This window comes from Schistocerca nitens, chromosome 1 (assembly GCF_023898315.1).
Source record: "Schistocerca nitens isolate TAMUIC-IGC-003100 chromosome 1, iqSchNite1.1, whole genome shotgun sequence".
Classification (NCBI taxonomy): Eukaryota; Metazoa; Arthropoda; class Insecta; order Orthoptera; family Acrididae; genus Schistocerca; species Schistocerca nitens.
The window spans coordinates 713,788,882-713,924,759 of record NC_064614.1 but is presented as its reverse complement, the minus strand read 5'-3'; the positions used below and the strand labels follow the sequence as shown (position 1 = coordinate 713,924,759).

Below are 135,878 nucleotides of genomic sequence, written 5' to 3'. Positions count from 1 at the left end.
GTGCATATAAACATTTTGAAAGTTATTTTCCACTTTGTTTTTAAATGCTTGCTTTCTTCATAAAAGCTTGAAAGGAAAGATATATTGTTCTCCACATGGAAAGATATATTTAGCTTGCTGGGTTTCTCAGATATATCTCTCAGGTAGTACAATTTGAAGAGCAAACTTGCACTGTAAAATAAATTGACATATTTGTAAGTATTTGAGACGAAAATAGTGTTACTTCATTTTTTTAAATAATGAAAGCTGTGTAAGTGTGTCCCCTTGACAGCCATCACATTTCCGTTTGCAGTTAAAGTGTAGTGAAATTCGATTCCATTTTACCACATAAGTAAGCAAAGAGACAATTACTAATTGCATGACTTTTAATCATGATAAAATTAGACGCTTTTTGTAATGCAGTGCTAGGGTCTGCAGAAATTTTCTTAGCCAATAAAGCTTCCAGATGAATCCTACAACAATAAAAGTAATTGGATCTTTGCTTGCAGATAAATAAAACACAAAATCCTACTCTTTTTCTTGTTATCACTGCTGGGGCATATTCTTATCACATTTATTCCATTCCAAGCCCATTTAATTGCAAAATCATCCATATTTTGAAAAATATTTTACCCATAATGTGCTCCACCAACAACTAGCAAAATAATCTTTGTGCACACACTCAGCGATATGATTGCTGACTTACGCCAACAATTGTCAGGTTTTTAGCGTCACTTGGTTCATCCACCTGAACTGCATATTTCAATCTTTTACAATTCTTGCATTAAGTTGCTGACACTAGATGGTGCTCATTTCCAAAATGCATCTGTGTGCTGTATCATAATAGATTTTTTGTTAATTTGAGTTCAGATTTTTGGCACCTGTATAATTTCAATCAATCAATCTTTGTTTACAGTAGAAGGCACTTTAAGCATTGCAATCAAATAAGAGGCTTTATAGTATGCTTTTAATTGCTTCTTCCTGATCAGTGTGTGAGATGTCTTTTGGACTTTTCCGGTTTCACATAACCGTTTGAAAGACTTCTCAGGCTTATCGGAAGACAAATGTCTCTTAAATTCTGTAATTTTCAGGCTAATAGTTCGTTACAAATCAAGCTTACAGGTCTATCTTCAGTATTTGTAAAAATAAAAACAGATCCATATTGCAGAAATACTCCATAGTATTTCTGCATTTTTACTTGCAAAGATACTCCACATACCTGTTACAACTGGATAGTCCCAGTTCTGCAGGATCTATAGCTTCAGCATCCTACCTTGTCTTGATGTTTGACAGATTTAACCACTTACCTATTGCTAAGATACTTTAGATTATTTCTGATTCTGACAATAATAGAACCCAAATCACTCACTTGTTTCTGGATTTGTATGCCTAAACCTGATAGAAACACAGTTGCTAACCATTTGCACGCAACTGCCATAAACTTCAGCACAAGTAGTCTTCAAGGGGGGCAAGTTTTTGAACCTGATGAGTTTCCCATACACAGACAACTAAATATTAGCTGAAATAAAGATAACAAGCTGGCCAAACACCACAACAAATTTGAATGTTTATCACTAATGGCAATTGTAACTGTCTGCAATAAAATAAGATTGCAAGCAGTGATCGGATGTTTCTTCATCTTTTACTCCCTTGACAAACAATTTAACATTATCAAGAGTTAAGGGTAAGATAAGTTTTTCCTGATAATTACACGACCCCCCCAAAAGTGTTCATGACCTGCAGTTTGAAAAGCCTTTAGTGTACCACCAACAGCCATTAATTTAAAGAAAATACAACACCAAAGCAAATATCAAAAATCATTTTTGCTAAAAGCCAGTCATACATTCTCATGGCAGTGATCTTAGCAGAGTACTAAAGCCTTGTTTAGAGTTGTTAGGACCATCCTTGAACTGTGATTGTAACCAGATAACAACTCAGGCATATTGCCTGACAGACAAAAGCAAGCCGAAATGACACCCATCTATAAACTATGGAAATAAGAAAACCATGTCCAATCACAGACCCAATTCTCTTATTCCATTGTTTTCAGAATTTTTTGAGAAAGTAAGTTTGAGAGCATAACTTGATAACTCTTTCAGTTAGTCTCTCGAATACAGAGAATGAGCTCAACTACCCTGTTGGAGTACTCATGGCCTTACCAAGATCTCTCCTTTTTATTGGCTATAAAATTCTTCTTATTGAGGTAACATGTTCAGATATTAATGGCATCCATGTATGGAGTTTTACCTTTGTAACAGGTCTTAACGTCGTAATGGAAAAGGAGAGGATAACAGTGACAAACTATGCCAGATGAATAAAATTAAACTCTGAAGAGAAGAACGCCGGCCGGAGTGGCCGAGCGGTTCTAGTAACTACAGTCCGGAACCGCGCAACCACTACGGTCGCAGGTTCGAATCCTGCCTTGGGCATGGATGCGTGTGATGTCCTTAGGTTAGTTAGGTTTAAGTAGTTCTAAGTTCTAGGTGACTGATGACCTCAGAAGTTAAGTCCCATAGTGCTCAGAGCCATTTTTGAAGAGAAGAACATGAAGTCTAGAGTCGTGGAACATTCCATACTTCTTTTCAACTTGGGTAAGCATACTTCCAATGATTTTTAAAGAGTGTTAAAACAAACTGTAATGTTTGGTAATGATAAATGCATACTAGTAAGTAGTCCTCACTCAAACATGACTGGCAGAGGCCCTACACCTGATTCCTGACAATCTCTCTTAATCTCATAGTTTCTTGTATTTTGCTATTCAAAATGAGTAAAAATGGCTTGCAGGTACCAGAAAGGGACATTAATGGTCGTACACTAAATGAGACACTGCTTAAAACTGCTTGGAACCCACTTGAGTAACAGGGTAAAATGTAGCTCACACAGAGATAAACTAAAAATTAGATCACTTCGTATGGTTAGCAGTTTGCAGTATTTACACTTGTGTTGCCTTAAATATAGTGTGCCTGAGCATGGTGGCACAGTGTCTATCTCACTGGACTTGCATTTGGGAGGACAGTAGTTCAGATCTCATTCCAGCCATCCAGTTTCAGGTTTTCTGTGGTCTTCATAAGTCACTTAAAGCAAATTTCAGAATGGTTCCTTTGAAAAGGACATGGCCAGTTCCCTTCCTTCCCTTTCCTGCCTTAATCAGAGGTTGTACTCCATCTCTAATATCCTCATCATAAACAGGATGCTAAACTGTACTCTTCATTTGTCCTCTGAGCACAATGTGTTAGCTGATTCTGCTTATTTTCACTCCTTGCTGTTTCTTGAAACTATGTTTTGGGAGTGCCACAAAAATGTTGAAAGCTTTTAGTCAACAAAAGTAGTTAGTAACATTATTGTGTATAGTATGAGGGGCGTTCAATAAGTAATGCAACACATTTTTTTCTGAAAGCAGGTTGATTTTATTCAGGATTCCAATGTTGTTGTTGTTGTGGTCTTCAGTCCTGAGACTGGTTTGATGCAGCTCTCCATGCTACTCTATCCTGTGCAAGCTTCTTCATCTCCCAGTACCTACTGCAACCTACATCCTTCTGAATCTGCTTAGTGTATTGATCTCGTGGTCTCCCTCTACGATTTTTACCCTCCACGCTGCCCTCCAAAGCTAAATTTGTGATCCCTTGATGCCTCAAAACATGTCCTACCAACCGATCCCTTCTTCTGGTCAAGTTGTGCCACAAACTTCTCTTCTCCCCAATCCTATTCAATACCTCCTCATTAGTTACGCGATCTACCCACCTTATCTTCAGCATTCTTCTGTAGCACCACATTTCGAAAGCTTCTATTCTCTTCTTGTCCAAACTGGTTATCGTCCATGTTTCACTTCCGTACATGGCTACACTCCATACAAATACTTTCAGAAACGACTTCCTGACACTTAAATCTATACTCGATGTTAACAAATTTCTCTTCTTCAGAAACAATTTCCTTGCCATTGCCAGTCTACATTTTATATCTTCTCTACTTCGACCATCATCAGTTATTTTACTCCCTAAGTAGCAAAACTCCTTTACTACTTTAAGTGTCTCATTTCCTAATCTAATCCCCTCAGCATCACCCGACTTAATTTGACTACATTCCATTATCCTCGTTTTGCTTTTGTTGATGTTCATCTTATATCCTCCTTTCAAGACACTGTCCATTCCGTTCAACTGCTCTTCCAAGTCCTTTGCTGTCTCTGACAGAATTACAATGTCATCGGCGAACCTCAAAGTTTTTACTTCTTCTCCTTGAATTTTAATACCTACTCCGAATTTTTCTTTTGTTTCCTTTACTGCTTGCTCAATATACAGATTGAATAACATCGGGGAGAGGCTACAACCCTGTCTCACTCCTTTCCCAACCACTGCTTCCCTTTCATGCCCCTCGACTCTTATAACTGCCATCTGGTTTCTGTACAAATTGTAAATAGCCCTTCGCTCCCTGTATTTTACCCCTGCCACCTTCAGAATTTGAAAGAGAGTATTCCAGTTAACGTTGTCAAAAGCTTTCTCCAAGTCTACAAATGCTAGAAACGTAGGTTTGCCTTTTCTTAATCTTTCTTCTAAGATAAGTCGTAAGGTCAGTACTGCCTCACGTGTTCCAACATTTCTACGGAATCCAAACTGATCTTCCCCGAGGTCCGCTTCTACCAGTTTTTCCATTCGTCTGTAAAGAATTCGCGTTAGTATTTTGCAGCTGTGACTTATTAAACTGATAGTTCGGTAATTTTCACATCTGTCAACACCTGCTTTCTTTGGGATTGGAATTATTATATTCTTCTTGAAGTCTGTGGGTATTTCGCCTGTCTCATACATCTTGCTTACCAGATGGTAGAGTTTTGCCATGACTGGCTCTCCCAAGGCCATCAGTAGTTCTAATGGAATGTTGTCTACTCCCGGGGCCTTGTTTCGACTCAGGTCTTTCAGTGCTCTGTCAAACTCTTCACGCAGTATCTCATCTCCCATTTCATCTTCATCTACATCCTCTTCCATTTCCATAATATTGTCCTCAAGTACATCGCCCTTGTATAAACCCTCTATATACTCCTTCCACCTTTCTGCCTTCCCTTCTTTGCTAAGAACTGGGTTGCCATCTGAGCTCTTGATATTCATACAAGTGGTTCTCTTCTCTCCAAAGGTCTCTTTAATTTTCCTGTAGGCAGTATCTATCTTACCCCTAGTGAGACAAGCCTCTACATCCTTACATTTGTCCTCTAGCCATCCCTGCTTAGCCATTTTGCACTTCCTGTCGATCTCATTTTTGAGACGTTTGTATTCCTTTTTGCCTGCTTCATTTACTGCATTTTTATATTTTCTCCTTTCATCAATTAAATTCAATATTTCTTCTGTTACCCAAGGATTTCTACTAGCCCTCGTCTTTTTACCTACTTGCTCTCTCAGTAACAAAACCCTAGTTTTCAACATAATCTCTGTTCAATGCAAAGTGTTACACCAACTTATTGGGAGGGCATGTATGCCTGCATGGCACCACCCTGTGGGTCGGCATTGGAGCTGCGACAATAATCTCCCCATCATCCACATACTGAGTGCATCCTTCATTAGGCCAAACAGATGGAAGTTGAAAGGTGTGAGATCCAGGCTGTAGGGTGGATGAGGAAGAACAGTTCAATGAAGTTTTCTGAGTTGCTTTCAGATGTGCAAACTTGTGTGAGGCCTTGCATTATCATGGAGGAGGAGAAGTTGTTTGCATTTTAGTGGTGATGCACATGCTGAAGTCATTTCTTCAATTTTGTGAGGGTAGCACAATACACTTCACAGTTTATTGTTGCATCATGAGGGAGGACATCAAACAGAATAATCACTTCAGTGTCGTAGAAGACCATCACTATGACTTTATCTGCTGAGGGTGTGGCTTTGGTCCTTTTTTTTTTTTTGGAGGAGAGGTGGTATGGCATGACGCAATGGATTGCTGCTGTGTTTCTAGTTTGAAGTGATGAATCCATGTTTCATCACCTGTGATGATGTTTGATAAAAATTAACATGATCATCCTTCTAAAATGCAAGCAGTTCTGCACAGGTAGTCTTTCGTTGCTCTTTGTGGTCTTCTGATAGGTGGCGAGGAACCTGCCAGGCATGCACATTTGAGTACCCCAACTGATGGTGTTGTGTGTCGGCACTACCAACAGAGATGTCCAGTTGAGCAGCAAGGTGTTTGATTGTGATCCATCAGTCACCTCAAATGAGAGTGTTGTCACGTTCTAACATTGCAGGAGTTACAGCTGTGTGCACCCAGCCAGCACACTTGAGATTAGGCAGGTTCGTGTGACTTCATTGCAGTAATGACAGACACCTTACACGATGACTCACCATGCTTTTGTTCAGTGCCAGGTTTCCATAGATATTCTGCAAGCATTTCTGAAGATCTGTGATTCTCTGGTATTCTGCTAAAAGAAACTTGATGATAACACTCTATTTGAAACGAACCATTACAGACATCACCTATTGGAACTATATGAAACTATAGAGGCTGAAGCAGAGATGTTCCATGGTGTTTCACAACAAATTCTGTATTTTTTTCAGCTGGAATTGGCCAAGAAAAAAATATGTGTTGCTTTACTTATTGAATGACCCTTGTAGATAATTGCATATCTGGCAGATTCCTCTTCAAATATCTGTAAAATTGTATTTCTTTTTTTGGCAATATTGAAAATCCAAGGATGAGAAGAACCCAATACTTCTTCAACTTTATTCAGATACTATTCCATCATAGATAATGATGTCATCTGCAAAAAGTCTGAGAGATTACTCTTAATATCATCTATCAGATCATTAATGTGCAAAATGAAAATTAAGGGACCCAACACACTTCGTGGGGGCATACCTGAACTTAATTCCACGTCTACAAATGACACTCCAGCCCAGATAAAGTTCTGGCAGCTCCCTACCAAAAAATCCTCAATGCAGTCGTATATTTCATTTGATACTCCATATAAAATGTACATACGTTAACAGGTGTTGGTGTGGTACAAAGTCAATAGCTTTTCAGAATTCAAGAAAAACGGCACCCCACCTGTTTGCCTTGATCAGTGACTTCAAGGATGTTAAGTGAACAGAGAGCATGCTGGATTATATATGCCTAACATTTCTGGAATCTGTACTAGTTGGCAGCAAGGAAATCATTTTGTTTGAGCTCTGAATATGTTCTAAGTCTGTGCAACTTAGGGATTGTAGTAATATTAGCTGGTAGCTGTGTGGGTCATATATGCTATCCCTCTCAAATACGGTTGTGACCTATGCTTTCTTTCAGCCACTGAGCAGTTTTCTGTTATAGGGACTATGATATACAGGTTGGTTGTAAATTGGTGTCCATAAATGAAGAGTTATGTTCCTTTTATCAAAAAATTACAAAAAGTCAATATGAACAAGGGTCCAAAAATCATTTTTTAGAGAGCTACAAAAGGAAATCACAAGTAACATTACCAATAAACCCATATAACTCCCTAACGAATGATTTTGGACCCATATTCATATGGATCTTTTCTAATGTTTTGGTATTGTGAAACATCCCTACATTTATGGACTTCAATTTACAAATGCCCTGTGTTATGCTTAAGAGGAGGACTAACTCAGCTGCAAATTCTGTATAGAATCTAACAGAGACTTCCGTCAGGCCCAAAACCTTGTTCAGTTTTAACCATTTCAGCTGTTTCTAGACACCACTGGCACTAATATTTATATTATTCATCTTAGCAATCTTAAGACTTACCTTAGAAGATAGATTAAGGAAAGGAAACCTACATTTCTAGCATTTGTAGATTTAAAGAAAGTTTTAGAAAATGTTGACTGGAATACTCTCTTTCAAAATCTGAAGCTGGCAGGAGTAAAATACAGGAAGCGAAAGGCTATTTACAATTTGTACAGAAACCAGATGGCAGTTATAAGAGTCGAGGGGCATGAAAGGGAAGCAGTGATTGAAAATGGAATGAGACAGGGTTGTAGTCTATCCACAATGTTATTCAATCTATATATTGAGCAAGCAGTAAAGGAAACAAAAGAAAAAATTGGAGTAGGAATTGAAATCCATGGGGAAGAAATAAAAACTTTGAGGTTTGCTGGTGACATTGTAATACTGTCAGAGACAACAAAGGACCTGGAAGAGCAGTTAAACAGAATGGACAGTACCTTGAAAGGAGGATATAAGATGAACATCAACAAAAGCAAAATGAGGTTAATGGAATGTAGATGAAGTAAATCAGGTGATGCTGAGGGAATTATATTAGAAAACGAGACACAACCTGACTAAAAGAAGAGATCAGTTGGTAGGACACATTCTGAGGCATCAAGGAATCACCAATTTAGTATTGGAGGGAAGTGTGGAGGGCAAAAATTGTAGAGGGAGACCAACAGATGAATGCATTAAGTGGATCCAGAAGGATGTGGGTTGCAGTAGTTACTCAGAGATGAAGAAGCTTGTACAGGACAGAGTAGCATGGAGAGTTGCATCAAATCAGTCCATGCACTGAAGACCACAACAACACATCTTTGCAATGGGGCATGAATTAAAGTGGGGCCTTTGTTACCCTCAATTTCAATTCCAGTGTCATCTGTGAGTGACTGTACACTATGTTTTGTGCCACTGACAGCCCTTAAGCATGTCCAGGAACTCCATGGTTTTTGTGAGAACTCTTTGAGATGCTGATATGGCAGTAATTGAAGTCTTCACATGTGCCTTTTTGATAGTATATGTGTTTCATTTAGCATCTGTCTATGTGCCATTTATTTATAATTTTCTTCATAGAGAAACTGCACCTTGGAGAGACCCTCCCTTTATGAATTTTTTACTAGGTACACATTTACATCCAACCTTCTATAAGGTTCTGTAGAGGAACTTTCACTCTGCAGTGATTGGACTTTCGAGTATCATATTAAGTATTAACGCAGTTTGCAATGGCTCAGCCTCTTCATTAATGTGTATCTGGACTTGTTCCATATCCGCGGAGGTTCCCCCTTTAATGATGGAATGTGGGGAAGATATGCTGAAACTTGCTGTATTGACTTATGCCTATAGTTCAACTTGAACCACAAAACACTACTTGTGATTTATTCTTTTCTCATTCCTCACAATATTTTTCATTCATCCACCTTGTCTTCTATATACTTTAGTGATCATTCTTCTGCATTTACCTTTTTTCTTTGTTTTGAATGTCATCATCCAATATACTTATTGAATTACCTATCTTTACTCTTGAAATATTGAAAAAATTATTAATCTTTGTTCCTCTGTCATTTTCATATGTGTAAGAAGCATAACACAGCTCTTCTAAATCAAATCTGAGTGTCTCAAGACAGTCCTGTAAACTTCTTTCTCACTTTTCATAGTTTTTACCAGAGATTTTTTGGAAGGCCTTTTCTTTATGGGTGTTCATTCAGTGTTCATTATGTAAGGTGCTTTATTTGCATTCTAATGTCTAATTTTTGTATGGATTTACATTGCTGTTTTTAGTATAGATGTTCTTACAAAGTTACCATGTCATGTCAAGTTTAATGATTCTAGCACCATTCATATATTAGTGAATCATAGTATCTGAATTTCTCAGCTGAGGTTTACAAATTTTTGGGTTTTATTGGACTTTTTGCAATTTCAATCTTTGGCATTTTGAGTGCATCCTAAATGTTGACTTGAACTATTCCAAATATTGAGATTTGAAGGTCTGTTTCCTTTGCAATTTTTTCCAAAAGATGTATCTGAATAATGGCTGAATATGTATTTTGAACAAATACTCACCTGCAAAAGCCAGATGTATAATCCAAAACCTTTGTTTTTGGTTTCCAGTTTGATTTCATTATCTATTTATGTTTCTTATAACACCATTTTCCATTCTCAAAATAATTTTTTCCATGATATAGTTAAAGAGATGCCTCTCCTTGGAGCCTTGTTTTATTCCTGGATGCTTGCGATAATTTTCTTACAAATTACAATTTGGAGTCCATGCATTTGTGAGGGATTGTATGATTCAGTTTGTCAGTCAGTTATCTATTTTGAATTCATGGTGTGTGGACAGAAAAGTTGAACTGTCTACAGAAATGTATATTGCTTGGAAGACAATGGAAGTGACGGAAAACTCATGGTATTGTTTTGTCTGTAAGTAATGTCCGGTTAATGTGAGGTAGTTGAATATTTGTTTCTTCTTCCTTGTGGCACCCTCCCTGATGTAGCTGTCCATCAATCTGGCTTTCTAACCAGCTCCATATGGCACTTTATAGGAATTTAGTTTGTTGCTGGATGGATCACTCATTCCCAATATTTGATTGCATCCATTTTGTCTTTCCTTTTGTGAAGCTTATGAATTAGTTCATATTTCCAGTCTTGTGATATTTCTTACACTTCCAAATTTTTTATACAGGACTCATTTGTTAGCTTTGGACAAGTAAGTGCCCATGTAATTACTTGTATTCCATGTTCTCTTTTAGTTTTAGCTTGTTACCATTTTTCTTACTGTTATGGACTAGATGGTGAAGAGTTCACATTTTGTCTCACATGTGATTTAAACATTAATTTCTCTTTGGTTCCTTCCCATTTGGTAATTTTTTAAAGTTCTTAGCTAGTAGTGTACAGTTTTGTGTGTTGTTAAGTGCTAAACCATCCCCTTTTATTTTCTAAAGTGCAGTCTTGGAGGCAGGTGTACTTCCTTCGTGACTGTTTCAAAAACTTCTTCACTGGGGGCTGTTATTCCTTGTTAAGTGTTTTCTTGGAAGTTATTAGTCTTTTTAGTTGTTGCTTTTCTAATTTTCTGGAAGGGGTGGTAATTTTATTGGGTTTTATTCAATTTCCTTGCTCATATTCTGTTATCCAGGGCTTTGTGACATGTACCATCTGTGCTTCATAGTTCATCTTATAGCAGCAGTTTTGTCAGCTATTAATTTGAAAAATTGTCTCAACATTATTGTTAATTTATTTTAATTTTTGGCAGAATCATCATGTTGTTGTATACTTTTTTCTTGTATTATCTCATTTGGGAAGCATTTGGATTTTTATTTTAGCCAAAAAGGCTTTGTTCCCATGTTAATTTCTATTCTGATTTTTAAGTTCACAGTTTCTTTTTTTTATTTTGAACCTATACTGCCACATATTTAAATTCTGAATACTTTGTGTGTGTTCTCTGGGTCTCTTGCTTTCTGGGAAGGTATTTGGTAGAAGTAGATGTCATTTTTAGACTGAAGACTTTTGGTTTGTCCTATGTAGGATACTCTCATACTATCTTCTTATGCATTGAAGTCTCCAAGTAGTTTCTTGACAATGCCTTTGGGAATTTGTTTATTTTGCCTAATAGCCATTTGAAGAATTTTTGTGATATTCTATTTGAATTTATTTCTTCTTTCTTAGTTATTGGGATGTGAAAGAATAGAAGTGTATTTTTGTATACATATGACAGTGACATGTTTCCCCAGATGTAAACCAGAATTTGTTGATGGAATTCAGAATTTTTTACATTAAATGTTTCTGGTACTACTATATTTTTAAACAACCCTTCCTAATATGAAGAACCAGCAGTAACGAGACCACTGCTCAATAAATGACTCAATTTAAGTTCATTGTAAAGAATGCCTTTTTCGTCCTTTCAGTTGATGCAATTGTTAACCCTACAGATGGGGCCTTAAATGCTGCTTTACTGTGGAACCAGATGAAGCCTGGTTACTATAACAAGTTGTTGCCCTTCATTACTCAAATAATCTTGAGATGGGCAATGATGCCTCTACAGCATCATCATCACCATCATCCATCTTTTGACACACACTGCTGGATAAAAGACTCCTGTAGATTTTTTCATGCTTTATGATCTTCATATATTTCCTTACATTTCTCCTGCATTGTTTGTAATGTCATCTGCCCATCTTCCATAAGGTCTTTTTTTCTTTTATTGTCTCTAAGAATCAATCAAAGAACATCAGCAGATCAACTGCCATCTAGATATTCACCTGGCTGCATGTCTAACCAAATCTTTCATATTTCATTAGAGTCATGGCTTTCAGTCTAGTCTCTCGTGTGATCCGTTTTTTTGTCGTTGACTTCATTTGTCAAAGATTTGGTTTCCCGTCATTCCAACAATTTCTAACATGCACTTCTGAATCACTCTCTGAGTAGTCCTTGTTGTTTTTTTAATAGTTTTTGCATTGGAAATGTATGCCTAAGTGCTTTAAGTCAAAACAGTTAATAGGTGCTGGTTGTAAATTTTGCTTTTCAAATACACTGGAAAAATAGTTTTCGAGCTCCTGTTTCATTTCCAAAAGCATTCCAAACCATTGTACTCTGCCTACTTATTAAGTTTCTTCTTACTTTACTTTACTTTACAAGTGTCTAGGGCCTTATCAACCATACGCCTGCTCTATGAGCCTCTTCCACTTCTGTCTGTCCAATGCGCTGTTTGTCCAGTTGCTGTTCATCCTAGTTGTGTTCTCCCGAATGTTATCCCATCATCTGATTCTGGGTCTTCCTCTTTCTCTTGTTCCATCTAGTGTTCTGCTGAATGCCATTCTACGTAGTCTATTCTCTGTCATTGTTGCTATATGGCCTGCCCAATTCAACCTTCTCCTCTTGAGCACTTCGACGATGTTACGGTATTTATATGATCCTCTTAATTCTTCATTTTTTCTTATTCTCTGTTCCATGTTATTTTCGTCATATACAGGTCCAAAAATTTTCCTTAGTACTTTTCTTTCGAATATTAACAGTTTTTCTTCATCTTTCTTTCCAAATATTAATGTTTCACATCCATATAACATCACAGGTATAATGGTCGATTGATATAAGTGGATTCTGAAGTTACTGCCAAGTGATCTTTTTCTTAGAATTTTGATGAAACTAAAAAGTGTCTTGTTTGCTGTTGCTAAATGGGCATCTATTTCTTTATCTATTCTGTTGTTATTATTAAAAAGACTTCCCAGGTACTTGAAGTGGTCAACAGCCTTGAAATTGAATTCATCTACAGTCAAAGGTGCATCTTTTCTGGTTTTCTTACTTATGGGCAGGTATTCTGTCTTTTCTTCATTAACATGTAATCCTCTTTTCTCAGCAATTTTGTAGTAATTGTGCATCATTCTGATTAATTCTGTTTTGGAACTACTTATCAGTGCTACATCATCTGCATAGGCAAGTGTTATAATGTTCACATGCTGCAGCTGGATCCCTTGTGGACTGGTTTTAGAAAATTCTCTATCGATCATCTCTAGTACAAGGTTAGATAAAATAGGTAAAATGGCATCCCCTTGTCTCAGTCCAATGCACACCTTAAAATCTTCAGTTTCTCCTACCAGTGTCTTTATGTGACATAAAGTTTCGTCTATACACATTTTAACTAATCTGATTAATTTTTATGGTATTTTAAGTTCCTTCATTATATGTAGGAGTGTCTGTCAGTGTATGCTATCATAGGCCTTTTTAAAATCTACGAATAATATGTGGACATCTACATTGAATTCCCACGACTTCTCAGTTACTTGTCTTAGGGTGAATAAGTGATCTAGTGTGGATCTGTTTCTGCAGAAACCACATTGGTAGTCCCCAATCAGTTCTTCTGTTATTGGTATCAGTCTGTTTAATAGGCAGCTTGATAAGATTTTGTAGGTGACATCCAGTAAGGCAATTCCTCTGTAGTTATCACAAACAAGTGGATCATTCTTCTCAAACATGGGGCACACAATTGCAGTTTTCCAATCTTCAACAATGGTTTCTTTCTTCCAAATTGTTTCTATTAATGCCTGTATTTCTAATTCCAGTTGTGGGCCTCCATTCTTTAATTACTCAGTGTTTATCTGGTCTTCACCACAAGCCTTGTTATTCTTTAATTTAATTATTGCTTGCTGTATTTCATTTACTGATGGGGTAGTAACTGTATCAGCTGTATCAATTGTACCAGGCTCTTCCAATTTAAAGTAAGAATGTGGGTCATTGCAGTTGAGAAGTTGTGAAAAGTATGTCCATCTTTTTTGTATGTCACTTTTGTTGGCCAATATTTTCCCATACTGATCTTTTGTAAACTGTTCCCTTTTATTGAATTTACCAAATGATTTTTTTTTATATTTTGATACATCTGTCTTGTCCTGTGATGATGGAAATCATCATCTGCTTCTTGGATCATATTGTTATAGTATTCCCTTTTCTCTTGTCTTAGGATTCTTTACGTTTCTTAGCGGAGTTTATAGTATCTTTCCTTCAGTGTCATATTGTCTCTTTCTTTAATCCATGCATTCCTTGCATTTCTTCTTTCAAGCACTTTTTCATGACACTTTGTGTTAAACCAAATTTTATTTGGTCATTTTCTTTTACCTATGATTTTGAAAGCGGCTTCTTGAATACAGCCCTTCAGGTGTCTCCATCTGCTTTCAGCATCCTGTGGTTCTGTATTGGTCAGTCTCGGTTTTGTCAGATTGCTCTCAATTTCTTTTGTAAAATTTTATTGTATATTCACTTTCACCAGGTTTCCTATGTTATATATTGTAATTTCTTCTCTATTTCTATTTACTTTCCTTTTGAGTTTCACTTTCATTTTTGATATGATTAACATGTGGTCTATGTCACAATCCTCTTCCCTAAAGGTTCTGACATCTTTAATACTGTTTTGGGATCGTTTCTGGGTAGCTACATGATTATTTGATTGACTACCTTTCCATCTGGGGATACCCATATTCCTAAATGAATGGGTTTATGTTGAAATTTTGTGCTGCATTGCAAAGTTTATAAGCCGAACCCCATTATCTGAACTTTCCTCATGTAAGCTAAAATTGCCAATGGTTGGCTTGTAGATTTCCTCCTTTCCTACTTTGGCATTAAAATCTCCTAATACTATTTTCGCATTGTGCCTACTTAATGAGTTGTACGTTTGTTCCAGTTGGCTGTTGAATTCTTCCTTCATATTGTCATCCTTATCTTCTGTGGGTGTGTGTGCATTTAGAAATGTAATGTCTAACCACTGCGCCTGAATAGTTATGTATGATATACGGTTATTAACATGTTTGAACCCCCTTATTGAGTCATCTATTGATTTATGAATGTGCAAACCAGTTCCAAATATATGGCGCTGACCGGAGTCTCCATACATTATTGTCCCGTCTGCTATTTTCAGTGAACCTGTTCCCTGCCATCTTACTTCTTGGAGAGCTACCAGTTGCACTCTATATTTTCTTAATTTGTTTGCTAGTATTTGGACAGTTCCAGGGCGATACAGGATTCTAATATTCCATTATCCAAAAGAGAATTCCTTGTAGCTTTGCCAGTTTTTGTTCCAGTAAATCCTGTCCTGTTTCCAAGGCTGCCATTGAGTATCCTGACCATTTTGTATTTTTACACGAGTGGGTTGGTAGCCCTCTGCACAACCCCCAACGTGAAGGACCAGGCGTCTTGATTTTGGGGTACTCTACCCCTAGGAGGGTTGCCTTCACTGCGGCTGAGTGAACCTCTCCTGCCCGTGCTAGTTTTGGTCCAACCCGGGTATTTTATTTTCCCGGTACCCTCCATATCTAGAGAGCATTTCCCTATCCTCCTCTGGGGAGGCACCCGATGGAGGACTAGCAAACCCCACATAGGATTAATTTTCTTCAGTTGCCCTAAACACAAAACCTCTATAACCCCATTGTCAATGTGTGCAAAATTAATTTTTATATGTCGATTATAAATTATTTTAGACTTTCAGTCCTACTTTCAAGCTTTCTCTATGAAGTTCTTTCATTTTTTGTTGAAGTTCATCTGCACCAAGAGGAAACCATACAATATCCTCAGCAAAACAAAGGAAATATTAATGTGCTAATTCAGATGCATTCATCCTTCTTTCTCCCAGTATAGGGCTCTGAAACTAGGATGCTAAAATTAGTTTTGTTGATACTGAATCTCTGTGCTGACTGATCTACCAATTCTGAATTTCTTACTGTCTTGATGACGTCTGATGGGAGTTGTGATATTCACATAGATGTTCTTCAGCGCATCGGTATAGAATGAACCATTGGTAAGATTCTGAAGCATTGTTAGTATACACTTTATTGAAACTAAGTGAAAAGTCTTCTGAAAATCTGTTAACACCAGGCAAAGAGGTTAATTTGCACTCTTTTCTGCACTTCATAGTTCTGTCCTCAGCTTGAAAATCGTCTTTACTAATTTACATTGCTTGCAAAAAACAAAGGTTCTGGGTTCAAGTCCCTGTCTAGTGCACAATTTTAACCTGCACCACTGCAGCAGAGTGAAAATTCATTCTGGAAAGTGTATTCATATTGATTGTATGTAATGTAGCTGATGGCTAACGAAATCTTTACTTCACAAAGTAAAAGTCAAAGGAAATTTGTACTGTACAAGTCAAAGGAAATTTGTACCATACTAAATGAGAGAAGCAAATAAATCTCTATAAGAAAATTATGTTTTAATTGACTATGAATATACACTATCAATTCTTTCCTGGTCCTTAATATTGCAATTCAATCTTGTTATGTAAAAACATTCCCATTTAGATACTAACTTGGACTGGTGGACTCTTGGAGAAAGACACTCATGAAAATCTGTGTACCCAGTTCCAAGATAAAGTTTTCAATGCAGGAATGATCTCAGCTTCCTCTGTCTGCTTCAATAGAGATTTTGAAGGCAAAATTAGACTAACAAAAACTCACAAAGTGATGTATAAACAATCATTAAACTTACATTTTATCCACAGATAAGAACACACTTTAATGTAGGTCAAAATAGGAAATAACATCCAACAAGTATTTTGTGGTGATTTGCTAAGTATAGATTCAGATCAGAAGTAAGTCTCAAAAATATCAATGTCAATGACATCACTAACATTAAACTGGAATAAAAGAGCTGTTCATTAAACTGTAGGCTCTGAGATTTTACTCTGTTTTTGTTTTTTTTTTTTTTTTCCATAAGGAACTACTCCTTCTTTTCTTCACTAGTTCAAAATAACAAATTATTCCTGTTGATTAATTTTTGTGTCTTCCACATGATTCTCTGATAAGCACAACACACATTCTAATACCAATGTTCCTGTTTAGCATCTTGGATTTAAAAATATTTTGCCTATATATTCAACACACCTTCTGTGTTTTGTTGCAGTATGTAAACAAGTACTTATCACATACTTTTGATAATTTTAAACTATAGTATTTTGTTTTGCCTACAGCATCAACTGCAACTGTTCCTAACCGTAATATCTGTCTTGTAGAATAATTTTACTCTAAACAATATCTAGCAACTCATTAACTTCAGTGGGATGGGATGGATAGCCTAACCTATCCAGTGACAATCAATGTATCTGGCAGAAGTCATGCAAATAAATCCTGCCTTGAAGCATTTGGGTGCAATCCAACCATGTATGATGTCAATGAATGAGAGGGAATCCAACTGTCACATCCATGTGTGAACATCCTGGTCTTTTGACAGATTACTCAAACCCTACATTTACATGACTACCAGAATGTTTTTACCATGCTGTGTCACATGGCTTATGAAGCATACTTCATCATATTATTGTGATAAACATGCCCAGTGATGTTCTTCAGTTACACATATTTACATCACCATCTTTACGAATTTTCCTGTGATATTTGACTGCTTCCTTCCTTTTACTTTATAATTGTAGTAGTTGGATTAATGTCAACAGAAACGAAGATTCTGGTAATTGTTGTTACTGTTCTTTGTCATTAACAAGACAATCATATTTTCTGAACCGACCAGAATGTGTTTTGGTAGTCGCACAAAGTACCAAAATCGTGTTATTTATGAAGTGAAAGTCTGGGGCCAATTAATTAAATTGTAGGGAAATATATCTAGCGACAATTAATTTTTTGCAAACTTGTCGCATTTTATTTTTTAATGGCAGATCTAGATATACTTCACAGTTGCAGTAAACAGAGGATTTGATGAGATGTTAAAGCAGCTCGGCAGCTATATTCCCATCATCAAATGAACAGTCTAAACAGGAGAAAGGAATTAAACAAAACATAGAACTAGACGAGTTGGGGTAACCTGCCAATTCCGTCTCTGGTCAGCATATGTTCTTTTAAAGACAAATCTACTAACCTATTAAGTTCCTCGGTGTAACATAATTATAAAATACAGCATCTAGACATAGTGTAGATGCAAATGTTGTGCCTGACTTGTGTTCGAATTGAACTTCCTACTTTAACATTTATAAATATACTCTTTCCCGCCCTACTGAAGATAAATACCATAAAAGAAAACTGGATGTTGCGCTTGATACGTGAAATGGGGAAGACATATTGCTGGTGTGTAATAATATTAAAGAAGCGGCAGCTAAGACCGGAAATATTGGCGCTATGTTGAACAAAAATGCAGTTCTGTGTTTAGAAGTTTTATTCGATATATTACAGATTATACCCTGTGCCAGGGATATTACATAAACCTGGGAGCATGAATTTAAAATTCTATGGCGTAGTGCGAAACGTATTTCTTTCCCTCGTCAGGGCCTGAGGGAGCACTGAGCCTAGGTGATAGGTGCTGTCATTTATCCAAGAGGATTAGCATAGTGTATGCGTCAATTTGCTCAGTATAACCTCTCAATTATAGCAGCAATCACTGAAGCGCTAGTGAATGCACTCAATAAGTCAGCGCGTAAAAGTTCGTTAAAAACTTGGCAGCAGGGCAATCAAGTCATACAAACTAAGCCTCCTAGCAAGTCACGTTGATCTCTACATTATTACGATCAGTTTTATTTTATTGTCATAAGCAAAAAAGTTATTTCAATAACTAAGAAGTTGCTGTTCAGATAGTAACTTTGTTCCTGTGTAAAGTAAGCTGAAAATAGTGTTATCCGCATTACAGGTGCTGCATTTTATTAAGAAAAGTTCCTTTTTTAAAAATAAATTCTGAAGGCTCGAGAACGCTTGAGATAGTCACATAAACCGTCCACTTTGCGTCAATAGCGCCCAAGTACTATTAATTATCTTTGAAATCCTTGGATTCAACGTCTCTGGAGGTGTTTTCAAACAGTAGTGCGTTGCGAATAGCGTAGGCATTCATAAAACGTAATTATTGATCTTCAGATCAGTCGATTGTAATATTTTTGGTGACATATGCGCAGTTACATTCGTGGCAACTATTTTATGTTTCATATGGGGTGAAATGAAGAACTGTTCCATACGTAGTAGTTTGCAGTTCTACCCCGTCTACAACCTCTGTAGTGGCGCGGAAACTGCCCTATTCGTCATAGATGTTACCAGTCGAGGCACCGCCTTCTCTACTCAATGAGCGAAGTTCGCTGAACAGCATTACCACTACCAACCATGAAGCTACGTAATGAACGGTGTTTGTGATTAAAACAACAAAAGTTTTCATTGAAATAAATTTAAGAAAGACCCTCGGAGGAACAGTAAGGTATTTTGAGATACAGTATTAATGTTTCATTGTTTTTTTAAGGCGCTAAAATGAAATAACCGTTTTTGCGAAGTTTGTTTTGTTGTGCTATCTAAACGTTGGTAGAGCGGACTAGTTGAGCCAGCGTAGTGTAGATTGTTCGTATACTGTAGACCTTCGGTGTTTATAAGTAAACGTCGCTAAAATAAATAATCAACACAATTATTGAAAAATTATTGTTGCATTTGAAGAGCGACTTTTAAGTTTGGATCTGCTTGTTGGTTTGCAGCACTTTTTTCGTAGGATGAAAGCGCTTGTGACATGCGAATATCAGTGCTTGTCTTCGGAGTTGCGTGATGTTAATTTTATTTGCCCGTTTCTTGCGAGCAAGAGAATTGCAAAATGATAATGCGTGATTTTACGATGCGCACATATTGTTGATCACATACTCAAAAAGTAAAACCAACATACAGGTAAGTAACTAATGAAATTCGAGCGTGCCTTGTACTTCCTAAACGCAGTTGTGCCGTAGAGTGATTGCGCGAATGTTACGTTTCGAATTTAAAGAAAAATCTTCATGTTCCATGAATTTGTACGTACTGATATTGTCAGATACGTAACTTGCGCGTATTTTGAAATTATAATGGATTATAATTTTAAGTTGATTATCATTATTCTGCGTTACTTGTGTAATTAATGTGCGGTGGACTATTGCTCTTCCTTTAGTATACAGATTAGTCATCTTGGATATGAAACTGCAGAGATAGAGATGTGTAGCGAGTGTATTTATTTCTCTTGCACACAGTTTGCTAATATGTGCGCCGTTATCACCACCAATAATAAATCGCCGCAAAATGTCAACGAAACTTCAATATTTACGCTAAATGCATGTGAATTGTTTCGTAACCGGTATCTGCGTAAACGCGAAGACACTCTGAGTTGTAAGGGTTTAAGCGTTTAAAGTGTCAACGCACGTTTTATTTTTGCCACTTCCGCGTCGAGTAGGCAGAATCTTTCAAAGCTTTGTTTATAGTGTACTTGTAGTGTAAAATGCTTGTACTTCACCCATTGTATAATAGAGTCGTCTATATTAATGCGATTCATCGCACACCAAATAACCTGTAGCGTAAACAACGTGCAATTCCTCGTGCAGCAGGAACCAAGATTTTCCTTCGAAACACACGTTCCTTAGGAGTTATATGATTTTAAAGCTGGTGTGAATTTAGTAAAAAGTAATATTATGCCAAGCTCAGCATCGTTTACTTGTGTTTTGAAGTCTGCAATGCGTTAATAAAACCTGCACTCCTTTATTCTGATACACAAGAATCTAATATGTATTTCTTATTAAAAAAGGTAAAAAAATTTTTTTTTAAATATATGACAGTCCACTACTCCCTCTAACAACATTTTTGTCAACAGGTTTTCTTCACAATATGCCTGTTCTCTCAAGTGAAGAAGTGAGAAAAAGAAACTTTTTGTTTATTAAATTTTGTTGTTAGTAGTGCCAGCAACATTAACAATACTTTACAATGAATACGCCAATGATTACAACAGTTGCTGCCCAAACAACAACTGCAACAGAATCTCCAACTTCAGTTTTGGTCACCAGGCAAACGGTAGAAAAAAGTCCTGTTGAAATTCCTGTAGTGTCATGCCCAACAGCTCGATCAGTTGTCACATCAAGCAGTGCCAAAGTGATGCCTGTATTCTACATTCAGAGTTCATCATCAGGCACCGTTCGTGTAGCACCTGCTAATGGTACCACTGCTGCCAGCACAGCAGGCACTTCAACTATTCAGGTATGTGTTACTTAGTTAATTTCTGGTGTTGCACCTACTTTCTTTAGTGATAGCCGAAAGTGGTTGTAAGCTAATACTAATATGCAAAAAAGTGAAGGTACTGGCACAAATTCCAGTTTTTAAAGAAACTTATTATTGATATGTAAGTCCTCTCGTTTGTTGTCAAGATGTATCAATGTGTCATTAGTATTGGTGTTCCTAAAACTGACTGACTTTATGTCACTTACTTCTCACCAATAGCTCATATTAGCCTTAGGTGCAAATAATTTCCGTGTTCCTCATGTTAATTGACTGTACTCATGGATTTGTTAATATCTCTGTTTGACTCAGAGGATGGTTTCTGGTCCCTGTTTCTTCCAGTTTTAGTGGTTTATGTTGATAGGTGATAATTTGGCTGAGAGTTGTCGAAGTCAACAAATGTGAAAATCAAATCATAGTTGCCGTGAAATACTGACATGTAGCATAGCCCGAGGCCTGCATTAGATTGGAGGTGACAGTTTGGTTGTAAGTTGATGAGGTGGTATTAAAGGCTTCAGTTAATCCACAGTGAATGAACCCACTTTGTCTACTATATAGTGAGGGTATTAGTTTTTGTATAATTTGTTGGTAATAGTATAATAGGCCATGAGGTGTTTGAATGATTTCCTGATCATGCAAGATAAATTTGTCATGCATTATGAAATTATACAGCAGTAGGTAATATAGTAATATGACAGTTTGTTGCTCAACCTAACATACCTGTGAACTTGCTTGTGTGTCCGTGAGCACTTGCTATGCACCAATAACCGGACTTACGGAAGCGTCCGATCCCGCCCGTCTGCTTTGACCCATGACGTCACAAATATGGCGGAAACAAAAACAAACACACACACTTTCCACAGGAAGCCTAATGACACTAACGGGACAAGCGCGGGAAATGGGGTGTTTTGGGTGGGGGGCAAACTAAATATAAACAAATTTAGACGCATTGCGTAGCTACAACGTGCAAGTGAAGACAGCCATGCATGAATACCCACCCACCTCCCCATGGGTCGTAACCCCTGCAACCCATAGAAGATAAAGATGCTTCAGTAGCTGATTAGTGTTTTTGTCTTTTTAAAAAAAAAATCTCACGGGATAGAACGTACAGATCAGAAACATAAATATAATAAACTAAAACAGAAATTGGAGGAAACAGATAATTAAAATAAGTAATAAGTGTTTTTAAATTTAAAAAAAAAATCTCACGAGATAGAACGAACAGATCAGAAAAGTAAATAAAATAAGATAAAACAGAACTGGAGACAGCCACACTCAAACCAAACTCCGCGCCGTCATGACGTCACACACCACAGCACCCTTACGTCACGGGTCAAAGCCGACGCGTGGGATCGGACGCTTCTGTCGACCCCAATAACCCTACAGTATATGAACTTGACAAGTTATGAACTTATGTTGCCAGTAAGGTGATGTGATACATAATTCATGAACAGCATGTGTTTTCTAATCTAAGTAGGCCTATAGTGAATGGAGAAAAGTAATTCTGCTGTCCTTTAGAAACACATTACATGTATTTTGTTTTATTGTTTTTGTTCGTTAATGAAGCATGCAAAACAGTAAGTAGAACAGCAACAAGATTAGTCAAAATGACTTTGATATTTTACAGTGTGGCACATCCATATTTATTTTGATAGGTTAAATATACAAGACCTTAAGTAATGTCTCATTGAGGTTTATCTCGATTGCATTTGTTGTTTTAGGCCTACAGATTTTACATTCTGGAAGTATATTTTTGTGTCAGAGGAAAATTGAGGTTTTCTTAAAGCAAGAATTAAGTAAAACATGTACATATTAGCTTTTCATTTATCCTCATTGCTATTTTTTTAATTTGTTTTTGGTGTGGTTTATGATGACAAAGCTCATTGTGCACTGCTGTGCACTGTAAATTTATTGTTAGTGTTCTCATCAATAGATCACACAACTTCAAATTACATGAACACAATGGAAACTATGAGGCCTTAAAAGTGGTAATATCCTTGATTTAAAAACAACACAGCAGTTTGGATGATCGGACACACGACTATTTACATACTTCGCATCTGACCAGTCATTTTCAGTGAATATTTCTCATACATAAAATTACAGCACCAAGATTCTGTCAGAACTATGCAGAATTATTTGGCAAGATGCTGAAGATAATGATTAAACCACCATACTTTGAAAATAAAGTGAGACCACAGGAGTCACCTTCCTAGTTCTGCCTAAAATTAACAACTTGAGATAATCATCTTATGCATCACATTGTAATTATCCGAAGCGTCCGATCCCACCCGTCGACTTTGACCCGTGATGTAAGGCTGTTGTGGTGTGTGACATCACGACAGTGCGGAATTTAGTTTGTGAGAGTGGCGTGTTTGTAGGTGTCGTTTTGATGTGATTGGGGGCTCTCTCTGGTGGTGTGTCAGGTGATGTTTCTGGTTTAGTTCGCGTGTGTGGCTTGTTTATAGGTGGTTTATTGTTGTGGTCGCTGGTTATGCGGTTCATTTGTGTGATAGCATTGCACATGTGTGGTATCGGAACTGTGCTTTCAGCAGAATATTTTTCAGTGAGTTAACGATTTTAGTTTTGTCATTTCAACATTATTGTAATTTTTTTCTGTTCGTGTGTGAATTTTGGTAAATTGCTTTTTTTATGTCTTTGGTAGGTATGGATATGACTGACAAGGTCAACAGTTTTCGGTTGTTGGCGATGATGGGAGACAGTGTGTTGTCTCTAATAAAATTTCTTCAACTATTCGGAAATTTGGATGAAGTCATGAAGTGTTCAGTATGTTGTGAAGAAATGAGGCTTACTAAAGTTCCGGCATCTCGGACCAGGGACTGCTGTATGTGAAGATGTCGTAAGGATAATAGGTCAAGGAAAGTGTTAGATTCCAATTTTGTTGGTTTGCTGTGTTTTTTGAGGTAGTGATGATTGTGGACGTGGTTGTAGTTTTGGGTTTTATGGTTTGGTATCGGTAGTTTCTGTTGACCTATGTAGGTCAAGGGAAATGTTCGATTCCAATGTGTAGTTGTGGCTGTGGGTGTTCCGGTATCGGGATTTGCTGTTGAGCTGTATAGGTCAAGGGAAATGTGATTTGTGGGACCGGGAGTTGATGTTGAGCTATATAGGTCAAGGGAAGTGTCCGATTCCAGAGGATATTGTGTTTAGTGGAATTTGGGGAGTTTTGTGTTGTCAGTTTTTTTTATCATTTTGTGTGGTTTGGTATGGTGGTGTGTGACTAAATTTGTTTATATTTACTTTGTCTCCACCCAAAAACCCCTAATTTCCCACGCTTGTCCCATTAGTTTCGTTCTACATCTACATCCATACTCCGCAAGCCACCTGACGGTGTGTGGCGGAAGGTACTTTGAGTACCTCTATCGGTTCTCCCTTCTATTCCAGTCTCATATTGTTCATGGAAAGAAAGATTATCAGTATGCCTCTGTGTGGGCTCTTATCTCTCTGATTTTATCCTCATGGTCTCTTCGCGAGATATACGTAGGAGGGAGCAATATACTACTTGACTCCTCAGTGAAGGTATGTTCTGGAAACTTAAACAAAAGCCCGTACCGAGCTACTGAGTGTCTCTCCTGCAGAGTCTTCCACTGGAGTTTATCTATCATCTCCATAACGCTTTCGCGATTACTAAATGATCCTGTAACAAAGCGCGCTGCTCTCCGTTGGATCTTCTCTATCTCTTCTATCAACCCTATCTGGTACGGATCCCACACTGGTGAGCAATATTCAAGCAGTGGGCAAACAAGTGTACTGTAACCTACTTCCTTTGTTTTTGGATTGCATTTCCTTAGGATTCTTCCAATGAATCTCAGTCTGGCATCTGCTTTACCGACGATCAACTTTATATGATCATTCCATTTTAAATCACTCCCAATGCCTACTCCCAGATAATTTATGGAATTAACTGTTTCCAGTTGCTGACCTGCTGTATTGTAGCTAAATGATAAAGGATGTTTCTTTTTATGTATTCACAGCACATTACACTTGTCTACATTGAGATTCAGTTGCCATTCCCTGCACCATGCGTCAATTCGTTGCAGATCTTCCTGCATTTCAGTACAATTTTCCATTGTTACAACCTCTCCATATACTACAGCATCATCCGCAAAAAGCCTCAGTGAACTTCCGATGTTATCCACAAGGTCATTTATGTATCTCGTGAACAGCAACGGTCCTACGACACTCCCATGCGTCACACCTGAAATCACTCTTACTTTGGAAGACTTCTCTCCATTGAGAATGACATGCTGCGTTCTGTTATCTAGGAACTCTTCAATCCAATCACACAATGTTTGTGTGTGTGTGTGTTGGTTTTTCAGTGTGTGTGTGTGTGTGTGTTGGTTTTTCAATGTATTTTCATGTTTGTGGCCATGTTTATGTAATGATGCCATAGGCGCCATATTGAAGTCATGGTGTATGGTCGTTTCCGCCATATTTGTGGTGTCATGGGTCAAAGAAGACGGGTGGAATTGGCTGTTTCTGTATTTCCATGTATTTTATTATACATTTACAAACATATAAAGCTTTGCAATAAAAAAAGGAAGTCGCAACAGTAACCAGTTAAGTCTGAGATGTTTCAGAGTGTCGAGCTATCATTCATGTGGGGGGAGAAAACCCAGATATAACATAAAGCAAAATTTGTATTGTACTTCTAAATGTTAATTTTTTGTTTTAATATTACTATGTACAATAATTTGTAAAGTTATCGATAAATTTGAGGGAAAAAAAGATTGCTGTTTTAATAGTGCAGGATGTAGGAGAATCTTCTCTCTCATGTGGAACATTTCTTCATATCATCTAATTTCGTTTGATTAAACTGTTGTGCTTACATACAAAGTACGGGAGTTCTTAAATTCCAGCAGTGTACTGCGTCATATTATATCTTGAAGTTATTACACCAAAATTTGAAATATTGGAGAAGTTTGTTCAGACATCATCTTTTGAAATCTAAGCTGTTCTACTTTGGTAGCAGAGATAGTAGTGGTTTATTTATGCAAGTCATCTGCTTAATGCACCATAATCCCAATTTTAATTAAAATCAAGTGCAATTTCTCATTTATCAAAACATTAAAAGGTGTGAAAAACATAGGAGCAGTATAAGTACATTTCTTTAATGTAATGAGTGTATGAAATAGTGAAAAATATCATTTATTGGTATTTGTTTGAAACATATTACCCTTCTTGTATGATGTGACTTGCCTCTGCATAATCAGAATCATGATTTTCAAGCAGTTCTGGTTTTATGCTATTTACAGTAATGAAATTTATTGACTTGGATGGGTATCATTTGCTAATAACAAAAGAACATTTAAAACCTTTAATATACAACACAGAGTTCTTCTTAGAGGTTAAGCCTGCACCACAGTACATGAATATGTGTTGTTAGAGCTGTCACTTTCATTCCCACACTTTGCATTGACCAGCTCTTACCATTATTGACAATTTTACCTAGCACTTCACCCTTACTTTTATTATAGAAGGAATTAGTAATGTACTATATTTTAATATGATATATTTTGTGCTGTCAATGTGCACATGTCATGACAATATTACTTTTAGAATGTTAATGCATTAAAAGATTAATATCGTCATTTAATACTTTGTGCCCTTCTTTTAAAACAGAAGCTGCCTACAGCTCCAAGAATAGTTGCTGGTGCACATTCTGTGAAACAGCCTACACAACACTTGGTTATACAACAAGCTGGTGGAAAACAGTATGCCTATGTGGGTACCATCATCAAACCACATGGAAACAAGGAACTTCTGTTATCAGCGGGAGTTCTGCCCAAGCTTGCACCAGCTCCTGCTCCGCCACCTCCTACTGTTAATGTTGCTGCAAACCAGCCACCGGCTCAAGTACAGGTGACAGGATCTGGAAATACTGCTTCAAATAAAATGACATCTCTGCTTGTTACTTTGCCACCAGGAGCACAACATGTTCCATCAAAGCCAGGCATGATAAATCTGAAGATATCAAATGGCCAAATTCACACAGACAATAAAGGCTGCATCACAGGTATGAAAGCATTTTTGCTGTGTTGTTATTACAGTGTGCTACCTTATTAAGTTGCTGAATAGTGATTGTGCACTCTTTCTTCGTGCCCTTTGGTTTCATTGTATTGGTGTTCCTAAAAGATGTTAGGTGCATATTCATTTGATAATTTGTCATTGATGTTTTGGCTTCATGCTGTCTTATTAAGAGAAACATGTAAGCAGAATGTCTCACATAATGGAATAATCATCTGCTGTCTGTGCTAACCAAAGCCCTAAGTTACTTACAGGTTTGCATTTTGGTGGACAAATACTCTCTCAGAACACATTTCTTGAATATCACACTGCTATAGCCAAACCATAGATAAGTGATTATTAGATGTTGTCTAAATAATTTATTTTGAAGTCATTCAATAATAGAGAAACATTCACCATCATACTAATAAGTATGAAGTGTCTTCTTCCTGAAGTATATGTGTACAGAGCAAACTGGATAAATATAACACTGCACTCATAACTGAAAAGAATCCAGTTGAAATCTGCATGTTTTACAGGCTTTATATAATTTCATACCCTAGTCCAAGAGAACACACACCTGGATAGCCAGGCTTTTTAAAGCACTGTTTCTGTGGCAGGGAGATGTGTCAGATCTGTATCGAGTCCCCCCAACAGACTAATGATGAATGTCAGTGTGCCGGCCACCCTAGGTATGGCCTTTAGGCAGTTTCCCTCATTCCAGAATGTGAATACCCATGTCCTACCTCTGTTAACATGACTCACAATTATTTAGAAAAACTTTCATTCACTTTCATGTGAATAACACTACACACAGATTGTTGGGGTACACACATTCTCACATTCTTGGGGGGGGGGGGGGGGTAACAGGGTGGCAACAGGAAGGGTATCTGGCCACCCCGTAAATTAACCATGCCAAATTCATTAGTAACCATTGCCAAACCTGTGCCAGTGTGGGGAAAAAGGCACAAGAAAAAGAAGTCCTAGACCAAGTGAACATTGCTGTAATCCCTTTTTAAAGATTCTGAATGTGTGGAGAATGCCCATCTCTTATGGGTGGATTGTCACTGGGATGTGTTTGTCCACTTAAAAAGACATACGTTCTTGACTGCTAAGACACTCCCTGTTGATATTTTGGTCACAAAACTATTTTGCACATCTCATATCAACTATCTACATGACATAAATTAATTGTTTCCAAAGGGTGGCTTTTTACTGCATGTAAATTAAATATGAATCCTGTGTAGTGTATTATACACATTGTAGATGCAAATACTGTGAGTATTTTCATGAATGAATTTAAAGGTAACTGCGACACAGGAGGTGCATAACAATAACAGAAATTCCTGGATTGAGCAATATGTAAAATTAGGGAAAGGCAACCACTCACGTATAGTGGACTGATGTGCGGAGCACAGTACCACATAACAGAAAACACCATTCCCACTACCTTTTGAGCAGTAGCTGTTTTTCCAGCAATAGAACACACATTCATACACACTACTACAAGTTTTGCCGTGGTCATATGTATGTGTGTGTGTGTTTGTTTGGGTGCCTGTGCAGTACTGGTGGAAAAAGAGGTAATGTTTGAAAGATTGTATGAATGCTGCTTTTTGTTCATGTGCTCCACACGTCAATCAGCTTTAGGCAAGTGGTTGTCCTTCCCTAATTTTATGTATTACTACATATGGGAGATGGATAAGAACATCACTATAGCATTCACCTTTGATGCTGAGTGAACAAACCACAAAGTGATAGTTTGAGACAGTTCAGGAATTGTTCCCGTATCAACAAGCTTGTGTGTATGGCTCTAAAGTAAATGTTGTCTTTGTAGACATCCAAGTTGCTTTCATTTTGATCACCAACTACATATTATCATCACTGATTTTTATTAGTAAGGGGCATTATGTGCATCTGAATTTGATTCTGTCAGAGGATTTTAATGTAGGAGGAAAAAAAAACAATAAGCTTCCTGTTATTTTGTGGAGCAGCATTATTATCAGCAAACACATGGTAGTTCTTTTGGGAGTGGAAAAGATGAGCTTCACTTCCCCCCTGTACTGCTGCCAACAGTTAAAAAATCCTTGTTGCGTTGCATTGATTTAAATCTGTCATCAAGGCACAATTAATATTCTGCCTATTACCAAGTCAAAATAAACTTGGTAAGAGGCATGTGTGGATTGTGGCATTCATTCTGCAAACATTTATAAACTATTTGTTGCCACTTTGATGCTTATTATTAAGATCATACACTGTCAGTGCAGCCCCAGTAGGTCAGGCTTGAAAATGAACCTGTAACATTCATAACTGGTTGCATAATATAAATACTGCAACTATTGACAGAATCATTAATAAACATGTTAAAAATTAGGGACATTGTTGTTTCAGTACAATATTGTAAGACTGTGGTATCTTGTAGGAAGATCTGTTAGTCAAAATACCAGTAACATATGACCAGTTCTCAATTTTCTAATTAGTAAGCTCCTAACTATACAAGACATTCATGGACACAGCTGTATGTGAATAAATGTGTTCATTTCTTCCATGGCTTTTTGTTTCACTAAACTGCTGACACTTTTTCTGTGCCTTTGTTTTCAGAAATATTGTTTGTCTACTCAAGATTTAGTTCATAGCGTTTTTCCATAAATTTTTTAAATACAACATATACATAACAGAGATTTTAGTCATCAATAATATATTCTCCTTCACTATTTATAACAGTCTGCCAACACCAGGGAACTTTTCAATTCCATGACTATAGAAATTATGTGGTTTAGAGGCAAAGAACTCATCAAGACATATTCAGAGTACACTTTCATCTGGAAGCAAGTTCCTCGCGGATTGTTTGATAGAGAGTAGAAAAGGTGAAAATCTCAGGGCAGGAAATGAGCTGAATAAGGTGGGTGCAGAGTGTCTTCCCAGCCCTGCCTTCCCTGTCAATCTAGCAGAATGAGGGCAGGCCTTATCATGGAGCAGAATCACTTCAAGCAATCTTTTTGCTCATCGTTCTTGTTTTGCCTCTGCAAGATGTGTCAGTTGTTCACAATAAATGCCAGATGTGATTGTTACACCTCAGGGAGGCAATTCATAACATACCACACTGTCACTGTTCCACCAGATGCACAACATTATCTTTTGTGGATGCATGCAGATCTTTGTACAGGAAATTGGTTCTTTGTTTGGTCTCATTCATTCACTTCTTTTCCTTATTTTAGCATAAAGACACCATTCCTCGTCTCCATTAACAATACAGGGTAGGAGTGGTTGGTGTTGTTTGCGAACCATTTGATGATGGGCAAATAGAGATGCACTTATGGCCAATTGCTGACTTTTGTTGGCTTTTCTTGAGAACACTGACATGGATCATATTGGTTTAAAGCGTTTAAACAATCTTCATTGAACCCCGTTGGTCTTCCTGAACGTGGAGTGTCGATCCTCCTTGGAAGGAGATGACCATTTTCTTGTCATGTTCTGTCCAATGGCACTATCCCCATATAAAGTGCACTGTTTTCCACAGCGGCTGCAACAGTGCTCATCATTATGATAATCACTGCCGCACAGCCCCCAGATCTACGATCTTTCCAAACAGTGGCAGAAACATGATAGTGGTGTCCCTTACCAGTAGACATTTGAAATAAATTTTTTAAAAAGACTCACAAATATATACTGAGTGGGATTTTTTGTGAATGGGAGAATATGAACCCTTCAATAAATTAGCAGTCTTTGTTAGCTAATAACTCTTTTGTGTGACATGAAATTAGTTATAGGAAATATACGACCAGTAAAGACAACAGAGTAGTAAGACAGTACACAGTTTTTTGTGTTGTCTCATTGTCACTGAATGCTTGTACCATGGGAAGGAAGGAGAGGATGCTGCTTGGTGGCTGGTATCCTCTTCTATAAAACAAACTGCACACATGAATTAACAAGGCTCTTTATTAACTTAAACAGGAAGCTACTTAACTTAAGTTCATCCAGGTGTTGTGGTACAAACTCTTACATAATAGTTCATGTTAGCTTCACTGCAGGTGAAATAAAGGTTCTGCTATGTGCACTACTCTGGTTGCTAGGTACTGACTGACTCTGAGCTAGCTGCGACTGTGACTCGCACTGGGCTGCAACTGATGACTCGAGTTGTTGACTTACTAGGTGACTGACTGACTGAGCTCTCCAGTCTGCAGCAGTTATCTAAATACAAGTGGCTGAGATGGCTTTGTTGGCCTGTTTCTTGTGAGTCTGTCTTTGGCCTTCCTCCTGATAGGCTCACTTGCTCTGGTGCCTGCTATCGATCTTCTAGCAGCCTCTTTGCTAACCGGAGTGCTGGCAATAGCTTACACCAGCACATCCCCCGCCCCCTTCTCCCAAAATGCCACTGTCGTCGTGTACTGGGGCTGCAAACGACAATGGGGAGGGAGGCAGGGTTCTGGACATAGAGATGAGCCAGGAGCTGTGCCTATGGGCGGTGTACTCTGGACTACCCCACCATCTGGCTTGTGAGGCAACAGGAACATCCTCCAGAAAACAGCTGCCAGGGCACACGTCCAGGTCTGAGGGTGTGTCTTGGGGTGATGATGGCGATGACGGGGCCAGGTCCATTGGCTTGGCAACCGGGGCGGCAGGGCTGAAGGCCGCACAGTCCTGTGAGGCTGTAAATCTGGGAGAAGAAAAGCAGCAGTATCACAGGGAAAATGACATGCGTGAATTTGGTTGTGGTGGTGGCCCTGCAAATCATCGGGACTTACAGTCACATAGAAGAGGCAATGCATTCCTGGATTATGCCTCTTTCCCAGTGCCCACAGTTTTGATAAACCCTGAAAAGAATAAGAACTTGTGGTACAAAGCAATACTTGCAGACCATTGGTGGCGTCGGGTGCTGCAATGAGTGTAGCAAGTGTAGCAATGTCGATGACAGTGGCTGTGCAGAAGTTCTGCCGGTGATGGTGTGTCTTCTGGATGGGGGCAATAGGAGGTGAGAAAGAGTTGCAGTGCCTGTTCCCCAAGTGTGGGTGGTGTGACTCTTTGCCATCTGTTGCTTAAAAGTGGTACGAGACATTCCGCTTCTCTGTTGCACTGCAGGTTAAACGGAGCACTTATGAGATGACAAATGCCATTTTGTTCACAAAACTGTTCAAAGTCATGTGAAGTGAACTGGTGTCCTTTCTCTCACACAAGTACTTCTGGCAAACCTACTATGCAAAATATGGAGGACAACACTTGAATGGTGCTACATGATCTGGTAGAAGCCATAGGCACCACAGATGCTAAAAGAGTCTACCACTACGAGCCAACGAGTGTTCCAAAATGGTCCTGTAAAGTCTATGTGCACTCATTGCCATGGCGATTGAATCTTAGGCCAAGCCGAGAACGTCTGTGGTGAAGCAGATTGGTTTTCCATGCATACACAACACTGTGACATCATCTGTTCAATGCGAGCATCCACACCCTGTCAAGTACAGTGCTGTCGCATTAACTGTTTAGTGCGAACAATTTCCCAATGTCCTTGATGGAGAAGTCGGAACACATCCTTTTGCAACACTTTGGAAATAAGCACATGTGATTGTCCACTGACATTTTGAACTAGAACCACACCTTGTTGTACTGAAAGGTTATGCTGATGTGCAAAATATCGGCACACAACTGAGTTCTGGATACTGGTCAATGGGGGAGGTCAAGACTTGTGAATGTAATACAACAAAATCTTGAGATTGGGGTCTGCTTCCATGGCCTGTGCTATTTTTCTGTAGTGCAAGGGAAATGATTCTAGCAATTCAGAGTCCTGTGCATTGATTTGGCAACAAGGTACGGCAGATGCACCAAAATCAGTCTCTGGGCCAATTGGAAGGCAACATAGGGTGCCTGCATTGCCATGCTGTGCTGTAGGTCTGTTCACAATTTCATACTGACACTGCGAAAGCAACAAAGCCCATCATTGCAATTTTTGAACAGTGCGTATAGGAACTGGCTTTGACAGATGAAACAGGGACTGCAAAGGCTTGTGATCTGTCAGTAAACACAACTTGCGACCATACAAAAAGTGATGGAATTTTGTCACACCATATACAATAGCGAGAGCCTCATAATGACGTACCTGCTTCATGAAGCCATCTTCTCATCTTTGAAGCTGATTTATTTACTTCTTCAGTTTTATCTTTAGTTCTTTTCTGTTTTGAACCTCAGAAAGCTTTTTTCTTTGTGTGCTTATCATTTGCTCTTCACTATATAAAAACATAAATAAATGTATTTTAACACTGATGAATCGATCTTACATACAAAATCATGTTCATGTGTGTACATTTATAACATATGTCTTTCATATAAACATATTTTTATTTTATGTCACTTAGTAGTGTAGTATCCTGGTAAAAATTTCCTGCAAAAATTCGTTTTCTTGGCTAGATTTCATGTCGTTTTTGGGCTATTTGACTGGTCTATTAGACTTGCAAGAAAATACAATACATAATCTTTTGTACCAGTTATTCCTCTTAGCCGTTTAGTTCCATTACGGTAGTTTAAGTTTAAATCTGTGGAGTTTGCTAATAATAATAATGCTGATTATTCACACACTCAGTTAATCACAAAAACATATAGTGATCATCACTTGATGTTCAACTGTTACTGTTTATTCAGTTGAACTCATGTGACACAATTCCCTTTTATCTGTGGGAAAGATTTTTTTTTCCCCTAGAACACTTGACATGTGTTCAAAAATCAACTTAGGAAATGTTCAGAAATCAACTTAGGATGTATTCAAAAACCAATTGGGATGCATTTCACAATCAAATGAATAGTCAATAGAACAGTGTGCACTGGATGCTAGATGCTTTGCGAAACAAGTTATTGCAATTTTATGTCCCCTGAAATTGCCACCTGGGTCAGATACCCAGTTTTGTCCACACCTAAATCAGGGTCTGCTGTTGCAATATGTTCACTATATGCAATATGCCATGTCTGATGTAAATAATTTATTATTCACACTACTGTTTTTTGCAGTAAATGCACCCCTTTTCGCACATCTGTATTTGTTTTGTTGCCATGAAGTGCTCCCCCCTCCATTCTTTTACATCAAGCAATTTTCTTTTATCTTTGTAAAATGCAACAAACTTAAAATTAAATTATGTGACCGATGGAGGTATACCATACTAGGACTTGAATTATAAATTTTGCTTTCGTAGTTAATGCTCCATCAACTAATTTTAACTCTGTCCCACATCTTGTTAATGTATCAACACATTTAACCGCTTAATTTAATGATTTTTTTTTTCAAATTATGTTCCAAATAATAATATTTTTTGATTAAAGAAAACTATCCCATTATGAATGACATTACATATAGACATATAAAGAGGGCTTTTAAAGCTCAGAATAATGAGTTGCAAAATTTTGAAAACCACCGATTACAAAATCCTGCGTATACTTGTGCACTGGACTTTGTCTAAAATATCCTGTGTATTACGTGTAGCTGTCAAATCTAACCATGTATTTCACAGTGGTTTCCTATGAGCATAAATTTTGGATGAGCTGGCTGGAGCGCAGTGGATGTATTTATCTGATACCACAGGTGAGCACTTGTCACTCAGCTGCCCAAGTGTAGTGACTTTTGGTCTCTAGTGAAGTAACATCACATTCTTCTTCACTTTCGAGCTGCTAAATTCAACCTCGACCTCAGGATCACTATAGTAATCCTTTTTTTTTTTTTTGTTTTTTTTTTTTTTTTTTTTGTTGCCTAAACAACAATATAGAAGAGAGTCTGAAAGCACACATTTTGTTGTCACGTATCCATTACTGCACACAGTATAGATGATATCTAGTGGCAACTATTTCAACAAAAACATGATAGCCAAGCTGCAAATGTAGCACCAGACGTGCTCTTGCAGCCAAACACATAACTATCAATGCTGAAACAGATGTAAGCAGGATTTTATTTTTGCAAAGATCGATTCTTAAGTTGCTTGAGTATATTCAGGATTTTAAGTTTCTATCAAAATAATAAAAATGAGGTAACTCAGAGTTGTATGTTAAGTGGTTAATTACATGTTCAGTTTTCTGTAGATTGAAAGTTTCATTCTGGAAATGTTAGTTGTGAGGGGATTTCCTCAAAGATTCTTTACATAAGACTAATGCTAAAAGACTATCAGTGATCTTTATTGCTTGATTATAACTACATAATTATCTTCTGACTGATTGATGGTAACATGTGTGAATCTTTGCTTTTGGATGTTGTTTAATGATTTCATTGTTATTATCATTTTTTCCAGTTCTTCGTGATTCTTCAAAAGTACTACCAACCACGCCTACACTTCAACCAGCAACAGTGAAGCCCAATGGCTTGCTGATACCTGAAGTTACATCCAGTACACTAACTTTAACTCCAGTGTCTTCAGAAGCACACACCCAATCTGTGCCAATAGTGACCCAGCAGCCAGTGATACTTCCTGCACCTCCTGTGTTGCAACCACAGCAGCCAAGACCAGAGCCATTGGCACAGCAACGACAAAGAGTCCAGCAGCAGCAGCCTCAGCAGCAGCAGCAGCAGCAGCAACAACAACAACAACAACAACAACAACAAAAGCCACAGCAATTGCAGCTTCTACAACACCATCCTCAAAAACAGCAACAAGTGGTACAACTGCAACCAGAACAGCAGCAGCATCTACTTCAACAGCAGCAGAAAGTGAAACAGGAGCAGCAGCAACTACTTCAGCAGCAGCAGAAAGTGAAACAGGAGCAGCAGCAACAGAAATTAAAGCAGGAACAGCAGTTACAGAAACTTAAACAGGAGCAACAACAGCAACTGCAGAAGTTAAAGCAAGAACAGCAGCAGCAGAAACATCAGTTAGTTCCCAGCTCATGTGCTATTGCTGTCGTTCCAACTACTGGGACAGCCACAGTCATTTCTGTTCCTGCTGTTGTCACTTCATCTCATGGGACTTTATCTGTTGTCCCTAAGCTTAAGGAAGACAGCACACGTATTAATACTGTTGTCACAACTGTCACAACAACTAGTATCACCAGTGTTACAACTGTTAGCAGTTCAGCCTTGGGAACCGTACCTGCTGCCCTCAAAGCAAAGGATGATAGTGGCTGTACTGTAACTGCAGCAACAATAGCTGGAACGACTGCCGTCATCACTGTTCCTGTTTCTGTTAGCCCATCTCCTCGTTCTGCATCTGGTGCTCCAAAGATGGTGGAAGATAACACACGTACTTCTGTGCTTGCCACGAGCACTGCAACAGCTTCTCTCATCACTATTCCCAATGCTGGTACAACACCTCATGCAACTGTATCAGTTGCTCCTAAGATGAAAGAAGATAGTGTACGTACAACCTCTGTTCTCACAACTGCTGGGACCACCATCATCAGTATTCCTGCCGCAGTCAGTCCATCTCCTACCACAGTATGTGCAGCTGTAAAATCAAAAGAAGACGGCACACGTAATACACAGGTGATGAGGCATTTCTCAGAAGTAGCTAAACAATAACTATTAAACTTTTTCTGTAATTGCATTATTGATTTGTTTTATGTAATGCATGGATATCATATATAAGGTTATTTAAGTTCACTGTCATGAACTGAATAACACATTCCCAATTTAATGTCCATCCATTAAAAAAGAGAAGGTAGGAATAAACTAAAGCAAGAGCAACCTAATGTAGGCTTACATGATCTATAACAAGAAGTAAACGCTGTTATGAGCTGCTTCTAGGGCTGTATTCACGGGATGAACCAGACTGACACTGAAACACATATGAGATCTATTACTGAACTTATTTTTCTTAATAATTTCTACATGTAAAGCAAATGGCTACTTTTCACTTTGCATGACTTTTTAGTTCTGTAATGTTTCTCATTTGATCTTGAAGACTGTATGTAGTTAAAAATTCTCATGTTTTTACACGTAGCAGTGTAGCATCCAAGTTTCTTAATAAACTACTTAACATTCCATAATTCATTATAAGACATAATGAAAATGAAAGCTCCTAAACTAGCCACAGTGAGGTAATATTTTTAATATTAAAAATGTATAACCTCATTGCTGATAGTTTTGGAGCTTTCATTTTCTTTATGTATTATAATGACATATACAATGCTGCAGGCACAACAGAACACAAAATATTTCTGTAATTTGTTGTGGTTGTTGTCAGGTAATGGTATTTGTAGACAGACATGCACTTGATTTACAAATCTTTTATTGAAAACCGGCATTAGAGAATAACTTAATGTTTGCAACATTCTAGGCCGTATATTAGTGGGAATGGAATTAACTGGAGGTACAAAAGAATTTTGGGTTACTGAATTTCTTTAATGCTACAACCACAAGCAGACAAGATTCTGCATGGGCACAGTGTAGCACCAGGGGGGGGGGGGGGGGGGGACTGAATTACCAACGATGGATGTGGATGTAATGCTAGGCCCACATGTAACTTTAAAATCATCCATGAATAGGAAACTCCAAATATATGTGAATTTTCTCTAAACAGGTCATTTAAATGCTATGGTCTTACAGTCGCTCATATTTTACCTTATAAAAGGCAGGCAGTTAATTCTTGTCCATGCCCTACATTTAAGTGGAATGCACATTGTGTATTCTAAACTAGTAGCGGAGAATGTTCTATAAGTTAATGCAAGAATAGACTTTCCTTTGGATGGAGATGCCAAAAATACAAATATATTTATGTAACAACAGTGGAAATTCCTGGATGTGATAATATGTAAAATAAAGGAAAGGTAGCCACTTAACTATAGCTCACCAATATGTAGGGCATAGAAACACTAAACCAAATACAGTACTTATACTAGCTTTTGAGCTCTTGCTCTTTCTCTAGAAAAAGTACGCACAATCATGACACAACCACACAGACATCCAAATGCTTGTAACTGTGGCTGTGGTGAGACTGACACTATGTCTCAGAATGTGAATGTGTGTACCTTTTTCTAGAGAAAGAACAAGAGCTCAGAAGCTAGTGTAAATATTGTATTCTGTTGATCGCTTCTGTGTGCCACACATCTGTAAGCTATAGGTGAGTGGTTTCCTTGAATTTATTTTACAAATATATTTATAAATGTTTTATTGTTCAAACTGACTGATATGCTAAATCTTCCATAAGACAGTGTGCCTTGTTGTACCTAAATGTTCCTTTTTGAAATTTTCATGTTTTTACATGTAGCAGTGTAGCATCCAAGCTTCTTAATAAACTACTTAACATTCCACAATTCATTATAAGACATAAAGAAAAAACTGCATAGGTTGTACAGATGGAATGAATTCTGGCAGCATTTTCTAAAATAAAGGGTATTGTTATTCTACTGCAAACAATGCAGTTGGTGAGTCTGTCTATGAATTTGTAGTCATGATATTTTGAAAAGGATAGTTACTACTCACAATGTAGCAGATATGCGAAGTTGCAGGTAGATACAACAAAATAACTGTCAAACAAATCATTCGGCCAAACAGGCCTTCGTCAGAGTAGATTACACACACACACACACACACACACACACACACACACACACACACAAATGCAACTCTACACATACATGACCTCAATCTCTGGCAGCCAAGGCCAGATCTGCCCAGGCCTTAGCAGCCAGGGGCTGTGGTCTCGTGCATTTTGTGTGTGTGTTTTTTGGTTATCTACTCTGACGAAGGCATGTTTGGCCAAAAGCTTTGTTTGACAGTCTTTTTGTTGCGCCTATCTGTGACTCAGCATCTCTGCTATATGGCAAGTAGCAACTATCCTTTTCATAATATTGTCATTATTCCACACTGGATTTTCCACTGTTTGAATTTGTAGTCATAGATGTTTTCACCTACAGTAAACAATCTGATGGAGGCTAGTTCAGACAAAATGTGTTGTAAACTTATGGATGCAAAACTGTTACTGCTTTCAACTAAAAGATTTGAAGGAATGCAGAATAAAATACTAAAACTCATTTTAGGAGATGATGTGTACCTCTAGTTAAAGAACTTGAGGACACCTTTCCTTCAGAGATGTTTGGACTATGGAAAACATCTATACAATTATATGCACTTCAAAGCAAGCCGATTTGTTGAATTTCATTTGGGCTAATGAATAAATGAAATCCAGTGAGTGTGGAAATAGGAACATCAAAATATCCATCAGCATCCCCAATATTGTCATTGACAGGAAATGATGGATATTGAAACTGAACTGTTTTGCAAACAACAATGGTATGCAATCATCTCGTACAACATCCAGCAGGAATACGAATATTAACAGGGGATCAACACACAAACAGTACACATGGTGATTCATATTGACAGCAATAATATTCTGTAATCATTTCAAGATACTGAAAACATTGTTTGACAACTGTTAGATCACAAAGCAAGGGGGGGGGGGGGGGAAATTGCAAAGCAACTTCTCCTTTCTTTCAATGATATGTAAAAAGCAACAACTAAGTCATTTCCACATCATCTGAGAGCTTTTGACAAAAGGAATTCATTAAGTAGTATTAGCAGTGCAGGTTTTCATTAAATCTGATGGGAGAGGTGTGACTGTTACCACAGAACCCCATGTGTCACTCTGCTGGCTTGCTTCAGCCACTGATACGCACCAGAAATGTTAAATGTTCTGAATGTTGCTCGCCCAGCTCGCATACATACACAGCTCAGCTGGCTGCCAGTATAAACATGGTGTAAGGGAAGGAACCCTGTAGGCTAGTCAGAAACAGTTGCATTTAGGATAAAACTGTGTTGCACTAAGCAATCAAAATTATCTCAACCTACACCTGACATTACAAAATGAGTTCCAGACTCTACTGATATGATATCAGTTTTTAGCAGATGACCTTATGTTTTACACAGTAAAGTATGTGGTCAGCATATTATAAGTTCACTGGTTATCCACATACTTGTTGTTATTAAACATAATAGGAAAGTAAGGTAACCAATAGGTAGCATCTTTAAAAATATGCTATATACTTTAAGCAAAGCAGACAATCCAACATGTTTTCAGACATGTGGGCTGTTAGCCAATGATCTTGCATTATAACTGTTATTGCAATTACTATTCTGCTAACTTACATTTTCCATAGATCAGCATCATTTCTACCTCGTTTTCATTGATACACATTTTACTCACACATACCTTCAACTGAGATGGTTAACTGAAGGGCCAGTGTTCATTTTCCTTGTGTTTCTGTTTGTTTGCTGCCAACTCGAGCAAGTGGACGAGTTTTGTTATTGCCGGTACAAGCGCAGTGCACTACTACAGAAGGGTCAAAGTCAGTTTAGTGTGACAGTTTTGCTAATATCATATTTGTATGAAAGTACTCTGTGATACATTTTTCAGCAGGAATTTGGTTTCTGAGTAAAGACAGTTAGAGTGCTATTTAAAAAAGGCTTACTGTTGTTCATATCTTCACAAGAAACAAAGATAAAAGGAAGATAGTCATGCTGTTTAATGTTCCACTGGTTGCTAAATAACATTACTTTATAATTTTATATTCCTCCTGAACAAGGTAATGGAGACTCCAAAAAATGCAGTTCAAGAAATTCCAATTTATTTTAACATATAAATATTAGCTCATAAAAGATTGTACTATTATAGTAGTGTTGCTGAAACTCAAATGTAATAAAGTATCCCATGTAAGACATCATTTGTAGTGGTAACTGCTGTTGTCGCCTCTGCTTTGATCAATATGAAAGCTATAAAAATCTGGGAAACCAGTTATTCTAACTACATCATTGCACTTTTTTTATGCTTTCATGCCATTACTGAATAATTTCTCATTAACAATATTTGTGTAAGAGGAATGTCTACTAACTAGTTTTGAAATAAGTAGCATTTGGAACTGCATGAGGAACATACAGATCAGAAAACATGGTTAGCCCTTAAAACTTTTGTATTGTTCAGTGAGAGATCAGACAAACTAGCCGAGGAGGAGAGCAATTGAACTGGAGAAACTAAGGGTAAAGGGCCTAGTATAAATTAAGACTTTGTCTATGTTAACAGCTAAGTACATGTGGGGGACCCAAAGCCCATCTTCACACAGGGTGGTGTTGAATACAGTTATCATGCTGTACTGAACAAGACCTAAAGGTCAATTAGCAGATCTCTTGCAGGTCATGGCTACATTGGCTGTGTATGTTCTGTCAGTGTTGAGACTAGGATTTATGCTACTGTTAGAATTCGTGGAGCAGATTGTACATCATGGCTGTTCCTAATGGTAAGAGCCATGAGCCATGATTTGATATGTTGTAGTTTGTAACAGGTGGGAGGAGTGGAAAGGAGTTTTGGAACGGTGGACTCTTTGGTGAATTTTGTTTTATGGGCATTAAAGCCATGGCCTTGGACCACAGCCTAATGCCCACAAAACAAAATTCACCAAGAACTCAAACACCATCCACGAAAGCTTACAGTGTAAACTCTCTTGTCACGACCTGAACTAAAGAACTCACACTTGATATGTCAACTGATTATTGTGTTTTACAGTCAAGATTAGTGCAGCTTAATCAACTTCCTTATTTCATAATTCTTACTCATGATTATTGATATATACTGTTGTTAGAATTCTCTCTAAAACTTTTTATCACGTAATTTTTTATCTCTTGATCAGTATGACAAATGTAGGCACAGCCCAGTAAAAATTGTTAGTTTAAAAATAAATTTAAATTTTTATCCACAGGACCTAAACCGTTGCCTACAGGAGGCAGTTGATTCATTTTCACCACCCCATGTTCAGAATGATGAAGTAACACTGATAAAAGTGGTCAAACCAGATGGGCCTGATGCTTCCCCCCGGCCTGCACAGTTGCCACCAGAGGATGATGTCAAAATAGAACTCGTGAAGCAGGATGTCACAGTGAGACAAAGCCAGCCGCCAACTCAGGCCACCGATATTGACAGTGATGACTTTGATCCCATGAAAGTTCTTGAATGGAAGAATGGAGTTGGCACTCTACCAGGTAGTGACCTTAAGGTGAGTTTAACACAGTTTCTTTATTTGACTTGTTTCAAGTGTTAGTAACAGCTGTCACAGTTTTTCATGTATTAATATTGTTAGAAATCAGATACAAAACTTACATGTACACTGATACGCCAAAACCTTGAGAAGACTGGCCACTGTGATGCTGGATGCCGCCTGGTCGGATTGCAGCCATGTGACGTGATAACAAAAAGTATGTAAGTGGGGCAGACATGGAAGAGGGACCAACTTAGTGAAGATATGGGCTGCAAATGGGGAAATACATTGGAATAAGCAACTTTGACAAAGAGAAGGTTATTATTATGCAGAGCCTGTGAATGAGTATCTCGAAAACGGGGAAGCTGGTAAAATGTTCTCATGCTGTCTGAGCATCTATGGAAAGAGGTAGGACATTGAAACTGTCACTAGGTGCTAAATATTTGGACATCTATGACTCTTCACAGAACATGAGGTTTGGGTGCTTTAAAGTAGGATAGATGGTGATCTGTAATTTTTCTGCCAAAGAACACAATGCTGGTGTATGCACAAGTGTTTTGGAGCACACCAGTCATTGTACATTGTTGAACAGTGAGCTCCACAGCAGACCACTCCTGTGTGCTCATATGTTGACCCAACGCCACCATCAGTTATAATTGCAGTGGGCACGGGACCATTGGGATTCAACCATTGATCAATGGAAATGTGTTGACTGTTTGGGTGAATCATGTTTTGGTACATCAGGTCGATGGTCTTCTCCACAAACACCTCATTGAAGTGAATGGTGGCTCAAGACTTGCAGTGTTACTTGGATGCAGGCTGTTGGGAGTAGTATTATGCTACGGGAGACATTCTCCTGTCCTTGCATGGGAGCTTTGGTAGTAATCAAAGACATGCTGACATCTGTGAACCACCTGCATCTCTTCATGCTTGATGTCTTCTCATCTTTCACCAATACAATTAGTGTGTCTGTGTCAGAACCATGCTACAGTGGTCTGAGGAGCATAATAGTGAACTCATATTGATGTCTTGGTGACCAAATTCACATGATGTAAATCCTATGGAACCCATCTGGGTCCATATCGGGCACTATCACCATGTTCACAAATCAGCAGCCCGTTATTTACCCGAATTACATGACCTGTGCATAGACATCTAATGCCACACACCTCCATAAACCTACCAAGAAATTGTCTGATCCCTGATACACAGAATCAGTGATGTATTTTCTTCCAAAGGTGGATAAACAAGCTATTAAGCAGGTGGTCTTAATGTTATGGCTAAACAGTGTATTTTACCTCTCAATTATTAATGTGCAGCTTTGTATTTTGAATTCTGAGCATTTGTTGCTGGGTCTCTCTCTCTCTCTCTCTCTCTCTCTGTGTGTGTGTGTGTGTGTGTGTGTGTGTGTGTGTGTGTGTGTGTGTGTTCAAAGAACATAACACGAGAAAGTTGGCTTGAAATGCGAAACAAAGGTCATAAGATCCACAGGTTAAAAAGTATTTTTACATAATAATTGCACTGAATTATTAAGAACTCACACTGAGCAGTGGCACAGCAGTTAGCACACTGGACTTTCATTTGGCAGGCTGGCCATCCAGATTTAGGTACTCTGTGATTCTCTAAATCGCTTCAAGCAAATGCCAGAATGGTTCTTTTGAAAAGTCACAGCCAATATCTTTCCCTAATCAGACCTTTGCTCAATCTCTAATTACTTCATAGTCAATGGGACATTAAATTCTTGTCTTCAGGAGATCACAGTGGTGTCAGTTACAATTAGCAAAACTAGTGTAACTTTACCTGAATTACAAACAATGGAAAATCCAGGAGGCAAAGCAGCCAGAGACAGTGATCCTGTGTGTGTGAGTTTGTTTGTGTGAATATGTGTGTGTGTCTTTTGTCTATTTCAGAAGAATGCTTATTGGTGGAAAGCTTACTTGTTTAGCAGCCTTCTTGTTGTGCCTGTCTGTGATTCGACATTTCCACTGTATGGAAAGCAGCACTTTATCCTTTTCATAATTTTGCCTGAATTTCTTTTGATAAGAATAACATAAGAAACATAACATATAATTGCTCTATGTAGCAACTAAGAAGAGATATTGCTCCCTGCCGCCGTTGGATAAGCAGCTGCAGCAGCAAGTCGTATACCCCTAGCGTACTTATTTGTTACATAGTTTAATTCTTAATTTCTTTGCGTGTTTTTGGGTACTTGCATTGTTTAATTCATAAATTTCAGGCGTATTATAGTATTTGAGACTTGTAGCATCGCGCTTTAGTGTTTACTTCATAGATTCTTACTTAAATTGCGTGTGAGTTTCGTATAGGAGGTGTAATTTTGAGTTTTAGTTACTGTAATCGTAAATTCAGGCAGATTGTAGCGCAGTCGTTAGGCATTTGTACAGGTTAGTTCATACATTCTTTGTGAGTTTCCCTTGCCTTATCTAGGCACTCGTCTTTCAGTAACTGTTGTTCAACATCGATTAGAATGGACAAGGACTGTGATTGTTGTGTTCGGATGAGGGCTGAGTTGGCATCCCTTCGCTCACAGCTGCAAGCGGCGCTGACTTCGGTCGCGCAGCTTGAGGCTGTTGCCAGTGGGCACCACTGTGGGGAGCCGGACTTGGGTATCACGGGGATATCAACCTCGTCCCGTCTGTCCCCAGATCGGTCTGCCGCTGTGGTTGCCCCAGTTGCTGCCCGCAGTGGGGCTGAGCCCTCGCCTGTGGTTGATTGGGAGGTCGTCCCAAGGCGTGGCAGGCAGCAAAAGACGTCCCCGGAGGCTGATCAGAAAGCCTCCCCGGTGCGTCTGACAAACAGGTTTCAGGTACTGTCTCTGGCTGAGCCAGATGCAGCTGCCTGCCCTGTTTCAGAGGATGATTCTCAGTCTTCAAGGTCCGGGCAATCACAGAGGGTGGGCTTATTGGTAGTTGGGAGCTCCAATGTTAGGCGCGTAATGGGGCCCCTTAGGGATATGGCGGCTAAGGAGGGGAAGAAATCCAGTGTGCACTCCGTGTGCATTCCGGGTGGAGTCATTCCTGATGTGGAAAGGGTCCTTCCGGATGCCATGAAGAGCACAGGGTGCAACCAGCTGCAGGTGGTGGCATATGTCGGCACTAATGACGTGTGTCGCTTTGGATCTGAGGAAATTCTCTCTGGATTCCAGCGGCTATCTGATTTGGTGAAGGCTGCCGGTCTTGCTTACGAGATGAAGGCAGAGCTCACCATCTGCAGCATCGTTGACAGAACCGACTGCGGACCTGTGGTGCAGAGCCGGGTGGAGGGTCTGAATCAGAGGCTCGGACGGTTTTGCGACCATGTTGGCTGCAGATTCCTTGACTTGCACCATAGGGTGGTGGGGTTTCGGGTTCCGCGGAATAGGTCAGGAGTTCACTACACTCAGCTGGCGGCTACACGGGTAGCGGAGGCTGTGTGGCGTGGACTGGGCGCTTTTTAGGTTAGAAGGCCTCGGGAAAGTACGGGGTGGGCTGCAATCTCAAAGGGTGCATGGCAAATACAGGACGTGCTTGGATCAGGGAACAGTCGGAATTGTAGTTGTAAATTGTTGTAGTTGTGCTGAGAAAGTCCCTGAGCTTCAAGTGCTAATAGAAAGAACAGAAGCTGAAATCGTTATAGGTACAGAAAGCTGGCTAAAGCCTGAAATAAGTTCTGCAGAAATTTTTATGAAGTCTCAGACGGTGTTCAGGAAAGATAGATTAGGCAGAATTGGTGGTGGAGTGTTTTTGTCTGTCAGTAGTGGTTTATCTTTTAGTGAAGTCAAAGTAGATACTCCGTGCGAATTGGTATGGGTGGAGGTTATACTTAACAGCCGAACTAAGTTAATAATTAGCTCCTTCTACCGACCCCCAGACTCCGATGATATAGTTGCGGAACAGTTCAGAGAAAATTTGAGTCTCGTAACAAATAAATACCCCACTCATACAGTTATAGTTGGTGGGGACTTCAACCTTCCCTCGATATGTTGGCAAAAATACTTGTTCAAAACCGGTGGTAGGCAGAAAACATCTTTCGAGATTGTCCTAAATGCTTTCTCCGAAAATTATTTCGAGCAGTTAGTCCACGAACCCACGCGAATTGTAAATGGTTGCGAAAACACACTTGACCTCTTAGCCACAAACAATCCAGAGCTGATAGAGAGCATCATGTCTGATACAGGGATTAGTGATCACAAGGTCGTTGTAGCTAGGCTCAATACCGTTTCTTCCAAATCCACCAGAAACAAACGCAAAATAATTTTATTTAAAAAAGCGGATAAAGTGTCACTAGAAGCCTTCCTAAGAGACAATCTCCTTTCCTTCCGAACTGACTATGCAAATGTAGACGAGATGTGGCTCAAATTCAAAGATATAGTAGCAACAGCTATTGAGAGATTCATACCTCATAAATTGGTAAGAGATGGAACTGATCCCCCATGGTACACAAAACAGGTCTGAACGCTGTTGCAGAGGCAATGGAAAAAGCATGCGAAGTTCAGAAGAACGTGAAATCCCAAAGATTGGCTAAAATTTATAGACATGCGAAATTTGGCATGGACTTCAATGCCAGATGCCTTTAATAGGTTCCACAACGAAACATTGTCTCGAAATTTGTTAGAAAATCCTAAGAAATTCTGGTCGTATGTAAAGTACACAAGCGGCAAGACGCAGTCAATACCTTCGCTGCGCAGTGCCGATGGTACTGTTACCGACGACTGTGCCACTAAAGCGGAGTTATTGAACGCAGTTTTCTGAAATTCCTTCACCAGGGAAGATGAATGGAATATTCCAGAATTTGAAATACGAACAGCTGCTAGCATGAGTTTCTTAGAAGTAGATACCTTAGGGGTTGCGAAGCAACTCAAATCGCTTGATACGGGCAAGTCGTCAGGTCCAGATTGTGTACCGATTAGGTTCCTTTCAGATTACGCTGATACAATAGCTCCCTACTTAGCACTCATATACAACCGCTCGCTCACCGATAGATCTGTACCTACAGATTGGAAAATTGTGCAGGTCGCACCAGTGTTTAAGAAGGGTAGTAGGAGTAATCCATCTAACTACAGACCTATATCATTGACGTCGGTTTGCAGTAGGGTTTAGGAGCATATACTGTATTCAAACATTATGAATCACCTTGAAGGGAACGATCTATTGATACGTAATCAGCATTGCAACGCAGCTAGCTCTTTATTCGCACGAAGTAATGGCCGCTATCGACAGGGGATGTCAAGTTGATTCCGTATTTCTAGATTTCCGGAAAGCTTTTGACACTGTTCCTCACAAGCGACTTCTAATCAAGCTGCGGGCCTATGGGGTATCGTCTCAGTTGTGTGACTGGATTCGTGATTTCCTGTCAGGAAGGTCGCAGTTCGTAGTAATAGACGGCAAATCATCGAGTAAAACTGAAGTGATATCAGGTGTTCCCCAGGGAAGCGTCCTGGGACCTCTGCTGTTCCTGATCTATATAAATGACCTGGGTGACAATCTGAGCAGTTCTCTTAGGTTGTTCGCAGATGATGCTGTAATTTACCGTCTAGTAAGGTCATCCGAAGACCAGTATCAGTTGCAAAGCGATTTAGAAAAGATTGCTGTATGGTGGCAGGTGGCAGTTGACACTAAATAACGAAAAGTGTGAGGTGAGGTGATCCACATGAGTTCCAAAAGAAATCCGTTGGAATTCGATTACTCGATAAATAGTACAATTCTCAAGGCTGTCAATTCAACTAAGTACCTGGGTGTTAAAATTACGAACAACTTCAGTTGGAAAGACCACATAGATAGTATTGTGGAGAAGGCGAGCCAAAGATTGCGTTTCATTGGAAGGACACTTAGAAGATGCAAGAAGTCCACTAGAGAGACAGCTTACACTACACTTGTTCGTCCTCTGTTAGAATATTGCTGCGCGGTGTGGGATCCTTACCAGGTGGGATTGACGTAGGACATCGAAAGGGTGCAAAAAAGGGCAGCTCGTTTTGTATTATCACTTTGTAGGGGAGAGAGTGTGGCAGATATGATACGCGAATTGGGATGGAAGTCATTACAGCAAAGACGTTTTTCGTCGCGGCGAGATCTATTTATGAAATTTCAGTCACCAACTTTCTCTTCCGAATGTGAAAATATTTTGTTGAGCCCAACCTACATAGGTAGGAATGATCATCAAAATAAAATAAGAGAAATCAGAGCTTGAACAGAAAGGTTTAGGTGTTCGTTTTTCCCGCGCGCTGTTCGGGAGTGGAATGGTAGAGAGATAGTATGATTGTGGTTCGACGAACCCTCTGCCAAGCACTTAAATGTGAATTGCAGAGTATTCATGTAGATGTAGATATTTCAGCATAATGTTTCTTTTCTGTCACGTGTACCTGAAGTTACAAATATTAGCTAAATTAGTAATAAATTGAAAATACATAAGAGTATCTGTAAGCACTCACTTATATAACATAATCCCATAAAACAAGTATTTTTACCTCCATCAGAAGAAGAATTTCTGTTATTACATAATGAAAATTGTTTTTATACAGGATTTCATAAAATATGAAGATGTAGTAAATTGAGCAAAAATTATGACAGAATACAAGCAAAGTATAAAGTGATACGAGTAAGAGGATGTCAGCAATGAACAACACAGCACAATAAATATGTTTGAGTATTTCTATGTTACTTTTTTAAAAAAAACTGTGTTTTGTGAATGAGCACAATTTATAGGATGATGTACCATAAAGACACATAATGGTCACCAGTGTATGTACTAATGAAACAACTGGACTTCTGTGGACTATTGCAAGTACCAACTCAGAAATTCATCATCATTTGTGAAAATTTTAAAAGTGGGAGACTGGATGCAAGTTATGTATTGATGATTTAAGTTGTCATTCACTGGTCATGAGAGTTCTTCTCCAAGAAACACTCTCTATATTGAAACAAGGTTTTGATTTTCATGTGTTAAGCTCCCCCCCCCCCCCCCCTGCAGTTCCCATAACCTCCCCTCCCGGAGCCACTCCCCCTCCCCGGCCAGATATGTGCCCCCCTTCTTTGGCACCTGCCAGTGATGGGGCTCCGCCCCGGGGCCCCTCTTCCCAGCATCTCTTAGGCCACAAGCCTACTACCACAACATCACTGCAAGACTCACCATGTAGATGCCCCAAGGTCGCCTGCTCTCTTTTGGTTCTGGATCTTGTAGACGCCTTTACTCTCTCTGTGCTCTGTTCTCCTCCACCTCTGAAAGATAAGAATAAGAAACTTAAGTCCCAAGACAAGGCCCCTCCGGTGATCCCAAAGGTGCCATCTCCACCTTCGCAACCTGAGTCTGACATCTTATTTGAAGATGTCATCCCATCCTTGCCGGGGATGACCATTGACTGAGTGACATGACCCCCTCTCGACTTCTTTATTTCTAACCTGGACTCTCGCCACTTGATCATCCAATGGAATTGCAAACGGGACTATCGTCACCTTCCGGAAATACAACGTCTTGTTTCCTCATATTCTGTGTTCTGTCTTGTTCTTCAAGAAATGCACTTTCATGATGAGCACACTCCAACATTTCATGGTTATTGGGCATTCTGCTGGAACTGCGCTGGCCCTGGGGTAGCTTCTGGTGAGGCCTGCACTTTGTTTTGCTCTGTTGTCATTAGTGAGTGGATCCCTCTTCATACCAACCTGGAAGTAATAGTGGTTAGAGTGCAAATGACTCCAGCCATCATTGTTTGCAATGTCTACCTTACTTCAGATAGGCCACTTCCTTATGTTGAACTGTCTACCTTAATAGAGCAACTCCCACTCCTGTCCCTCCTCCTCAAGGACTTCAGTGCCCACCACCCACTGTGGGGGAGTGCCACTTCAACAGGTAGGGGTCTCATAATTGACTAACTTATTACAAACTTCAATTTGTGTGTCTTCAACTACAGTTTCCCTAGTCACTTCAGTACCAGCCAAAGCACCTTGACTGCTATCGCTCTCACGCTCTCCTATCTGGTCTTGTGGCTTCCCTACATTGATCATCCCTTGACGATCGTTGTGACAGTGTCCTCTTTCCGGTGATTCTATCATTCCCCTGCTGTCGCAAGGCAGAAAGCCCCCCCCACCCCACCCCCACCCCCCCACCCCCGCCCTCCACTGGCTGGTGTGGCCGAGTGGTGCTAGGCGCTACTGTCCAGAACCATGCGACCGCTACGGTCACAGGTTCGAATCCTGCCTAGGGCATGGATGTGTGTGATGTCCTTGGGTTAGTTAGGTTTAAGTAGTTCTAAGTTCTAGGGGACTGATGACCACAGCTATTAAGTCCCATAGTGCTCAGAGCTATTTGAACTATTTTTAGACAGCCCCCCATGTTGGGCATTCCACAGAGCTAGTTGGCCTTCGTATATGTCTGCTGTGCACGTTGACGCCTCCCTTTTGAATTGCATTGATGCGATCGTGCAAGGAGTCTCTGCCACTATTCTTCATGCTGCTGGCACGGCTGTCCCCCTATCCATAGGTCCCCCTCATCGTCAACTGGTACCAAGATGGACCAAGAATGTAGCAGTCGCCGTCCAGGACTGCTGATGGGTACTTTGGAATTTAAACGACACCCTTTACCGACCAACTTCCTCACTTTTAAGGGTCTCCATGCTAAGGCTCATTACCTTATTAAGCAGAGTAGAAAAGGTATGCTAGGAGCACTATGATTCCCAGCAGGGAATGTATGCCTCTTCATCGCAGGTCTGATCCAAGCTCTGTAGCCTTCTGGGCCACCAGCGACAAACTGTCCATGGCCTAAACCTCCAAGGTGCTCTGTGCACTGATCCATTGGTCCTTGCAGAATATCTTTAGACACATCTGGTGATGGCATCCCTACTACCTTCCACCTGCAGAAATACCAAGTTGAACAGACTCTCCTCTGTTTCAACACGCATCATGCTGAACTGTATAATTTACCCTTCATCGAATGGGAATTGGTGCAGGCTCTTAACTCTTCACAAAACACAGCTCCAGGCCCGGATTCTGTCCACAACCAGATGATCCAACACTTTGACATTATCCAGAGGTAACATCTCCTCAGATCTGCAACCACATTTGGCTCACGGGTACTTTCCCGTCACAATGGTGAGACAGTATTGTTATCCCCGCCCATAAACCCGGGAGGAACCCATGTTGGGTACTCAAATCTCGGGGCCTTTTGTCCCTGCATCAGTGTGACTTTTGGGAAGGATAATCCCCAACTGATCATTTACTCAGATTGGAAACAGCAATCCGACAAGCTTTTACTAACTGTCAGCACCTTGTCACTGTCTTCTTTGGCCTACATAAGGTGTATGACATGGCTTGGCACCATCACATTTTAGTTTCCCTCCATGACTGGGGCTTCCATGGCCATCTTTTGGTTTTTATCTCACTGGCTCTTCCTGGTTCGAGTTGGCGCTTCACTCAATGCCCTCCAGATTCAGGAGAACGCTATCCAACAGGGTTCTGTGTTAATTGTCACCCTCTTCCTCATAGCCAACAATGGACTTGTAACCTGTGTTGGGCCTGTGGTTACCTCAGCATTGTACGTCGAGGATTTTGGCATCTGGTGCAGCTCCCACTTGGTAGCATATGCTGAGTGCCGGCCCCAAAGTGCCATCCGATGGGCCTTTGCTTGGGCCATCTCCCATGGCTTCCAATTTGCTCCCTTCATAACATGGGTTATGAATTTTTGTCATCAACCCACAGTACACCCCAATCCAGAACTTTCTTTAAGTGACCAGCTCCACGATGTTGTAGCATAGTCCCATTTCTTGGGCCTTATTTTTGATAAAAAGCTGACGTGGCTGCCTCATATACACCACCTAAAGACTACATGCATGCAAAAGCTTAATGCTCTCCACCTCCTGACTGACACATCTTGGGGTGCAGACCTTGCCATTCTTCTCCATCTCTACCGTGCTCTGGTCCTGTCCAGACTAGTTTATGGTAGTCAGTTTGTGGCTCAGCGGCTCCTTCCACTCGGCAACTACTTGACCCTGTTCATCACTACTTGACCCTGTTCATCATTGTGAGGTGCATCTGGCTAGTGGTGCCTTTCACACGACTCCTGTTGACATTCTTCTCACAGAAGGGTGATTCTCCCTCTACAAATACGATAGAGCCAACTCTTGGTTTCTTACACAATCACCATTTGCCAAGTCCCTGATCATCCCGTGACCCTTTGCAAATGAGGCATGTCTGCCTCTTGATTACTGCCCATGGGTGGGATTGCTGGTTGGAATGCATCTCACTTCCCTCTATCTGGATCTCCATCTCCACTCACTGGAATGCGCCCTGTGTATTTCCTCTAACACCTACCCTTGGATGGTGCCTAGACCATGGATTAGGACCAACCTATTCCAGGGTCCTAAGGTCTCTGCCACTCCAGTGGTTTTCCAGCATCTTGTATATGCCATCCTTGCAGAGTTCCAGGGTGCCACCATCTTCTACACTGATGGTTCTAAGATGATAGATAAGGTGGGATACACCTTCATGTCTCCTACTGGCTTAGAACACCATTTATTGCCGGGATCATGTAGTGTGTTCTCAGCAGAGCTCTTAGCCATTCACAGAGCCCTCCATTCTGTTTCTCAGGCCTCCCTCCGCACTGTGTTAATTTGTACTGACTCAATGAGCAGCCTGCAAGGTATCGACCAATGCCAGTCTTCTCACCATTTTGCCTCTCTTACCCATTACCTTCTCTCTGCCCTTTGCCATGTCACCTGCTCAGTTGTCTTTCTCTGGGTCCCAAGTCAAATGTGCATCCCAGGGAATGAACTGGCTGATGATTTCGCTAGAGAAGCAGACACCCCCCCCCCCCCCCCAATTCCATTTCATGATTCCAGCTGTAGATATACGGATCTATATCATATCTCTCTTTTCCCAAAAGTGGAATGACATCTGGTGCGCTACTGCTCACAGTAATAAACTCCACATGATCAATGAGTCTACTGCAGTTTGGCACTCTTCCTTCCACTCCTCTCATAAGGCGTCCACTGTCTTGTGCTGTCTATGTCATATATTGGTGGAATGTTCCCTTCTTTTGGCCCTTCGTCCTAAGTATCATCTTCCAGATTCCTTAAGTTTAATATTGGTAGATGATTCATGGATGGTTGAACTCGTCCTCAATTTCCTTCGTGAAAGTGGTTTATATTTTGAGATATGAGGTTTTGCTTTACTCCTGGAGCAGGGGCAGGGTGGTTGTGGTTGGGGCCTCTCTCCACATTTTCTCGGTCTCGGACCCATGACCACTCCCCCTTATCCCTCTGTTTTCCCATTTTTTAGATTTGGACTACCATTTTATACCTTCTACTGTGTGTATTTTAACTTCCTCATTTTATAGTTTGACTCCTCTCCACTGTTAGCAGACGCTCTCTCTTCTGTGTGTAACTTCGGAATCATGGAACTGATGACCTTGCTGTTTAGTCCCGTGCCCCCTCAATCAATCGATCAATCAATAAATAAATTAGCCACAGTTTGATGGTGAGCACTTATGCACACAGACAACTCATTGGTTGCCACCCCTCCTCACTGAAAACTGCATAGAGACTGGAGCATTGTAGACACTTGACTATTTTACACTTGACCATAACTGTAACAGGACAGGAAATACGTGACTGAACTGTGGGATGAGGTGGTGGATTGGCGTATAAGACAGGTCTTGCATGTTGGTTGTCCAACACTTATGATGCAGGATTCAGAGCACAGTTGACATAGGCATGGACTTGTACACTGTGTAGATTGGGTTATTGATGTAATTCTGATTTGTATTTGTGTGTGTGTGTGGGGGGGGGGGGGGGGGGGAGGATAGTATTTTTGATAGGATAACCCTTACATTGTTTGCTGAACATGAAGGCCACTACCCAATTGTGACCAGCCAGTCACAAATTCAACCATCCTGTTGCTGAACATAATGCTTTCCACAACACCAATTACTTCTGTAGGTGCTTCAGTATCTGTACTGTTTGGATCCCTCTGCCACGCTCACACCCTCAACAGCACCTCTTAACTGTGTTGAAGGAATTGCCCAACCTCCACTAGTCCCCTCCCTACCATATTACATGTACTCTCACTTTTCCTGTCCTCTCATTTTCCACATTACTTCTCCATTTTCCAAACCTTACCTTTGGCCTCCTCCCACATTTGTCCCAAGCCTTTCCCTTAGTTTTATGAATGTCACCATTTTGAGTCCTGTTTGGATGTTTATGTGCGAGAGAAAATGAACTTACAGTTGGAACAAGTATAATAGTTTGAAAGCTCATAATATCTCTATACTGTTATGTTTTTCTCTGTACCATCATTATTCAGTGACAGGTTAGTGGTTGCCTTTCCTTATTATTTCATGAAAGAAATTTTGTGTAACATATTTTGCCATCACTTCTTTTTAAAATATATTGATTGAGTAGTTGCTTTTTCTCATTCTACGTATAATTTCATTATTACAATACTGTTTGATCATGTTGTAAGACTAGCCAAACAGTCATAGCAAGACTCATAATTTAGCGACTGTAGGTTATTTCAGTTGATGTAATAAGATTAAAATTTCAGAGACATCAACAGACTGCTTTGTCACTTAAGCAGATAAATTACTGTTAGTCTGTTCTCATTTCTGTGGTGACACTTGGTTAAAAAATTGAAATTCTATGCTTCTGTTCAACTGCAGCCATTTTCTTTTGTAATCCAGCTGTCGAAGTATGTTAAGTGTAATGAGTGTGTTCTATATTCTCTTTCCAGTTTCGCATGAATGAATTTGGAATTATGGAGATGATTGATGAAGATGACTGTGAAAAGCTGAAGCAAGACTGTAAATCAGCCCCTGAAGCTCAGGAATGTGAAAATGCTGAACAAACATCAGCTACAAATGATTGCTCTTCCATTCTTAAGGCTGTGGACAAAAGGGAGGAAAAACATTCCAGTACCAGTAAGTGTATTCAATACGCACATTGTTTTTCTAAATTTAATTCATTCTTTTATGAAATAAAAGTAGGCAGTAAGTAATTTAGTGTTTGAAGAATGGAAAGAAATGTTTAATGATACTGTTTCTATTTATAGCTCCCTCTTTACAACAGCAAGTCGTACGTCCTCCCAAGAAGGAGAACCCATCTGGAGGTAATTCAGGACAAGCAGCTGATGGAGGCAGCAGCAGTAGTGGCACTGATGAAATCTATTGTTGTGAGGGATGTGGCTGTTATGGATTGTCAACAGAATTTGTCTCTTCACGGTTCTGTAGTGATCTTTGTGCTTCAAACTTTGCAAATAGGCGTGCTCAACAGAGCAAACGTGAACGTGATTTGCTTCTACTCCGTTTGCGGCGACGCAAGAAACGTTTATTGCAGTTAATGCAACAGCAGCAGTCGCAAAACTATGCACGGCATCGTCTGCGACCAATGCCTCGTGATCGTCAGTTACTTCAGCATTTACAACATCATTATGCTCGTGCTGTGCAAAGTGGCATGGTGTCCAGTACTGCAAAAGAAAACTGTGAAATAGAGATATCTGCACAGCCTGTGGCCAAGTCTGATGAAACAGCAGATGATGTATCAGATGACAAAGTATGTATTTGAAATCACAGTACACATTACTGGATTTTCATTTAGAGTAGTTGTATTTTTGATGCTTATAAACCCCATTGGAAAGTGGTGCTTCCTGAACATCTTAATTCATCTATTTTTGTATCTTAAAAAGATGAAGGCAACAGCCACCATCTCACTAATTATTTGGCTGGCGTGCAAGTTCGTGGCATTTTCCATAAGTTTAATAAATGCAACAGATACCCATAACAGACTTTAGTCATCAGTAATATATTCTACATCAACATGCACATCTATATAGATACTCTGCAAATCACATTTAAGTGCCTGGCAGAGGGTTTATCGAACCACCTTAACAATTCCCTGTCATTCCAATCTCATATAGTTCGCAGAAAGAACGAACACCTATATCTTTTCGCACGAGCTCTGATTTCCCTTATTTTATTATGGTGATCATTTCTCCCTATGTAGGTTGGAGTCAACAAAATATTTTCGCATTCAGAGGAGACAGTTGGTGATTGGAATTTCATGAGAAGATTCCATCGCAACAAAAATGCCTTTCTTTTAATGATGTCCAGCCCAAATCCTGTATCATTTCAATGACACACTCTCCCATATTTTGCGATAATACAAAATGGGCTGCCCTTCCTTGAACTTCTTTGATGTACTCCATCAGTTCTATGTGGCAAGGATCCCACATTGCACAGCAGTATTCTAAAATAGGACGGACAAACCTACTATAGACAGTCTCCTTAGTAGATCTGTCACATTTTCTGTGAGTTCCTTCCAATTTAAGTTTGTAATTCAGAGGTATTTAGTTGAATTTATGGCCTTTATATTCGACTGATTTATCGTGTAACCGAAGTTTAACGAATTCCTTTTAGCACTCACGTGGATGACCTCTTACCTTTCGTCACTTAGGGTCAACTGCCAATTTTTGCACCATTCAGATATCTTTTCTAAATTGTTTTGCAATTTGTTTTGATCTTCTGATGACTTTATTAGTCGATAAATGACAGTGTCATCTGCAAACAACCTAAGACAGCTGCTCTGATTGTCTCCCAAATCGTTTATATAGATAAGGAACAGCAAAGGGCCTATAACACTATCTTGGGGAATGCTAGAAATCAGTTCTGTTTTACTTGATGACCTTATGTCAGTTAGTACAAACTGTGACCTCTCTGACGGGAAATCACAAATCCAGTCACACGACTGAGACGATATTCCATAAACACGCAATTTAACTATGAGCCACTTGTGTGGTACAGTGTCAAAAGCCTTCTGGAAATTCAGAAATACAGAATCAGTCTGAAATCCCTTGTCAATAGCACTCAACACTTCATCCAAATAAAAGAGCTAGTTGTGTTTCACAAGAACGATGATTTCTAAACCCATGTTGACTGTGTGTCAATAGACTGTTTTCTTAGAGGTAATTCATAATGTTCGAACACACTATATGTTCCAAAATCCTGCTGCATATCGAAGTTAATGATATGCGCCTGTAATTAAATGGATTACTCCTACTACCTATCTTGAATATTGGTGTGACCTGTGAAACTTTCCAGTCTTTGGGTATGGATCTTTGGTAGAGCAAATGGTTGTATGTGATTGTTAAATATGGAGCTAATGCGAAATTTAAAATTTTCCTGGTGAACTAAATATTCAAAAAGATTTCGGGCTTGCAGCCGGTCGTCGTTAGCTTCCATCCACGATATTTCGACTGGACAACTGCCAGCCGTCCTCAGGTGAGCCATCGAAGACTGATGAAGACGCCCTCCATTCCGTAATATATAGCGTGCAGCGAGTATTCCGCACATGCGTCAAAATCATTTTTCTAATTTTCACAGGATGTCATGTCATGCCCTCCACTAACAAAACTAGTTATTTCAATAGGTCATTTTCCTGTGTTTAAAATATGGTTTGGTTTGTTGTTATTCGGACTGCTTATAACATTTAAATAGCATTTACCGTCAATATTATCACAAAATATCTCTTATTTTTATGTAATTAAAGCTTAAAAACCATTAAATTTCAATATTTGGTCACGTGATCGAAAATGCATTATGTTCCTCCATGGCAGACCTTCAGTGCACAGTATCACTGTTCGTTTTTGGAGCATCACCTGCAACCAGCTTTGCGAAAGAAGCGGCAACACTTTCTGCACAACCCACCCATCATTTTGTACGACAATGCGCGGTCATATACAGCACAAGCTCTGGCTGCTCTGTTCGGTTGATGGGACTGGGAAGTACTGTACCATCCACCATACGCCCTGGCCTTAAGTCCTTTTGACTTTGATTTGATTCCGAAGATGGAGGAACCACTTTGTGGCATTCGCTTCAGAACTGTTCCAGAGATTCGACAGGCAGTAGACCACTCCATTTGCACCATCAACAGAACAGGCTCTGCTAACAATATACTACACCTTCCACATCACTGGCAATGGGTTCTACACAATGCTGGTGACTACTTTGAAGGACAATAACAGGTGCAAATATGTAACTCTTTTGTATCGGTTGTGAATAAATAGTTGCCATTATTTAAGTTCCAACCCTGGTATATTGTATGTAGTGTTAATGCATTCTGTGGAACTGACACACTCTGCATCACCAGCAATTCAGAAGGTGCACTTCAGAAGGTTCGGTATAACTTTGTGAATCATCCTGTATTTGCTTATTCTGACTTACCGGGGCAGAGATAGTGTGACATTCTTGCTCACTCCTCAGTTTGCAGACCTGTGAAGTAATTAAGTCTATGATCACAATCTGACAGCTTACCCTCCTTCACACTTTTTCCTTCCTTTGCCCTCTCCAATCCGCTACACTCCCAAAACACAATTTATCCGGTAATACAGGTCTATTGCACTTAGGTATGGTACGCACATTTCATAATTTTTCTTTCCTCACATTATTCCACAATAAACATTAATTTTATACTACTTAATCTGTGATTTTTCCATCCCTGCATCGTGGAAGCTGTTAGTACCAGAGAAAAAAAATCATAGAACATTTTGTGTTGAAAATTTAATTCTGTAGAGGAAGACATTTTTGATAGAAGTTGCAGTTTTTGAGCTATTTAAGAAAAACAAAAACTTACCTTTAGACGCCCCCTCTACCACACACACACACACACACACACACACACACACACACACACACACTGCAACAGTCAGGATTCTTAGTATGTTATTGATTCCATTCCCTCCTACCACTGTAGAAACATGTATAGCCACACGAATTTCCTCCCCTACATTTTCTTCATTGACTGGGCTAAAAGGCCAGTGCCACAGTGAGATTGATTGAAAAAAAAAAATCCAAGAAAACATAATTCACCCCTGAAAAATTTGGTTTACAAAAAAGGAAATATCTCAATAAAAGTTAACATATTTTAGATTTTATCACAGGTTTGTTTAGTAAAGGCAAGAGCTTCACAGAATACTGATTCAATTCCAGTGATGTACACTTCTGGAGATAAGCCTATGGAGTGGTTTGCTGTTAAAATTATGAGCAAGTATGTTTAAAGAAAAATTAAATAATATATTAAATGCATATATTAAATGACTGGAGAAATTTGAGTTCATGTGGAGGCATACTAACATTTCTTCCTTCTGACTGTTCATAAATCCCAAACAAAATGAGAAATGCCAAATGCCAATGATATGCAAAGTACCCTCTGCAACACATCTGGTATGCATAATGTAGATGTGAACAAGGGTGGTGGCGGGGGGGGGGGGGGGCTATGGGGTATGGAGTATCATATTACACTGGATAAAATAACTTCAGAAATCAGCGAAAATAATGCATCAACAGATTCAATCATTTTTTTATAATTATGTAGCAATATAGGTTGCAATGTGTTTCAAACACATTGTAACAAAACAATTAGAGCAGCAAATAGCTTACTATCTAAACTAATAAATATCACTGAACTTAAAATGGGCACCTTATTATTTATTAATATAAATTAGATGTATATTAATGTACGAGTACCACTTACAATAATCAAGAAACATAAATATGCTGGGTGTGCCTACCAACACGTAAATTGCTGACCCCAGACAAAAACTTCTAATCGCCAGACATCTGGGTCAAATCATACCATTTTCCTGGGCGCACACACATTCTGTAGACACGTTTTTACCCTGAACTCCAAAACAGTTACCAAAAACTACTTTAAGTAACACCAAATTTTACCAATTTGACAGTGGAGGACCCCAACTCTCCTTTTGTTAAGTGATATTCCATTCCCCACCCTACCCCCACCATTGACCCCCCACCCCCACCCCCGTGACCGACTTCTGGAATCACCCCTGGATGTGAAATGTTGTTTGCTTTGTGGTAAAAATATTTCTGTCAGTCTGTGAGGTCTTCTGGCTTTAAGTAGTTCATATATCTGATAAGGTTGAGGTCACGTGATGATGAAGACATGAATTTTGTATTTGAAGTGATAAGATTTGAAATTCCCACGAAGCTGTAATTACTTTGCTTTCTTACAGTCACTTCAGATGAATAACAGAAAATTTCACTGAAGGAGACTGCAGCTTATTCTTTCCCATGCAGTTGTTCGTATCACAGGTTGGCTGCATCAGTCCTGTTCTATATCTCACAACCTCTTTGGGGTGCAAAATCATAAAACAATGTTCTTGGGTATCCATTATACAGGGTGCTCAGAAACAGTCTGAAAAGCTTCTGAGGGTGTTGCAGGATAGGCTTTGCTGTGAAAAAGAAATTCAGTACATTGTGCTGTTTCCAAGTTGATTAGCACTGAAGGTAGCCAATCAGGCTGTTGCACTTTCAGATTCAAGCGGCCTGCCAGATACAGTTTGTATCAGTTATTCTCATAGTGTAGATGATATCACACGAGACTGCTCAGCCTTAGACTCACATTCAGTCCTTACTGCCAACCCTTGTCCAATATTTATATAGCCCTCATGTTCTGTTTTAGGAAACCAAAGAACACATTTGATGTCACCATCTGTGGTGGACCACCTGAATTCGTGCACACAATGCTAATTAACTCAGAAACAAAGCAATGTATCAAATTGTTTTCCTTAACAATTATTTCTCAGCACAATCTACCTTGCAACAGCCTTTCATGAGTCTTTAATCATACTTACCTTCATTTTATTACATCATTTCTGCAATGTCGGAATCAGTCACTCTTCATATTTCCCTACTCAAAAAAATAAATGTATCTGCTCTAAAACCGAACTGAATCTGGGACCAACCCATCCAAAATATATTTTTTTCTATTAAGAAAAGTATAGCTACCACTCATTTCATCTGTTCTCAAGCCATTTAGATTCTATGTTTTCACATCGTTATTCATGAACTCAAAGTGTGTAGTCCATCCCCAAAATCTTAATGAACATATGCTACATTTTATTTCATGTTCTTCTTTCCTTAAATTTTGATCCTCTTTCCATTGTTATGACAGTTTGTCAAAATGGGCTGTCTCATTTGGGTGACCAGCAACTAATTACAATACCTACACTTACAGTGCTGCTTTTCAGCCACCTAATCCTTTTGCCCCTAGGAAAAGCTACACTGTTTAATAAGTACAGTTTGCTCCACATAGCTTAGTTGTCAGGCATTTTACCCCATTATCTATAATTTTGATTCAGGTATAATTAAACACCAGAACCACAACATTTGGCTAGTCAGGTTGTTCTGTCATGTTTATTTATTTATTGTATTTCTGGAGTTCCATACCTAAATCAGAAAGAATGAAACCCTTAGAGAGTCGCTTTGTTGTCTGTCTGTGTGACTGTTAAAAACCTTTTCTCTCAGGAATGGGTAGACATATGAAGTTGAAATTTATGTCACATATTGAGGACTATGGTTACTTGGCAGCGTAAAACGTTGAAGGTTCTAAGTCAATGCAGTTAAAAGATATGACAGTTTAGGTCATATATTTTTATACTTGCAAATGCTCATCAAAACCTATAGGGTACTTTCTATTGACCTAGACTCATGAAGTTTGGCAAGTAGTAATGTTTCACAGTACAAGTAAAGGAAAAATTCCAAAAATTGTTAAGTTGTAATTATATTAGACAAAAAAATTTTCTTTTGTCATTTGTTGTATGACGTCAAATTTGAAATTAAAACAATCAGTTTTTCTGCACTTAAGATAACTGGGTCACAATGGTAAAAACCAAACATCAGACAAGGTATTACTTTATTGCTCGTGTGACATACCTGGAATTTATCCATCATCAGGTATCCAGGAGTGATCACAACACGTACTACTTGGATTGCCATACCTAAGTGTGGTAATCACTCCTGGATACCTGATGATGGATAAATTCCAGGTATGTCACACGAGCAATAAAGTAATTCCTTGTCTGATGTCTGACTCTTGCCATTACAACCCATTCAGACTGAATGGAGAACTGCTGATTATTATAATAATGGTTGCCTGCCTCCTGCATGACTTTGTCACATTCATATTATTAAAATTGAAACAACCTCGAAAACCTTGGAATCCCTGGGACCGATATCTCATCAGCATCAGGGTCAGTAATGGGCAAGAACGGTCAATATTCTCAATTCCTGGAATGAATAACTGTCTATATACATAATTAACTTTGTACAGAACCCTCAGTACGTGAGCCCAACTCGCAAATGTCGAATTTTTTTTTATCAGTGCACCCATAAATTCTTCATATTTTATCATTATGTCCATTGTGAGATATGCGTTACAATGGGTAGACAAATACTAATGGCAGGACTAGTGAAAAAAGTATTAGTTATAGCAGAAAAAAGTTTACCTTGATTTGTGAGTAGTAGAGTTATAAAGATGGTTTACTAGCAGTTGGATTTAGACTACAGGCCATTCCATCAGCGGATGAGATTGGAGAGGTGGGTGAGGTCAAAACGTTTGGAAGCTGCAGTGTCATGTAATGAAGAGAGGAAAAATGAAATGGGTGACAAAAACATGAAAAGAAACAGATAACTGTAAGAAGTCAGTGCTTGCCTCATTGTTTGACAGAGAGAACTGATCATACATTGGTGTTTTTTGATGCCATGGAGAGGGGAGGAGTGGACAAGGAATCATTTACGAATTGGAAAAAGTGAGTGCTTTGAATTTTTCATAAATACAGTGGGGTATTGAATTGTGTGCAGAGTCTAGGGTAGCTTGTTCCATAAGTTTACAGCAGTAGTGGGAAAGGACTTTGGAAATGTTTTTGTTTTATAGGTGCATATAGCTGGAGTGCTGTTTGTTTTATAGGTGCATATAGCTGGAGTGCTGTATAAGTGAGATCTTGTGTTGTGATTATGATGATATAATAGGTACTTGATCTGTGATGTGAAGTATATAGAGACTTGCATACTGATATGCTGCTGAATTAGGCAGTATCTCGTGGACACACAAGTTGTCTGGTTGTAATTGTTCTGACTGGGCATGCGAGGCACTAATATGTTAACTATTCTTTGTCAACACTACTGTTAGGATGACTGGATTCCACAGCAAAAGATATGATTCAAAAAAAGGGTTGGCCATGTTAGGCCTCCCACTTGGCAGTGAGTTTCTTTGTGGTGAAGAAGCTTACAGGAACTAAAAAATGTGATATTACATGCTAGATATATCAAGGTCCTAGACTTGGTTGAGGGTTAAGACTTAGCATCTCACTAACAGCATACTCTGTGGTGATGAAGCTCGTGCTCAGTTGAGCATAGAGGGAGAGAAACTTCCCAGGAACCTTTCTGACATAGATTTTCCACTGATTTCCAAAATAATGTCTTGCAAATGCTGTGAAACTAACTTAAAAAAGTCAATAATTCATTTATGAAGTTTATTGTTAACTGTTGGGAAGCATTTTAAGAGAGTCATATCCATCTGTGTAATACTAGTAACAAAAACAACCTCCAGTATGCAATGTTTATTTTTACTGTGGCAAATTTTAACTAGAGATTATGAGGACTCTGTGTCAGAAATAAAACAATGATTTTTGCTTTAGTATAGATTTCTTTATTTGTCATGAGTTTATTTTTTTCCAGACCACTGTTTCATGGCTCTCAAGCAAGAAAGGTTTCTTATGGCCAAAATATCTGGAACATTGTAAAGGGAAACAAGCTCCACAGAAGCTGTTTCGTGACCCTTTTCCATATATGAAAAATGGCTTCAAAGTTGGCATGAAACTTGAGGGAATTGATCCTGAACATCCATCATATTTTTGTGTGCTCACTGTTTCTGATGTACAAGGTTAGAATTGAATATCTAATGATATACGACAAATATGTAACATCTGTGTAGCTATAAATTAATTACTATTATTAACACCTGAAACACAACTAAAGAATTCAGTTAAATAAAAAAAATAACAAGACACAGATGCTGTTACCAAATATCTGACATTTGTGGCATTCAAGTGATTATTGGATATTGATAGTGAATTCCTGCCTTAAAATGATTACTTTTTTATATGAACATTACAATTAATTCTCACATCTCCTGCTTTATATACTTAGCTTTTCCTATACTTATTGCCTGCATTAGTGACATTTATGTTAACCAATAAATCCATCTCATTCAGTAATAGAATATTGACTTCTGATGATATGGTAGTATTATTGTTGACTTTTAAATAAGAAACAAAATCATAGTAATGAAAATCTCTAAGTAAACCTAAATAAAAGAGCCAGTCATGTAAAATGTAGGTGTCCTAAAGCAAAATTGTTATAAGTAACTTTCCAAGCTTTGGTAACACTACAATTGCAGGCGCTATTTGAAGTAATGCAGAAAAGTGAGATACTAAGTTATGAATACATACTCAGGATGAATGAAAGTGAGCTGAACCAAATCCTGTATTTTCACTTACTAAAATTTTATTTGTAAAGTAATTACGCTGTCTCTTTCCAAACAGGCTATCGTATCAGACTGCACTTTGATGGCTACCCTGACAATTATGACTTTTGGGTAAATGCGGATTCAGTTGATATTTTCCCAGCGGGTTGGTGTGAGAAAAACAATCATAAGCTACATCCACCAAAAGGCTATTCGCCTGCCAGTTTCAACTGGAATGCCTATCTCAAGCAGTGTCATGCTCAGGCTGCTCCGAGGAATCTCTTTGCCAATAAGCCTGGAAATGTAAGTTAGTACACAAAATTTATTCCATTTTTTGAATACTCCAATTTTGTTCAGATTATTTGTTTTCCATTTTGGTGAAATGGTTAACACTCAGATTTTGTACAATTTTTGAAACCTGTCATGCCAAATACAAGTATTGTTATAAGCTTATTTCATTATTCAATAATTGTGGGACTGTACCCAAGACTGTACCCATACATGCATCTCTTTGGCTGAAGCAAATAGATAGCCACAAAAGTCTTTCTTCAGGACTTCAAAAATATGGAAATTGCATGGGGAGAGACTGGTACTGTATAGAGGTTGTGTAAAGGCATCCCAGCGAAACTGCTGCTTCTTAGTGAAAACACCCTTAACATCATGTGGTCAGACATTACCTTGCAACAGAATGTTGCTGGTCTATCAACATTTCTGAGTGTTTGGATTCAATGATGTGCTTCAAATGATACACAGTGGCATGTGGGCACTGCAGAAATCGAAATGCGCAGTCAAGTCCAAAAGCCCAGGGAAGAAAAACATTTGTGGCCATCAATGCACTTCAAAGAGGTGCATGGCTGGGTACTACCAATGATTCCTTAGGCAATTGCAAACATTTCTTCATTAAGGCATTGACCATTTTGTCTTACAGTGGGATAAATGTGTTAACAGTTATGGTGATTACTTTTGAAATAGTTAACAGTTTACTTAATTTTTTACATCTGTGTTGTTTTAGTTTGACTACCCCTTATGCTTCTTATTTGTAAGAAGAACAAAGGATTAAGATCCATTTCAATTTTGTAAATATCTATCAGCCTCACAGTGCCTTTAAGGTGGAAGAAAGTCTGTGCTCTTGGTCAATGATTTATTTAACAAAGTTTTTTCATGGCAATAGGTAAGGTTAATAATACGAGTTCCAGTAACCTAATAACTACGACAGTTCTAAGGTTTAACAAAGAGAAAGTATGGCAATTATTACAGAAGAAAGTTCCTTGGTGAAGAATGATTATATTCACTGTATTATTTAACATGAAATATTTGTACCCTCATGAATCATTTGGTATGGTTTACTAGCCCAGCTTGTGTATCCACAAGCCAAATTGATTGTCTGCCTAACTCTACCAAAAGCATTAATGTACTTTTCAGGCAACATACTACTCTTCTTCTGGCATATTAATAATTGGATTTTAATTTGCTTTTGACACAAACATTTAAAATTTGATAACACTCATTACATAGAATACCACCTGGTAATGAAACACTGAGACAAGAGTTCTCACAATAGGCTGACAAATCCACATGTGCAGATAAAAATAGCCCACCTTACATTTTTATTTAAAAAAAAGTATTCATCAGGAGAAACGAATAAAGAAGGTAGGAAGAACCAAAAAATATTCATAAGGGATAGAAAAATTTAATCATTTAAACTGTATATTGAGAGAGAGAAAATTGTGCAGTGAGAAAATTACAATAATTGTGTCCTAATAGTGATATTGTGTCTTATCCTGTTTACCAAGTATCTTTTCTCATTCTGCCTCTGTAGTTACCCTTCTCTGATATTTTTTTGCTATTTTCAAGGCTATTTCGGTATTAATTTTCTTTCTTTTTTCACTTTTCTATTTGGAAGCAAACATTTTCATCACTATTTTTGTGCTAATCTGCCTCTTACCCTCTCCTGTTGAGTTTTGTGTGTTTTCCCTCTGTATATCTTCACAAGTGTGGCCCAGTGATTGTCTTAGTAGCTCAGGTTGATGCTAAATAAGTTCTAGAGCATTTGTTTTCTAACAGTTGACATGCCCTTCACATTTGGCAATGATTTTTGTGTGTGGAAAATGGCATGTTGCACCACAGTTCTGATTACTATAGATCCTCTGATAAAAGGCTTGATATATTGCTTCAAAGGCCAGAGACAAGCAAGTATATACCACCTCTTGGTACTCAGATCAGCCTTTTGTTTTGTAGGTGGTTTAATGTATAGCATATCCTCATTATAGTCCTCCACTTTCCAGTGCATAGCTGATACTGTCTGCCCAAAAAGTTCTGATACTGATTTCATTGCTGCTGTATAAATGACACCAGAATAGTGACTATGGTGGTAGCTTGAACTAACAACTATAAACAGAATTTCATTCATCCAGTCAGTTGTGAGCTGGTGAAATTAGGGAGTGGACGTGCAGTAGTAATATGATAACATTGTTGTGTCATAAATCACAGTGGACCAACATCTCTAAATCAAATGTTCAAGCAATTCTTCAGAATATTTTGAAGAAGAAAAGTGCATGCAAAATTTGGTCGCACATCTTGATTCCCAAATAAAAAGAACAGTGTATGGACACATGTTGCAGTTTTATTTAAATGAAAAATGCAGACAATTCTTTTTTGGAGCAAATCATCATGTGTTACAAGACTTGTTATCTGTACGAACCTACCACAAAAATGACAAAGGGCAGAATGGTCCTCAGATGGTTCACCAAGACTGGAGAAAACATGAATACGACATCCAAGTTTAACTACATACCAAAGAAGGACTATTCTGACAGTTTCACATGGTTGTACAGATGTTCTGTACTCAAATGGGGAGAGACTTTGTAGAACACCTGAACTTTCCTCTATTTTTAGTAATACAGTCTCAAAACCTTGTGGACTGATGGGTAATACAGAACTACTCAGTTCTCTGGAAAAGAACTAGTAACACATTTTCTTAGCTGTTTCCTGAATTCAAACTACAATTTTCAGTGCTAATGGTTATGTGGGCAGTTCAGTAAATACTCACAGAAACAAGTTATCTGTTATTGAACATAGTTCCCTTTTAGAGATATACACTTTTCCAAGTGTCTTGCAAAAATTATTAATTGTGACTCTCTAATATTATAGAGGGAAACATTCCACGTAGGAAAAATATATCTAAAAACAAAGATGATGTGACTTACCAAATGAAAGTGCTGGCAGGTCGACAGACACACAAACATACACACAGAATTCAAGCTTTCGCAACAAACTGTTGCCTCATCAGGAAAGAGGGAAGGAGAGGGAAAGACGAAAGGATGTGGGTTTTAAGGGAGAGGGTAAGGAGTCATTCCAATCCCGGGAGCGGAAAGACTTACCTTAGGGGGAAAAAAGGACGGGTATACACTCGCACATACACACATATCCATCCACACATATACAGACACAAGCAGACATATTTAAAGACCATATGTCAGGAGAATTTTATGGATGGTAAGGAGATTTGGGCCAGATTTACCTGGTTTTGCAGGACTGGGTTTGTGAGACCTTTAGGAGGAGTTCTTTTAGCTGAAAGCTTAAATGTATAGCAGTCTCTTTGTTGTGCTTGTCAGCAACTTGACATCTCTAATGGCAAGTAACAATCTGTCCCTTCCATAATATTGTCATTCCAGCATGTAGATATCAAACAAAAAGCTCATTTATGCCTCAGAAATCTCTCTTATTATGTTAACCTTCAACCAAGATTGCTTGCATAGTTTGCGTACTTTCACTCAATTCTTATTCTGTAGCATAATCGTCACGTGCATTGCAGCTAAGGTGTGAAAAGTGTTCATTCTACAGAAGGGTGCAATAAGAATATTGTGTAAAGTTGATAACTGAAAATCTTGCAGGAATGTCATTGTATGTACTCGCAAAAGATTCATATGCTCCCTAAAGATATTTGTGGGTAATAAGAGGAATGGACTTAGTATGGACTCAGGAATTCAGAACCACAATAGTAATATCTCTAGTCTCTACGTACTTATCGCCATCGATGTTGGGATGCAGTAGTTGTTACGTGCTTACTTATTTCTGTAACGGATTGGTACACAGCTTTAAAAATTTCTGTGACGGGTTGGATGTTACACAGCCTTAAAATTCTTCCTGAACACTGTATCTCTTCTTCTTCCATACATTTATCCAAGAATCCTGCAATTTATCAGAATACTTTGAATCAAGAGTGTAAATTTCACATAACTCTGAAATTTATATTAGATAGATCCTAATTTTACCTTTGTATAGACAGTTATTATGGTTTGTGTAAAGTTACTAAATTGCCTTCTTCAGCAAAGAAAACAAACGCGCGTGCGTGCACGCACACACACACACACACACACACACACACACACACACACACATTCAGACAAGCAAACACATGTCACACGCACATGACCGCTGTCTCAGTATCTCTGGCAGCACCGGCCGGAATGCAGCTGTTGCATTGAATGAAAGGAGTATGAGGAAGAGGGAGGGATGGGATAGCAGGATATAGGTGGGCGGGAGAGAAGACTGCTGTCTGGCGAGGCGTGCAGGCAACATGACAAGGCTGCCAGGTGCGGACGGTGGTGGGATGTGAATTGGGAGGAGGTTGTAGGAGGTTTATAGTATAAACATACTACGACATGCATGTTCTTGAAATTTTTATTTAGCATATGACCCAAATTATGGTATTCATGGATGAGATTATTTGAAGTGTAGTGCATAAGGTGCCTTATGGATTCACATTATGTTGCAAATGTTCTGTAAATATATTGCACCATTTTTTGTGCTTACTCAGTCTTTGCTTGACAGATCTGAGAAGATGGCAGCATAGTTTGCCAAAACTGGTAATCTGAATAAATGCTCTTCTAAAGCAATTATAGCATTATGAAGTTTGTTACTTCTATTTTCATATCAATCCAGACCATCCCTAGAGTGGAATTATGTCAATAGTCTGTGCTGTACACTTGCTTTCTGTGGTCCTTTTCAGCAGTATGTGTATTTTGGGGAGGGGGTGAGTTAATTACACAAATAATAATAATAATAATAATAATGGGGACAACCTCGAGAGATGTTGTAAGTAACAGTCCTGATCTGCCAAAAGTAATGAAAAAAAGATCTATTGATTGTGTGTTAGTTCCTAAATGTCCATGTTGGTGATGCGAACACCTAATACAGTAACAATTTTTGTTCAAATTGTTTTTACAGGCTGTGTGTCCTAGTGGCTTCCGTATAGGTATGAAGTTGGAGGCAGTGGATCGCAAGAACAAAAACTTGGTATGTGTGGCTACAGTGGCAGACATTGTTGATAACAGGATACTAGTACATTTTGATGGTTTGGATGAAGCGTTTGATTATTGGGCAGATCCCTCATCTCCATACATACATCCTGTTGGCTGGTGTGAAGAGCACAATCGTCAGCTTACACCACCTAAAAGTAAGTTCTAAGTAGAGATTTAGATCAATTATAACAACAATACTTTTTATATTGGATAGAGAAAAATTAAGTCGGATTTTATACATTTCTGAAAACCACTGAACAGGATTATGAAAAGCCTTCGTTACTTATACAAAACAAGTAATGTGACTAATGCTTCAACAGTAAGTCAGAATGCACATTTTGTTTGTGATATTGAGATTGTTAAAAATGTCAAAAAACTAATATGAAATTATTCTAAGGTCCCATTAAAATTTGATATCAGAGATTTTTAACAATAATGGACATTCCTATATAGAGCAATACGTAAAATAGGGGAAAGGCAACCACTCATTTATAGGGGATTTTTGATGCGTGGAGCACAGAAACACATGAGAAAAACAACATTTATACTTCTAATAACAACATTTATACTATATTTTAGGCAATAGCTTTTTTTCTATGGCAAGGACACATATTCACACACACAACTACAAAGACACCCAAACACACACTCCCATGCACACAACAACACAGATTACACAGGCCAATGATGGAAAAACTTTTCTGCTGAAAATACATTACTCTTATGTTTTTTAGGGTGGGGAATCCAAATATGACACTTAAAAACTGTGTCACCCATCATTTCTTCACATTTTACAGTTAAATTTATTAAATTAAGCCATTTTTTTAAAAGACATTAACAGCTTTTATATAGTTAAAATAATTTAAAAAGGAGGTGTAATGAATTTAGATGACATTGGTAGCACTACTGAAAAATGTTTGCTGGCAAAAAAAGGTCGATTCTATTTTTGTGTTAACAGATGCTGTTTTGTTTACTGTCAACCTAACCTCACTTTCCCCGTTTCCTGTACATGTGCTCAGTACAATGTCTAATTGTGGTTGTAAAAACTCTGCTGACAGTTTTTGTTATATTTGTGGTGAATTTGTCATTAAAAAACACAAAAGAAACATTACAGACTTTGTGAAAAAGGTTTATCTATCATACTTTGGATCTAAACTTGGTGATCAAGATAAATCTTGGGCACCACGTAAGGTATGTTATGTGTGTGTTGAAGATTGAGAAAATGGTCCAAAAAGGAGAAAAAAAGCCTTTAGATTTGCTGTTCCTATGATGTGGAGGGAGCCAAGAACTAATATACAATCTGATTTAAATGAACCAGATGATGATGAATTCCATTATAATACAGAAAGTAGAGAGCCCAAATTGTTTACTCAGACCGAGCTTAACGATTTGGTAAGGGATCTGGGCTTAACGAAAGAAAAAGCTGAATTACTTGGCTGTAGATTAAAAGAAAAGAACTTATTGGCAGTCGGAACCAGCATATACATAAATAAAAGAGAGAGCAGCAATTTTCCAAGTTTTTTTTTTTTTTACAAGAAGGTGATTTAGTGTACTGCTCAGACATTCCTGGTCTGATGAATGAGTTTGGTATTGTATACAAAAAGGAAGACTGGAGGCTGTTTATTGATTCATCCAAAACTAGTTTAAAGGCTGTTTTATTACATAATGGTAATGTATGCATGTATACCTGTTGGACATTCTGTACATTTGAAAGAAAGCTATGAAAACTTAGAAATAGTGCTAAATAAAATAGGCTATTCTGCTCATAGTTGGATGATATGTTGCGATCTAAAAGTAACATGCATGCTCCTTGGTCAGCAAGGTGGTTTTACCAAATTTCCATGTTTCTTGTGTGAATGGGACAGTAGGGCTAGGGATCAACACTGGTGCAGAAAGAACTGGCCTGTGAGGGAGTCTTTAAAACCTGGTGAGAAGAACATTCTATGCTAAAATCTTGTAGATTTAAAAAATGTACTCCTACCACCTCTTCATATAAAGTTAGGCCTAATGAAACAGTTTGTAAAGGCTTTGCCTAAAGATGGACCGTGTTTTAAGTATCTCTGCCAGAAGTTTCCACACCTTTCAGAAGCTAAACTAAAAGAAGACGCCTTTGTCAGACCTGACATTACAAAATTGATGTTTGATGGGGAACTTTGAATCCACAAGGACCTTAAATGAGAAAGAAGCATGGGTATCATTCAAGCAAATCATTACAAAGTTCTTAGGATATGAAAAAGACCCAGAATATGTTTCTTTTATAGCTACAATAAAACTTTAGGATGTTTAATGTGCCTGAAAGTTAACTTTTGGAACAGTCACCTTGATTACTTCCCGGACAGTATGAGAGATGTTAGTGAGAAGCAAGGAGAGCGTTTTCACCAGGACATTAAAGTGATGGAAAAACGCTACCAAGGCCGCTGGAACACCAACATGATGGGGGACTGCTGTTGGTCACTTCACCAAGAAGTTCAGCAAGCGACTCATCGTAGAAAAAGCTACACAAAAAGCTTCAAAGAAAAAAGAGAAAGAAAATATAAATCAATTCCAGCTGACAATTGAAACCTCTATTAACACTTATCATTGTTTTAAGTAGCTCACTTAAATACAAACCACACTTACGTTGTAATAAAGCATTTCATTAATTTCCCTGTTTACTGTATAGCATAGGATTTTTATACTATATAATAAAAAGCATATTGCTTGAAAACTATGGGTGATACAAAAAAACTAAGGCTAGATTTGGATTCAGCTCATAAAAATCTATAAAGATCAGCTATCAGAGTAAAAAGAGTTTATCAAAAAAAATTTTTCGTTGGCCTGTGTTATTGATACTCGATTATTGAAAGCAGTTGCCTGAACAGATGGACATTGGGAAGGAATAGATAAGAATGTTAGGAGGGGGTAATGGGAAAGAAGCAGGTCTTTGGACAGATGACTGTGTGGGCACACAAGAAGAAGAGGAGAGTACAGAGAGGACAGCAAAAAGAGATGTAACAAGAGAGAGGGGGGCAGGAAGAGAGAAAGGTAAAGATGAAAAGACAGAAAGGGAGGGGAGAGGGCTTGAAAAAGAGAGGTGGAGGTGGGGAGAGAGAGAGAGAGAGAGAGAGAGAGAGAGAGAGAGAGACCATATGGGGTAGGGAAAGGAGGAAGACTGAGGTCGACAGAAGAGAGAAGGGAGAAGGTAAGGTGAGGCAATGAGAGCAGAGATTTAGGCCAGGGGGGTTGCGAGAGTGCAGGATATGATTGACAGACAGTTCCCATCTGTGTAGCTCAGAGAAAGGAGAATTCAAAGGTTCTGCATAGTGAAGCAACTGTCAAAGTCATTTATGTTGTGGTTTGCAGCATATTGGGCAACTAAATGGTGAAGTTTGTGATTTTTCACAGTTTGGCGGTGGCAGTTCCTGCAAGTAAACAGTTGTTTAGTTGTCATGCCCACATAGAATTCTGTACAGTAATTGCTGCTTGGCTATTATGTAACATGGTCCTGGCTGTTATTGGGTAGAATATGCCTGTGACTGGACTACAGTATGAGGTGCTTGTAGGGTGTTTGGGACAGGTCCTGCAACTGTGCTAACCATAAGGGAATGACCTATTGAGTGCAGGATTGGGAATATGATTAGAATAGGGATTACAATGAGAGTTAATGGAAGCCCTGGTGGAGAATGTGGTTGAGCTTTCTGAGGCCAAGGTAATACTAGGTGATCAGCAGAGTGCTGGTCAGTGACTTATTGATCTCAGAACAGCAGATGGCATGACAGATTTGTTTATGGATGAGCTGGATAGGATATGTCTGACAGCAAAGGCTCTGTTAAGGTTATTGGTATCTTTGACAATTCCTGCTTTCTGCTGCAGTTTCACTGTCCACAGGTGGTGAGGACATACGGAAAAGACTTTTTGACATGGGACAGGAACAGCTGTCAAAGTGGAGGCACTGTTGGAGGTGGGTACACTTCATATGAACAGATGTATTTATGGAGCCATCTGGGTGGTGGAGATTGATGTCTAGAAAGGGTGCTTGATGTGTTGGGAAGGACCAGGTGAAGCGGGTTTGGGAATATGTGTTATGGTTACGGAGAAAAGCAAAGATTGTCCTTGCCACAGTCCATATCATGAAAATATCATCAGTGAATCTGAGACCGACAAGAGGTTTTAGGTGTTGATTGGATAGGAAGAATTCCCCTAGATGACCCATAAATAAGTTGGCATAGGATGGAATCGTGCAAGTATCTATGGCAGTACCATGAATTTGTTTGTAGATTTCGCCTTGGAAAATGATATTATTGTGGGTCAGGATGTGATTAGCTAACAGGATTAGGAAAGAGGTGATGGTGTTGGTATCAAGAGGACATTGGAAAAGATAGTGTTTCATTGCTACAAGACCATGGGCATGGCGGATGCTGAAGGACATCACATCCACAGTGACCTAAAAGGAGCCTAGTGGCAACACCAACATCCCCCATGTCCATGGACCACTCCCTTTTCCAGCACTATCCTTATACCAAAACTACCACCTCTTTCTTAATCCTCTTAGCAAACCACATCCTGACCTGCAATTATTTCACTTTCCAGGGCCAAATCTACAAACAAACTCATGGTACTGCCTTGGGTACTTTCATGATCCCATGCTATTCCAACTTATTTATGGGCCAGCTGGAGGAATCTTTCCTATCTGGTCAACACCCAAAATCTCTTGTCTGCTTCAGATTCTTTGATGACATTTTCATGATATGGACTCCAGCAAGAACAACCTTTGCTCTTTCCTCTATAACTGTAACACCCATTCCCAAATCTGCTTCACCTGATTCTTCTCAACTCTTTGAGTACCCTTCCTAGATGTCGATGTCCACATCTCAGATGGCTCCGTAAATACATCTGTACCTATCAAGCATACCAACCTCCAATAGTACCTCCACTTTGACAACTGTCAACTGTTCCATGTCAAAAAGTCTCTTCCGTACAGTGTCATCATCTGTCAATACTGCATCTACAGTGGAAAGCAGAAGTCGTTAAAATATACCAATAACCTTACCAGAGCCTTTATAGTCAGACAGCATCCTATCCAGCCCATCCATAAACAAGCCTGCCATGCTGCTCTTCTGAGATCAGTAAGTCTATTAAACAGCCACTGACGAGCACTCTTCTGATTACCCAGTATTACCCTGGCCTTGAAAAGCTCAATCACGTTCTCCACCAGGGCTTCAACTAACTCTCATCATAATCCCTATCCCAGTTCTACTCACAGTCCTCCACCCCATGGGTCATTTCCTTGTGATCAACTCAGGTGTCTACTCACCATCTCCTATTGCAGTCCAGTCACAGGCATTTCGTCCCCCCAGGGGCTCGCCACTCTTTAGTGGGTTCGTGCTTGGCTACCATGAGGCCCCAACCTTTGCAGCATTTTTTCCCTTCAGTGTTGCTTGTCTGTCCTCTTGCTATTCCTATTTACCTCCCTTGGGGAACATGTCTGGGGTGTTTTTGGGAATGTGTTCCCCATTTTCAGTAGTTGACATAAGAACAGTCTCACCACTGTTTTTTGTACCTATTTTCCTTTCATCATTCACCTTCTCTTATCCTTCCTCTGCTTTGGCATTTGAGGCTCCTCTTTTTCTTCTTCCTCCCTGTGTGCTCCCGAAGTCCACTCCACGCGTCTGAAGCATAACAGGTCACTGGGTAACATGTAATTCTCAGTCCCGGGTCAACAGGGATAGTTCGCACGTAGCACTTGGTGCAGGCCAGGCCCATGGAGGGGTGATTGCCTGAGCTACTACCTTCTCACATTGCCGATTGGTTCCTATCAGGTGTTTGGGAGTGTGACCTGAGATGTGAACAATCATCTAAGGTGGGTGAGGCCGCTCTGAGGGGGTGGGGACCCTCCAGATGGAAGGAGCACACCATCGGAGACGTAGGCGATAATGGGGTATTTTCTCACAATGAGCCAATCGTCATCTTCACTGTCCACATCTACCAAATGTAAATGGAATAAAGCTCCCAATTCATAGGCCCTCCCAGCTTCACCACGGTTCCTCGTGGTTTCTCATACTGGTGTTGGTCAGTCTTTTGCAACAGTGAATCCATTTCTTACTCATTAAAGTGCTGGTACAATTGCAGCTTCTTACTGGTAGTTGTGTTTGGTAGCTGTCCTGTAAACAAATAGTTGCCATTCATTTTTTTATTCTTATCCAGATGTGGAATATTAATGATAGAGGTCAAAATCTATAGATGACTAAGTGCAACACTTTATAAACACTTGTTAAACAATATTATCTTAGCAGGTATCACTATAAATATTTCTTTGTTTCAGCTCATCACTTCCCTCTGCATTTCTCTTGGCCACAATATCTTCGAGAAACAAAATCGGTACCAGCACCCGCGAGAGCATTTAAGCAGCGACCACCATCAGGTTTCAGACCTGGTATGCATCTTGAATGTGTTGACAAACGAGTGCCACAACTTATTCGTGTCGCCACAGTTTCTGCAGTGCGTGGTCACCAGCTGAGAATTGAATTTGATGGTTGGCCACGGGAGTACGGTTACTGGGTGGATGATGACGCTCCTGATTTACATCCTGTTGGTTGGTGTCAAAAGACCGGTCATCCACTGGAACCACCACTCGGTAAGTGGCATAACGTTTTTGCAGTTGTAAATATTTCATTTATTTGTAAACCTTGTGCAAAGAGCTAAACAGTTTTGCCTTAGTAAAGGTACACAGAAATTTTTTAAAATAGTGTTTGGTGGATGTGTGTAAGATCATGACATATGTTATGCATCTAGATCATGACATATGTGATGCATCTCTGTCTTCAGCTCCTTTGTGGTGTCACAGTTATTTCAATACATGTTTGAACAATTTCAGTGCCAGAAGAAACTGGAAGTAACTCAGAATGTCCAATTTTGGGCTGTAATGGAGTGGGGCATATCAAAGGTCCCAAATTTGCAATGCATACTTCAGCAGAGTTCTGCCCATATGCCCCAGGAAATTTCCAGTGCATGGCTCACATTTCTGACCGATTGTCTGACAAAGTGGCAAGCACTGAAACCCAGTCAGAAACGTGTTCTTCAGAAAAAATGTGAGTCACTATTATTACTGGTTTAAAAATTAGATGATGTTTATTTCATACAATGTAACACATTTCCTACCATGAAGTATGAAATAATGGAAGTGGTTCAGACAGATAATACGAAGTGCTTTCTTGAGAGACAGAACAGAGCAGTAAGTGGTGATGTATTGTTGGAATTATGAGGCATGTGAGAAAAGCAATGAGACTGTCAACTCTGAATGATCTGGCAACACTGTGTTATTCTACTTGTGTAAACAGATGTTTTCATCCTTTCGAGATGCTCAGTCTTAGTTTGAGCTCTGTAAAGCTTTCACATGATTTTTGAGAGTGCCATAGATGAAGTTGTGTTTTCGTTGTGTGTTACGAAAATGGAACAGTGGAATTTAGAGCAATGCTATGCCATCAAGTTTTGTTTGTTAAACTTGGGGAATCCATGAGTGTGACCTTTGAAAAATTGAAACAGGCATATGGGGAGCATTGCTTATCTAGAATACAAGTTTTTTACTGGCAAAAATCATTTTTGGAAGACCGAGAACACATTTAAAATGAATCGTGCTGAGGGAGACCTTCAATTTCAAAAACTAATGAAAACATCGAACATGTGCATGCTTTTGTGAGACCAGGCTAACATTTAACAATATGGATGATGGGAGTGGCCTGTTAAACACTTTCAGCGAACTTCAGATTTTGACCAAAGATTTGCACATGCAAAAAATTTGTGCTAAAATAGTGCCTAAAAACCTTACAACTGACTGGAAGGACAGTCAAAGAAACTTGTGCATTGATCTTCTTGAGAGGATTGCCAATGACCACGAATGATTCAGTCATGTGACCATATGTGATGAATCCTGGATTTTTTAGTACAATCCTGGGACAAAGCAGCAAACTAAGGAATGGCACATTGAGGCATCACCGTGACTGAAATAAGCTCGAATGAGTAAATCAAAGATCAAAACAATGCTTATTTGCTTTTCTGACGGTAAAGGTATAGTGCATAGAGAATTTGTTTCTGCAGGAAAAATTGTCAACCAAATGTTTTACAAAGATGTCCTTGAAAGGCTCAGGAGAAAGGTGAATTGAGTGAGACCGGACATTGCAGACAAGTGGGTGTTGCATCTTGACAATGCCCCATGTCACATGACCACTTCTGTCACGGAATTTTTACTTCAAGAGATATTCCTGTTGTTCCACAGCCTCCCCAATCACCTTATCTGAGTTCTTGTGACTTTTTTATTTTCCTAAAATTGAAATGTCATTTTGGGACTCTGGAGAGCATTCAAAAGAACAAGACTGATGTGTTAAAGACTGTACCGGTTGAAGCTTTTCAGCACTGCAACCAAGATTCCACAAGTTATAGCTGCTGAAGGGAACTGTTTTGAAGGGGACAATGTTGTTGTTTGAAATGTTGGTGGATAAAAAGTCAGTCTCATTACTTTTCTCACACACTTCATAAATTGAGAGATTTAATACATGGTATGAATATTGTAGAATTTATTTTTCCCTCATATTTGTATCAGTTGTGAAAAAAATGCCTTTTCTTAACTTGATTGATTTTTGATAAGTGTTGAAACAATATTCCACATACAATAATGAAATGTTTGTGGTACTTTGTTTTAGAATAGTATGTTTCAAAGTAGTTTATTTAACTCACTAATTTATATAGTCTGTCTGCCCACCTCTCCTCCTCCTCCTCCTCCTCTTTCCTCTTCCTCTTCCAATTTTCCCAAAATAGGTCTCTTGTGCTCAAGAAGCATTAGTTTATATCCTGGTTTTTGTATCTGTAATCCACTTACCAAGAAAATGAGTCTCTTATCTCTCGGTTTTTTGTATTGCTCGTCACTATAGTAAATAGCTTCCTGTCTCTGGCAGCCTTCTTGAGCTCTTTTAATTCATCACCATCACGAATAGTTCCCTCATCGAATGCTTTGGTTCATTGCAAGCTGGTTTTTGTGCATTTCTGAAGTATTTTAAACAAACCCTTTCTTGCCAAATTAATGTGATATTTTTTTTAAAATGTTGAATAATACTGTACAAGAGTATTTTATTAGGTTCATTATAAAGAGGTTTAAGATAATATAAACAGGCACGTGCTCAAGTTTATTGTGCAAGTTAGATGGACAAGTGATCATAAATAAAACATTAGCAAAATTCTCAAAATTTCCTGACCCCCCTCCCCCTCCCCCCAAAAAAGAGGAATGAAAATGTGAATCTACTTAGCTGAGAAACTAATTTAATGAAAAACATTTACTCCCTGAGTGAATATTATCAAAATGTTATTAGTCAAAAGACCAGATAATGATGAAAGAGTCAGTTTAAAATTGAAACTTATGTATTTACCCTTACTGAGCACATGAGATGCACAAAATTTACATGTTTCTGTACTTACTACACTCCTGGAAATTGAAATAAGAACACCGTGAATTCATTGTCCCAGGAAGGGGAAACTTTATTGACACATTCCTGAGGTCAGATACATCACATGATCACACTGACAGAACCACAGGCACATAGACACAGGCAACAGAGCATGCACAATGTCGGCACTAGTACAGTGTATATCCACCTTTCGCAGCAATGCAGGCTGCTATTCTCCCATGGAGACGATCGTAGAGATGCTGGATGTAGTCCTGTGGAACAGCTTGCCATGCCATTTCCACCTGGCGCCTCAGTTGGACCAGTGTTCGTGCTGGACGTGCAGACCGCGTGAGACGACGCTACATCCAGTCCCAAACATGCTCAATGGGGGACAGATCCGGAGATCTTGCTGGCCAGGGTAGTTGACTTACACCTTCTAGAGCACGTTGGGTGGCACGGGATACATGCGGACTTGCATTGTCCTGTTGGAACAGCAAGTTCCCTTGCCGGTCTAGGAATGGTAGAACGATGGGTTCGATGACGGTTTGGATGTACCGTGCACTATTCAGTGTCCCCTCGACGATCACCAGTGGTGTACGGCCAGTGTAGGAGATCGCTCCCCACACCATGATGCCGGGTGTTGGCCCTGTGTGCCTCGGTCGTATGCAGTCCTGATTGTGGCGCTCACCTGCGCGGCGCCAAACACGCATACGACCATCATTGGCACCAAGGCAGAAGCGACTCTCATCGCTGAAGACGACACGTCTCCATTCGTCCCTCCATTCACGCCTGTCGCGACACCACTGGAGGCGGGCTGCACGATGTTGGGGCGTGAGCGGAAGACGGCCTAACGGTGTGCGGGACCGTAGCCCAGCTTCATGGAGACGGTTGCGAATGGTCCTCGCCGATACCCCAGGAGCAACAGTGTCCCTAATTTGCTGGGAAGTGGCGGTGCGGTCCCCTACGGCACTGCGTAGGATCCTACGGTCTTGGCGTGCATCCGTGCGTTGCTGCGGTCCGGTCCCAGGTCAACGGGCACGTGCACCTTCCCCCGACCACTGGCGACAACATCGATGTACTGTGGAGACCTCACGCCCCACGTGTTGAGCAATTCGGCGGTACGTCCACCCGGCCTCCCGCATGCCCACTATACGCCCTCGCTCAAAGTCCGTCAACTGCACATACGGTTCACGTCCACGCTGTCACGGCATGCTACCAGTGTTAAAGACTGTGATGGAACTCCGTATGCCACGGCAAACTGGCTGACACTGACGGCGGCGGTGCACAAATGCTGCGCAGCTAGCGCCATTTGACGGCCAACACCGCGGTTCCTGGTGTGTCCGCTGTGCCGTGCGTGTAATCATTGCTTGTACAGCCCTCTCGCAGTGTCCGGAGCAAGTATGGTGGGTCTGACTCACTGGTGTCAATGTGTTCTTTTTTCCATTTCCAGGAGTGTATTATCAATACTTGAACAGTCAGAGTTTCTCCAGATCCAACTGGCTAATGAATATTAAATATGTGTTACTGCTACTTATACATTTTGCAGATGGTTAACTCGATAGTTTACAGTATGTTAATACTTAAATTTCATTCATTTCTTGAACAGTGATGTTTCACTACTAAACAACTACAGCAGTATCTGGTGCATCTTTGTTCTCATGAATCCTTAGGAAAAGAAAAATTTTGATTCTAAATACTGTAGATATCATTTTATTAAAACATTTAAAATATGATGATAGTAATAATATTAATGACATAAACTTAAATGCAGCATCCTCACTGCTCTAGCCGGGATAGCCCCTATCAATTCAGGCAGGCTAGGAAAAAAAATCATTCCTTCATAGTCACAGTTGTTATTGAATTTAGCATATGTTAAAATGAAGTACTAAGTAAGGAACATGTATTTTTTTTGTTTTCTCCAAAAAAATTTCTGCTCCAATATACAACCCTCCAAAGATGACACTGTACATACCATTTTGAAGACGCGAATTTTAGAAAAAATTTTAAAATACTTTATTTCTGGAACAGTTCTAGATTTTTTTTTTAAAAAAGATAATTGCTTTATGATTACAAAGAAATCCTCCTTTTGGACTTAACTGCCAAAGTTCTTTTATTATTATAGCATTCTGAACTACTACTACTACTACAAATACTCTTTGGCACTACAGCCCTTGTAGGGCCTTGGCCTCCTGGACAACCTCCGCCCACTATTCTGTGCTGGCTGCCTTGGCTCTCCATCTTCTCATTCCCATCCTTCTCAAGTCCTCTTCCATGTTGTCTAGCCATCTGGTCCTTGGTCTGTCCCTTACATGACGTCCACCGGGTTTTGCTTTGAAAACTTTAGTGACTGTGCTGCTCTCCACCATTCTTTCTATATGACCCAACCAACATAGTCTATTACTCTTTATTTCTGTCACCATATCTGTTTGTTGTACAACTCTCTGATCTCCTTATTATTTCTGATTTGTCATAACCCCCTATCATTCACTGGCCTGTAGATTTTCCTAAGTATCTTCCTTTCCCATCTCAACAACAACTCCTCATCATTTTTTGTCATATTCCAGGTCTTTGAACCATACATCACCACAGGTCTAACTACTGAACGATACACAGTCAGCTTCAGATTCCTACTAAGGCTCCTTGCTTTAAACACTTTAACCAGTGCAAAGTAGCTCCTGTTACCAGTGGCAATCCTTGCATGTATTTCTTCTCTCATATCATTGTTCTCAGCTACCAGTGACCCAAGATATTTAAAGCTCTCAACACTATTCATATTCTTTTCTGTTCACAGTCATGCTTCTTTCTCCTTCACTTTATATTTTCCTAGATGTTGGTCTTTGACTGGTTAATGGTCAGCCCCATCTCTGCACCATATCCTTGTACTTTTTCAAGCTTCTCTTCCAGATCCTGTTTCCTCCTGGATAACAAATCAATATCATCCGCATACACATGCTCCTGAGTCACTCTATTAAACAGTGTTCCCCCATGGTTGTTGCTTTGTGTCTTTCGCCTTACACTCTCCAAGGCGACATTAAACAGAATAGTGGAGAGCACATCACCCTGCCGCAGTCCTTGGTTTACTTCAGATGCCTTTGATAAAGTGCCCTCAATCTTTATTTTGCCCACTGTTCTTCTGAAAGTCATTTGAACCAATCTTATCAGTTTGTTAGGGACTCCTGCCTCTTGCATTGCCTTCCAAAGTTGATCCCTTTTGATACTATCATTAGCTTGTTTGAAGTCAATGAACAGCTGGTGGACATCAATGTTGTACTCATAACATTTTTCAAGGATCTGTCTGATACTGAAAATCTGGTCTGTAGTGGATCTGTTAGTTCTAAAATCACACTGGTAGTCTCCTAATACTCTTCTACGTATGTTCTTAACCACCCAGCCATGATTTTTCCTAATACTTTATATGCTATACAGAGCAGTGCAATTCCTCTCTAATTCCCGTGGTCACCTTTATCATACACTTCTGGAAATTGAAATAAGAACACCGTGAATTCATTGTCCCAGGAAGGGGAAACTTTATTGACACATTCCTGGGGTCAGATACATCACATGATCACACTGACAGAACCACAGGCACATAGACACAGGCAACAGAGCATGCACAATGTCGGCACTAGTACAGTGTATATCCACCTTTCGCAGCAATGCAGGCTGCTATTCTCCCATGGAGACGATCGTAGAGATGCTGGATGTAGTCCTGTGGATCGGCTTGCCATGCCATTTCCACCTGGCGCCTCAGTTGGACCAGCGTTCGTGCTGGACGTGCAGACCGCGTGAGACGACGCTTCATCCAGTCCCAAACATGCTCAATGGGGGACAGATCCGGAGATCTTGCTGGCCAGGGTAGTTGACTTACACCTTCTAGAGCACGTTGGGTGGCACGGGATACGTGCGGACGTGCATTGTCCTGTTGGAACAGCAAGTTCCCTTGCCGGTCTAGGAATGGTAGAACGATGGGTTCGATGACGGTTTGGATGTACCGTGCACTATTCAGTGTCCCCTCGACGATCACCAGTGGTGTACGGCCAGTGTAGGAGATCGCTCCCCACACCATGATGCCGGGTGTTGGCCCTGTGTGCCTCGGTCGTATGCAGTCCTGATTGTGGCGCTCACCTGCACGGCGCCAAACACGCATACGACCATCATTGGCACCAAGGCAGAAGCGACTCTCATCGCTGAAGACGACACGTCTCCATTCGTCCCTCCATTCACGCCTGTCGCGACACCACTGGAGGCGGGCTGCACGATGTTGGGGCGTGAGCGGAAGACGGCCTAACGGTGTGCGGGACCGTAGCCCCGCTTCATGGAGACGGTTGCGAATGGTCCTCGCCGATACCCCAGGAGCAACAGTGTCCCTAATTTGCTGGGAAGTGGCGGTGCGGTCCCCTACGGCACTGCGTAGGATCCTACGGTCTTGGCGTGCATCCGTGCGTCGCTGCGGTCCGGTCCCAGGTCGACGGGCACGTGCACCTTCCGCCGACCACTGGCGACAACATCGATGTACTGTGGAGACCTCACGCCCCGCGTGTTGAGCAATTCGGCGGTACGTCCACCCGGCCTCCCGCATGCCCACTATACGCCCTCGCTCAAAGTCCGTCAACTGCACATACGGTTCACGTCCACGCTGTCGCGGCATGCTACCAGTGTTAAAGACTGCGATGGAGCTCCGTATGCCACGGCAAACTGGCTGACACTGACGGCGGCGGTGCACAAATGCTGCGCAGCTAGCGCCATTCGACGGCCAACACCGCGGTTCCTGGTGTGTCCGCTGTGCCGTGCGTGTGATCATTGCTTGTACAGCCCTCTCGCAGTGTCCGGAGCAAGTATGGTGGGTCTGACACACCGGTGTCAATGTGTTCTTTTTTCCATTTCCAGGAGTGTATTTCTTATGTATAGGGCTGAGTATTGCTGTTCCGGCATATTTTCTTTCCACCATATATCCACTATAATCTCATGAAAAAGCCTTACTAGTTTTTCTCCACCAGATTTTATCATTTCTGCTGTAATATTGTCTTCTCCCAGAGCTTTATTGTTTTTAAGAGTTTTGATACTAACTTTAACTTATTCCAGTGTGGGTTCTGCTACTGATCCCTGGTGCTCTTCACCTCTGTTTACTTCCTTCTTCACCTATTCTGCCATACCAGCATCAACCCTACCTTCGTTTTCCAATTCTGCATTCAGTAGTTCACTAAAATACTCCACCCATCCGTCTAAAATCTGTTCTTTTTCTCCAATCAGATTTCTCTCCTTATCTTTACATAAAACTGCTCTGGGTTGGAATCCTTTCCTTGTATCATTTACGCTCATATAGAATTTCCTTGTTTCTTGAACAGTATCTCTCTCTTCTAACACATCAATCCACCGTTTTTCAAATTCTCTCTTTTTTCCTCATACATTCCTTATCTGCTACCCTTCTCTTCTCCTGTATTTTTCTCCAGTACCTCTAGTTCTCCTCTGCAGCATTCTTTTTCTTGCCTCATTTATTTCTTCTATCTTCCTCCTACAGTCTTCATCAAACCAGCTCTGGGTTCTCGATTGCTTCTTTCTGTCAGTACAGTTTCAGCTGTCCCATGTATTATTCCTTTAACTGTTTCCCATCTGTCTTTAATATCTTCTCCTGCCTACTCTTCGGCTTCATTAAGTCTATTTCCAAGATAGTTTTATACTGTTGTACTGTATTTTCATCATTTTTTAACTTGGTATCATCAAACCTTGGCGCGACATCGTTCTTGATCTGGCTATAATTGGCCCTCTGTCTGTATTTGATTCTCACCAAATAATTATCACTACCTCCATCTGCACCACGACAGCTATCCACCTCTAATATATCTGAAACATGTCGTCTATCTATGAGTATGTGATCAATTTGACTTTTTGTGATCCCATGTGGGGAGCTCCATGTAACTTTCCTTTTTTGCATCCATGTGCTTTTAATAATCATGTTATTCCTCGTGGCAAAATAAATTAGTCTGATACCATTATCATCAGAAACATCATGCAGACTCTCCTTACCAGCTGTTTTCCTGTATGTGATTCGTTTTTCTACTTGAGCATTGAAGTCCCCCTTAACCACTTTAACATCATGCTTTGCCACCCTTGCTATTTTCTGCTCCTTTTGCTCATAGAATACATCTTTTTCCACCAACTCTGCATCTTCTGTTGGTGCATATGTACATGTTGTTGTTGTGGTCTTCAGTTCAGAGACTGGTTTGACGCAGCTCTCCATGCAACTCTATCCTGTGCAAGCTTCTTCATCTCCCAGCACCTACTGCAACCTACATCCTTGTGAATCTGTTTAGTGTATTCATCTCTTGGTCTCCCTCTACCCCACTGTTCCGGCATATTTTCTTTCCACCGTATTTCCACTATAATCTCATGCAAAACCCTTTCTAGTTTTTCTGCTGTAATATTGTCTTCTCCCGAAGCTTTATCGTTTTTAAGAGTCTTGATACTAACTTCAACTTCTTCCAGTGTGGGTTCTGCTACTGATCCCTGGCACTGTTCATCTCTGTTTACTTACTACTCCACCTTTTCTGCCATACTGGCATCAACCCCACCTTTGTTTTCCGATTCTGCATTCAGTAATTCACTAAAATACTCCACTCATCTGTCTAAAATCTGTTCTTTTCCTCCAGTCAGATTTTCCTCCTTATCTTTACAGTGTCATCCTTTGATATAGAGTGATGCCTTCCTGTTGAACCAATAGGAACTGGAGCACTTACAGTCTTTAGAATATTGTGAACAGGAAGTGAGCACTGATGGCGTTGTTGCTGTCCATAAGCTGCAAAACCTGTATCTAGTATCTGATCCATGTGGTAGTGTAAAGTTCACTACAGTTTTGTTTGACTCATCACTGGTGTCTACAATCTATGCAATTCATCAGTCACAGTCATACACACATGCCACAACATCCCCCTTCTCAGTGTGTGAATCTGAATATTATCCTGCTGTTTCTGAGGTGTTGGCTGAACAAATTAAATTTCTTCTTTTGTGCAATATGAGTTCGCCCATCACTTTGAGTCCAAAAATGTGTCTTCTGAATTCCTTTTATAGGAGTAGTTTGTTTGGACCATTCTTCTTTTTTCTGCTCATGGAATTCTGCAATTTCCTCTTTGGACAGAACAGTGAGGGCTGTCGATGTGAAAGATTCCACGACTCTCATAAAATCCTCAGCATTCTGAATCACAGCTGCATTTGGTCTGGAAAGATTATGTTTTGTAACATGGTGCTTCAGCAGGCCACCTACACTATCATCACTATCACAAGGCCTCTTCCCATGACCAGTAGCACTGTATACCCAGTCAGTTGGCACAAGTGACTTACTCAATTCAAACAGCTGGTAACGATTTTTAAAATGACTAGGAGCACCATCAGAAATAATGATGATCTTCTTTGTCTCTGTTTGCAGTTGAAGAATTTTGCACATTGCTAGCAAAGCATGTGCTGAGGCATGTCCTGTGTTATCACTTATAACTGCAACACTTGTGGTCTTGTTTTGAAAAAAAAAACTCCTGTAAAAATTGAAACCTGGTCATTACTCCAATGATACCCTTGTACTTCTTGTGGGAGGATTACAGACCAGTTCTCAGCAAAATCACAGTGCAGCACTAATCATAGTTCTTCAGCCTGTACACACCGTTTCACTTCTGCATGGTGGGGGTGTTGCAATTTCTTCAGATACTGGTGTGTTACTGCGTTCACTGACCATTTACAAAGTTCATCAATGAAACTGTCAAAGGCAACAGTTTTCAACAGTTTTCTTAATTAGTTTATTTTCCTCCCATGTCACATATGTAATTTCTGCAGAGTTATCTGCTATGTCTTCCAGGTCAAGTGTCTGTAAAGACAGTCCTCCCTTTCCAGAGCAGTCACCACATTTTTGAAACAAACAAGACTTTCACTTTACATCACAGACTACTAATGACTTCACACGCCCAATCATGGTGTCATATGTCACGTGCTCCAGTAAGTTCAAAATTTGCACAGTACACACATAAACAGACATCTCTGGGTGGGTGTGGAACTACCCACTTTGGTCGTAGTGCATAAATTTTTGATCTTCCCATATGTGCGGTTGTATAGTTGCTCTTATAAATTGCAGACATTTCCTTAATAGTGCAAGTCATGTACATCTTCACTTTCACAACTTTTTGACCTTCCACTGTTACAGTTATAGCATCTATTTTGTTGGCACTCTGGCGAGAACAGTCCCATTTATCTTCGAGATAAAATGTCTGCACTATTTGAACTTCAGCTGCTTCTACAGGATGACCATAATAGGGATCTGGTCTTCCAAAGACTCCTTTTACAGTCCTCACATTTCTTGATTTGTCTGCCGTGTACTTTGATACTGATGGAAAGTGGTTCAAAATTGTTTTCTTTGAAAATGTCTGTGGAATAATAGTAAAAACTTGCACCTTCTCACTGTAGGATGCACAATATTCAACAGCTGAATTGATATTTGTGGAAAATTCCTGGCAAGAAGTAGATCAGTTGTAGAATTTTGGAACACATATTATGTTCGAGTATAATGACTTTTCTGGAAACTAGAAATCTACTCTGTAGGAATCAGCATGGGTTTCGAAAAAGACGATCGTGTGAAACCCAGCTCATGCTATTCGTCCACGAGACTCAGAGGGCCATAGACACGGGTTCCCAGGTAGATGCCGTGTTTCTTGACTTCCGCAAGGCGTTCGATACAGTTCCCCACAGTCGTTAAATGAACAAAGTAAGAGCATATGGACTATCAGACCAATTGTGTGATTGGATTGAAGAGTTTCTAGACAACAGAACGCAGCACGTCATTCTCAATGGAGAGAAGTCTTCCGAAGTAAGAGTGATTTCAGGTGTGCCGCAGGGGAGTGTCGTAGGACCGTTGATATTCACAATATACATAAATGACCTTGTGGATGACATCGGAAGTTCACTGAGGCTTTTTGCGGATGATGCTGTGGTATATCGAGTGATCGTAACAATGGAAAATTGTACTGAAATGCAGGAGGATCTGCAGCGAATTAACGCATGGTGCAGGGAATGGCAATTGAATCTCAATGTAGACAAGTGTAATGTGCTGCGAATACATAGAAAGAAAGATCCCTTATCATTTAGCTACAATATAGCAGGTCAGCAACTGGAAGCAGTTAATTCCATAAATTATCTGGGAGTAGGCATTAAGAGTGATTTAAAATGGAATGATTATATAAAGTTGATTGTCGGTAAAGCAGATGCCAGACTGAGATTCATTGGAAGAATCATAAGGAAATGCAATCTGAAAACAAAGGAAGTAGGTTACAGTACACTTGTTCGCCCACTGCTTGAATACTGCTCAGCAGTGTGGGATCCGTGCCAGATAGGATTGATAGAAGAGATAGAGAAGATCCAACGGAGAGCAGCGCACTTTTTTACAGGATCATTTAGTAATTGCGAAAGCGTTACGGAAATGATAGATAAACTCCAGTGGAAGACTCTGCAGGAGAGACGCTCAGTAGCTCGGTATGGGCTTTTGTTGAAGTTTCGAGAACATACCTTCACTGAGGAGTCAAGCAGTATGTTGCTCCCTCCTGCGTATATCTCGCGAAGAGACCATGAGGATAAAATCGAAGAGATTAGAGCCCACACAGAGGCATACCGACAATCCTTTTTTTCCGCGAACAATATGAGACTGGAATAGAAGGGAGAACCGATAGAGGTACTCAAGGTACCCTCAGCCACACACCGTCAGGTGGCTTGCGGAGTATGGATGTAGATGTAGATGTAGATGTAACACTGAACAACTACAGTACAGAAACCTGCAATGAGTGAACAACCACGACAAAGAAACTGGCAAGAAACTACAACAAAGTGTAAGAAATTTCTGCAACAGTGAAAGTGAAAAGAAATAACTGCAACAAAGAAACTGATAAGAAATAACTGTAACAAAGAAAATGATAAGAAATAAACATTATAACAAAGAAATTAGTAAGAAACAACTTCAGTGAAGACATACTTTACCCTTGAAAGTTAAAAAAAAATGATTTTTTTAAAATAAAACCTGTCCAACTTAAACGTGAAAGCTCTCCTTTAAAAATAATATAGTACTTCATGGTACTAATCAACAGAAAAAAAGCTAACTGTTCTGGATTGGCATTTTTGGAAAAAAAAATTATGTAAATTATAAAAAATATTCAAAAGGCGATAGTAAAAGAACTTTTGCAGATACTTCCAAATGGAGGATACCATTGTAATCATAAAGCAATTATCTTTCAAACAAAAAGCTCTAACATAATATCTAGAACTGTTACAGGGATACAGCATTTTAAAAGATTTTCCAAAATTCGCATCTTCACAACGGTGTTTGCAGTTTCATCTTTGGAGGCCTGTATCTCGGGGCAGGAAGTTTTTTGGATAAAACAAAAAATATGTGTTTCTTACTTATTCCTGAATTTTAACATATGCTAAATTCAATAACATGCGAGACTATGAAGGTAACCCCCCAGCCTGAAGTGTTACAGACTACACCAGTCAGGTTAATTCAGGATTTCACTGTGATGGTCTATGGATAACCTCAAACTTGAGGCCAGGATTAAAACTTTGCCAGTTCTGCGCTAGACAGATAGGTCTAACTGTGTACCAAAACATTGACTACAAACCCCATATTAGCATGACTAGAGGAATGAAAAACTATTGTACACAGATGAAATCTACTGTACCAGTAATTTTTTTTTTTATGCTGCAGCCAATCTGTTTTTAGACACAATGTGCTGAGGGCAAACCTTTAAGAATGAATTGAATACTAAACTGGATGGAAACTGGAGAAAATAATGTCAGCTTTGGAATTTCAAATTAGAAGATAAGATAAAATTAGCATTGTTGAGCAGAGCTCCAAAAATTGAACATTTTTGTGTCCAAGGGTTTAATGATATATGGCACCAGTAATTAAAAAAAAAAAAAAAAAAAAAAAAAAAAAAAAAAAAAAAAAAAAATTGAACGCTCTCATATTGAACCACACTTAAGGTATGAAAGAGAAATGTTGGGTAGTGTGTACTTCTGTGCTTAAAAATAACTTGGTAACATCATTAGGTAAAAAGTCAGTTTAGGAAAGACCAAATAAATCACTAACTTTGGGAAAAAACATTAGTTGCTGCCATCTTCAGCTATGCTTTAGGGTACCTAAAAAGGATAAATGAAAATGGGTATGTTTAACATTCAGAATCAAAGAAAATTTTTTGTTGCACTGCAAAATGAAAAGGAGATTTTTAGACACATCCATTATCTCCATACATATAAACTGAAGTTGCTAGCTGGAGTCCGTCTGTATACACAGGCTAATCTCAGAAACTGCTGTAGGGATTATGTTCTGGTTCTGACTAATAGGTACACTTATTCATGAGGTAGATTTTTGCATATAAATTATAAATATTTCTTAAAAAGCTCTAAATTAGAATGCATTAAACTTAAGGTTGTGAAGAAAATGCTGTTGCCACCTAATGAACAACTGCCATAACTCAAGAGAGCAGCAGAGTGCTGAGAATGTAGCAAGTGCACTCTTAGATGCAGCTAGTGTGATGGTTCAGAGATGGAGCATGTAGCTAGAATGGAAAAGTTGTGGGGTCGAACCCCAGCAAGGTCACTTTTTTCAGTCTAACTTTTGACCTAGCAATCACCTCTCGATGACACAGAGACAAGCATTTCAAAATTTGGCAATAATTCCTGAGTGTCAGTATCTGCTTCCCTCAAATCGGCAAATACAGTTTGCAGTCTTAATTCACTGAAAATTCTTCAAACAATGGGTTGTGAGGTGCTCACCTTTGAAGTATCATAAAAAATTATGACCACAAACAAAAAGATAACCATCTAATCATCAAGTTGTAATGTGAGACTTAAAATTTGGAAGAAGCAGGTATTTTTAACCAATAGTTTCTCTGCAGTCATTTGAGAACAACTGCACAGTGGAAAGATGTGTGAATCCAAAATATATGGTGCTTTATTTTTTATGCTACAAGTAAGAACTACTTCAGGAACTTTTCGGTATTTAAATACAATATGTTGTTTCAGCAGCATAGCAGATGACTTCATTTTCAACTTTCAGCTTTTCTTGAATTAAAGCTAGCTGTGGACACGATTCCTTGAGTGCCACAATGAAGAATTATGTCATAAAGAATGTTCAGCGTGGAGTTGCAGCATTGAGTGTGAATAACGCATCACAGGGTGTTCTACGCTTCACAAGAGGACTGCTGTAACATGAGCTAAACATTTAGATAATGCCCATTTTTTCTGATTTTTTCGTTTATGTGTGCCACCTCAGCCAGCCTGCAATACATATTGACTCACTCATATATCCACAGTTCGCATAGAATGTTGAAGTTGGTTGTAAATATATTACTTACATCACGAACTATTCCCATCATTGCCATGAGACATCACTCCAACTCCAATTCTGTATGGAACACACATTTCCTAGCTTGCACTGGTTACATCGCGTAAGTTATGTGAAAGTGATGGTATTCATGTCTGTAATGTTGTTCTTTGAATTTTATTCATAACTCTACACTGTGGCCCATAAACAAAACACGCTAAGGCAGATAAGTCATCTGTTCATAGATACTTCATGCTACCTGTGCGAAGCCAGGCTGGGACACTTGTCTTGCATACTTTCTGTTTCTTACATTAAGTGTGGTTCAACTCATCAGGGCTACCAAGGCTTTTAATGACATAAGATTTTTGAAATGCAGAAAAAAGTTAGAGATTAAATATGATCACTTGGAAATGTTGAATGATACTGATACTGAGCAGTCTTTGCTGAATATTGTGAACTTTACTACATAGGAAAGGAAATCCTGATAGCGGTTGTTGGACATTGTCACATTTACATACAAAAATTGTCTTTATAGCAATATTTTTCATTTGCTATTATTATTATTAAACAATGGAATATCCAGGATGGAATAATGATGATATTATGAAAAGAATAGATTGCTACTCACTATATAGAGGGGACGTTGAGCTGCAGACAGGCACAACAAAAGGACTACTAAACATGTAAGCTTTCAGTCAGAAGGCCTTCTTCTGAAATGGCAAAACACCCCCCCCCCCTTCCACATACACACACACAATATATATTCACTCAAATGTAGCTCAGACACACATGTCAACTGTCTCTGGTTCGCAAGGCCAGAGTATGGCCTTGGCGGCAGAGACAATGGTCATGTGTGTGTGTGTGTGTGTGTGTGTGTGTGTGTGTGTGTGTGTGCGTGCGGTTCAACATCTTCACTATGTGCTGAGTTTTATTATTATTATTATTTTAATTTTGGTTTACAGTTTAAATTTGTGTGGTTGTGATTGTTTAATCAAACATTGCTGTCACAGATAAAAAGTAATCTCTCTGTCAAAAAGCACATTCCAAAATAATATACAATCAAATATACAGAGGTGAAGCAAAGTCACATAATACTGAGAGTGGAAGGGGAAGGTGAAGTCCAAACTGAAATGAAATTATTGGAATGTTGTAGGAAAGTTCAGGAGCTCCACAAGAATCCAGTAGGACGGCCAGCAAAGCGTCGTCGAGTGGAGAGTTGTGAAGAACCAAAATCACTGATAGTTGTCCAAGAGGAAGAGGAACCAGCAGCAAAAAAGGATCGGTAAGCGAGCAGCAAAAATTTTCATATTATTCTTCTCTGATTGTTTGCCTCTGTGCTGTTTAAGCCCTTACTTATTTCAATTTTCATTTCTGCCTGCTTCATTTCAAGTTTATCACAGGATACTGTTATTTTCAAGTTGTAAGAACTGAAGGCTATATGCAACCGTGATTTCCAAATCCTGAATACAGGCAATCAAATGATGTATAGTGTAGGCCTGCAGGAACGATATTACAGATATTTATATCAGAAAACATCCACTTTGAAGTGTAGATAATGAAGAATGAAGAATACTGATAATAGTTTCTGCACCTTCTATTACGGCTGTGCAAATCACATATATTGACAAAAAGGAATTGGGTGATACAGATGTAAAATATAGAATATGACAAAGCAGAAAAATATGAATTCATTTGTGTGGGACAAAAACATTTCAGGCAACAATAAGAAAGGGTGCGTAGACCAGTGGTTGAATTGGTCCTCTTCTGTGGATCATAACTGTGGATTTTAAATACTGACCTTAGAAGGATACTAATAGCTGTGGAAAGAGATTATTTACAAAGGAGCACCAAAATATCATTAATCGAAAGAAAACCTAATGATGAAGTAAGAGCTAGAATGACGGCAAATGAAACAATGATAGACAGGACTGAAAGAAAATCATCAAAGTAGTATGGAAATTTGTTGAGAACACCAGATCATCAGTGGCCAAAGAAAATTTTTGAATGGAAATCACCTGGCAGATGTAAACACTGCAGACCAAAATATTCTTGGAAAGACCACATCAATAAAATAGTGGAGCATCACAGTGTGAACACAGAGGATGCCCTGAGAGAGAGGCTTGGCAGGAGGTAATAGGGATACAACAAAATATTGTTATTAATTGATGTTGCTGTCAGTTACTCCTATAATAATAATAATATAAATCACAATGCACTTGATCCTGACTGTTATTATTAATCAGAAATACAACTAATAAGCAAATGTACTTGGACATTAGTTTAAGAATGTCAGGGCCTTTAAATAAGCACATTTATTAATTGGTCTTGCCATCAGTTACTCCTGTAGTAGTAGTAGTAGTAGTAGTAGTAGTAGTAGTAGTAGTATAAAAATCACAATACACTTGATCCTGATTGTTATTATTAATTGCAAATATTACAAATAAGCAAATGTAGATGGAAATTAGTTTAAGAAAGTTAGTGCCTTTAAAGATGCACCTGCACGATCTGTTATTATTGTTCACTTCCACACAGTAAATATGTGGATGATGATTCCGTGAGAGAACAAATAATGGACATGATCAGAATAAATAAATATTCTCAAAATTTGTTGTGTGATACTTCTTTGAAGTGAAAATTGTATTGGACAAAGTTTTTTGAGGAGTATATCAGTATGCTGAAACCATTTTAGTCTATTATTAATATGGGCAGCCACTGTTCAACCACTGATATCTGTTCTTAGTGCCTATTTTCCAGTTTTTGAATTTTTGTAAGTTTCATCAATTGCTTTGAATCTTTCATGATTTTTGTGGTTTTGTTGACTGTGGGTCTTCAATTACTCTACATCTGCTGTCAGTGAACATTATAACTTAAGTTTTTATTACATAACTGGTGCTGATTTTGGAGCACTGTAGCTGCTGTGTTTGAAGCAAAAGAGTTTTTACAGCAATTAAGAATATAGTTGCAACAAAAAGTTAAGAACTTCATTAATTTCATGTCGAGCAATAATGTTTTGTTTCACTTTTATGGTAGCACACTTGTAGTGTGCAGTTTGATGCTTAAATTAACTTCAGTTCAAATTATTGCACAAAACTGAAATATCTTGACAAGTAAGAACATAATTGAGATGAGTGTACAGAATTTCAGCAGATTACATCCCATAATTATTGCCAAGTCTTAAAAACAGATTCAGTTCTTATGCTTTCTTCACAAATCATAAAGATTTAAACAGGTTTTGTGTATCATTAAAGCTTTTTATTCCATATTGTTGTTATGTTTTCCTTTATTGAGAGGATAATGGTGGGCATTTTTATCTTTTATCAGATAATTCAGATTCAGCTTTTATCCAACATTGTTTCTGTCAGTGAATTATTCAGACACATAAAAACAAATGAAAAATAGAGTTAATAAATATTGCTGAGGTTTGTTGCCATCAAAGTCTATTGTGATCCTCTAAGTCTGGTAACCTCTGAAATTTACACCTTTTCACTGCAGAAATGTGTAAATTTCCTTATGTAATTTATATATACTATGAGTAGAGAAAATATACTGATTTACTGGTAGAAAATGAAAACACATAAATCACAAAAAATTATAAAAATTTTGATTTGAAAAGCTTGAAAATTTACATTGTTTTGTGTATTTCCATATACTTCCATTTCGTAAGTAGATTTTCTGTACCTGCATTGTAAATATTTTCAGTTCTTTGATCATTCATATAATGTATTTTGTGTAGCCATGTACTGAATCACACTTCTACATACAGGCACTTCTTGGAGTCCACCAGCATGCCAGTTGCCACAAGTGACTCAGGAGTACAAAGTGGCGAAGACTTGGGAAATGGTAGTACTGTTCGTGAAACGAGTACATCACCTAATCCTCTAGCATTTGCAAGTAGCTCACAAAAGGATTCGGCCGATATAACACAACTGGAACTGGAAGTTCGAAATAGTGTACGCAGCCCAGGTTATGATCCACAACCTTCTCAAGGACCGATACCGTGGACTCAGCACACAAAGTACCTTAATACGTTCCTAGCTGCTGTCCCACAGCCTCCAGAGCTTGTCAGTCACTGGACTTGTAATGACGTATCAACGTTTTTACGCAGCATACCTGGATGCGCCCATGCTGTTAATGCTTTTGCAGAACAAGAAGTGGATGGTGATGCATTAGTACTCATGTCACAAGACGACTTGGTGAAGGCAGGAGGTCTTAAACTGGGCCCAGCTGTGAAACTGTACAACTGTGTTGTTTTGTTGCGACAGTTGAAAGGTCAGGCAGAAGGACAGATACTGAGTTGATTTGTGTTTGAAGTGTGTATATACCTGTATAGTGTGCTGTAAATTCAGCGTATGTGGTTATTGTTGATATTTGTGAGAAATAGCTATATCTTTGTAGCTGCTAACTCAACATGTTTGCCATGGGAACTGCATAGACCTTTGTGCAGGAAACTGGTTTGATAAGTTCTGAGACAGTATTTCAGCCTTTATGACAATGTGCCGCAAGTGCCATAATAGACATAGTTTTGCAACTAGAGCTTTTCGATTTGTTCTACAGACTGAAAAGAAAAACATTTTTATCAATCCAGTGTGTCTTGAATGATATTAATAAATCTGAGGATGCTTGCTTGATCAGTTTTTTAGCAAAGTATATAGTAAAGAAGGTGAAGTTGCTTTTTTAGTATGAAAATGTATTTCTCACAATGTAAACTGTAGTGTTTGTAGTCACAGGGCCACTTCTTAGTTACCTTAAATTATTAATATTCCCAAGTGATTATTAGATCTTTCCAGTGGAAACAATAATTTCACATGTCTTGGCAGAACATACTTTTTCATACAGAGAAAGTAACATATCACACTCATAAATTATCATCATGGGCTGGAATTTCCAGAGTCACATTGATAAGATTAGAGGAACAATGGCAGTTACACCCATTGTTAAGCAGTATTACTTCTCCTGCATCCAGTACATGATCTGGATAGTCATATGCCCAGAACTGACTAATTTACATTTTTCACTGTAAAAATAATTTCAATTATATAAGGGTATATATTTTCACTATTATTGTTTTGGACAGATGACAAACCAAATAAATTACAAATGTTTGCTATACAAGGAACTTACTATCATTGTTCATTTGAAGCTATATGTGTATTGGAATAAATGAAATAGCTCAGGTATATAGTTGTATCACAGGTACCTACTATGTCATGAAGACTCACCAGTGTGTTGGCCTACTTTTTTCTCAGCTGTCCATCATTACACCTCTTTGATACTGGTTAAGTGTTACTGGCAAGAGCAGAGTTGCAAATCTACAGTGGCTGTCATCTCAGCAGTTACTGCTCTTCTGCATTCATAACAGATATGTTGTCAGATGGTGAGAGGGCAGCTGAAAGCATATTATTCATATTAACATTACAAAATCCATAGACTACGGTAGTCCTTGTAAGTGGTAAAAGCAGTCTGATAGAGGAGCATATTGATTTGGTGTTGAGACCTTATGAAGAGGAAAATAGGCTACATTGTGATAAAAAAAATTCAAATAAGGGAAGTAAATAATCCACTATTTGCTCCAAAACCCTATTTTAACAAGGAGGAAAAATGCAAAATAGAAATACTGTACCAACTTTTCAGAAGAAAAGTCTCCTCTTCTGATAAACATGTAGGATGTATAGACGGGGAGATCAACTTTCAATTCTGATGTAGAAAGGTGATATTGAAAGTATATCACTCTGTTCTAAATTTTTCTGTTGGTTTCATTTGAAGGTGTGAATTAATTAGGGCAAAAAATATCACAAGTGGGTGCCCTTAAATCAGTAAACATACACACAAAATTGCTAGCTTTGCCCAATACTATTAAAATGTGTTCTACATTGCAAGCTTTTACTGTTGTATAGAAAAAATTGATGAGATATAATTTCATTGTATTTGTTATAGAACGGCATTATGAAGTATGTAATGCAAGGGAAAGCGGTGTTTGTTGAGGAAGAGGGACACTGAAAGCCATGATGTGCATTTGTTCAGGAAGAGAAACAGCAAAAGACAAATGAACTTTTATTAATTTTATCTGTTTCAATATTACTGAACTTATTTTTGTCCTTTCTTGTGTGTTCATTGTTTTTGTTGTTGAATTATCAGCCATTGATGTTTCTCTCTGTGTGTAGCATTTTCCTTGTGCCTTGTGATACAACTTTTGCAGGATATTTTACATGTTTATTGCTGAAATGTTAAGACTTTCTGTGTTTGCAAGCAAAATAAGAAAAGGGTGTATTACTTCTGAAACCAGTAATTACTATGATTATCCTGTGTATATGTATATATATGTATGAGTGTGTGTGTGTGTGTGGTATAAATTTTTTGTACAAAAAATGAATTTTGACATGTATATTCCATTATAAAAATGAGGAAGCCGCATTATTTGTTTTGTTTTTGTGAGAGTTTTATTTTCAAAGTAGCTATCATGTCTTTCTTGGTAAACTATTAAATCTTTTATAATATATTATACAGTGACAACTTGTGAGATGTCTGTTTTATTTCTCAAATACCTATGGCAACATAAATATGAATTGGAGAACTATTGTCAAAATCAAAATGACTTCCCATTTATATTCCATCAAGGACTTGCCATTACCATATAAAAATTTCTAAAATATGCAATTCATGTAATTTAACTGGTAAGCTGAATGTTTGAGGAGTTTTTAAATGTGCACAGCAGTATCTTTACTATATCTTCAGGGTGACAACTTGTTTCAAAATTGGTAATTCTCAGGGAAATTGAATTTACTGGAAATGTCAGGAAAGTATGTAAGCAATTTTTGGTGGGGAAAGAAAAGTACTGTGGTATTTTGTTGTAGATCACTTAGATTCTTCTTAGAAAATGATTGTTAATGGTGAAAACATGCATTGAACAGTTATAATGTTTGTTTCTTGATTGCAAATACCTCCAGAAAGCTATGCTGACCTTGGGAATATTCATTGTTGTGTGTAGTAGTGGGTTATGTATGACTGCTGCCATACTTAGTTTGTGAGGCTGCCATAGCTGTTCTCCACCCAGGCCAGGCATTTTTTCTTTGAGCGGCAGTTTTTAAGGTCTTGATAAAGTCAACAAGTCACCAGCAGCTCTGCCAAAATCCCTTGTCAACAAGAAGGGGTTTAGTACATTGACAGAGACAAATAGCTGCGAATGAGCACTGTCTGGCTTCCACACCTGGTGTGAAGCAGTGGCAGTGTGTCCATCACACCACATTCCTCAGAGCAAGAAGCCTGAGAGCCTGGCCTGTGCAGCGGCATTAGGCTGGTGGCTTCTTACACAGTACTGCTTCATTCATATGCTGATTTTATGACACAGGCATGGTACTTGGGGCCACACAGTGTTTGGAGTGATACCGTGACCAAACAGCTTGATGATCAGTGGAATAGTGGATGCCACAGTGGGCTGTATTGGACATCTGTATACAGTGGCCGCTTGTCTTGAACAAACAACGCCTGCTCTGATGATTGAATAGGTATATATCATTAATACTTTGATGGTGGATTGGTTTGCTCTTGTTGACAGCAGCATCACTTGAGGATGATTGCTGCAACACCGATTTCCCACCCATGTGATAACTTGTCTCAATGCCAATGCAGGACTGGTGGTGGTATGTGCACTAGTGAAATGAGCTGCAAGAACTCTTCAGTAATAGATGGAGAAAGTGAGTTCTGCTTTCACACTGCTATGTGTTCTGGGTTCCTGGTTTCCAAGTCCATTTTCCATTGCACGAATCTGAGTGCGGTGCACTGTAATGTGTACATGAGAATTTGTCATTCACACAAAAGCAAAAGTAATATTTTTAATTTTTTATAAAGTATAAATAGGGTTCCATGCTTAAACAAACATGTTTTACAGATCAATACTGAATATTCTGGATTAGTTATTTTTTAGTAATTTTACTGCAAAGTGGTACTTTGCCAACTTTGTCATAGTGCCATGACTCAACGTTAACAATGACCCTCATGTGAAGAGTGTTCAGTTGTAAACACAATGCATTGTTGCTATCACAATCTATTGATATTATATTCCAGTGATAATTGCCCAAGTTGTCTTCTTGTGAGGAGTTTTCATATTTTTATATTACATAGGTTATAACACAGTGACAGTATGGTAATGCACAACAGTACTTACGGAATTTCCAGGGGCAGTAATAACTGATAACGTACATAATTTTAGCATGTTTCCTGCCACAGGCGTAGTGATGGGTGTTTCATTGCCAGACTAGGCCCTGCCACGGTGTTAGGCAGGGAGCTCTTCTGTGGCCACGATCAGCCTCACGGTAGTCAGTGTGTTACATAAACCATCGTCCAGCGTTCTGATTTCGCCTAATCATTTAGCCACAAACCTGAGAACGCACAGAATATGGAAGAAGAATCAACTGCCACATGTTGTAAATTCTACATTGTTATCCTGCAGCAGGATGGGATAGAGATCTTAGCCCTAATGAAATCTCTTCTCAAAACTTGACATATTAGTCATTAGTGATGCAAGATCCTTATGTCATCGATCAACGGATTGAAAATAAGTATATTTTCTAAAATCTCTTCTACTCAGTGATAGAGACCCATGTTCTTTGCACTTCAATATAAGGATATAGTCATTAGAAACAGCATACTTTGACAGGTGGCATGGAAATAGAGGAGTATAATATTTGAAGTAAAGGAGTTAATTGCAAAACACATAAGAATATTAGCAAATGCCCATAAAGGGATTAGCAATCCAAGGGAAAATGAAAGATTTAATGCAACAGAAAATTAAATATTTTCTAGATAAGCATTTAATCAGTCACTGAAAAGAGTATAATATATTAGAACACTCTACATGTGAAATTATGTTACCATAATAATTGTTATGATAAGGCATATTATCATAACTTTACTGTTTTCTTTAGTACTTTTAGTCAAAGATCAGTCACTATGGAAGAAACATGCTTTGCAACTGCTCAGTGTTTTTGAGAGTGCAGGAATTTTATTCATTGCGTCAAAGTTTGGCTATCTTACAGTAGCTCTTTTTATGTTCTGGTGACAAGAATATTTATGGACTGTTGTCAGTTCATTGAGCAACATAAAGAACAGTAAGTACCTCAAAATATATTCCTATTTTGTCATTATAGAGTCATGAGTACCATGACATTTGTGTATTTTTCTGCAGCAATGGTAAACTAAGTTTAATAACCCTGAATGATAGACTAGCATTTTTGTGACAAAATAATGCAGATCTAGCATGAGTTTTCTCTGCATAAATGATGTTCAAAATGAAGAATTTTGAAACTTATGTACGGTAATTGTTTTACAGTGTACATCACCAGTAAGTGACGAGACAACAACAACAACAACAACAAAATCATTTGTGGCCATGAAAACATGGAAAGTAAAACTTGCTCTAAAAAAAAAAATTGGACATAAAAATTGGAATTTTAATCTGAAAAATCTCAGGAAATCTTTAGATGAAACAAAGTCTCCACATTGTCGTTGAACCAATATGTCAGCTGTAACCTGCCAACCCATCTTCAAGACAAGTCAGAGATTGGCACCTCAGTTCTGTTTCCCTTGAAACATTATGTGGTGTGCTTATGTAAAAAATTATGTATTTTAATTATTATTTTATTTTGGCTTATAGCATGCAGGACAGTTCTCCAAGATATCATAAAATACTGAATGACTCGACTTAAACATGGAAAAAAATATTACACATCAAGCTAGGACACTGGTGTACATCACGTACACCACACAAGAACAGGTTTACATCTATAATTGCGTAGGCTTCCGCGGCCAGAGTCAGTCGACATAAAAGTTTTCTGGGTTTGGTACCGCGTCATAATGTAAAAACTACTGCTGCTATAGAAAAGCCAACGTTTCGGCCACGATTGCAGCAGCCTTCTTCTGGGTCTAATGGTCACCATTAGACCCAGAAGAAGGCCGCTGCAATCGTGGCCGAAATGTTGGCTTTTCTATAGCAGCAGTAGTTTTTACATTATGACGCCGTACCAAACCCAGAAAACTTTTATGTCGAGGTTTACATATACTTAATAAATACAATTTGTGAGTTCATACCAAAAGAAAGCTAGTTGCAAATGCTAGGTCATAGATTACAGAATGCTGCAAAGTAACAATTGATGTGGCTAGCTAAAGTTTTCGGTCCTAGATAAGCTATTGCAAATGTAAAATACTGGCACATTAACAACAGGTGCAACTGCCAGAATATTGAATGCAAGCGTTCAGTGTGTATGCATTGTGTTGTAGCAGTCCTGGTCAGTTTGTTGGCTAGAATTCCATGCCACTTGGCCAGTCAATAAAGGGACGGATCACCTCGGTTGTGGATGACGCTGTAGGTGTCCAATGACATAGAATATGTGCTTGATTGGAGACACATCTGGTGACCAAGCAGGCCAAGGCAAAGTGTGGACACATTGTACAGCATGTTGCGTTACAACAGCGGTATGTGGGTAAGTGTTACCCTGTTGGAAACACCCCCTAGAAAGGTGTTCATGAATGGCAGCACAACAGGTCAAATCACCAGACTGACATACAAATTTGCAGTCTGGGTGGATGTGATAACCACAAGAGTGCTCTGGAAGTCATACAAATCACACCCCAGACCATAACTCCAGGTGTAGGTCCAGTGTGTCTGGCATCCAGACTGGTTGGTTGCAGTCCAACTGACCTCCTCCTATCCAAAACACATCCATCGCTGGCACCGACGGAGAACCAGCTTTCATCAGAAAATACAACAGACCTCCAATGAGCTCTCACTTGACACCACTGAAATCGCAGATGGTGGTGGTTTGGGGTTAGTGGAATGCATGTTAAGGGTGTTTGGCTCGGAGCTGTCCTCGAAGTAACTGAATTGTAACAGTTCGTTGTGTGACTGTGGTGCCAACTGCTGCTCAAATTGCTGCTGCAGGTGCACTATGATGCACCAGAGCCACACGCCAAACACAGTTGTGTTCTCTCTTGGTAGTGCCACATGGCCACCCAGAGTGCGGTCTTCTTGCGATCCTACATTCCCGTGACCACTGTTGCCAGAAATCATGTACAGTGACTACATTCCTGCCAAGTCTCTCTCAAATATCACAGAAAGAAAATCCAGCTTCTCATAGCCCTATTACATGACCTTGTTCAAACTTAGTGAGATGCTGACAATATCTTTGTTGTCCTTAAAGGCATTCTTGATTAACATCAAGTCAACACTTCCATTCATAAATTGCTCACAACCATTACAGCATGTATTCAAAGCAAACCTGAAAATCAGGTTTGCCTCCTCATGTGGCACTACTAGCACCATGTGCTGGCGTGAAATTTGAATAGACATCGTCTTTCAGATGTAAAAGTACGCCTACCAACTTTCATTTATGTCACACAACTCCTTCTTGGTGTTGAAATTTTTTTTTTTTTTTTTTTTTTTCTGTCAGGGTAAATTATAGTCCACTTCTCTGTCGGGTACAACAAAGGTGAAACCTGTCCATATCCTTCTCTGTTGCTTGAACCATCAACGTATATTACAGGAATATATTGAGAATAGCTATGATATCACATAGGAACTTTGGAAGGACTTCACTTTGATGAATTTTAGTCTGCAGGTATTTCCAGTATTTGTTCCATTCATAGAGAAGCCATGTTTTCCTCATATTTCTGTTATTCGCAAGTTGAGAGAGAGTCTCACACTTTTTGCTGTGTAGATGGTTAGTGTCTACCATTCTTTGCAAAATATGACAATCCCAGAGCACTGTTCAGTGAATATGTAAAGGCCTTTCTATTGATTGCAGGAGTAGGGCATAGCTCCGAGGCAGACGCATAGGCTTTTGCTCTGTAATTTGTCCAGCAGCATTAGATACATATTAGCAGCATTGTGGTCAAGCATGCATCTATAATCTATATGGGAATGTATCAATACGCCATACAGAGTAGGCAGAATGTTGAGATGAGCCCCCCAGGATACTCTCATCATCTTTCTGGTAAGGTTCAATGCTTTTTTGCACATACTGTTGATGGTTTGATTACAAGGTTCCCAGCTCATTGTGGTATCAAAGAGAGTGCCAATAAATCCAATATGTGATTTTAATTGTATTTTATGAGCAGAGATTCTTACACTTCAAACTGCCTGGTACAGATTGTTTTGTGAAAGGAACAATTACTTATTTTTCTGGAGAAATCTGTAACCCACAGCTGTGTAATGTTTTACCAGTAAGTCCATCACCTTTGACTGTACACGCAAAGCCTGATCCATACCACTGATTGACACAAACATACAAATATTGTTTGCATGCTGGAGGCTTTTCACAAGAGACTGGACAATTCTCTCTGCCTCGTTAGTATACAGTGCAAAGAGTTTGGGACTGAGGATTCCTCCTCATGGAATTGTTGGAAGGAGACATGATCCAGTTAATTTATTCTGGAAGCAAACCTATATGCATTTTTTGGCAAGGATAGTGCCAATTCTGTAAATCAGCTGTGGCTGGATTCCTTAGTAGCACAGATATTTGAACATTATCATATGCCCAAACAACACCAAGAACGAATTTTGAATAAAAATCTGCATTAGTGGACGAAGACTTCTGGCATGAGAAGTCATTCTCATTCTGCTAATGGTCTTGTCAGAGAGGGTGGAGCAACTGATAGAAGTTCAGGGTGTACTTTTACATGTGGGGGTGGGTAACTGATCTAAAGATGAAAAAGGCAGAATAATCTGCAATGCTCAATAGCATGAGGATGCAAAAGGCAATGGAAACCACTGCATTAAAGACACATTATGTGTATGTTGCCTGTAATTGAAAAATTATCATCATGATCTATCCACTGGTAAAATATTCCGGAATAGTCTCACATTCGGATCTCCAGGAGGGGAATGCCAAGGATGACATGACCATCAGAAAGAGACTGAATAACCAATGAGAGGACAACATTCTATGAGTTGGGGTGTGGAATGTCAGAAGCTTGAGTGTGGTAGGAAGCTAGAAAATCTGGAAAGGGAAATGTACATGCTCAATCTAGATATAGTGGGGGGGGGGGGGGGGGGTGTCAGTGAAATGAAATGGAAAGAAGTCTGGATTTCTGGTCAGGTGAGTATAGGGTAATATCAACAGCAGCAGAAAATGTATAACAGGAGTAGGATACATTATGAATAAGAAGGTAGGGCAGTATATTACTGTGAACAGTTCAATGATAGGATTGTTCTCATCAGAATCGACACCAAACCAACACTGACAATGATTATTCAGGTATACATGTTGACATTGCAAGCTGAAGGTGAAAAGAAAGTATATGAGGACACTGAACGTGTAATTCAGTATGTAAAGGGAGATGAAAGTGTAATAGTCATGGGGGTCTGGAGTGCTGTTGTAGGGGAAGGAGTAGAAGAACAGGTCATGGGAGAATATGAGCTTGGTAGTAGGAATGAGTGAGGAGAAAGACTAATTAAGTTCTGTAATAAATTTTAGCTAGTAATAGCAAATACTCTGTTCAAGAGTCATTAGAGTAGGAGGTACACTTGGAAAAGGTCGGGAGATTTAGGAAGATTTCAGTTAGATTACATCATGGTCAGACTGAGATTCCGAAATCAGATACTGGTTGGTTGGTTGGTTTGGGGAAGGAGACCAGACAGCGTGGTCATCGGTCTCATCGGATTAGGGAAGGATTGAGAAGGAAGTCGGCTGTGCCCTTTCAGAGGAACCATCCTGGCATTTGCCTGGAGTAATTTAGGGAAATCACGGAAAACCTAAATCAGGATGGCCGGACGCGGGATTGAACCGTCGTCCTCCCGAATGCGAGTCCAGTGTCTAACCACTGCGCCACCCTGCTCGGTCAGATACTGGATTGTATGGCATACTCGGGAGCAGATATAGACTCCGATCACAATGTAGTAGTAGTGAAGAGTAGGACGAAGTTTAAGAGATGAGTCGGGAGGAATCAGTAGGCAAAGAAGTGGGATATGGGAGTACTAAGGAATGCAGAGGTGCACTTGGAAGTTCGCTAAGGCTATATATACTGCAATATAGAATAGCTCAGTGGGCAGTACAGCGGAACAGGAGTGGATATCTCTGAAAAGGGCAATCGCAGAAGTTGGAAACAGAAACATAGGCACAAAGAAGGTAACTGCGAAGAAACCATGGGTAATAGTAGAAATACTTCGGTTGATCGGTGACAGAAGGAAGTACAAAAATGTACAGGGAAATTCAGGAATACAGAAATACAAGACACTGAGGAATAAAATATACTGGAAGTTCAGGGAAGCTAGGACAAAATGGCTACATGAAAAAATGTGAAGAAATCGAAAAATAAATGATTGTCAGAAGGACTGACCCAACATACAGAAAAGTCAAAACAACCTTCGGTAAATTAAAAGCAAGGGTGGTTAACATTAAGGTTGCAATGGAAGTTCCACTGTTAAATGCAGAGGAGAGAGTGTATAGGTGAAAAGAGTACACTGAAGGCTTCTATGAGACGGGAAATTTGTCTGTGATACAAGACACAGGTGTAGATTTACAAGAGATAGGTGACCCAGTATTAGAAACAGAATTTGAAAGAGCTTTGGTACAGTTAAGATCAAATAAGGCAGAAGGATAGATAACATTCCATCAGAATTTCTAAAATCGCTGGAGGAAGTGGCAACTGAACTACTCCCTGTGTTGGTGTGGAGGATGTAAGAGTCTGGTGATATATTATCTGACTTCGGAAAAGATTGCAAGAGCTGACAAGTGCAAGAATTATCACACTATCAGCTTAACAGCTCATATATCCAAGTTGCTGGAAAGAATACTATACAGAGGAATGGAAAAGAAAATTGAGGATGTGTTAGATGACATCAGATTAACCTAAGGAAAGGTAATGGCACCGGAGAGGCGATTCTGACATTGCGGTTGATAATGGAAGCAAGACTAAAGAAAAATCAAGACATGTTCATAGGATCTTTTGACCTGGAAAAAGCATTTGATAATTTCAAATGGTGCAAGATGTTTGAAATTCTGAGAAAAATAGGGGTAAGCTATAGGGGGAGATGGGTAATGTGTAATATGTACCAAGACCCAAGAGGGAACAATAAGAGAGGAAGACCAAGAATAAAATGTTTAGATTAAAATGGGGGTAAGACAGTGATGTAATCTTTCACCTCTACTGTTCGATCTGTACATCGAAGAAGCAATGATTGAAATAAGAGAAAGGATGAGCAGTGGAATTAAAATTCAAGGTGAATGGATATCAGTGATATGGTTCACTGATGACATTGCTATCCTGAGTGAAAGTAAAGAAGAATTACATGATCTGTTAAATGGAATAACAGTCTAATGAGTACAGAATATGTACTGAGAATAAATTGAAGGAAAGTGAAAGTAATGAGAAGTAGCAGAAATGAAAACAATGAGGAACTTTACATCAGGATTGATGGTCACAAAGTAGGTGAAGCTAAGGAATTCTTCTACCTAGGCAGCAAAATAACTAATGACGGATGGAGCAAGGATGACATCAAGAGCATACTAGCAATGTCCCCAAAAGGGCATTCCTGGCCAAGAAAAGTCTACTGGTATCAAACATAGGCCTTAATTTGAGGGAGAAATCTCTGAGAATGCACACCGAGAGCACAGCTTTGTATGGTACTGAAACATGGACAGTGAGAGAACCATAACAGAAGGGAATCGAAGCATTTGAGATGTGGTGCTACAGATGAAAGTTGAGAATTAGGTGGACTGATGAGGTATGGAATGAAGAGGTTCTGTGCAGAATTGGAGAGGAAAGGAATATGTCGAAAACACTGACAAGAAGAAGGGACAGGATGGTAGAACATCTGTTTAGACATCAAGGAATAATTGAGGACATAGGTTGTAAGTGCTACTTTGAGATGAAGAGGTCGTCACAGGAGAGGAATTCATGACGGGCCGCATAAAACTAGTCAGAAGACTGACGACTCAAATAAATTAATAAATTTTCAAACCATACATCATTCAATAGCTGATGATTACTTGAGTTCTTGTTTTTAAGAAATGTTAATTTCATCCATATGTCAACAATATTAATATCATTAGTTAAGGACTCACAAAGCTTTCAATTGTCTTCAAATTCTTGAAGCTATTTTCCAGTATGCAATGAATGTTGTTTCTGGAAGTTACTGTACACAAGTTTTCAATGTGCTATAGCTCCAGAACACTCTGGTGTCCACCAGACTAGGTGGTTGCTTCAAAATGATGGTTTCCTTTCTCCTAGAGCAGAAGTTCTCGCAGCTTCTACAGTAATTGAAATGAGCTATTGATAGATATCTTTCAGACCTAACAAGATTGGAACTCTCCTGGACTGTAGCAGTCAGCTTCCATGATATGCTAACCACTGCTTGGATATATACTATTGACTGGATATGTAGGGTAATCTATTGTAATTTCCAGAGGAGGATAATCTGAACCAAGAACTTCATGTTTGGCCGTCCACTCTGTAGACAGTGAAAGTCAGCAGAGCATAATATCAGTGGCTTATGTATCATGACAGGAGGGCCATCTTTTAGGAACTGAGATTTCTGTTTCACAACCGCATACTGAGTGGTGAGTGTTGAAGTCTGTGCAAAGAAAAAATGGCATTTGAGCTGGACAATGATCTGATTCACAGAAAGGTTTCATATTTCACACGTAGGATATTTGTAAATGGTGACAACGGTAAATGTGCCTTTAGGAGAGTGAATTACAGCAGCCACTGCTTGGCAGTCTGTTGTCCTAATATTGATGTAAATTTTTTAAACTGAATTGTATCTCTAATTAAAATGGCTATGCTTCCTTTTTCATCATCTCTACCATGTCGAAACTTTGCATAACTTACGAACTGTAATCAGTTGTAAATACAGGCTATCTATAAATAGTTGCTGCTATGTTCACTATAATGACTATCTTTGTTCAAGCTAGCCAATTATGCATTCCACTGAAGGACCTTAAAGGCCATTATCGGATATTTAGAAGCCTTTAGCAACATTCTGCATAAGTGCCTATCTTGTTACTATATCCATTTCATTAAGGAGGGGAAAGAAAGATCTGTAGTGTTAAAGCACAAAAACTGTTGATATTAGATTCTCAGTCTGTCTGAGATGTGATCAAAGGAATGGGAGGATATGGACTGTTTTGTTCTGAACTCTTAAATTCACATAACATATCGGAATAACTAGGCAATGAGTGAATGTTTCATTTTTGTAAGACTAGGAGCTGGAACTGATCTAACTACATGCTTAGCCCCCGTTGTAGCTCTTTTTCTATCATGTTCAGGTATATGGTTTCCCACATACTTTAGGCCAGTCACTAGAAGGGAGCACTCATGTAATAAAAACATCAGCAATAACCAGCACAAATGAGGGTTGCAGTGACAGGGCATCAGATGCACAAGAACTATCTGCTTCACTGCACTCGGCTTCCATATGCTGCTGATAGATTGGCAACAGCAATCTGTGGTAGTGTGGTTGCAATTAAAACACTTGTGCTCTCAGCTATGTGAGCACTTCAAAGTCTCATGCGGTCCTGTGTGACATTGTGTTCTTAAATGGAAATACCTAAGACAGTTATATCATTGCAGATCTGTGTGGATTTATGTTGCAAATGGGAAGCACAAATGGCACAAATATACATAGTGTGGAAATTGTTGAGATTTAAATGTTACAACAAATTTAGGTATGGGAAGGACTTGCACTTCTCCATTTTCAGTTACTGTCTTCATGAGCCTTTCTACACTCATTACTAAAAGTCCAGATTTTATTCCAGCAAGGATGTCTTCAATAGATAATGCAATATCAACATTGTGTATAACTTGCCCACTTATTTGTAGAAAATTAGTGATGTAAGCCTCCTTCCTTTTCTGGTAAAAGAAATCAAGCAACCTTAATCTGCTTGCTGCCTGCCCAGTTTTAGTGTTGGTTTAATATCTGTTTCTGACAATAGCTGAAAAATTAATAATTTCATGTCTTAATTTATCACTTTCTTTAAACAACATTCTTCCCAGGACTGTCGGATTTAATTCCATCTACAAATACATCTTAGGGATCCATGTCTGTTAACTGATATGTTTTGTCTTGTGTAGCTAGTGTCCTGTTGATAGGCAACACGTTACTTTCTGCAGTAGTGACAGCTGTGGGAATTGAAGTGTCAAAATCCTTACCGTCTGACTTCTGGGATGTAGATTGCCTGTTGCAGTGGCTGTTTACTGAATTATCACACAAGTCACTGTCTACGGCTCCCACAATGTAGGTGACATTTGCAGCATATACTGTATTTACATCCTGTATAACATTACTAACATACATTTTACTTGGTTTTGCCTTCTTTGGCACATTTGTGCTAGGAGCAGGTACTTGTTGTCATGATGGTGATTGGTGTCTTGACTTTTGTCATTGGTGGTTTTTGTTGGAGACAGTTGTATGAGGTGAATCATATTCCACCTCCATCTGATAATTCTTAGAACAGTGATCTTGAAAGCACATTACCCAACTGATGCTTGTCTTAATTAGCTCTGTTGATGGGGACTGTGCCATGACTGGCTCAGTGGTACGGCCCATACGTAGTGGCTGTTAATGACCCTTGGCATCAGCTGGGCTCACTTCATTTGTTTCCATTTTAACTATTGCCACTGAGTGTAATCTCCCAGCAACATTAGTTGAATGCTTGTTGTGAACAACTTGTTAGTTGCAAAGATGAATGCATGGCCAACCCTTAAACCTAAACATGCTACTGATACAATAAGAAAAGTATACTGCTGTGTGCTAAACTCACTGGGAATTGAGTCTTCCGTGTCTCAGCAATGAAGTGTAAAAAATACAGATAATGTATTTGATTACACAATGCTGTTAATATAGATTATGTTGAAATTGGGCCAAAGCTTTTATGAATACAGGTGAGTTTCAGTCAAAGTGTTAGTTCATACTTATAATTCATACTTACTCCTCATTTATGTAATCTCAGCTAAAATGGTTTATAAGCTTGGTTAAAATTCAATGTTTTTATTTCCTTTCTATACAGTTGGCGATAATCTTTATGAGCACTCAACGGGTGTAGGGTCTTTAATGCACCGTTCATCTCCATTATCGTGAAGTAGAACAATTAATCCTTGTTCCAGTTATGGTCCACAGACTTTTTGTAAATAATTTTGAAAGCTGCTTTTGTGCTACTGCATTCCTGCCTTAACCATTTCTGTTAAAACACTACTTTTCCATGTGCCTTGCTTTTCTTCATATCTCAACTGGCTCTATATACTTCTTCTAGTACTACTTCCAAATGCAACTATTTTCATTGTTAACCCTTTGACTGCTAAAGACACTGCTGTTATATTCCATCTTGAGCACTGGGTCATTATTACCTAATCTGGTTATCTGCACTGAGTACCTTGTGTTTACACTGCTACCAGGTACTGAGTTAAAAAAGTGGCCTGGTGTGCCCTGTGCTGAATATTTCAGAGCACTGACTATGACTACATGTCTCTCTACAGTTTTGTCATCACTAAGACAAAAATAAATACAGTAGCCATAAAAATTATGCAGACCACTAAATTCAAATGCTGAATGGCCAAAACCATAGGTATATTAAAATTACTTTTTTTGGGAAGAATTACACGTTTAGCAACAGTTTTCTGACTGATATTAGTAGGTCATGACAAAAGTGACGTGTCACTTTTGATTCACCTCAGTTATTTGCTGTTCCTTGCTGCCTAACCATAAAACCTGTTGTCCTGATTCAAGTGGTGAACAAATCTGTTAATAGTTATATGGATAGTTTTTGGATCACTCTTCACTGGGTACTATTTGATGGGGGCAAATTATCCTGTTTGCTACGTTGGCTGTGAAGGCAGCTTACTTTGTATTTTTGCTCTGCAAAGCATCCTGTTAAGTCATAATGTGAACAACATATATAGACTGTGTGTGATATTTCTCTATCATGTCAGTGTTTATTATGATATAGTGGTAATAACTGTTAAGTGTGATATGTTTGGTAGCTTCATGTATGGTTTGTTCATTAAGCTGTAGCAGATTGAGAATGTAGTCAGAGGAGGACCAAAGATTAAGTATCGGTAATACATAATCTGTGTAAAGAGTGTGACGACAACAGTTTTTTTGTCATCCTATTTAATAGTTTACCAAATGGGGCCCACCAACAAAACTTGTGCAAGGCTCTTTATTTGTCACGGATTTCACCTCATGGGTATCAGTTGTTGAGCCAGCTCACCTCCTTACAAGAACATTCAAGAATTTCTTTTGATCAGATGTATGAGTTACTTTCTACCTATCACTGTAAATGTGCTCATGTTATTGCTACTTGTATGGAGTTTTACTGCTGGCAAAAATGGTGGCAACAGTTATACAGGACATAGGCAGCAGAAGTACATGGACTTAGATGTCATCATAATTTTGTGATAAATGTTCATAAGGAATCCTATGTCAATCAAATGGTTCATAATGCAATCATATGTTTTGTGCCTGATGGGGAAATTTGAGAGGAGCTCTACAGTGTAAAAATTGTATGCTTATGGAAGTACTGAACATAGTCCAGTCATTTGAAGTTTTAATGGGTTGCAAGTAGTCAGATAGGTGCCCGCTACGAAGTTCCAGAAATCGGTTTCTCTCACCCCTCCCTGTCTTCAGTCACTTCGCAAAGATATGTAAATGCTATTGCAGCAGTCCAGCAGATGTATCAGCTTCATATAGGTAATCGGCATTCACAACAGCAACAGTCCACATCGCAACAGTGACAGCCTCATGTTCCACTGCCTTCGTGACCATACTGTTTCATTCAACATGAACAGGCCACATGTCCCAAGCACTGGGCAGTGTGTAATAGATGCCATAAGAAAGGACACATTGCTTCTGTGTGTAATTCCTTTCCAAACCTGAGTGAGGATGAAATGAACATGGATATGAACAGTGTGTCAGCAATGACAGTGCCTCAAAGCAAGTTACACTCTGAAGCATAGCAACGTTGGTGAATTCTCAGACTTATGTGGATTTGCGTTCTTCCCCTCTGACTCCAGTGTTACGGAAGCTGGTGGTTTATAACAAGCAACAGATTCCAGTTCTTGGATAGTTTCCTGCACCTTTGAGCAGAGGGCTGTGGTTCATTCGTTAACATTCCTAGTTGTGGATAATGCTTACACTGAAAATCTGTTTTGTTTGGATGCTTTTAAACTGTTTGGATTCTCCATCAATGATGAAGTGTATTTGATTTCTGATCAAGTTTGATATCAACAGTTAGATGCTCTCTATGCCAAATTTTCTCCAAGACCAGGTTATGTAACAGAATTTCAGGCTCATATTACAATGAAACCGTGTGCCCCAAATTTTTCTGGGCTCACCCAGTACCAGTAACTTTATAGTACCAAGTAAAAGCAGAATTAGATTGTTCAGTTGCTTGATGTTATTTGTTTTATTTCTTCCAGTGATCAGTCAACATCACTGGTGACAATCAAAAAACCTACTGGTAAATTATGTCTTTGAGGTGACTAAAAAAAAAAAAAAAAAAAAAAAAAAAAACACAATAATGCACAGGAAATCATTGATACCTCTCCTTTGCTGCACCCTGACAAGCTGCTAGCAAAATTATTGAAGGGCCATTATTTTTCCAAGATTGACTTTGGAGAGGCATATTTACAGCTTCCACTTGATGATGAGTCTAACTGCTTTCTAGTAATCAACACTCCATTTTCACGCTATCAATACCAATATTTGACTATTGGGGTGGCAAGCGCACAAGCTATTTTTCAGTGCTTTTTAGAGCAACTTATTGCATCAGTTCCAGGCTGCATCAACTATTTAAATCACATGGTAGCGTCTGGAGCCTCTACTAAGAAACATTTGCAGAACCTTTATGCTTTATTTGCTGTTTTACAGTCTGCAGGGTTAAAGGGCAATTTGGACAAGACACAGTTTTTTCAACCATCCATTATTTATTTGGGTTTTGAAGTGTTGCATGCTGGCATTAAACCACTGTGCCATCATATTGAAGCTATTGTCGCATTGCCACACCCCAAGTACATCAAGGAATTACAGGCATTTTTTGGCAAAATTGTGCGCTACCACAAATTCTTACCATATGCTGCTACTGTGGCACAACAGCTCCATGCATATTACATAAAGATGTTCCTTTCCACTGATTTCTGGCTTGTGACCAGGCATTCAAAGTTGCTGAAACCAAAGCTGCAGTCGGCCCCTTGTTTGGTCACTTCTTAAGTGCGCAGACTTGTGTGAGGTCTTGCGTTGTCACAGAGAGAAGGAGAAGTTGGTTGGAATTTTTGTGGCGACAAACGCGCTGAAGTCTTGTGTTAGTGATGGACATGTTTCATTTTGGCCTTGGCACCATTCTTGCCCATAAGTATGTGGACAGTGCTGAATTCCCTACTGAATATGCCTCTGACTCCATAATTTCAGCTCAACATTGTTATTCTCAGATAGAGAAAGAGGCTCTGGTGATCATGTACGCTCTAAAAAAATTTCATGGTTTTCTATATGAGTCTCTAAGTTTCACCTTACAGCAGACCACAGATATCTCCTTTTAATCCCCCAGTATCCTTGCTGGACAAAGCCACACATTACTTATCAGCGGTGGGCTCTTTCCCTGTCACGACACAATTATAAGTTACGTTTTTGACCTACAGAGCAACATGCAAATGCCGACGTCTTATCGCAGTTGCCTGCTGGTCCGGATCCAGAATCTTACTTTGTTTTCATTTAGACATGGACACTCAAAATGTTGTTGATGGTTTCACTATTACTAGCACTAAAATTGCAGCAGTGGTAGCCACAGATCTTGTTTTAAGTAAAGTTGCTTCTTTTGTGCAACACGGATGGCTGAAAAATCTCGGGGCCATGCTTCTGATCCTTTGAGAAATAATTTTGCAGTACAAAATCATCTTCTTGTTTGGGATGGTATGCTACAGTTAGCTACAGAGAACACAGCTTCTGAGGTGGTTGTCCAGTCTGCCCTGCAGTGTGATGTTATGCGTGGACCACAGGTGTGTGTCACATATGAAAGCATTAGCATTCCAACATGGTTTTTGGCCAGATATTGATGGGAAATTAGCACAAGTGGTTGTAACCTGCACCCCAGTGTGACACCCATCATGTGGCTCCCTGTGCTTCATTGTCACCGTGGTTGACTTCACAGTAGCCTTCATGTAGATTTTGTGGGACCTTTTTTGAATTTCTACTGGCTTGTTGTAATTGATGCTTATTCTAAATTTCTGTGTGTGGTGCATTGTCTGTCTGCTTCTGTCATGGCAGCAATTTCTACTTTGTCAAAAATTTTTACAATGGAAGGCCTTCTGTATACATTAGTTACCGACAATAGCACTCGGTGCATATCTCCGGAATTCGAAGATTTTTTGAAAAAACAGTGGTAATCCTCCTTTCCACCTTTAGTCGAATGGGGAAGCAGAACAATTAGTACAAACATTTAACACTCAATAAAAAATACATTTTGAGTGTGTCATCAGAAATAGCTGTTGACTGTTTCCTCGGTTCTATAGGTTCACACCTGTTGGTGATAGCAGGATTGTTGCACAGTCATTAGCCCTGGGCTCCACTACAACTCTTCAGCTGACACCAGGAAATCTGCCAGCACTGGCACTTTAATGTTTTCAGTCTGACACAGCTGTTTGGGCTCACGTGTTTGGCCATCAGCTTAAGTTTGAGAGTACCCATGGCCAAAGCCCATTCGTCGTCCACATGGATGAGGGGAGTGCATCACGAGACATTGACTAGCCACAACCTTGCATTGGTAGCTGTGCACTGGGTGGTTTCCCCCCCCCCTCTCCCCTCTCCAGTGCCTTGTTCAGCAATGGCAGGACTCCAGTTCCTCTGCCGCTGCCACATGTTCTGTCACCTTCTCTGCAACTTCCTTCCCTGAAGTTGGACTTGGACTTGAAAAAAGACACTGCACTAGTGTTGCCTGTCCTATCATATGGACTTTCACAGGGGAGGGGGGCAGAGGGGGAGGGTAGGGGAGGGAGGCACCACATCTGTCCGTACTCATGCCAAGTGCACAACCCTACACACCGGTGGCAGCGTGTTGCATTATTCAACATCCTACATCAACCACAGAAGAAATGGACATGAGCACAGTGCTCAATTCTTTTTGCAAAGGAAGAGGAGTGCTGTAAACTACCCATTTTTTATGTGTGCCACATCATAGTTCATGAGTAAAGTTTGTGCTTCATTTGGCCACTAGAGGCCTCTTGGACTGCTAATACGACAGCAGTTGTGTGCACAGCCTGCCAACTGTGCCCCCTGTTGGACCTAATGAATAATTAGGCTGGAGCTCTAGACTCTGCCAGCCACTTGTATATTGCTAATTGTATTGTACCTTGTCTTCCATGTGTGTGTAATGTCTGAGCAATAAATTACAGTGTTCTTGGGGTAGAATGCTAGTTGAACACTGCGTGGTGCATTCCTTTTCTAGATTTTTACCAAGTACGCATTCCAATAAACAATTGTGTAAGCTCTGTGCATAACATAACTGCATGATATATGCTATACATTTACAATTCTATCAAATAATGATAAAAGGTGTGGAGACGTGCATGTGTTGGCATTTTAATTAGGAAAACACTTAAACCTATACTAGACAGCAATGAAACTGGCAGCTGATAGAGCTTGGTCAGTTCTCTCGCCCCTCATCTTCCCTCTGCTTCTAAGTGCCAATGAGAAGACTGTGGCCTAGTCCAGTCTGGTTAGTGACTCTAAGCTAACACTGTTGCCACAGTGCCATTTTTGTCATGTGTGTTCTACAAGTATCATCCTAGGGAGCAATGGCTGCCAAATGATTACGTAGCATTAATAGCATTTATGTGAGAATGCTACACTTCATTGAAGCTGCTGTTGTCATGGTTCTGCAACTTTGTTGCTACCCCCATCCAGCATTTATTTATGTGTGTGCTGTGTAGAAGTGTATGTTTTTAAAGAGAGCAGTGCTTTTCATTGGGTAGTATTGCTATTTTTGTTTGTGAATTAAGATGATTGAATGTCATGTACAACGTATACAGATTTCTTCATGATCAGAAAGACAATGCCAGAAGAGATGAAATTTTATATACACTGCAAACTGCAGCAGCAAAGATGTGTGGATGGTGTTTAACTATGAATTATACAGAGAATATGTACATCTACATCTATACTCTGCAAACTATCTTGAGGTGCATGGGAGAGATTCTGTCCCATTGTACCAGTTATTAGGATTTCTTCCTGCTCCATTCATGTATGGAGCATAGGGAGAATGAGTGTTTGAATGTCTCTCTGCATGTAGTAGTTATTCTAATCTTATCCTCACAATATACATGTGAGCAGTATGTAGGAGGTTGGTTGTAGTATATTTCTAGAGTAATCATTTAAAGCTGGTTCTTAAAACTTTGGGACTAGACCTTCTCGGGATAGTCTTCCAGTTCAGTTCCTTCAGTATCTCTGTGACACTCTCCCATGGACTAAACAAACCTGTGACCATTTGTGCTGCCCTCCACTGTATATGATCAGTAGTCCTGTTAGTCCTATCTGATATGGACCCCACACACTTGAGCAACATTCTAGAACTGGCCACACGAGTGATATGTTAGCAATCTCCTTCGTAGACTGATTGCACTTTCCTAGTATTCTATCAATAAACTGAAGGCTACTGCCTGCTTTAAGCACAACTGAACCTATGTGACCATTCCATTTCATAATCGTACAGATGTATGTTGGCCAATTCCAACAGTGACTTACTGATGTGAGAGTGATAAGATACTATATTTTTTTTTCTTTTTTGTGAAATTCACAGTTTAACATTTCTGAACATTAATAGAAAGTTGTCAATCTCTGCACCACTTTGAAATCCTATCAAGACCTGACTGAATATTTATACAGCTTCTTTCAGATAGTATTTCATTATAGATAACTGCATTATCTTCAAAAAGTCTAATTTCACTATTGACATTGTCTACAAGATCTTTAATGTACCACACTTCCCTGGGGCACACTCCAAGTCAACTTCTACATCTGATGATTACTCTCCATCCAAGATAACATGCTACAGCCTCCTTACCAAAAAGTTGTCAGTCCAGTCATAAATTTTACTTGATACCATATATGATCATACTTTTGACAATAATCGTAGGTGTAGTACTGAGTCAAATGTTTTTCAGAAATGAAGAGATACTGCATCTATCTGGTTTCCTTGATCCAGAGCTTTCAGCGCACCATGTGAGAAAAGTGAGAGTTGGGTTTCACATGATCAATTTTTTCCAATCCATGCTGGTTGGCACTGAGGTGGTCTTTCTGTTCAAGATACCTCATTATGTTTGAGCTCAGAATATGTTCTAAGATTCTACAACAAATCATTGTCAAGGATATTGGACAGCAGTTTTGTGAATCTTTTTTGGTACTCTTCTTGGAGACATGTCTAACCTGTGCCGCTTTCCCAGCTGAAAATTCAGTTCAGAGTCTGGCAGGTATTCCATTGAGCCTTGAAGTTTTGTTCAGTTTCAATTATTTCAGTGGTTTCTCAACACTGCTGACACTAATACTTATTTCATTTATCTTTTCAGTGGTATGAGGATTAAACTGGGACAATTCCCCTAGGTTTTCCTTTGTAGCACTTGAAAAGAGTGTTAAGCATTTCAGCTTTTACTTTGCTACCCTCAGCTTCAGTTCCTGTCTTATTTGTTAGAGACTGGACATTAACTTTGATGCCACAAACAGCTTTTATTTTGCTTTGAAAGACGCAATTTCCTTCCCAGAATTGCTCTTCAACAGTGGGAAGCAAGAAGGTGCTTAAAACATCAATGTAGGCCTGTGCTGTGATATGTTGTTGTTGTTGTGGTCTTCAGTCCTGAGACTGGTTTGATGCAGCTCTCCATGCTACTCTATCCTGTGCAAGCTTCTTCATCTCCCAGTACCTACTGCAACCTACATCCTTCTGAATCTGCTTAGTGTATTCATCTCTTGGTCTCCCCCTACGATTTTTACCCTCCACGCTGCCCTCCAATACTAAATTGGTGATCCCTTGATGCCTCAGAACATGTCCTACCAACCGATCCCTTCTTCTGGTCAAGTTGTGCCACAAACTCCTCTTCTCCCCAATCCTATTCAGTACCTCCTCATTAGTTATGTGATCTACCCATCTAATCTTGAGCATTCTTCTGTAGCACCACATTTCGAAAGCTTCTATTCTCTTCTTGTCCAAACTATTTACCGTCCATGTTTCACTTCCATACATGGCTACACTCCATACAAATACTTTCAGAAATGACTTCCTGACACTTAAATCTATACTCGATGTTAACAAATTTCTCTTCTTCAGAAACGCTTTCCTTGCCATTGCCAGTCTACATTTTATATCCTCTCTACTTCGACCATCATCAGTTATTTTGCTCCCCAAATAGCAAAACTCCTTTACTACTTTAAGTGTCTCATTTCCTAATCTAATACCCTCAACATCACCCGACTTAATTCGACTACATTCCATTATCCTCGTTTTGCTTTTGTTGATGTTCATCTTATATCCTCCCTTCAAGACACCATCCATTCCGTTCAACTGCTCTTCCAAGTCCTTTGCTGTCTCTGACAGAATTACAATGTCATCGGCGAACCTCAAAGTTTTTATTTCTTCTCCATGGATTTTAATACCTACTCCGAATTTTTCTTTTGTTTCCTTTACTGCTTGCTCAATATACAGATTGAATAACATCGGGGAGAGGCTACAACCCTGTCTTACTCCCTTCCCAACCGCTGCTTCCCTTTCATGATAGTGCCATACAAAACAACAAGGAGTGCAAGCCCCCTACATGAAAAACACAACTGCCTCTGAATTTTACTGTCGGCACTACACAAGCTGGCAGATGACATTCACTGGGCATTCACTATACCCACACCCTGCCATCGGATCACCACATTGTGTACCGTGATTTGTCACTCCACACAACATTTTTCCACTGTACAACCGTCCAATGTTTATGCTTCTTACACCAAGTGAGACGTCGTTTCGCATTTACCAGTGTGGTATGTGGCTTATGAGCAGCTGCTTGACCATGAAATCCAAATTTTCTCACCTCCTGCCTAACTTTCATAATACTTGCGGTGGATCCTGATACAGTTTGGCATTCATGTGCGATGGTCTGCCTATTACACATTACAACCCTCTTCAACTGTTGGCAGTCTCTTTCAGTCAACAGACGAGGTCGGCCTGTACGCTATTGTGGTGCGTGTCCTTTCGCGTTTCCACTTCACTATCACATCTGAAACAGTTGACCTAGGGATGTTTAGGAGTGTGGAAATCCCATGTACAGACGCATGACACAAAGTGACACCCAATCACATACCACGTTCAAAGTCTGTGAGTTCCGCGGAGTGCCCCATTCTGCTCTCTCACAATGTCTAATGACTCCTGAGGTTTCTGATATGGAGTACCTGGCAGTAGGTGGCAGCACAATGCACCTAATATGAACAACTTATGTTTTTGGGGGTGTCCGGATACTTTTGATCACATAGTGTATCTCTGACACACATGGTTTTGAGTATAAAGTAATACCATTGGAAACATGGCCATTACATTGCTACAGAGGTTGTAGGATTTGCCCCAGCCCTTGACTAGCACAGATCTCTTCCTGATTAAGCATTATGAGAGGACTGATTTACACCCACAATAAATAAGGATGCCCACCCGGCTCCTGGGTGGGAAGGCGTGCCGATCCCAGGCATGAATCCGCTCGGCGGATTAGTGTCAATGCCCGGTATGCCCGCCATCCTGTGGATGGTTTTTAAGGCAGTTTTCCCTCTACCTCGGCAAATTCGGGCTGGTTCCCCTTATTCTGCCTGAGTTACACTGTGTCAGCAATTGCTACGCAAAAACACTGTTTCCACATATGCGTGAACCATAATTACTCTACCATGCAAACATTTGGGGCTACACTTGTCTGGTATGATGAGACATTCCTGTTCGGGGGGGGGGGGGGGGGGGCAGTGGCACTGGGGGCCGAATCGCACAATAACCCTGGGTTCAGTGTGGGGCAGCAGTGGGGTAGGTGGACAGCTGTGGGGTTGTGAACCACTGAGGGCTATCGCGGGACGAAGCCTCTCCATTGTTTCTGGGTCCCCAGTTTAATAAATACATACATACAAATAGGGATGAGTTCAGATGGTCTTTCTGTAGCACAGTTTCTTTGCTACTGAGGGGGCCAGACTACAACCATCCCTTCTGCCGAAATTGTGGGGCAACTGCTGTTAGCGGCTATCCAGATATTTTTGAATACGTCCCTGTTTATTTCTTACACTCTGCTGCACAAATTATTCTTCTACAGAAGAGGTGTAGCTCTGGATAAACCTTTCCGGCAGTCTCATCTTTCCATCATAACTGTGAGGCACTGTGCCCTCCCTCGTCGCAGTGACCAATTATCCCTTGTTTGCTGTGGATTTACCAGTTAGTGTGATCTTTTTCCTTTTTGTGTATAACCAAGTGTGTCATTAATACTCAGCCTTATAGCTGATTAACACATATCCTGAAGTCTGATTCTATTTTGGACTGTAATGCCTGGGTACATGTCTGATTGGTTCTGCATCCTCCTTACGATCTTCAATTACACCTGTTATAAACTCTCTCCATAGCTGGCCATTTAAGAACAAGCTAATATACCCTACCTTATATGAAACTTCTATGTACATCTAGCAGACATCCTTCCCTGTCCATTTCTTCCATGGAAACTCCAGTCTCCAGTTAGCTGCAAAGCGTGCAGTCCTATGTAATTCACAACATGTTGGAGCACCTGGGATACTATGAGTTGTATGGATGACCACAGTTCTAGCACTATCCATCCTGGTTTATCCACTAACTCTCCACATCTCAACTCAGATTTTACAGTTGTCCTTGGCATGAGCGTGGCACAGTTCTGTCCAACACTTGCCTTCAGCTAAGCTGTGTAGACATCAATTTCATATTTCTCTTCCTTCATTTCCAGCCTGTGGTGCTAAAATTAAGCCTTGCACTGCATGCGCTTACATAGACTGATCATAAGTTCACACAAGAGCCGGGACAATGTCGACACTTTTTTCATGAACATTTACATCGTGCTGAAAGTTGGCAGGATCAAGTGTCTTCTTACAACCAACACTCAACAAAAACCAAGCACGCCTGTGCTTGTCACCAACTTTAATGGGATTGCCACAAGTTTCCCCAAGTGAATTTCCCTTATTTACGGACAAGTTTTAACATTTTTCCCTGGCAAATTTTGAGATCTCAAGGGTAAGTAAAGACGTAAGTTGAAGGGGAAAAAAAAGGGCAAATACTTCGTACTTCTAAACGACTTGTTAATCCTCTAATTTTGAATGAACAGCAAGCTGTTTCCTTTATGGGATTTATGATCTGAAGGGTAAGTAAACAGGTAAGATGGGTAAATGAAAGCCATTTTTAGATGAAAAATTTCTGTGTTCATAAATGAGTTAACTCTAACTTTGAATTAACAGCAATCCCGTAATTGCTCCCACTAAATCAGAAAGAATTGAGACAAAAGCATTTTATGCAAGAACTTTTCTTCTGTTATTGTTAGCTTACTTTTTTTATCTGCTTTTCAATTTTTAAATACAAAGATGGTGAACATTACATTGTAAAACACACAGCTAAAAATGCTACAGAAATATGTCTTCTTGAAATCCAGAACAAATATTGACACACATCCACATGTCTATAATGTATCCTTAAAAAACAAATTTATCAAAGCAAAGAATTAAAGTGAGTACAGAAAATTTTACTTGGCTAAAATTGTTTTTCATCTAATAGCTGTGACAGTGACGTATGATGAAATCATAACTCCAAAGAAATTTTTCTGACAGAACCCAATATTTAATTACAACTTATCACTCTAAAATATCATACATTTTGTTGAATACTTTGATTTTAAGATGTTTGTATTATGACCATGTGATAGCTTCTCTCACTGTTTTTAAACATAAAACACATTTTCCATGCAATCAAACCTTTCAGACATAGGTCATGGTGTCAAAACATCATACAAATGGTTTGAATCACAGTGCAAGAATTTAATATGGGCAGAAAACTGTTCATCAGATTAAAATTGATAACAAATGTGAAGTTTGTCAAAATGGCTATTACTTTTAAAGGGCTGATAATCTTATGATTAAATGAAAACAAAAAAGGAGTTTTGCCTTTTCATCAGGTGTTACAACATGTGAAAATTCAGTAATTTTTAGCAAATTAGGTGACACTTTCAGTTTGTTCACGTAAAATTCAAACAAATTTTAAGCTCTGAGAAAACAGACACCATGTATAAAATGAGCAGTAAAAGGATTCTGGCACTCTATTTAGTCTTAAATGACAGAGTGTGTATTTTTACATAGCTGCAGTCCCAATAATTACCATGTGGGACTGGAGGACTAAGAAAATGGAACAACTACACTCATGCTCATTTATTAAGGATAATTTCAGACTGTGGTGCCATCCAACGTGGCACTACACAAAACTGGCACTAACTGCATAGGCATATAGGGAACACACATGACACAGATCTGTAAGTCCACGGTATTAGTGATAAGTTGAGAAAACCATCCCGAAACACATGTGCTACAAAATGCCACTGTTTTCTGCGCATGTAACCCGACGTCAATATGGGATGTAATCACCATGCACACGTACACAGGCCGCACAATGGGTTGGGATACTCTTGATCAGGTGGTCGAGCAGCTGCTGGGGTATAGCCTCCTATTCTTGCACCAGTGCCTGTCGGAGCTCCTGAAGTGTCGTAGGGGTTTGAAGATGTGCAGCGATACGTCGACCGAGAGCATCCCAGATGTGCTCGATGGGGTTTAGGTCTGGAGAACAGGCAGGCCACTCCATTCGCCTGATAACTTCTGTTTCAAGGTACTCCTCCATGATGGCAGCTTGGTGGGGCCGTGTGTTATCATCCATCACGAGGAAGGTGGGACCCACTGCACCCCTGAAAAGGTGGACATACTGGTGCAAAATGACGTCCTGATACACCTGACCTGTTACAGTTTCTCTGTCAAAGACATGCAGGGGTGTATGTGCACCAATCGTAATCCCACCCCACACCATCAAACCACGACTTCCATACAGGGCCCTTTCAAGAATATTAAGGGGTTGGTATTGGGTTCCTGGTTCACGCCAGATGAAAACCCGGTGAGAATCACTGTTCGGATTATACCTGGACTCATCTGTGAACATAACCTGGGACCACTGTTCCAATGATCATGTACTGTGTTCCTGACACCAGGCTTTATGGGCTCTCTTGTGACCAGGGCTCAGTGGAATGCACCTTTCAGGTCTCTGGGCAAATAAACCATGTCTGTTCAGTCATCTGTAGATGTGTGTCTGGAGACAACTGTTCCAGTGGCTGCAGTAGGGTCCCAAGCAAGGCTACCTGCAGTACTCTGCGGCCGTCTGCGGGAATTGATGGTGAGGTATTGGTCTTCTTGTGGTGTTGTATACTGTGGACATCCCGTACTGTAGCTCCTGGACACGTTTCCTGTCTGCTGGAATCATTGCTATGACCTACTGTGTTTGACCATCCCCCAGTCGCCCTAGTATTCTACCCCTCATAATGTCATCAATGTGTGTTCTTTGAGCCATTTTCAACACACAGTCACCATTAGCACGTCGGAAGACATCTGCACACTTACTTCCTGCACCGTACTCTGACATTCACCAACACACCTCTGCTGCATATGAGGACTGCTGCCAGTGCCACAGTATGCCAACCGCAGGTCAAATGCGCCGCATAGTCACGCCCTAAGGTGATTTAAGCCTGCAAACCACCCACCAGAGCATTGTTTCACCATGTATCAGCATATACTTAATTTATGAGCATGAGTGTATATACAACTGCTAAAGTAATACAGCAAGACACACACACAAAAATAACAACAGTACATTTATTCATCCTTTGTACACAAGGGGTATCACATTTTTTATTAGGTGCAGGTGTAGGAAATTTACAATTTGTATTTGAAGTTAAATTTCAGCTAAAGTTGAATGTTTACCCACCCAGCATCATACATATTACATCTGAAAAGTTTTTAAGGAAGAAAATAACAATTTTTAACAATAATTCGAATCATAACTACAATACACCTCCTTGTAACACATGGCAATTCACCTGTGCATTAACAATACTTATTTACTACTATCTTATTTTTAAGTTTTGTCTCAATCCATGTATGTAATTTTTCAAATGACGGGTGAAGACCAATACTGCAGTAGAGATGACATCAAAAACTATTCTTTAGAATACATCCTTCTTTCCACAGAGGATTATCAATTGTCATGCACCCTCCTGATAGATTAGAAGTGTGTGTTGGGTTATGACACAGACCTATGCTCTTGCATAGAACTCCAATTGAATTTGGAAAGCTGAGATAGGTACTGGCAGACAGAAGCAGTGATGCGGGTAACGACACATGCCTGAAAAGGCTGTGAAGTAAGAGGTTCCTTCACAACTGATGGCAATGGAGTAACAAATGTTTGAAGACAGAACGCTTGAAATAATTTCTGGCATCAGTCTGCGCCACACATTTTGTAACTAATTTCTTTATGAACTTTTTTTCGTTTTGTGCAGTCTACATCTGGCACACAAGCTACCTGGCCATTATTTTCCTACATTAGTATGTATTGTTATGGCCTCTCTTGCTATGGTCCAGATTCTGGCACAAAATTATTACAATTTTTTTTTTTTTTTTGGGGGGGGGGGGGGGGGGGCAGAAGCTAGAGGTGTATAAAACACGGATTCATATCCTGACAAGATTGGAAAAATGAACATCAAAATATAGACAGAGGTCTTTTCAGTCACCTTTCTCACTAGGTTTCATATTTTGGTAACATCTTCGTCTTACCATATAGGATTTATGAACTTTCCAGGAAAGATGATGCAATAGACAAGACAAACATAAAAGAAATATGTTGTATACCATAACATTAAAGTACAAAAAATGAGAATAATATTGGGGTAGGTTTAGTGACTTTTCTATGCCAAATAATAATTCTCTATATTTTGTCAAACAATTCAAATCAATCAATGGCAACCAGTCAAAACTCCTTTGTGAGGGAAGTGATCTCTCCATCAATTGCACTCACTCAGTTCAATGGCTCTTTCGGCCAATATCCATGACTTTTTGGCCTCCAGTTCTTTAACTTGCTGGACTATGGACCTCTCCCATCTAGCTCTCTTGGCATCTTCATCTTCTCTACATTGCTTCTGCTTTAAAGCCTCGCCATACCAATACCAAGCACTGTGGTAGTCCAGAATCAATATCTTGTTAATGACAATCTTGAAGACACTGCCAGCTGATTTCAGGCCATCATATACTTGATGTATGCCTACCAATGACTTGGTTTCTTGGTTGACTATCATACATTCTTTATTAATAGAAAAACATTCTCCTACAGAGGCTTGGTTGTAACTCAGAACGGGATCCTTTTGAAGAAAACTTTACAAATGCTGACAGGTGGTACTACCATCCAATAAGTCTCTCCAAAAGATCAATTCTCGGCTCAGTCTTCCTGTAGTTTGCACAGAGATCCAAAAATACCTTCTTATCGAGAAATTGCATGAATTCTTTCTCAAATTTATCACTGTCTTTAGCACTTATGCAATTCGGTGAAAAGAATTTCTGCAAGGCATTCAAGATTCTAGCCTTGCTAGTTCTTGTTGTAATTATTTACGACAACTGAATCATAAAGGCTTATGTATCTACAAATGCTGTACTTCAAAAGTGATTTTAGAAGGCGGTTTGAGCACATTTCGATCGGAAAGTCGCTGCATTCAGTCCTGAAAATTAAAATATACTTGGCATGACCTGCCCCCAAAATAAAACTAAAAAAAGATATTTTAGCCAGCAGCAGAGGATCTTTGAGGTACTTCAAACACTGTTCATCAGCTGTATCTATTTTAATCTTGTGCTCCTTCATGTTGTCTGCATAAGTCTTTAGAAAGGGGATCATTTTTACATTCCAAGCAGCTGCATCCTCATTTTTCAGCCAGTGCATGGAACAAAATTTTTTAGGGAAGGGCAGATTTTCACATTTTTTAAATCTTCAGTGCTTCTTGCAGGTACATTCTCCAGCACATTATAAATCAATCTCACAAAAGGTACAATGCCCCAGTTAGTCTTTCAGGCTGTGTTCTTGAAACACTGATGAATTGTATGAAGTCCACCAGATCCTATATCAATAAAAAAATGTTGATGCACTGTCCCCATGAATACTCTTCAGATCAAGACACAAATCCTTCAAGAATGCTCACCTGACATTAGGCCCTTCCATTGATACCTGAAGCTTGTTGGTAAGATGCTGATCAGAATTTTCTATCCTAAAACAATCCAAAATGTCAGCAGCAGTGGAATGGTCTACAAATGCAGATGAAAAATAGTGCCTTTCAACTTATTTGTTACCATTGTGCCAATATCTGAGAGCAATATCCATTCGCTGCAACTTAACCACCTTGTTAAGGCTATCATCAAATAAGATAACTAAAGGAAAACACGTTCAAGATCATTGAGAATATTTCCCTAAAGTGTAGAGCTAACCCACAAACAATGCTGTATAATGTCTTGGTCTGCCCAAGCTGTATCTTAAGCTATACCATCATTACGCAACATGGGGTACATGAAAGGAACCTCCATGAAGACTGCAATAGGAGAAGAACAAGATTGCACAACCATCTCCATTCATATGGAGTGCATTCCAACTGGTCTTTCTCAAGACCATTTGTTTTTATTTCCATAAACATCGAGGGATCTTCCCGAGAGAAGGAAGTATCAGTAGCAAATTTATGCCAAAAATATACATGTGACATTCTGCTATCCCAGGAAACACAGAGTGGAACTACTAAAAACCATCCAAGAACTGCTGATATGGAATTAATACTGGAAAGGCCTCACGACAAATATGGCAGTGCCGCCTTTGCCAGACCTAACATGAATATCACATCAGCCTCACTGACTGAAGACAACAACACAGTGCAAATGCCATTCTTCTGTGTAACATTTGTCTACAAACCACCTGATGCCAATTTCAGCATTAAAACACCAGCCAACTTCAACCATCAGGATGTGAACTCTGTCATAGGCGATTTCAACTGTAGAAGCATTTCATGGGGATATCCAGATACCAATACAAACAGAACGAGTCTAGAAACAAGGGCTGAGGCTCATGACCTACATCTGAGGAGGAGGAGTAGATTAGTGTTTAACGTCCTGTCAATGAGGTCAGTAGAGACTGAGCACAAGCTTGGATTAGGGAAGGGTTGGGAAGGAAATTGGCGGTGCCCTTTCAAAGGAACCATCCTAGCATTTGCCTGAAACAATTTTGGGAAATCACGGAAAACCTAATCAGGATGCCTGGAGACAGGTTTGAACCGTCGTCCTCCCGAATGCAAGTTCAGTGTGCTGAACACTGCACCACTCCGCTTCGTGACCTACATCTGATCCATGATCCAAAGCTTTCACCTTCCTTTAACAGTGGCAGGTGGAAAAGAGGGTACAACCCAGACAACATCTTTCTTTCTTCAAAGGTAACTGTACAATGTATGAAGCCTTTAGGAGAGCCCACACCCCGTACCCAACATAGACCTGTCATTGCACTGTGAATCCTGTAGTAGCGCCTGAAGAGGTATCTTTCAAGAGGTGGTTTAATTCAAAAAGGCTGATTGGCAGAAGTTCAGTGAAGAGCTTGACTCAAAAGTGATAAACATTCCATTGCAACCTGAAATGTGCAAAACCTTCATCAAATACCCAACAAGCTTTGAGGGAAACTATTCCAAGAGGATGCAGAACTCAGTATGTTCCAGGCATGTCCAGTGACGACAAGCTGTCATTAGAAAGATACTAAACTCTCTATGAAGAGGATCCATTTGCACAAGAAATTATTCAAGCTGGTGAAATACTGCCGCAAGCCATTTCAGCACCTCACAAAGCCACGTGGAGTAACCTGGTAGAGAACCTCGACATGAAGCTGAACAATAGACAAGCCTGGAAACTGCTTAAAAACCTGAGTGGCGACCCTGTAAAATCACAAGACAATTTTACGAGTGTGATTCCTAATAAAGTGGCAACCCAGCTCCTGCAGATTGGCAAAATAAAAGGAAAGATGCCCAAAGAAGCTCTTCGAGCATGACCCAGAAACAGAGCACTATTTTCTTAGGGATCCCTTTTCCATGGCTGAAGATCCCACATTAAACCACACAAGAGTTTCCTTACTAGGACTGAGCCACTGGAGGGAGCACCAGAGGCAATTCGGTCTTGCAACATGAGAGAGCTCACTGCCCGTAGACGTATCACCAAAAAAAAAGAACTAGCTCCTGGCGCAAGCCTACAATACCCTGTATGGAGGTCCCTCAACCATCTAAGAGTGGGTATCCCCCGATGCAAGACCAACCTGAAGAAATGGGGGATCTTTCCATCGAGCGCAGACACCTCTTGCGGCTGCGGGGCTGAAGAAGATCCAAGCCATCTACTTGTATGCCCCCTCCTGGACAACCCGTCCACAATACAAGATGTTTATGAAGAAAATGACAAAGCTATTGCAGCTGCTAGTTTTTGGAAATGCTGACCGGACATGGAAATGGAAATGAATGAATGAATGATTAGGCAACATGACTGGAAACGAAGCTGTCTGCTTTCTTGTAGTTGAAAATGACACACGCTTTTCGACAGTCTGCAAAGTCCATAATATTTCCGCCTTTATAATATCATCCTGAATCAGATACTTTGAAATATGACTGACTGACGCAGCGTTAGTGGCAGTGGTGGAAGTGATGCTGGGCTGCAATAGCTGGAAGGTTGACACACCGAATGTCAGCTGTGAGCTTCCCGATTCACGTGTCACCACTGTCTTATCAAGCGTCAAGGGATCATCTTCATTATGCCCAGTTACCTCGCCAGACAACAGGGAGCTTGATCCAGAAGTACCAACGCCCTGAAAACAATCAAATATCCAAATATGATGATGATATGACCTTTGCAATACTACACACCAGCCAACATTTAAAATCAAAAAAATCAAGAAATGCAGTTTGAAAAAATCATGAGGTACCTAAGAGCAAAAATCAGAGCTCATTTTCAGTACAGTCCCAAGACAGTTGTTGTGAGTCTTTTCCTGTGATTTTAAAAAGCTATATAATTGCAATAAAAATTCATACAAAAACTCTGGAACTAACCAAAGAGTCAATTCCATACCCACTATCTGTAGCATGGTTCAACTGTGGTACTAGGTTGGGTGTTTTTTGACCATTTCTCCTATGATTGCAACAGTTTTTGTTCTTGCAGAGCGTATTTTTTCCACTATATTGCCATTTGGTAACATTTTCCTGCGAGGCCACTCACTTGGTCAGTGCAATTAACTGGCAAATTGTAAATGATGTAAATAATTCTAGCACTGAATTGCAATTTCTTTTTTTAGTGACAAAATTCTCCCGTTGTTTTGAAACATAACTTTTTCCACCAAATGTCCCGCCAGCAAAGACAAGATATCTGTATGGTGCAAAGTGTGGCAATTGATCCTAAAGAAAGAAAAGTGTGAGGTCATCCCTTGTCAGTACTAAAAGAAATCTGTCAAATTTCGGTTACAAGGCTGTCGATTCAACTAAATACCTATGAACTACAATTAAGAACAACTTTAATTGGAAAGACCATATAGATAATGTGTGGGGAAGATGAACCAAAGACTGCGCTTTGTTGGCAAAACACTTAGAAGATTCAATGAATCCGTTAAAAAAGACTGCCTACACTATACTTGTCTGCCCTCTGCTGAAGTACTGTTGCACAGTAGGGATTTTTATCGATAGGATTGACAGAGAACGTCAGAAAAGTCCAAAGGAGGGCAGCTCCTTTTGAATTACATGATATAGCAGAGAGAGTGTCACGGAAATAACACACGAACTGGAGTGGCAATCACTAAAACAAAGGCGTTTTTTGTTGCGATGCAAGCTATTTACAAAATTTCAAACACCAACATTCTCCTCTGAATGTGGAAATAATTTGTTGACCCACACCTACATAGGGAGAAAGTATCATAATAAAATAAATCAGAGCATGAATGGAAATATTTAGGTGTTGGTTTTTCCTGCACACACTATTTGAGGTGGAATGGTACGATGAACCTTCTGCCAAGCACTTAAGTGTGAATTGCAGGCTACTCATGTAGATAAAGATTATAAAATGCAAACAATGATCTTTCCTTGACATAATAATGCATGGAAATTGTTGCAATACTGTTCCAAGAAAATAGAATGAAAATGTTGATTTCAAAAACGTTAAAATGATTGAACTGGTTGCAGCACTGTAATATATTATTGTTATTCCTAAAATTTTGGTCATGCTAATGTCTGTTGATTCATCAGTTACAATGTTATACATGCTGTCACCGATATCTTGCCACAAATTTTTCACAACATAGGTCTTAGTACATGTTTTATAACTGCACTACACTTTGTTCCATGTATTTGAAGTTTTCTGGCAACATCATTGTCTGGATTTACTCACATACAACTCACTTAAGTGACCACATGATTAGATTGCACAGTAGAATAAAGGGTAAGGGAACTGTCAGCTTGATTCACTTCTAAAGATTCTTTCATGGTTTTGAAAAGTATTTTTGTTTACGATACTGCAGCTGTCTTATGTTTTTTTTTGGCCACTACAGCTTCCTTGTCAGCATAAGATGATAACAAAATACTGCCACAAAATTTTCAAGATGCTCTTGTGTCCTGCCAAAAATTCTTTCTAAACAGTTTGAATTTACTATTGCAGAACCATTCAGCATGACATTCCTGGGCATACTGTGCCTCTACTTTACCCATGTTCAGTACTAAAACAATATCCATTGATGTAACACTGGCACTATACGTGCTACAAATTTGTTAATACTAGAACTCATAACAATACAGGAACAAAGAAATAATACGATGTGTTATAAACGTTTAGGTGATGTAAATTCAAGTGCTGATAGTGCTATTTTCTGTAAGCTGAATGGATCAAGTTATTTTTAAAAGTAACTTTACCATAAAACCATCCTAATGTGTTTAAAATCTATCATAATTCCCATTAGCCACTAGGAAGGTACTCAAAATCATCAGATTTAGTGGGAAAACCACTAACTTGGTTGCAATGGCACAATAACAACACACAAATGCAAGTCCAAACAGAGCACAAAACTAAGCAATATGTGTATACATTCTATAAAATGTGCACGAAAGAAGAAAAAGTACAATCTATAACGTGTTGCGTGCAACTTCCTGATGTATACAAATCTTGAGAATTACACTAGTTAAAAAGAATAGTAAACAGAACTTTCCACAACTGGCCAAAAACCAAAATGATAGATTTTCAAAACTATCGTTTTAAGTTTGATGATATTAGATAAAAATTGGGGCAAATAATGGAATAATCAAGAGGTGGGTGAAAAAGCTGAAAATCAGGAGTCCTGCCTAAATCAGGAGAATTTGCAGGTGTGTACTATGAGCGAAAGAACATTGGTTGTCAATAGATGTGTACGTCCGGCTTCAGAATGCATGCACGATGAAGAAGGAATTAATGAAATCAACTGTCTAACCCAAAGGGGTAGCAAGAAGAACAGAAACATTGGAAAAGCAGGGTGGTAAGGCGTACCTTGCCGATCCTACCCCTTCACTGAAAAACCAGTGGCAAGTTTCCATAATGAACGCCAAAACTTGTGATTGGAAAGGATAGTTTACATCAACCTGCACAAGGATATGTAGAACATGCCAAAGCCTGTTGGTCACTTTTGAGTGTCAGTCTGTTGACAAGGCTTCCCAGCTCGCCTGACATTCCTGCTCTCCTCATTTACATTTTAAAGCATTATTGGGACATCCTTTTAATGACCCAAGCATTACCAAAACAGCAGGGGGAGAGAGAAAAAAAAACAATGCAGTCATTGAAGATAAAACCCCATTAAGGTCTGTGAGATGTTGTGCAGCCTTTAAGACTCTATGCATCATTTAACAGTAGTAGCACTTCACTTACCGAGGACTGAGGAAAAAGACAAACTTCCACTGTCTTCTTGATCGCCACGACTGCCTTGGATTGTGTAACTCCTTCTGCATGGCTGATTATGGCCATTTTCCTCATGTTGCTCAGAGTGTAAGATTTGCTGCTTACTGTGCAATACAACTGGAATTCTGTTATCTTGATGTCCTCAAACCTCCAGTCATTCAGCTGTTCAGCAGTGAATTTCACCTTGCTTAGTTTCATCATGATATACTACTAGAAAACTGTGAGAGTTGCCACATGACTGAGGATGGGAACCAGTTTGTTGACAACACTCATGCAGCAATCAAAAGTTGGTGCACCATCAAAGGCGAGATGCCACACAAAAAAAGGATTTTCCTGACGAGCCACGGATATTTCCGGTGGATTCTTTGATACCTATGGCCTCTGACTGTGTGTTTGTGGAGGCCCAACCTTAAGACTGTACCCACAGAATGGGAGAATAAAATATTCATAGCATCCCTAGTGCCTGATAAACAGTCCCGAGTTACCGAAATGAGATTTTGGCTAATGATAGCATGGAAACATTTGGGTATTTTTCTACATGATAGCATGTGGAATTTTTTTATCTACTGTATTATACAAGTAACTGTAGATTTTTGTAATGGAATGATGTAATTTTTTTAAGTCTTCAATAGCTGTTGAAATGAGAATCAGTGTCAATTTGCAACAAGAAAAGTTAAAAAATTACACTTTTTTTATACCGAAAATGTGATTGTTCATAAACTTTTGACCTGAACTGACCACATTTCCTCATTTAGTAAACCACAGTTTCAGAATTCTTTCACAACTGTACATACATTATGATGTTAGGGAGGTAACATTGTGCAAACTCAACTTTGTTTAGACAAAGGAAGTAAATCTTAACAAGGAAACAAGAGAGATTTTGCTGTTACTCAAAATTTGCCACTTTTGAGTAGTGATATTCAAGAGACAGCAAGTTTTAACTGCTACAAATATGATGGGGCCGGACCGATGACCATATCGAGAAACATACAACTGTGCTGTTAAATACCTTGTTTGGAAAACTGACACATGAACATTACACAAACAAGAATGTAAAAAAATATGGCATACAAAGAGATAGTTGAAAACTGTGGACCACAGTGTTCTTATAAAAACTAAAATAGAATATTTGACATGAAGTTTCAGAAAAAAAAAAATTCTTCATTTGTGTGACCATATTGTCCATGGCTGCTTTATAATTACTGAAGGCATAATACAACAGTGTTAGCAGCTACCACACAAGAAACAAGTGTCAAACAAGGAAAAATCTAAAAAAAACTTACAAGCAGACAGCATTTCCTAATGCAAGCAAAAATCTTGAGTACTAACATCGACATCTTTTGTAACGAACTGTTTTCAGATGGAGAAAGCACACCAAATGGTATGTGTGTTTCATTAAGACCACTGTTATTTTATTTCAATAAAATGAAACACATTTGGTGACAAAAATATGCATTTCCTTGAAGTTGCAAGACAGATTTAAAATATCTTCAGAGATTTCAGAAATAACTTCAAAAAAAGTAGGCCTCTTGAAAGAAATGTATAAGGTGGGGAAGAGTTGTGTAAGCCAATACTGAAAGTGACCACCAATACTATGTTGGTTCTACTATGTTCATTATTGTCGATTATCACCCACTGTGTTATATCCATTATTTTACAGGTATTTTGTGATTTTTCTTTCAAGATATATATGAGTACATAGTGAACAAACTGCCAGTGACTGTCAGAATTTTCTTCTTCTTATCATCCACAGTTTTTAATATATAAACTATTTTCAAAGTACCAAAATGTACCAGAATAAATAAAATGTCTATAAAACGCAGCACTGTACAATGTACTTGTGGTGAGCTAGTCACAATTCCTGAAATCCATCGCCCATGGCCTCTGGCCTGCCAAGGAGCACCGCAGTACTGGTGTCCATGATTAAACCATGAAAATTCACTGCATTATGCCACACACAAACACACCAATCCTGCGGGCAGATCAGTGAGACAACAACCAATGGGCAGGGCCTGCACATTAGTGGGAAAAAACAGGCTTTGGATCGGCAGGCTGATCTGTTAGACACACACACACACACACACACACACACACACACACACACACACACACACACACACACACACAGAAATGGCCTGCAGTTTTGACCTGCCTTGGAAATCCACTTATGTGGCCAGTTATTCACAAGTCAAAGACAGCCTATTAATGAAATGAGGATATGGTGATCAATCCATGAAATAGATAACTTGTGCAAATGCTCTGAGAATCATTAATAATGACGATAGGTAGCAACTCACTGTAAAGATGATCACTGAGCCACAGACAGGCATGTAGAAAAGACAACCACACTCTCACAACTAAATTTTCGGCCAAAACCTTGTCAGAAAATGAGCACTCAGACACAGCTCATGCACACATGACTGGCATCTCAGATGTATGACACCTCAGTAAACAAACCATTTTGTCTGCTGAGACAAAAACAAGATTTTTCCAGAGGTTTTTTCCCTTTTTTTCTTTTTTTATTTTCTCAAATTTCCTTGACATGATTGAAATTCCCTTATTTCTACAACTTGTGGAAATCCTGTTTAAGCCATCAATAAGCCCTCTCCTACAATTCCCCTCCATCTACCATCTCCACTGCTACGAGCCTTAAAGGGGTTTAATCAATCAGTCAGATGAACGATCAGTTCAGTGCAATGAGGTGTCTTACTTTATTTGTTTTCTTAACCACCATCACTGGAAGTACCACAGATCCAAATTCAACCCTCCAACTCTGGAATACACTATGGAGGAGTGAAAAATTTGCTGTATACACTCCTACATGCAATGATCTTTGCTGAAATCAACTTGGCAATCCTTCAGGAAGAGGAATTTAACTGACAGCACATAGCAAAGCAGCTTTTAGACATTATTGTCAAAAAGGAGCCCCCCCCCCCCCCCAGTCCTGATGAGATCTAGTCCAAGTGATTATGAATAATCATTAACAACTAAATAGCACTAATGATGCTGTCCCACAACGTTGAACAAGGAGAGCATCGTTCAAGAATGAGAGCATCATTCAACAACGGAGAAGCTGTACTTAAAACAGTGTTCAGAACTCCCTAACGTTCAGACACCAACCAATGCAATGTGCCACATCCCTCGCTATCAATGCTCACATTCCGATTCATCAATATGTGCGAATAACACAGAAAATAGGTTGGTTACAAATGCTAGACAAACTTAATTCAAATTTTACCAATTCCATGCATTTCCTATCGCATGGGATGCCCTAGACAAGCATGTTACTTGGCAGGCGAGTGATTTTCTAGCTGTTAGCAAAGACTAGTAGACACATTCAACCCTGTCACTCACTAAACTTCACCATTTTATTAAAACAAAAAACTATTTAAGCTCTGACTTACTTCCAGCAGTGAAATAACCCTCCATGTCACTACCCCTTTTGGTAACAGCTG

At 39.3% G+C, this 135,878-nt stretch overlaps 1 protein-coding gene across 1 annotated transcript; it reads left to right on the top strand.

Annotated features, from left to right (window-relative positions):
* Nucleotides 1–19,507: 19,507 nt before the first annotated feature.
* LOC126259894 (lethal(3)malignant brain tumor-like protein 3) lies at nt 19,508–97,827 on the top strand. Its single transcript, XM_049956975.1, has 14 exons — nt 19,508–19,748; nt 20,695–21,074; nt 26,736–27,129; nt 35,375–36,561; nt 41,769–42,062; nt 54,755–54,941; nt 55,073–55,572; nt 63,552–63,756; nt 64,418–64,641; nt 69,568–69,796; nt 75,943–76,254; nt 76,495–76,708; nt 92,554–92,682; nt 95,164–97,827. Exons 2-14 carry the CDS (start codon nt 20,805–20,807, stop codon nt 95,696–95,698), a joined length of 4,680 nt encoding a protein of 1,559 aa, XP_049812932.1. The 5' UTR covers nt 19,508–19,748; nt 20,695–20,804; the 3' UTR covers nt 95,699–97,827.
* Nucleotides 97,828–135,878: the final 38,051 nt, after the last annotated feature.

Bases quoted from the DNA above. Each gene is read 5' to 3' on its own strand.
- LOC126259894 (XM_049956975.1), top strand. From the start codon at position 20,805: ATGAATACGCCAATGATTACAACAGTTGCTGCCCAAACAACAACTGCA. The intron at 36,562-41,768 runs GTGATGAGGCAT...TTTTATCCACAG, and splicing joins ACGGCACACGTAATACACAG to GACCTAAACCGTTGCCTACA. The intron at 64,642-69,567 runs GTAAGTTAGTAC...TTGTTTTTACAG, and splicing joins TTGCCAATAAGCCTGGAAAT to GCTGTGTGTCCTAGTGGCTT.